The following is a 121,896-nucleotide window of genomic DNA, read 5'->3' on the forward strand; positions in this document are numbered from 1 at the left end:
TTTACATATTATTTTAAACTCTTAGTATATAAATTTTAAATTGACTTATATTGCTTATTTTTCACTATTTCATATGCCTTATTTTAAACTCTTTTCGTTTATTTTAAATTGTTTTACTATTTTTACTTTAATAGTTTTTGTAATATTTATTCTACACTTTCATATTTATATATCATTTATTTTAAAATTTTATATATATATAATCTGTTTTAAAATCGTTTTATACATAGTTGATTTTAAATTTGTTATTTTACATTATTTTGGAATTCATTTACTACCATTCATGAATCATTTTACATTTTATTTACTTTATACGTACCTTTTATTTTTTTAAGATTCTTATATATTATCTAGTTCATTGGCTTTGGTTATTGATGTTGGTATTTAATAATGTATGTTGTGTGATTACTGCCATTAGATATTTTAATTTGTTGATTTCGTTTTATTTTACTCATTTCGTATTACTGTCATTTACTTGTATAATGTTTTATTCATGCATTGTCGTTCCATGTCGCACTATATTTTTATTTCATATTATTGCCTCATGAATTAAGCCTCGCTACATTTATCTAATAAATCGTTTTAACCTAAACAAATAACGTACGTCGTTTAAATATCGCACTCACTATTATTCAAAAGCAAAAATTTCAAAATAAGGCATTATTTTGCATCTGGAGCATCAAAGAATTGTGCCCTAACTTATGGGGTTTCGATTTTCTCGTTGATTCTAGATTGCCAAATACCTTTTTGAGTTGTAAAATACATGGATTTCTAATTAAAATTAAAGACAAACTTGCGCTGGGGAGTTCATGGTATTGTGTCCTAACTTACGGGATGTGATACTTCGATATCTCGAGACGAGGGAATCTTTAGCAATCTTTTGATCTAATTCAAGCATTTTTTTTAAATCGACGTTAATAAAAAAGGATCATATTTTAAATCCATTCTCGATTTTCAATTTTCGACATTAAGACACTAACTAATCAATTCGGTACCAATTTTTGGGCGTGTCGAGGGTGCTAATCCTTTCTCGTACATAACCGACTCCTGAACTTGTTCTCTTGAATTTCGAAGATGAAAATGCCGTTTTAGTAAACTAAAATTGATTTATTTAAACAAAGGTGATCCGATCACACCTAATAAAGATCGGTGGCGACTCCCGTTTTAATTTTCTTTTTCAAACGAAGTTGATTACCATTTTCAAAAAAATAGTTTCGACAGCTTGGCGACTCCACTGGGGATTCTTGAGAGTCAAGCCATAAAATTGATCATTTTTTGTTCTTTGTCAAAATTTGAAAATCTGTTTTAAACTTACGGTCATTTCATCGCATCATTTCATTGCATTTCCTCTGTGTGGTCTCTGTCTTTTTATATGATTGGCTTTTTGTTCGACTCTTTTAAGTATACTTTTGCGTATCATATTGCATTGTTGGTCAATTTTACTCCTTTAAGTGGAAGTGAGAAACTACTCCTTCGTGAGGTCTTCACCTCCGTATAGGATAGTGGATCGCTTTCGGGATACATCCGTACCTGTGTCTTCGTGAGATTTTCATCTCCGTATAGCCGTAGGGAAATGTATTCCCCTGAACCGAACTCGGTCCGTATGAGCCTATAATGGGTGAGGACCGAGGGATTCACTAGTTCAGGTACCTTTACTTTAGAACCGAACTACATGTAATGAGCCCTAAGAGCCTACCCTAGGTAGAACCACACCAAACCCTAGTGGTTACCCGAATAGGTGTTAATTTATTTCCTGTTTGCTTTGAGTTCTATTCTTTGTTTTAATACTGACTTGTTGTGTTTGTTGTTATTGCATGACATCTCATCATAAAAAGGTGTTGATTCAAGTTTGGTTACTAGATAGAAAAGCTTAGCATGGAAAAAGTATTTCTTGATAGAGTGGAGGATAATGCGGCCGTTCGAGTGTGGTCTGAGAGAATGCAACAAGAGAAAGGAGATAGTTTGACCGAGGGATATGAATCGAAGTTGTGGGATTTCACTGGCATCAGTGTCACACAGAACGATCTGTAAGAATTAAGGGATATATAGAATAGTTAGAATAGCGAGGTCAAGCAACTTTTTTATTGTAACTACGTCGACCTACCGTATTTGCTCGATGTAAAGGTGGACAAGTACTTGTTCCAGGCCCTCGTGTAGTTTTGGAACCCCGCTTACAGTTGTTTCACATTCGGATGAGTCGATTTAGTACTTACTGTGGGGAATACATGGCGTTACTTAATTGCCCGAAGATTCAGGCTGACAGGGTCTATTCAAGACCTGTCAACGTCCCTCCCTTTTTGAAGAAATTGATGAATATCATAGGGATGAGCGAGCAATGGGTTGCAGCCCGCATCAAGCAAAAAGGAGATAGTAAGTGTATTCCTTAGAGGAATTTGAGGGACTTGATCCTTGCACACCCGGATTTGAAGAAAAGGGTTGACGTTTTTACCTTAAGCTTCTACGGTTTGATCATCTTTTCTAAGGCGCTAAGACACATAGATGAAGCCGTCTCAGATTTATTCGATCGACTTGATAAAGGTACCACACCCATCCCGACAATCCTATCAGAAACTTTCAGATCCTTGAATGCATGTCGGAGAGTGGACGAAGAAAGATTTATTGGTTGTGCACAGCTTCTATTAGCTTGGTTCCATAGCCATTTTTGGAAGGTGGAGAAGGTCTCGTATCGAGTTTTCTCCAAGGACTATTCCCCATTAAGGGAATTAGTGGCCACATCAAGGCGAGACAATATCTCAAAAGAGAAATGGATAACTATTCTCCAGAATTTGAGAGCCAAAGATGCTGAATGGAGGGCTCTGTGGTTGATCCCTGATGAGATCTTATATCGGTGTGGTAATTTTGACCGGGTCCCTCTGGCTAGAATATAGGGAGCCATTGGATACGCTCCACTGATGGTGTTAAAGCAGTATCGATCAAGGCAATTTAAATCGGTGACACAAGAGTTGGCACAATGTGAGTTCCCCTATAAAGAAAACAACTATAAGAGAAAGGTTCGTGAGATATCAGATGCTTGGAACCGAACTCGAAGAATGAAAAGATTCACCACGGGTCCGATGATGACCCTCGAGTATGAATGATGGTGGGGTAAGAGAGTCAACGACAACATCCCTAGGCTGAATCAAGAGAACACTTAACTGATAGAGGAGCATTTACGAGTCATCCCATCCGAGTTAGAGATCATTAAGTAAGACTTCGAGAAAAGGAACTCGGAGTTGGAGAAGAAGATAGAGCAGCTAGAAGAAGAGAAAATGAAGTTGGGATTAGAAGTCGATATCCACAAGTTAGAGGCTGAGAAATTAAGGAAGGGAAAGAACAAGGCCGAGGAAGATTTGGATAGTCTGAAAACCAATTACAAGAAGCTGCGTATGTCTATAAGAACTGCCAGTTTAGGTAAAATGTCGGAGCAATGGCGTCAAGAGATTAAAGAGGAAAAGACTAGAGCTGACCATTGGGAGAAAAGGTTTCAAGATGCCCGAGTACGAGAGGACACTCTGAAAAAGAGTTTGTTAGAAAGCCAAAACAAAAAGGAGAAGTTACGAGCTTAGGTGGCTGAATTGGAAAGATCACTATATCAATATCGTAGCCGTAATTCCGTGATTGAGCTGAAGGCTAATCTAAGCAGGATCGAAGAGTTGAAAGGGAAAGTAGAGGAACTCGAGACTGTGCTACGAGATAGCAAAATTCGAGTGGAACTTTTTGAGGCAAACAACGATCATTGCAGAGAACAGCTTCACTGCTCTCAAGACCAGATTAGAGATAGAGACTATTTCATGGGCGAAGTTGTGGCTCAGGTTCGGGAGGTAGCCGATCACTTGCAAACCTTGGCAGTTCAGGCTGATGTATTGAGCTTAAAGTACGAGTCAAAATCAGATCGAGGCTGAAGCTTAGCTTGGCTTCTTAGGAAGGTTAGGGCTTTGGGCATTAGGGCAAAGTCGTATATGTAATCATCCGTTCTATGTAAAGAAATTTTTCTTCTAGTAAAGTTCTTCTAATGAAATTGAATCGGAGTCAACGCCTCTTTTTGCATTCATTCATTTGCATTACATTTCATCATATGCATTAAATTTCATGAAAAGACCCTGATTAAACAAAATTATTTCAGTTAATTTAGAAACCAACAAGAATCAACCAACCAAACACAGCTACAATACCCGTCGTAAAACCAAAATAATGGATTAGAGATTAGAAAGATTAGAACAAATGCAAAGGGATATGTAAGAGCAATTACAAGCACAGATGCAAGAGTAATTAGCAAGAATCCAACACGACATGAGGGAACAAATACAAGAATCCCAGAATAACATGATAAGTCAGTTGGCACAATTGCTGGCAAAGGAACATGAAAAAGGGAAGAGCATTACGATCAATTCAGGGAACGATAATGAAGACCCTGCCTATCCTCCGGGCTTTGCTCCGGTAAACACTCAACCACAACCAGAGGTGCACCCACGAAGGGTACCCGTCATTATCAAGCCCCAGCAATACCAGACAGATGCTGTGACATCAATGAATATTCCTATGGGTTCGGGCTATAATCCTAGGGATAATCCAGCTAATCCATTTGCCCCGGACCTTGATGACATGGCAGAAAGGGAGAAAGGAAAAGTAGACTTGGCAAAACAACTCGATGAGTGATGTAAATGGCTTGAAGAGAAATTTAAACCAATGGAGACTGCTGATTACCGTAGGGGGATCGATGCTAAAGACTTAAGCTTGGTCCCAGATCTGGTGCTCCCACCAAAATTTAAAACCCAGAGTTTGAAAAGTATAATGGGACAAGCTACCCTGAAGCTCACATTATGATGTTCTGTCGAAGGATGATAGGGTATGTTAACAATGATCAGCTGTTAATCCACTATTTACAAGACAGTCTAATCGGATCAGCGGCCAAGTGGTATAACCAGCTCAGCCATGACCAAATTAGTTCATGGAAGGACTTGGCTCAAGCTTTCATGAAACAATACAGTCACGTGACAGACATAGCACCCGATAGAATTACTCTACAAAACATGAAAAAGAAGCCAAGTGAGAGCTTCAGACAGTATGCCCAACGATGGAGGGAGATGACAATGCAGGTCCAACCACCCCTCTTGGAGAAGGAAATGACCATGCTCTTTATCAACACTCTAAAGGCCCCATTCTTTAACCACATGTTAGGAAGCGCTACTAAAAGCTTCTCAAACATAGTAATGTCTGGGAAGATGATAGAAAACGCAGTAAGATGTGGAAAAATTGAAGCGGGGGAAAGTGCCAAGAGATCGGCTCCAATAAGGAAAGAAAATGAGGTGAACAATGCGAGCGTCTACAATAAAGGTCAATCCAAGCCAGTCATAGTAAGCTAGTCGAGGACAGTGACTAGTAACCATCAGGGCTCCGCAATACAAGACTCCAACTCGAGGCCTAACACAGAAAGAGTTCAGTTCACGCCAATCCCAATAACATATAGGGAGCTTTACCAGAATCTGTTCAATGCACATGTAGTGTCTCCATTTTACCTAAAACCCATGCAACCTTCATTTCCTAAGTGGTATGACGCAAACGTGCAATGCGAATACCATGCAGGAATCTAAGGACACACGATTCAGAACTGAACTTCTTTCAAAAAATTAGTTGAAAGGTTCATAAAGATGGGCATTGTAAAGTTCGATGATCTCACAGGACCTAATGTGGCAGGGAATCCGTTGCCCAATCATTCAGACAAAACGGTAAACGCGATAATTGAAAATGGAAGGAAGAGAACTAAGATAGATGTAGCAGAGGTGAAGACTTCGTTGACATGGGTTTGGAAGAAGATGATAGAATAAGGTTTAGTCACTCAAGATTTAGGGGAGAAGCCCGAAGGAGCAAAGTACTACTGCGAATTTCACAACGAAGAGGGTCATGAGATCTAAGAGTGCAATAAATACAGGATGCTGGTACAAGAACTGATGGAAAATAAGGAGATTGAATTCTTTGAGTATACCGAGCGCCCGAAGGGAGAAGATGTGTGCACGTCAGAGCAAGGGCCAACCAACAAAGTCCATGGGGTCAGTCACCCGGTCTTAATTATATCCCGACCAAGAGTCAGTAAAGTCGGAGTACCAATTGTACCAAAATTCATAATCCAGAAGCCCGTTGCTTTCTCTTATAAAGATAGCAAGAGGGTGCCTTGGAACTATGACTGCAACGTGACAACCCCGAGAAGGGAGAACCCAGCTGGCACTTCAGAGAAAGGTCAAGATGAAGGTTTCTATACACGCAGTGGAAGGCGTTATACCCCGAACACGAAGGTGGAACCAGCTAAAGAAAAATCCGTGGTTGTTGAACAAAGAAGGGAGAAGACAACTAGATCGGAATCACCTGTCAATGAGCTTGTAACTGAAAAAGAGGCTAAGGAATTCTTAAAGTTCCTGAAGCACAATGAGTACAGCGTTGTGGAGCAATTGCACAAACAGCCAGCTCGCATATCGGTACTAGCCTTGCTCTTGAGCTCAAAGACTCACCGCAGTGCATTGATGAAAGTTTTAAATAAAACATACGTTGCGGATGATATCTCTGTCAACAAGCTCGATCGTTTGGTCAATAACATTAGCTCTGATAATTTTATTTTCTTTAATGATGATGAAATACCCCCGGGAGGTATGGGATCTACAAAGGCCTTGCATATCACCACTCGTTGCAAAGGGCATACACTGCTGGGGGTACTAATTGATAATGGATCAGCGTTGAATGTCCTACCTTTGTCCACATTAAATAGGTTGGCAGCGGATAGCTCTCATATAAAGACATGTCAAAACATAGTGAGAGCATTCGACGGTACTGAAAGAAAAGTGATGGTAAAAATTGAGATACCTTTCTTGATTGGCCCAAATACATATGATGTGGACTTCCTGGTAATGGACATCAAGCCATCGTACAACTTCCTGTTGGGAAGGTCGTGGATCCACTCAGCGGGAGTAGTGCCATCGTCACTACACCAAAAATTAAAGTTGGTAACTGAGGGTAGATTGGTAACAATAAACACGGAGGAAGACATCATTACATTCGTTACCAGTGACGCACCGTACGTGGGTACGGACAATGAGGCAATAGAATTTTCCTTTCGATCGCTAGAATTTGTCAATGCTACATTCATTGTCAAAAGGAACAAGATCCCAATGCCCAAAATATTCAAAACTACGAGGATGGGCCTGCAATTGACAGTCGAGAAAGGAGCCCTGCCAGGGAGAGGACTTGGAAGATGCCTCCAGGGAAGGATCGCTTTGGCTTAGAATTTAAGCCAGATGCGAAGCAAAAGAAGAAAGAGCTGGAGAAAAAGCAAGAGAGAAGAAGAGCGCGTCTGCACAGTAAGGAGGTCAAGTGGGAACCAATGACCTTTCCTCATTTATCTTGAAAATTTGTGTCCGGAGGAACTATCCACCCCAAACAGGAAATGACAATGAAGAAAGTGGCAGAAGAAATGTTGGGAAGTTTGAGCATTAACGCCATCTCCGAAGAAAGAACTGAAGAAGAGAATTTATCTGGAATTTGCCCTTACATCCCTGGAAGTGTTTTGAACAATTGGACCGCAGAGGAGATCCCTGTAACTTTCAGAATTAACTCAGAGTAATGTTCAAAACAAGCTTATTACTCTAAGCCTAGGGGCAATAAGAATCCTTTTATGAAATAGGCACAGGTCCAAATATCGTTATTTCAATTAAAAATGTATTTTTGTGTATCATCTTGAGCAAAATTCTTTTATTCTTTCTATTTCATTCATAATCATACCACACAAATCAAATATTCTTAGATTCTTTTGTTTTTTGGATTTCTTTCTTCATCCATAACAGGTCTCTAGATATCAATGATATGAGCAACGTTGCCACTGACTCAGAAACTCTTTTCGAGCAAGATTTGTGTATAGAGGACACTGAGGATTTTGAAGATGACCAAAATTGTAACCTATCTCCTGATTTGTTAAGGATAATAGAACAAGAGGAGAAACAAACCCTACCTCACAAAGAGCCGGTGGAAGTTGTTAGCTGAGAAGGAAAAGAAGCAAAGATTGGAGCTAGTATCACTGTAAAAACAAAGTGAGACCTCATCGAGTTACTCTGAGAATTCAAGGATGTCTTCGCATGGTCATATCGAGACATGCCCAGTTTGAATACTGAAATCGTGGTACATCGACTCCCCATAAAAGAAGAATGCAGACCGATTCATCAGAAACTCTGGAGGATGAGACCTGATGTTTTGTTGAAGATAAAAGAAGAGGTCAAGAAGCAATTCGACGCCAGTTTCTTACAAGTGGTCAAGTACTCAGAAGGGGTAGCCAACATAGTCCCAGTTCCTAAGAAAGATGGGAAGGTACGAATGTGCGTGAACTATCGGGATTTGAACAAAGCCAGCCCAAAAGACAATTTCTCATTGCCTCACATTAATACACTAGTGGATAACACAGCAGGTTACTCACTTTTATCCTTCATGGACGACTTCTCCGGATACAACCAGATAAAAATACATCCTGAAGACATGGAAAAGACGACATTTATAACCATATGGGGAATATTTTGTTATAAGGTGATGCTATTCGGATTGAAAAACGCAAGAGCAACATATCAGAGAGCTATGGTAACTTTGTTCCATGACATGATGCACAAGGAGATCGAAGTTTATGTTGATGACATGATTGCAAAACTCAGAACAGAAAAGGAGCATTTGCAAGTCCTAAGGAAATTATTTTTAAGGTTGAGAAAGTTCCAGCTAAAGCTTAATCCCGTAAAGTGTACCTTTAAGGCCCGATCAGAAAAACTGTTGGGATTCGTTTTCAGTGAAAAGGGGATTGAGATTGACCCAGATAAAGTCAAGGCCATACAAGAATTACCCTCACCGCGCACTCAAAAAGAAATTAGAGGTTTCCTAGGAAGATTAAATTACATCGCTCGGTTTATTTCACAACTAACGGAGAAATGTGACCTGATATTCCGTCTCCTTAGGAATCATAATCCAGGTGTTTGGGATGAGGAGTGCCAGAAAACTTTCGATAAGGTCAAACATTATTTGTCCAATGCCTCAGTACTGATGCCACCTTGCCCGGATAAACCACTGATACTGTACTTGGCAGTGTTTGAAAATTCCATGGGATGCGTACTAGGCCAACATGAAGAGTCAGGAAGAAAAGAAAAGCCGATATACTATCTCAGCAAAAAATTCACTGAATGTGAGACAAGATATTCGTCGATTGAAAAGTTGTGTTGTGCTTTGATTTGGACAACCCGAAGACTGAGACAATACATGTTATACCATACAACTTGGCTCATCTCAAAACTAGATCCTTTAAAGTACATAATGAAGTCAAATGCTTTGAACGGAAGAATTGCTCGTTGGCAAATTTTACTTTTTGAGTTTGACATAGTCTACGTAAACCAAAAGGCTGTAAAGAGGAGTGCAATAGCAGATTTTATAGCCAGTAGAGCTCTAAAAGATTATGAGCTGTTGAGCTTTGACTTCCCAAATGAGGATCTAATGTACGTTGCAACCATGAAAGAAGACTCTCAAGAAGGCCACCTTTGGAAGCTGAATTTTGACGGAGCTTCCAATGCTATGGGGAACGGAATCAGGGCAGTCCTAGTATCCCCAAACGGAGATCATTATCCTTTCACCAGTAAATTGGATTTTGATTGCATAAACAATATGGCCGAATACAAAGCATGTATCATGGGAATTCGTGCAGCAATAGAACGCAAGATTAAAGTGCTAGAGGTATATAGGGATTCTGCACTAATGATCTATCAGCTTAAAGGTGAATGGGAGACAAGAGACCCTAAGTTGATCAATTACCGAAGGCTGGTTCTTGAGTTAATCGAGAAGTTTGACGATATCACTTTCTGTTACCTCCCATGAGATGAAAACCAAATGGCTGATGCCTTGGCAACCTTAGCTTCTATGATCAAAGTGAATAAATAAGAGGATGTGAAGCCTATCCGAATGAGTATTTATGAGGCTCCAGCTCATTGATGCAACATTAAAGAAGAAGAAGAGAAAGATGATCATCTTTGGTATCAGGATATTTTGCGATATGTGAAGAGTCGTGAATACCCAGACCAAGCGACTGAGAATGATAAAAGAACATTAAGAAGGCTGGCTAGTGATTATGTCGTGGATGGAGAGATCCTATAAAAAAGAAGAAAGGATCAGGTACTCCTAATATGTGTAGACGCTGTCGAGGCTAAGTAAATCCTGGAAAAGGTTCATGAGAGTGTCTACGGAGCACATGCTAATGGTTTCACCATGGCCAAACAGATCATGAGATTCGGATCTTTGGTATCAGGATATTTTGCGATATGTGAAGAGTCATGAATACCCAGACCAAGCGACTGAGAATGATAAAAGAACATTAAGAAGGCTGGCTAGTGACTATGTCATGGATGGAGAGATCCTATAAAAAAGAAGAAAGGATCAGGTACTCCTAATATGTGTAGACGCTGTCGAGGCTAAGTAAATCCTGGAAAAGGTTCATGAGAGTGTCTACGGAGCACATGCTAATGGTTTCACCATAGCCAAACAGATCATGAGATTGGGATCTTTGGTATCAGGATATTTTGCGATATGTGAAGAGTCGTGAATACCCAGACCAAGCGACTCAGAATGATAAAAGAACATTAAGAAGGCTGGCTAGTGACTATGTCGTGGATGGAGAGATCCTATAAAAAGAAGAAAGGATCGGTACTCTAATATGTGTAGACGCTGTCGAGGCTAAGTAAATCTGGAAAAGGTTCATGAGAGTGTCTCACGAGTACATGCTAATGGTTTCACCATGGCCAAACAGATCATGAGATTCGGATCTTTGGTATCAGGATATTTTGCGATATGTGAAGAGTCGTGAATACCCAGACCAAGCAACTGAGAATGATAAAAGAACATTAAGAAGGCTGGCTAGTGACTATGTCGTGGATGGAGAGATCCTATAAAAAAGAAGAAAGGATCAGGTACTCCTAATATGTGTAGACGCTGTCGAGGCTAAGTAAATCCTGGAAAAGGTTCATGAGAGTGTCTACGGAGCACATGCTAATGGTTTCACCATGGCCAAACAGATCATGAGATTCGGATCTTTGGTATCAGGATATTTTGCGATATGTGAAGAGTCGTGAATACCCAGACCAAGCGACTGAGAATGATAAAAGAACATTAAGAAGGCTGGCTAGTGACTATGTCGTGGATAGAGAGATCCTATAAAAAAGAAGAAAGGATCAGGTACTCCTAATATGTGTAGACGCTATCGAGGCTAAGTAAATCCTGGAAAAGGTTCATGAGAGTGTCTACGGAGCACATGCTAATGGTTTCACCATGGCCAAACAGATCATGAGATTCGGATCTTTTTGGTCCACTATGGAAGGAGATTGCATCAACTATGCCAAGAAGTGCCATAAATGCCAAACTTATGGAGATAAAATTCATGTATCTCCTTCACCCTTTTAGGCCATGACTTCTCCATAGCCTTTCTCTATGTGGGCCATGGATGTCATTGGGCTGATCTCACCGAAGGCATCTAATGGACACCGATTCATCTTTATGGTCATAGATTACTTCACCAAATGGGTAGAGGCTACTTCTTACACCAACGTCACAAAGTTAGCAGTTAGCAAGTTCTTAAAGAAAGAAATCATATGTCGATATGGGATGCTTGAAAGGATCATATCAGACAATGCACTAAACTTAAACAATAGCATGATAGCAGAGGTCTGTAGCCAATTCAAGATCAAACACCATAACTTGTCACCATATCGCCCAAAGATGAATGGTGCAGTAGAAGCGGCCAATAAGAACATAAAGAAGATTGTGGGGAAAATGACTGAGACTTACAAAGATTGGCACGAGAAATTACCATTTGCCCTTTATGCCTACCGGACGTCAGTCAGAACCTCTACGGGGCAACGCCTTTCTCTTTAGTTTATGGAATAGAGGCGGTTTTGCCTATTGATGTCGAGATTCCCTCTCTACGCGTGCTGTCAGAACTAAAGTTAGATGAGGTAGAATGGGTCCAGTCTCGATATGATTAGTTGAACTTAATTGAAGAAAAGAGGCTAAAGGCTATCCGTCATGGTCAAATGTACCAATAGAGAATGATGCAGGCTTATAATAAGAAGGTTTGCCTTAGAGAATTCCATGAGGGAGACCTTGTTTTGAAAAAGATCCTCCCCATGCAAAAGGACTTCAGAGGGAAATGGATGCCAAATTGGGATGGACCTTATGTGGTAAAGAAGGCTTTCTATAGAGGAGCTCTGATTTTAACCGAGATGGATAGTAAAAGCCTGTCTAATCCCGTGAATTCGAATTCGGTCAAGAGGTACTTTACCTAAAAAAAATAGAGAGGCCAAGGCGAAAACCCGTAAAAGGGCGCTTTGAGACCAAATGGGTTGAATTGAAAATCCAGGAATGGGCAATTCAAATTTTGATCGAAGATGGGACATACGGTAGTCTTGTCTTCTCTGAATTAACAAGAAGGAGGGATATAGCAAATATAGCAAATATAGCAAATATATTTTCATACAATATAAATATCAAATATAGCAATAACGATTAAGCTCGGTTTATAGAAATACAAACCACTATTTATCGAATTTAATCGATATCTTCGTTCACTTTCTCTTTTCCTTCTTTGATGACGATCCGGTTACGTTTGCTACTAACAATCATACAATTAAAAATCATCAATATACTAATTCATAAAACACATTTTCACTTTCTATCAAACTTTTACAAAAATTCCAATTTCGTCCTTTTTCCATTACTAATCTTTTTTCTTTAACTTAAGCTTCATATTCTCTTTTAATCAACTCATTAACAATTTCTAACTCATAAAATTCATTATAAAACATAAATTTTGAGCTCTATTCAACTTAATCCCTATTTAAACCTAACTTAGAATTCTTTTAATAAATCACTCAATTTTCACTTCTAACTTCAATTCCTATCAATTTAACCCATAAAACCTCAATTTATTCAACCAAATCAATATCTAAAAATTTTCTATTTTTCTTCATTTTAACCTCATACATGTAGAACTTTGAATTAGGCATCCATAAACATAAAAATCATAAGAAAATGAGCTAAAACAACTTACCAATTAATCTTTAGGGCCTTAATCCTCAAATTTCCCTTTTCTTTTTCTTTCTTTCTTTCCTTCTTTCTTTCTCACGTTTGCTCTCTGTAACTCTTTCTATGTTTCTTTACTCATTATTCTTTATTCATTATACTATATTATATTATTATTAACCTATAATAAATATAAAATTAACATGTGTAATAGCTATAACATAAAATAGCTTATAGCTATTACACATATATACCAACTATTACACATGTTATATCATACATTCACACACATGGCACTTAGGGTCTAATTGCTAGATTAGTCCCTTTTACTAATCTTTAATCTATAATTAAACTTTTATACCGTATGCAATTTAGTCATTATTCTAAATTCAAGCTACTTAACTTAATCAAACATTAAATAACCATTCAACTATAATTCATAAATATTTCTAATAAATATTCATGAATAAATTTCACGGAAACAGTACTCAAGACTCAATTTCTGATGCCGTAACTTTCGGTTCATTACAAGAGCAGGTTGAAAATACAAGTCTTATCTCCCTGAAGTTGTAGTGGAATAGACTGAAGATAACAAATCTTCTTCTCTGAAGTTGCAGTAGAGCAGATTAAGGCTATAAGTCTTATACCTCTAAAGTTGCAGTGGGTCGGACCAAATTTATCATGGCAAATATTATCTCTTTGAAGTTACAGTAGAGCAGATTAAAGCCATCAACCTTATTTCCCTGAAGATGCAGTGGAGCAGGTTGAAATTACCAAGTCTTATCTTTTTGAAGTTCCAGCGGAGTAGATCGAAGCAACAAATCTCTTCTCTTTAAAGTTGCATTGGAACAAATCGTAACACTAATTCCTATACCCCTGAAGATGCAGTGGGACGGAACGAGGCTATTAAAAGAAATGAAACACCAAGAAGTCAAGACTCGACAAGACTAGGCAAAATTGGCTCTTCTAAAGTCTTTGCTCTATTCTCGTTACACGACAATGAGCAAAGAGGGGCAGCTGTAATAGCCAATTTTGGCCCATGTCTATAAAATAAAATAAACCAAAAATAAGTGAAAACCCAAATGTTTATTAACAGTCCCTTTATACATTAAAATGGCCCAAATCAAACAATAGCCCAAAACCCAAATCTAACCTACCCTAGCCCAACTACACAAAACAATTCAGCAACCCTAGCCCTTCCAAGCTTCAGCTGCCGCTTACCCCCTCAGCCTTGGCCTCCACGCGAGCTGTCTCACCTCCTCGCAAGCCAACCACCAGCCTCCCATGCGCCTGGCACCTCTCTGACACCTGCAAAAAATTGAATACAATGACAGAGGGCAGCAAAAGAAACAAGCAGAAACAACAAAGAGAATAGAAGTAGAGGTCATTTAATCAGCTTTAAAAAGCCAAGATACACATTTGTAAATTTTTTACGCACACCATTAATAAAAAAAAAACAGAACAGAAGTTTCAAAAGGTGGATTTTTTTTACTATCTATTTTCGTTTTTTGCTTCTTTTATTTTTTATTTTTTTTATTTCATAACTAAAATCTTTCAAATATAAAAAGGAAGAAATAAACTTACCTAAGTAGCCTCATGCCCTCCATCGTCATGGGAGTTTCACCAGCGCCGAGGGCCTCACAACCTTTTAAGGTTTGGCCAAAGGGACCAAAGGTCCTCTTTTATTCGTTTTCTGTCGTAAATAAGGGGTTAACCTCTAGATCCGGTCAAAACGAGGCTAAAGGGACCGTTTTGTGACTCCCCGACCACCGTATATGGTGGAGGAGCGACGGTCCGACGATGAGGCAATGATGGGTATATTACCCTAGCAAAAATGGGGAAAATAGAAGAAGGAGAGAGAGCAAGAGAGACTCTCTGTTCCTTTTAAAAAAAAAATGGAGCTGAAATGGAGAGAAATAAATTTTTTTTGGGCTTTAATAGCCTTGCAAAACGCTGCTTTGCACTCCCCACGCCTCAAAACAACGTCGTTTTGGACGGGAAAACCCGCGACCCGACCCGGTTCAAAAGGGAGATCCACGTGTTTTCTAAGGCCCAAATGGGCTATTTGTAGTTTTGGTCCCCCCTTTCCGCAGCGTCATTCGATTATGCCCAATTTTATATTTTTTTCGACTTCTAATTCTACCCTAAAATTTGCATGCCCTTTTATTTTGGCCAGAGATGAAGTGTAGCGCATTGAAAGGTTTGGGATTTTTTTTCGTTTCGCCCCCTCACATTTTTAGCCTGTTGCGATTTGGCCTTTTACTTCATTTTTGTTATTTCGAGTCTATACCCCGAATTTTGGTTCATTTTCAATCCCATCCTAAATTTATTTAATTCATTTACTTTACATCTATCTTAATTTATTTAAATATGCTGTTTATTCAAATTATTATTATTTATTCTAATGTGCTCTATGTTTACTGTTTATTCAAAATTGTTTTATTATGTATTTTAAATCACCTTATATATATATATATATACATCCTTGTTTCTAAACCATTTTATATGTATTATTTATTTTAAATTCTTTCCTCATATTATATACATATTACTTTTCGGATCTTGATATATATATCGTTTTTTTAAAAAAACAACCGTTTTGTATGCTGTCCATTTCAAATTTCATTTTACATATTATTTTAAACTCTTAGTATATAAATTTTAAATTGACTTATATTACTTATTTTACACTATTTCATATGCCTGATTTTAAACTCTTTTCGTTTATTTTAAATTGTTTTACTATTATTTACTTTAATAGTTTTTATAATATTTATTTTACACTTTCATATTTATATATCATTTATTTTAAAATTTTATATATATATATAATTTGTTTTTAAATCGTTTTATACATAGTTTATTTTAAATTTGTTATTTTACATTATTTTGGAATTCATTTACTACCATTCATGAATCATTTTACATTTTATTTACTTTATACGTACCTTTTATTTTTTTAAGATTGTTATATATTATCTAGTTCATTGGCTTTTGGTTATTGATGTTGGTATTTAATAATGTATGTTGTGTGATTACTGCCATTGGATATTTTAATTTGTTGATTTCGTTTTATTTTGTTCGTTTCGTATTACTGTCATTTACTTTATAATGTTTTATTCATGCATTGTCGTTCCATGTCGCACTATATTTTTATTTCATATTATTGCCTCATGAATTAATCCTCGCTACATTTATCTAATAAATCGTTTTAACCTAAATAAATAACGTACGTCATTTAAATATCACACTCACTATTATTCAAAAGCAAAATTTTCAAAATAAGGCAATGTTTTGCATTTGGAGCATCTAAGAATTGTGCCCTAACTTACGGGGTTTCGGTTTTCTCGTTGATTCTAGATTGCCAAATACCCTTTTGAGTTTTAAAATACATGGATTTCTAATTAAAATTAAAGACAAACTTGCGCTGGGGAGTTCATGGTATTGTGTCCTAACTTACAGGATGTGATACTTCGATATCTCGAGACGAGGGAATCTTTAGCAATCTTTTGATCTAATTCAAGCATTTTTTTTTAAAACGACGTTAATAAAAAAGGATCGTATTTTAAATCCATTCTCGATTTTCAGTTTTTGACATTAAGACACTAACTAATCAATTCGGTAATAATTTTTGGGCGTGTCGAGGTTGCTAATCCTTCCTCGCACTTAACCGACTCCCAACTTGTTCTCTTGAATTTCGTAGACCAAAATGTCGTTTTAGTAAACTAAAATTGATTTATTAAAACAAAGGTGATCCGATCACACCTAATAAAGATCGGTGGCGACTCCCGTTTTAATTTTCTTTTTCAAACGAAGTCGATTCCTGTTTTCAAAAAAAATGGTTTCGACAACTTTGTTTTAAATTGAACTGCACATATAATTATACCTAATACATAAAAAGCCCAATGAACCCATATGTAAAAAGGGTGGGTGACACACTAGGAGAATCTCAATGTGTGTGTGTGTGTGTCGGCCACCATATGGAGTTCTAGTAGGACTCTAGGTTTTTATTTTATTAAAATATTATTTTTTCCTCTCTTCATGTTCTAGTATAACTCTTGTTATAACACTTAGACAAGGATACTCTGCAAAAATTTAGTATTTATTTAGGTTCAAATAAATATTATTTTTTATGAGTACTGAAGATACAGATTTGTGAGATTATAATTGCAGCATCCTTGGCAATTATAATTCATATTTGTGGCTATGAATTTTCAGTTTTAGTTGCCATAGAGAAAGTTAACTTTCTCCACTAGAAAGTTACTATTTTTATTCTGTGTTTAATCATTGATAAGAGCCTACTCCTTTAGTATCCGAGAATTCGAAAATAGTGAAGAAGATCATTCAATTTAAAGCCAAAAGGGTTTAGTCGTTGGATCCAAAATTCAACAGGATCCCTAGCTTAGAAACACAGATACTAAATTTGGTTTTATGAAAAAAATATAAACTGACTAGGTTTCATTGGTGCAAGTGTTTATAAAATTCTTTGATATCTATCTGATTAAAAATATAAGCGGGAAAAATAGTGAGAGATGTATGAATTTCAAACTTGTTATAAGGAGCTCTTTTAGTCTGCATTCACTATTGATGTCATTATTCATTGTCTCCCTCTGCTATTTAAAGTTACAAAGAGTCGGTGAGACTAACAAAATGTTGCTCCTAAGCATACCCTTGCATTGGGATTTCACCATTGGTGATCATGTAATGGTGGACGTGTAGGAAAAATGGATTAAGCAAAAAGATTTTACAGTTACAGCAAATGATCTAAAATTTTAAAAATTGGGCCATTTTGTGGTATTTATAGTAATAAACCCTAACCGAAAGGTACCTATGCTTTGTATGAGACAGATTCGAGTCAATCCTAGTTTTCAACCAAACGACCTTCTCTGCTGTCCTCGTACCTCAAATTGTGTTGAGTGTGAGCTTGAGCAACATTAACCAAACACAAAAAAGAAACAATGTATTTACTTTTAGTAGGAAAATAATTTCTCTCAATAGAAGCCGAAAAATATCGTAATTCCTAAAAAATAGAATTTATTCTTAAATAATAAATTCCCACTATTTTCTGGCAGAACAACGATGTATCAAACTTATGATTTGAGGTCAACCAATTTTATCTATTTATAGGGAGAGGTACAAGAATCGTAGTTGAACAAGTCCTTGTAAAATAATATTATTTAAACAGAAAACATTCTCTTAGTCTAACTAAGAGAATAAGGTGGTACACCCTCTTAATTTCTCTTAAGGTTGTTGCCCCTCACATGCTATGTGAGGCAAATTAGGTTTCTCATGTATTGGGATCTAATTATAGGTGCTTCCTAGACTTCTAATCCAACACTTTATATTTTAATCAAATCCAATACCTATTTTTTATTTCCCAAATTAAATATTATTTATTTATTTAATTAACTAAATTAATTTCTCAATTAAATAATTTTCTCAACTTGTCACACCTCAAAATAAATAGGGTTAGTTGAAATGACTAAATAAGAAATGGGCTTTAGGCCTAATGGTTAAGTATTTAGTGCCCTCCCTAGAGGTCAACTGATCAAATAAAAAATACTAATCAAATAGATCATCAATACGAGGTAAAGGATATTTATTCTTTACCGTTACCTAGTTCAACTGCCTGTAATCTATACACAGTCTTAAAGAACTGTCTTTCTTTTTCACAAACAAGACAGGTGCACCCCAGGGCGACATACTCAGTCTGATGAACCCTTTATTTAATAACTCCTGCAACTATGTCTTCAACTCTTTTAATTCGGCTGAAGCCATTCTGTATGGTGTCACTAAGATAGAAGCTGTTTCAGGAATCACATCAATTACAAATTCAACTTCCCTATCAGGTGGTAAACCAGGTAACTCTTCAGGAAACACATCAGAAAATTCATTCACCATTGGCACTTGTTCGAGCTTTAAATTGGAACCCTGAGTATCAAGAATATGGGCCAAGAATGCCTCGTTGCCTTTGCGTATCAACCTCTGAGCAGAGAGAGCTAAAATAATTTTGACTGTATCACCCATATTTTCAGACCCAACTGAGATTACATCCCCTATTTGACATTTCAAACTGATTTGTTTATCACGACAATTTACTACCGCATCATGTTTCATTAACCAGTCCATCCTCAGAATAATATCAAATTCCTAAAAGGGTAACAACATCAAATCAGCATGGAATTCATAGCCTTTCACTTTCAGTGGACAATTACGACATATCAAATTAACTATCACATTTTGACCTAATGGATTAGTGACTTGTATATCAAAATTAGTGGACTCAACAGACAATTTCTTTTCTGATGTTAATGCAGTGCAAATATATGAATGCGTAGATCCGGGGTCAATTAAAGCATACACAGAATCATCAGCGAGATAGAAAATACCAGCTATCACATCAGGAGCAGAAGCTTCCTCTCTTGCTCGGATGGCATACGTGCATATAGGAACTCTAGTTTCAGATCGGGCTACAGAATCCCTCTTTTCTGGACGAATAGTTCTTATAGCACTACTTTGACCAGAGTGTTTACTTGTTGGAGAATAATCCCAAATGAGGATAATACCGAATGAGATGATCTGTACCGCCACATTTATAACAGGCCCCTATCTTGCTCCAACATTCACCAAGATGAAGCTTACCACAATACCTGTATCTCGGTCTAGGAACGTTTTGCACACTACTGGTGCTAGCTACAGGTTTATTGATTGCTCCCACATTTCGTTTAGTTGTCCTACTTTTACTTGGTCTTTCCGGAGTTGAAGTAGGTCGAGCAGATTCATCCCTGAACTTTTTAATTGGAAATGTTAAAAATGATTTGGAGGAGCTTCACTTGTAAGATTCTTTACTTATTCTTTCTCGTTGCATTTTACTATTATACACTTCCTTTATCTTTTGAGTTCGATCTGAAAAAGTAACAAATTCTCGTATCTTTTGGACTCCGACCATCATTTTGATTTCATCGTTTAACCCTTCTTCAAATCTGATACACATCTCCTCTTCAAGCAGCATGATATCCCGAGCATATTTACTGAGATACACAAATTCTCTTTCATATTCAGCCACTGGTCGATTTTCCTGTCGCAAGTCGAGAAATTCTCTTTTCTTTTTGTCTAGATATCTTTTTCCGACATATTTCTTTTTGAACTCATTCCGAAAAAAATCCCAAGTAAGCTTCTCTACAGGTACTACAGCTTTCACAGTTTCCCACCAATTATATGCTTCTTCTTTTAACAATGAGACAGCACATCTCAGATAATCCTCCGGAGAACAAGCCATCTGTTTAAAAATTCTTACCAAACTCTATAGCCAATACTCAGCTTTTACAGAGTCATCATCTAATCTCCCTTGAAATTCCTCAGCTCCAAACTTCCTGAGGAGGTAGAGGGGCAACCGGGGGTGTCACAGGTGGTACAGTAAGGGGAGGAGGTGGTTGAGCCTGACTTCTTTCTTGTATCGTCTCACTATACCACTGATTCATAACCCCATAAATCATATTTTTAAGTTCCCTTTCTCGCATCAAGGAAATTGGAATATCACTACTTGTTCATTGTTCAGAAGTCTGCACTCTACTGTTAGCTTCTTCCTATTCAGTACGTTCAGGTCTATCTAGCATCTTTATAATCGGAGAGTATCTATAAAAATAACAAAGATTAGATCGGATCATACACATCACACTATCACAGATTTATATGACATGTATTTCTAAACACTTTACACATAACACATGTTCCGAGAACCGGTTAAATTAGCCTCTGATACCACTAAATGTAACACCCCTTACCTGTATTCATCGCCGAAATAGGGTACGAGACATCACTAGAATTTACTAAATTAATTTTCTGTTATTACGAATTAAATACTGTTCATTTACCGAAATATGTCATAACACCCTTTAGATAAGCCTCTAAAGTCCAAAACATACTTCGGGACCAACCGAAATTAAACCGAAACCATAGGAAATTTTTCACAAAATCTCAAATTTTTTTTATAAGCTCAATATAATCCCTTTATAAATATTCAACATTCCCTGCAATTTTTAAAATCGAAACCAATCCAAACCAGCCAATCCATTTCAACCAATTTGATACCAAATCATACTTTTATTGTAATTATACCATTTAGCATATTTATCACTCTTTACTTTAATACATATTCATTAAACAAGTCTTAGCATTTATATAATCATCAAACCATATACATGCCATATAAATTAAAAAGGAAAATTTACAAAAGCTACCGGAGATAATCTGGATAGTGTGATAATCAATGTTGATCCAATCCTCCGTATGTTTTCACGTCAATCTACAAGAGACATTGAATACACTCACGTAAGTTTATAGAAGCTTAGTAAGTTCATTGGCATAAAACATAAATCTTACCAAACATTCATAAATTTATACAATATACACAATTACTAAGTTCACCTGTCAACCACAATTTCACATGATGAATTCATTTCATTGAGCTCAATTTTAAAACATCAAATATCCAATCATATTCCAGCATTTAGCTTCAACTATCACTTACCAACACTTGTTAAATTAGAGAACATCTTACGGATTTAGGTATGTTGTTCACTCATTGTCACATTTCACTTTGCCATATTTGGCACACTTTATCACTTTGCCATGTTTGGCATACTTTATCACTTTGCCATAGTTCAACTATAGACTTGCACTTTCACGTTTTTCACTTGAACACTTTGTCGCATTGCCATAGCTTAGCTATGGTCTTACACTTGAACACTTGCACTTTGCCATGATATAGTCATGGTTTCATCCGTCAATTCGTCACTATTCACTGAACAACATTACTCAATCATACGTTTTGCTAAATTTGAACTTTTGCTTCGATTTTCATGTTATTACAATATTTAAGATTCAATAACAAATATATATAAAATAATACATTTAACCATTCTTAGTTTAGCAAATAATTATGAAACTTCAACCATATGAACTTACCTGGGTCGATTTGTAAAATTTGTGAAAATTCAGGGACTAATCAGCTACTTTCTCTTTTCCTCGATTTGCTTCGGGTTCTCGACTTGCAGTAAAAATATGAAAAACCAGCTTAAGGAAACCCTTCTATGGTGTTTTTTCTGATGAGAATGCAGAAAAATAAAGAGAAATCTAGATAATTCCACTTTAGTCCTAGCTTTATTAAGTAAATTTTGCAATATTCTAATTTTGCCCTTAATTCATCAATTTTCCTGCTGATTTCATGCCTCTTTCCGTCCAGCCCAAAACATTTTGGGTCTAATTTCCTTTTAAAACCCTTCTTAATAGTCATCTAAGCTTTTCAATCATTATTTAACTAGTTTTGCTTTTTTTTTTTCAATTTAGTTCTTTTTAACCAATTGACTATCGAAACGTTAAAATTTTCTAATGAAATTTTAATACCAACTCAATGACACTCCATAAATATTCCTAAAAATATTTATGGCTCAGTTTATGAACTCGAGGTCTCGATACCTCGGTTTAGACCTAATTTACTTATTAATTTCGTTTTAAAATCACAAAATCCAAAAATTCTCTTTTCATCACACTTGACTCATATGTATTTATTTATTAAATTTTAAAACTTGATTATCGGATTTAGTGATCTCGAATCACTGTTTTCGACACCACTGAAATTTAGGTTGTTATAGGGTTGCGTCCCCTATCCATGGCATTTGAAAGTTCTTAATAGGCCTATCTATAATTCATTGGTCTCTTGTTAGGTTAGCAATGTCATAGGAAAGGACTAGGATACAAGGTATGTCAGTGACAAGTGATAAGTGTCTTGTGAGAGTGACTAGGTGTTAAGGGTAGTTGCCTTGCGTACTCCTAACAACCTTCTAAAATAGTTCCCCTGGAAAACTAGGCTAGACGATAGAGTGGTAATCCAACAAATGGTGGGTTTGGGGTGGCGGTGCGGTGCGGTGCGTTTAGCTTACCTTTTATCTCATGCTACAGTATCTAATCTCACCACCACCGCTGTTTTTACACTAACTGCAGGTAAACGCACCGCCCATCCAAACTCACCCAGAGTCAAGTGTTGCAAGTACCCAGACAAAGGTGTCTCTAATAGCAGGGATGACCTTAAAAAGATATGTGTAACAAGATTGATAAAAAAAAAATCTAGGTTAAAATGTGCGATAGGCCTTTATACTCTTCACAAATTTAGAATTTAGTCTCTACAATTTTATTTTTAATAATTAATCCCTCTACTCTTCAGATTTCAAAACTCAAGTCCAATTGTTAATAGTGTTAATTATTTTGTTAAATTTTGTTATACCATATTACAATTAAAAAAAACCTACTTTATAGCCATGTAATTAAAAATACGTTGCAATAAACAATAAATTAACATTATAGTTTTAATAGAGTTAAGAATTGGATTTAAATTTTGAAATATAAAAATGTAGAGAGACTAAATTATTAAAAATAAAAGTATAAAATTAAATTGTAATTTAAAAAAATATATATATATATATATATAAAAGACTTATGAGATATTTTAACAAAAATCTATTTCACAATCTAACTCGTTAATTCGATTGGAATCAAACTAAAAGTTGATTTAAATCAATCAAACAGTAGGACATTTCTTTTACTTCCTTTCTTAATCCCAACTTAGAGTTTATTAAACAAGCGTGGTTCAGAAAAACCGATATGAAGGTGCCAAGTGGCAGCTGCTGGGGCAGAGAGTATCAAGTTTTCAAAATTTCTTAATGATGGCATACGTGGCAGTATGGACCTTTGATTTTATGTGCCAAGATAATTCCATAAAAGAGGCCAACTTTACACGTGTCTTCCAATTATTGGGCTCTTCTTTGAAAGGGAATGTATCTGTCCCTACTATACTAACATAAATAGAATGGATATATTCTTGAAATAATTACAAAATAATTAAAAATTATACTACTAGATAAGCAATTCTATTTTGCCCCATATGATTAGATACCCTAATTACTCACTAAATTATTAACAAATCACAAATAATTGATATTTGTTTATGTTTACATATCTTAATCTTATTTTGGTATCAACAATATAATTTAATGAAATTCAGATTAATTTTTATGCTACAACTTCTTTTGCAACAATTTACTTTTAAATCTTTAAAATTTTATTTCCAAAACTGCAATCATAAATTATGTTCTTCTTACTCCTATGCTCATACTACCCATTTTCCAAAATTTCATAATTTGATCTCTCTTTCATATTTTTACATTTAGAATGCTGTTTTAATTAAAAATTTAGAATATAAAATATCTCTTAATAGTAAAAATTTTATTTGAATTGAGCTTATCCAGCCGAAAACCATTCAACCTATCGCCAGATTTAATATATACATATCCTTTCTTCTCATATTAATCATATACATATAATTTAGATTGTTAAATACAAAGAATTTGGGTAAAATGTTTTAATTATATTTTTAGGAATAATTAAGTGTTTAAAAATTTGAGCAATTGTGTAAAGTAAAAAGTTGGTAGTTTTCCATTTAAGTAAGAAAGAGTGCGTCTCAGACAAAAACTAGTTAATTATTATTTTAAGTAAAACTAGTTGGTACTCTTTTGGTGAATTATAAGAAAAGGGTAAAATTCTAATAATATATGCTTAATGTGATTCGAACCTAGATCATATTTAAGGCAATGAACACTCTAATTATCAAGTCAACACACGAGTTTCTTAATTTAGGGTTAACTTCAATTTTTTCTTTTAAGTAAATATCATATCACTAGTGACATTGAATTTAATTAAAATTTTTTATAATAATATGGATGTTAAAAAATTTAAACATGAATACCATAGATTGATGATGGTGTAATTAGAAGGACGAAAATTAAGATCACGCTAATTAGTCAATTTAAGTTGAATAAACAATTTTATCTAGTTTTTGGAAGCTGAAAACTTCAGTTTCAGTTATCTTTCCATGCATTCACACTGCAATTTATCTGAAATTAGGAATGATAAGTATTTGAATGGAAAAAGCTCTGCCCCTTTTTCACATTGAAAAATAGAATAGTTTTATATCTTTTTCTCACTAATTTTTAATATAAATTACATGTTGGCTGTTTTGGATTCCAGATGAAAATCCAAACTCTAACCTCATTGGACCTATAGATAATCAATAATTATATTCCTGATTCCTGAAAATGTTTTTAATATTCATTAACCTCATATTTTACAATAAAAATATAATCACGCTATTATTTTATTAATTTTAATCATATATTAAATTTATTTTTAAATAATCATTAAATAACTATGCCTTAATTGGCAATATCATAAAGATACTATGTAACCTTTTAATCCATCTCAATCATCTATATGGAATAAAAAACAACATTATTTGAAATATATATTTTCTAAAACTAAAACATATAAGGTAAGAATGTGAAAAAATTAATTATATTTAAGTATTTTATTGAATTTGTGTTTACTATTAATTGGGTTTATAAAATATTTTTAATTATAATTAATATTATAGAGACACTTTTTTGAACAATCTTATTATAGATTCGATTATATTTGCTTTGTTTTCATACGTCCCCTTAACCCATAAATAGGAAGATAATGCGCTTCAACGCACTCAAACCCACGTCCTCTTGTATTGACAACAATACCCATACCAATTGAGCTAAGACTTAATTGGGATGAGGACACTTTTGTGTTTTCATACGTTTATATCATTTAAAAAAATAAAAAAATTTACAAATATTAATATGTTTAATAGTATTAAAATACAAGAAGTTTTAAAAGAATATATTTATATTACCCTAGGATGAGAATGACAAAATCTGGTATTAATTATGATATTAAAATTTCAAAATACTTTTTCAAGATTAGCTTTGGTAAAATATAATAGAATTGTAATTATTATTAAAAGTAACAATTAGATATACAAAAGTGAGAGTGGGACCAATTCATTATAAGTTGTTTTCTTTCACAATGGAATTATATTTTGAAATGTTCAATCTTTTATAAGTTAAATGAGGTTTTTTAATCAGTGTGTTAATGAATCTTTAATTAATTGGCTGATATATTAATACTTTTTTTTCAGGATCTATATTATTATTTAAACTATAGTTAAGTTGGTGTCATTGTTGAACCTTTACCAACTCAATAAATTTCTCTTTTTCTTTATGAAGATATTTTTGTTTTATCCTACTTTTAAAATAATAGTAGTAAAATTTTGTATATGATCCAATTTGAACCCATACCATTAATATTTATAAAAAATTTATTACTTTAATTAAAAACTTATTTTGATATTTTTATACATATTTTAGTGTTATTATACAAATTGTTTCACCATATTTTTTATTGTGTTATTTTTAAATACACATTTGTGTTTTAAATACATGATTTTCACACATATATATATATATATATATATATATATGATAAAATTTTAGTCTTGATAATGTCATTAATTGAATTAATGTCTCAAGCCAACTCGATACAAGTCAAGAAAATGATAATACCATGATAAATAATTAGAGTGTATTTAATATCATTAATCGATGCATTTACCTATTTAAATTTTCTTTTAATGATAACTTAAACAATTTTTATTTAAATTTTGTACATATTATACATATTATAAATATTAATTTAAAACCTTAAATTATAATTGATCTTTACACCTTAATGTTGTAGTGTCATCATATCATTTTAAAATTGAAATCATATCTTATTTATTTTCTGTGTAAAGTATTTTCATTGTATGTGTAATAATATTGGAAATGCCTAAAACAACCAAGGAAGTTGCCTTAGGAACCACGTTTCTTTCTCCCCATACACCAGTATTTAGGGGGGCTTTGTATCTCATGCTGCCTTTTTCTCTCTTAAACACCCTCTCTTATCTTTCAGGTTTACTACTTTTTTTACTTCCATGGCTTCTCCCTTTTCTCTCTCAATCCTTAACTTTATTATCCTTTCCTCCAACTTCCCTTAGCTTTATATAACCTTTCTTCCTATCTCTTTTTCTTCATCACTTTCCATTTCAATTTGATTTTGTTTTCTCTGTTGCTTGCTTTGGACATTAAGAACTTCACCTGTCTGGTCAGTTCATACATATGTATACACAGATACATATATTTAGACAGAGATTAAAAGGGTGTGTTTTCTAAGGACTTTCAACTGAAATTTGTGGGGGTTCTTTTTCCTTTTTTCCTTTTTTTTTTTTTTTTTTTTGCAGATTTTGGAACACAAGCTTTAGGGCTTAAGGTTGTTCCAGGAATGGCAAACATTGGTGCAATTGGTCAAGAACATGATCAAATGGATTTGCCCCCAGGTTTCAGGTTCCATCCAACAGATGAAGAGCTTATTTCTCACTACTTATACAAGAAAGTTCTTGACGTTAACTTCAGTGCTAAAGCCATTGGAGAGGTGGATTTGAACAAGTCTGAGCCTTGGGAATTACCTTGTAAGAGTTGTTAATTTAACCTTTTTTGTCAAACATGTGACTGTTTTCTTGAAAAGTAATTTCTTTTGTGTTGTTTGGTTGCAGGGAAAGCGAAAATGGGTGAGAAAGAATGGTATTTTTTCTGTGTGAGGGACAGGAAATACCCTACGGGGTTGAGGACAAATAGGGCGACTGATTCAGGGTACTGGAAAGCAACGGGGAAAGACAAAGAGATTTATAGAGGGAAATCATTGGTTGGGATGAAGAAAACACTTGTTTTTTACAAAGGGAGAGCTCCAAAAGGTGAAAAAACTAACTGGGTCATGCATGAATACAGACTGGAAGGCAAGTATTCAGTCCATAATCTCCCTAAAACTGCCAAGGTAAAACCATCAATTTTCTTTTCCTCTGTTTTCCTTCTGTCTTCAAAGCAAGTTAAATCAATGGAGTTTTTGATGGATCTTTTTGCTTGTTTGTTTGTTTGTTTGTTTGTAGAATGAATGGGTTATTTGCAGGGTGTTTCAAAAGAGTTCTGGTGGGAAGAAAACTCATATTTCAGGTCTGGTTAATATGGGTTCATTTGGAAATGAATTGGGTCCGTCCGGTCTTCCACCATTAATGGATTCTTCTTCAAGTTTCAATGCCAAGAAAAACCCTGTTTCTGAATCGGTTTACGTGCCCTGCTTCTCCAATCCCGTCGACGTTCAACGCATTCAACTCGACACAATCGATCATTTTCCCGAGAATCCTCTCCTCCTCCCTGTTTCATCGAATCCAACAAATATTTTCCCGAGATTCCAAGCTTCAAACCCTTTCTTCTCGGCTCAACCCATCACTTTCCCACCCAATCTTCACCTCCCTGGCTCTGTTTTAATGCAAGACCAATCCATCCTTAGGGATTTACTTGAAAACCATGGATCAAACATGAAATCAGAGAGGGAAACAATGGTTACTGTTTCACAAGAAACTGGTTTAACCACTGATATCAACAATGAAATCTCTTCTGTTGTGTCCAATCTGGAGATTCGAAAGAGGCCATTTGATGATCAACAACACCCTTCTGCTTCAACTGGACCTCTGGATTTCGATTGTTTCTGGCATTACTGAAAAAAAAATCCCATTATTGTCTGCAAAATTAGAGTTTATGTTACTATTATTGTCTGCCGAAGAAAAAAAACACCATGGTTTGAGTTTGTGTACGAGATTTTAATTCAAGTGCTCTAAAATCAAAACTTTGAAAGAAATTGAAGCTTAAAATCATGTAATATAAAATTATAATTAAATTCCAATATTACAAAAAAAACTTTTAAACAACTCTTCTTTCTGAGTTTTGGTTATTTCCGTATTTAAAAAATATTATTTTATTGTATGATGTAATATTATTATCATTGTTGTCAATTTGCATAGATATAGTATTTGTCAGATATGAGATTCAGTTGGTAGCAAACTGATGATTATTTTTCTTGATTTTAATTAAAATAATGGCAATTCAGCCTGTAGGATGTTACCGCTTACATCAATGGTGGCATGAATTTCATTCTTATATTTCTTTTTTTATTCCCTAAATCTTCATCTATTATCACCATATGCGGCTTTTCAATCCAATTTTACTACTATTCATCTTTTTCTTTCAATTTTGTATTTCTCAAAATATGATTTTATATATCTATCTATTATTTCTTTTATGCTTACCTTTTCATTAAAAAAAACCATTCATTTGAGTTCTCCAACGTTAGAATTTCTATCATCAAATTCTTTAACGGATCATTTTAATGGTTAGCTGTTAAAATGAAATGATTGTCGTTTTCTATTTTTGATTGAGTTAATTGCTGTAGATATTCTCAAATTATGATTTTTTTTAAATTGGTCCCAAATTTTAAAATATTTTAATTACCTCCTTAAACTATCAATGTTATATTAATCAATATCTTTTGTTATTAAAATCATTAAATGTTACATTAAATCTTATGTAGCTAAGTTTAACATGAAAGTTTTAAAGAAATATAGAATGTTGCTTAAAAGCAAAATTAAAAATAAAGTAAAGAAAAAAGAGTGAACAATAAAGTTTTTGTAAAAATTTCCAAAACCTTAAAATCTATTTTTACAATATTAATTTTATTTTAAACTTTTCATTTTAAATTATATCATATAAAATTTAGCGTGTCATTCAATTGTTAAATTAATAGAAAAACCTAATTAATATAACTTAGATAGTTTGTAGATATAATTAAAATAATTTGAAGTATAAAATTTAATTTAAATCTGGAAAATCATATAAGGTTGAATATCCAAGATTTCACTATAAAAGCAAAAAAAAAATTGGAAGGAACAAACTTGATCTGTGAACAGAAAGCATGGATATTGCTGTTGCAAGCTCTGGTAAATGATAATCTTGGATTTGGAAGACTAATAGCCTAATAGATGCCAGTGAGAATAGCTTAGAGATTTATATTAAAGAATTAAAAAGAGGTTTCCCAAAAAATTTCTTTTGAAAAAGTAAGACATTTTACATTAAAAAAGAAAAACAAACAAATTTCCATCGACTTAAAAAAGTTTTTAGATTGACCCATTTTATTTTTAAAAATCGAAAAAAGTAAAATATTTTACATTAAAAAGAAAATCCTTAACGTTTCATATCATTCCAATTGATGTGCATGTGAAAAGAATAATAAAAAGCAAATCCCATTTAATTTATTAGGAATAACAGTAAATATTAGTATGCACCTCTTCATTAAATTAATAAAAAAAATAAGGTGATTTAAAATAAATACTAATATTTTTATTTAATTATTATTTGTAATTATTATAAATAAATATTAATAATTCTCGAATTTAAGATTTTAAGTTTAAGGTTTAAGATATTGAATTTAAGGATATAGGGTTTTAGGATTAGAGTTTAGAGTTTTAGGATTTATTTATAATGAATTATTATTTATATTCAAATAAAATTATTAGTATTTATTTATAAGCCCTCCATTATTCTTTATTTTATTTAATGATGAAATGTTATGTTATTATTCATCAATGGTATATGAAACTTATGCGTTGATAGTTCATCAAATATTCTACCTTTAATTTAATCATGCACTTTTATTAAATACATACAACTACAATATTTTCATTGAAAATATTTTTAAAATTGGCATAATGACTTATTTGGCCATCTAGTTTTAAAAAAAGTCATTTTAACTCTCCATTTTTCAGCCCTTGAACTTGCATTATCTGTCAAATCACTCTAAAAATAGATGAAAAAGTTAATATTTATTAACTTTGTTGATGTGATAGTTCACATGTATGTCACATCAATAATTAATTATTTTTTAAATTTTAAAATACTTTTTTTATAATTTTATACTTTTTAAATAATTTTAAATTTACAAGAATACATTTTATACATTATTGAATTTTTAAACTTTAATAAATTAATTAATTGCTGATGTTGCATCAATGTGACAATCTACATGCATGCCATGTCAGCAAGGTTAACAAATGGTAATTTTTCCATTTATTTTGGATTGATTTGATAAATGACACAAATTTAAAGACTAAAAGAAATTAAAAGTTAAATACAATGCTAAAATGACTTTTTATAAAATTGAAACAACAAATAGTTATTATGCAAAAAAAAAACCATTAAATTTAATAATGTACAACTATAATATTTTCTATTGGAAATATTAAAAAAGTGAAATTGAGATTTGTAAAAGACAAAAAATAGAAATTATTCCGAATAACTTAATCCTACCAAAAACAAATACTTATTAACCAGATACTGTGCAACACTTTTTATTAGGGCAATTTTTTGCACACAAAATAGAATTACATTTTTTTAAAGAATTTACCTTCTTTCCTTCGTCATTTCCTTCTTCCCAGTGTTGTAACATGATAAAAGATAAAACAGTTACAGTTTTAAATATAAAAATTTAGGGTTGTATTTTTGTTTTGACCACTCAAATTTAGTTTTTTTATTTTAACCACTAATATTATTAAAATTTAATATTTTGGTCACTCTCTATTAAATCACTAATAGAAACTTTTTTATTATCATAATGAAAAAATATAGTCCTCTGGTTATGCTCATGATTCTGCGGCTGGTGTTTTTAGAGATGCAAATGGGCAATGGTTACTAGGCTTTGGGAGGAATATAGGATGTTGCACTGCTGTTCAAGCTGAACTTTGAGCCGTTTTTGATGGAATAAAGCTTGCTAAAAAGTATGGTTTTAATTGGCTGGTAATTAAGTTTGATAGTCTTCAAGTGGTTAATATGCTATTGAAGAAGAAGAATGGAGTTGGGAGTGTTGCGTGAGCACGTCGAATACAAAACCTTCTGGCTTCCATAGACTACAAGTCTACATGAGGGTCGTGCATGTTTATCAGGAGTAAAATTTACTAGCAGACTACTCGGCCAAAGCAGCAAGGAGCATCGAGCCTGGCTTCAAGGAGTATCCTCTGCCTATGGATGAGATTTGTGAGCTGTTAAGGAAGGAAATGGATTCTGCTGCGTATTGTTAGTTTATTAGCTAGTTTGTGCTATTTCTCTTTTGTTAAAAAAAATATATTTTTCGATAAAAATACATAAGATTTCATAATAAAAATACATATAAAATTATAAAATTTTGTAAAGAAATTTTTATTTTTATTTTTTAACATGAAATTTATTTATTAAAGTAATAATATTATAAATAAAATAATTTAAAGAAAAAACAATGAAGAACACCTAAGTAAATTTAGCTTTTTCTTTTTTTCAACATCAACTATTATGTTTAGGTTAGGTCAAAAACTATGGCTAGTGGGTGGGCACAATCGGGGATATATGAGTGAAGATGAAGTTTTGGACCCAACAGGTGGATGGCCATGCTTTGTAACCGATTCTTAGTTGAATGGCACGAAAACGCATGATGTGAAAATCGAGAAATTCAGAGTATGAAATATTGGTGCCGGTGGTGTCCAACGCCCAACAAATTTGACAAGGATTAAAGACTAAGGCCAAGCATATAATAAATAAATTATAAGAAAAAAGTTTTAATATGGTTGAAATCTTGTTTGTGGATTTTAATTATTTTGTTTATAAAATAATATTTAATAAATATATTTCATGTTAAAAAAATGGGTATTCATTCATTTATAATTTTGTATGTAATTTTATAAAATTTTATGTATCTTTTATTGAAAAATGAATTTTAAATAATTTTTTGTTTTAAAGTTATTAATTTTTTAATTTTAAGAATCAATACTAAAATTGACAAAATTTGTAAAATTGGTGGTTAAATTGTTGAACTTTTTAGAATTTAGACCAAATGGATAGAAGCTGTAAACATTGGAAAGCTAAATTTTCTATTATGTCAATAGGAAAAGGCTCTTGCTAGTTATTTAATGGATGAGTGACCAAGATATTAAATTTCGATAACGTTAGTGACTAAAATAGAAAATTTTAAACATAAGTGACTAAAAAAATATGCTCATAGTTAGGTGACTATTATTATAATTTGCCCAAACTTTTAATACATTTGAATGTATTAAATAATTTGATATCTTTAATTATTAGAATTACTATTTGTTATTATTTGCAATTTAAACTTAAATTATTTTAATAAATTGGATTTCTACATAAACAAATCAATCTTTTAAAACTGTATACCTAGTGCTCTAAAACATAAAATTAATATTGTTTCTATTATACATAAACAGAATATTAAAATTTCATTCATTATGTTGAGGTAAGTTTTTGAAGTGACCTATCAAGTGCCAATAGAAAGTAGTTACTTCCATCATCATTACGAGAATATGTTACTTGTCATATATAGAGTTAGTAATTTATTGAAACAAAATCTTAAGGTTTTGAATTATGTTGATATTCTAGATGTATGCAAGCCTAACTTTGAAGATCAATCCATTTAAAGTAATTATCCTTGAAGGTTGAATTAGGCCAGGTCAAGCAATTGAATCCCTTGAATTGTGGAGAATGGGTAGGGATCGCATTGAAGATACCATTGAAGCATAAATCTCCAAAGTTCACTTTACATTGGTCTTTATTAGTGTGAACCCTAGGTTATGCCATGCGAGTCAATACATGTGAGTCAAAATAATACATGCGAACCACCGTTTATATGAGTCATAATATTACATGCGAGTCGACATATGCGAGCCAAAATATTACATGTGAACCCTAGAGGCTATACGAGTCATGCTATATGAACCCTGTGTATGTTAATATGTGAGCCATGCTTATACGAATCTTATTTACTGAAGAACACGAATCATACAGGATTAGTTATGCGAACCATACTTGTTTATTATGCAAACCCTATAACATGTGTAATATGTGAACCTTGTATATGCTACATGTGAGCCTAAATGTTATGTGAACCCTAGGTACTATGCGAGCCTATATATAATGCGAACCCTAAGTACTATATGAGCCTATATATTATGCGAACCCTGTGTATGTTAATATGCGAGCCATGTTATACGAACCCTAAATATTTTTATACGAACCCCTATGTTAACAATATACAAACCCACAACATGTGAACCCTATGTGCGAACTTTGCATTTGCGAGCATTACCTGTGAACCTGTAGATATGCTAGATAATTAAGCTTGTTAAATCAGATGAAAATCATGTACATGTGACATTGTTTTTAACTCACACAAATTATATGTGTATATGTGAAATTGATATGAACTAATGCATGAACACATGCCATTAAATGCTAGTATGAAATATTAAATGTAGCACTGATAGATGATAAAAAGCAGTACATGCTAAGTATATGTGCATAATTACATGAAAAACAGGTATGGAGGACAGAGGAGTTCCGTAGGAGACAGTGGCAATTTAAGTCCACACTGAAAGTCAATATTGCATGAAATAGGCGATAATATCATCAAAATCAGATAAACGAATATGATAGTTTAAAAAGTCATCAAAAATGGGCAACCGGGATGTAATAACCCGAAATTCACGGGCACTAGAAAAGTGAGTTATAGGGCCTCCGTCTTAGTGAAATAAGTTCGAAAATAATTATTAAAAATATTTATGAGCCTAGTGGTGTGTCTAATTAGGATCTAATTAGGTGAATTTAGCTTAATTTAGAGTAAGTAATAAAAAGGATTAAATTAAATAAAGGGTAAAAGTTTAATTATAAAGCAATAGAAAATAAAAGGATTAAAATGGCAATTAAGCCATTGACTACAAATGAGGCGACATATTGGTGAAATAAAATTAAAGATTTTTTAGGTTTTATATATTATAATGATTATTATTATGGTTTTATATTAAATTATTATAATTATTAATTAACATTATGGTTTTATATTAGATTATTATTATTAGCATTATTATTAAATAAATTAAATAGTAGATAATTGTATGGTAATAAAATATACATATGTAAAAATTATATTGGTACATTTGTAATTTAAATACTTAATTACTTACAATTTAAGTAAAAGATATTTGTTAATTAAATAATTAAATTATTAAATTATGAGATTTTGTTTGAGAAACAAATTAAATAATGACAAATGTAATAAAATTATTGGTACAAATGTAGAATTAAGTATGTGTACAATTGTAAAATATGTAAATGATGTTAAAATAGATATTTAAAATAAATATATTATAATATATGCTAATTAAATAAGTAAAACAAATAAATATAAAGGAGAAATAAAGAAATAAAAGGGAATAGAAACAGAATTGAAAACGGGAAGCAGAGGAGAAAAAGAGAAAGAAAAAGGGAAAGAAAAATAAAAGAGAAAACTAAGGATTTGAAGCTTGGAGTTAATTTGGTAAGTCAATTAAGTCCTTTTTAGTTAATTTTGATGTTTTAGAAGCTTTAAAACAAGATTTTGATGAAATTAAGTTGATAGTTCAAGAGTTCATATGTTTCCAAATATGGTTCATGTTGGATAAATTATGGAATTGGGGATTTAATTGAATGAATTCTAAGTTAGAATTGATTAAGGGATTAAATTGTAAACTAGGCTATAAGTTTTATGTTGAAGGGACTAAATTGAAGAAATTTCGAAATTAGGGAAATATGCTGGAAATTTTATAGTTAAATATAAGTTTAGACAAAATTTGAATAGAAAAGAGAGTGAATTGGATTAAGAAAATAATTAAGTTTAGTTAGGATTAAATTGGGAATAAGGTAGGAATTGTTTAGAAATTTAATTATTTATTTTAATTAATGCTGTAAATAATAATATAAATTACTATTATTTTCAGAGCCAACAAAGAACCTGAAACGTCGAGATCGAAAGGAAAGGAGAAATCATCGAGGACTAAAGCGGAGAATTACGGTGTGTATTACTATAATTCAAATTTTAATTATTATTGATTGCTGAAATTTTAATAGTTATGTATGGTAAGTAAGACTTGAGGTAAGTATGTGATTATTTGAAAAGTGTATTGATTGAAAAATAAATAAATGGTGACAATTGTATGGTGTTGATGGTATACACTTGTGTGAAAATTAATTTGTATATGAATTAAGATAATAGATATTTGAATTGAATGAGTATTGAAAATTTTGTGTAAATGAAATTGAAATTAGAAAAAGTAAAATAATACCCTATTAACTTGTCGGACTAGATTTGATACAAATGGCATGCCATTGGATTTGTGATGTGATGAGGAGATTGTAGTTCGGTGAGAAGATGTTTTTGTTATTATATACTTGATTTATCCAAGAGGCACTTAATGCCTTCTTGGTGTGTTATGGAGGATTTAAAATATTCGGATGTGTTTGGGTTGGACATTCGGTGTGTTTGGGTGGAAATCCGTATCTGTCATAGTCCGAGCTTTGTTAATAGGGTAAATAATTGAAATGAAATTTTGAAAATGAGATTATTTGTTTTAGAAGAATGTATGAACTAAATTATGAATTGAGTTAGTATGAGAAAAATGAATTATGAATTTAAGATTTATGAAGTAAAATAATTATATATAAAAGTAGTTTAAATAATTATAAAATTTATGGTTGATGTTTGTAATTTATTAATGTTAAATAGTCTTGATTTATAGTAATACCATTGAGTATATCCATACTCAATGCACGGTTGTTTCCGTCTGCGAGTTAGTAGAAGTCAAGTGTCCCTCAAAGATCCGAACAATCCCGACTCAACACAAACTTGGTGATGTATATTTTTCTTTTAGGTAAAGGTGGCATGTACATAGGTGCTGTTTAATCACTTAAATATGTAGATTACTTTGAGTAGTGAAGGATGAATTATAAGATTTAGATGGTTAAATGAAATGGTAAGGAAAGTACATGATATTTTGATACATGAACATTAAGTTGTTAAATGAATGAAGTTTATAATCAATTTTGAATGATGCTATGATAGTTATTAAGTTAAAATTATGTTAATGATATAAATATTAGTTATATGAATGTGAAACATTGGTGTTGGTGATTTTGGTTTGAATTTGCAGGAGGTTTAGGTAAAATTAAGCAGAAATACTGCCGAAATTTTTTTATTAAAAAAAGTTTGGAATACTCGAACAAGTCTCGTTCTACTTTTAATACGTGTTTGAACTTCGAGAGTCCAAGATAGGGACTTAATTATTATATTATACTATGAAAGTTATATTAATTGTAAATTATTTGTAAGTTGTCTAATATGTCCAGTAATGTCTCATAACCTCATTCCGGCGACGGTTTGAGGTTAGGGGGTGTTACAGTTGTTGGTATCAGAGCTATCAGGTTTAGTCGATTCTCGGGCTAAATTGGGCTCGGAAGTGAGTTTAGAAGTACATGCCACTGTCGAGTCAAAATTGAGTCGGGATTTTTGGATGCTAATGTATTTATTTGATTTTGTTTTATAGATAAAATGTCAGATGAAAGAATGGATAATGTTGAGCAGAAATGTATCTTGGAAGTCGAGAATTAGAAGAAATCGATTCTCATACACACGTGTGAATCTGTTAAATAATCAATCTCCTAACGTAGGAGAGAAAGAAATACCTCACAAGTGTTAAGAGATATAGGCGATGCATTACTGACATATAGTGAGAGCTATACCTGCTACTACATCTGTACCTACTGTCAGACAGGCCCCGATTAAAGAGCTACGAAAATATGGTGTCACAGAATTTCAGGGATTAAAAGGAGCTGATCCATCCGTTGCTGAAAATTGGATAGAAATAACAAAAAGAGTTTTGCAACAATTAGATTGCACCCCAGAGAGTCGATATGTGTTTGTATCAACATTACAAGGAGAAGCGTATCTCTGGTGGGAATCTGTGGTTAGACATTTGCCGGATGATCAGGTAACTTGGGACTTGTTTCAAAAAGAATTTCAGAAGAAGTATATTGGGAAATTGTACATCGAAGAGAAAAAGCAAGAGTTTTTAGTGTTGAAACAGGGGAATACGTCAGTACTAGATTATGAGCGAGAGTTCTCTAGATTGAGCAGGTATGCTTTAGAATATGTTCCAACCGAGGCTGATAGTTGTAAACGATTTCTACGGGGACTGCGAGACGAAATCAAGATTCAATTGGTAAGTATCAAAATTACTGAACTTATTGATCTGGTTGAGCGAGCAAAAATAATAAAACAAATACTGGGTCTGGATAAAAAATCAGAAATTGGTAAATCAGCTGGGAAACATATGGGAACTACTAGTTCTAATCCATTACCGAAGAGATTCAGAGAATTAAGAAGTGACTGGAGATCCAGTTTTAGTTCAGATAGAGGTGGTAGAAGCAGAGGTAAACAGATGACAGTATCTACTAGTAGTGTGAGAGGTCCATCCCGAAGTATAGAAATTTCAGACTGTGAGCATTGCGGAAAGAAACATTTAGGTGAATGTTGGAGGATAACTCGACGATGTTTTCGATGTGGGGCCACAGATCATTTAATTCAAGATTGTCCGAAAGGTGAAAGTGCCACACCTGCAACATCTCAAAGATCAGTACCTACTGTTCGTGGTAGAGGATCTAGTAGGGGTGGTTCGGGTTCTGTGTCTAGAGGTGGAGGTGTCAGAAGAAACAGCGATATAGTTACACAATAGTCAGAGGCTAGAGCGCTGGCCAGAGCGTACGTAGTTTTGACCCGTGAGGAAGGCGATGCACATGATGTTGTTACAGGTATATTTCTATTGTATTCTGAGCCTATTTATGCTTTAATTGATCCGGGTTCGTCACACTCATATATAAATTCAAAACTAGTCGAATTGGGGAAATTAGAATCTGAAATGTCTAAAGTTTCTATAGAAGTGTCTAGCCCTTTGGGACAAACGGTGTTAGTAGATAGAGTATGTCGGAGGTGCCCGTTAATAATACATGATAAAATGTTTCTTGTGGACTTGTTGATCATGCCTTTTGGTAATTTTGATATCATTTTGGGTATGGACTGGCTATATGAACATGGGGTAGTTTTGGATTGCTATAAAAAGAGGTTTAGTATTCAAACAGAAAATGGGAATAGAATTAAAGTGAATGGCATCCGTACCAGTGGTTCGACACGCATTATTTCAAATGATGAAGGCTAATAAATTACTGCAGCAGAGTTGTCCAAAGATACTTGGCATATGTTATTAATTCGATTCGGTTGGGAGTCGATCAATGATTAGGACTATATGTGAGTTTCGAGATGTATTCCCAGAAGAGTTACCGGGCTTACCACCTGACAAAGAGGTTGAATTTGCTATTGAGGTGTATCCAGGTACAACACCAATTTCTATACCTCCGTATCGAATGTCGCCCACTGAATTGAAAGAGTTGAAGGTGTAGTTACAAGATTTACTAGATCGTGGATTTATTAGACCAAGCATTTCACTCTGGGGAGCTCCAGTGTTGTTTGTTAAAAAGAAAGATGGTTCTATGAGGTTATGCATTGATTATCGACAGTTGAATAAAGTGACGATCAAGAACCGGTATCCGTTGCCTCGTATAGATGATTTGTTTGATCAGCTTAAAGGAGATTCTGTATTTTCAAAAATTGATTTGAGATCCGGGTATTATCAGCTGAAGGTGAAGGAAAGTGATGTGTCTAAAACTGCCTTCCGTACTCGTTATGGCCATTATGAATTTTTGGTAATGCCATTTGGATTGACCAATGCCCCAGCTGCTTTCATGGATCTAATGAACCGCATTTTCCAGCCGTACTTAGATCAATTTGTGGTGGTTTTCATTGATGATATATTGGTATATTCGAAGACAAAGGCAGAACATGATCAGCATCTTCGAATAGTTCTACAAATTTTACGAGAGAAACAACTATATGGAAAGCTCAGTAAATGCAAGTTCTAGTTATCAGAAGTGGTATTTCTGAGACATGTAGTATCTGCAGATGGAATTCGAGTTGATCCGAAAAAGATCGAAGCAATTGTTCAGTGGAAGGCGCCAAAGAATGTATCGGAGGTACGCAGTTTTCTCGGTTTAGCTGGGTATTACAGGAGGTTTGTAAATGGATTCTCGAAGATAGCATTACCAATGACTAAACTACTGCAGAAGAATGTTCCTTTTATTTGGGATGATCAGTGTCAGAAAAGTTTTGAAACATTGAAGCGAATGTTAACCGAGGTACCAGTTTTGACATTGCCAGAATCGAGTAAAGATTTTTTAGTGTATAGTGATGCTTCTTTAAGTGGTTTGGGTTGTGTATTGATGCAGGATGGGAAGGTAATAGCCTATGCATCTCGTCAATTGAAACCACATGAAAGGAATTATCCTACTCATGATCTTGAGTTAGCAGCCGTGATTTTTGCATTGAAGATTTAGAGACATTATCTTTATGGTGAAAGATGCTACATCTATACTGATCATAAGAGTTTGAAGTATCTTCTTTATCAGAAGGAATTGAATTTGAGACAAAGGCGTTGGATCGAGCTTCTGAAAGATTATGATTGTGTTATAGACTATCATCCCTGGAAGAGCTAATGTTGTAGCTGATGCATTAAGCAGAAAAGCTGTAATTGAATTAAGAGCAATGTTTGCACGGCTTAGTATCACTGATGATGGGAGTTTTTTGGCCGAATTGAGAGTAAAAGCAGTAATGTTTGATCAGATTAGATCAGCTCAGTTGGAAGATCATAAATTATTGAAGAAAAGAGAGATGGTACAGAATGGCACAGCAGAAAATTTTAGTATTGATGATTGTGGATGCTTGAGGTTTCGAAATCGGATTTGTATTCCAAATACTTCTGAGCTTAAAGAGTTGATTCTACGAGAAGCTCGTGATAGTTCATTTGCTATGCACCCCGTAGGTACGAAAATGTATCGAGATTTAAGAAAATTGTACTGGTGGCCAGGGATGAAAAGAGACATAGTAGAATTTGTAAGTAAATGTTTGACTTGCCAACGGGTAAAGGCAGAACATCAGGTTCCTACTGGATTGCTTCAGCCTATTAATATTCCTGAATGGAAATGGGATCGCATCACGATGGATTTTATTACGGGATTACCATTGTCAGCAAGCAAAAAGAATGTTATTTAGGTGATAGTTGATAGACTTACCAAGTCAGCACATTTTATAGCAGTCAGGACTGATTGGTCGTTGCAGAAGCTTGCAGACGTGTATATTTGAGAAATTGTTAGATTACATGGCATTCCAATATCAATAATTTCAGATCGAGATCCTCGGTTCACATCGAGATTTTGGAGACAGTTACATGAATTATTGGGTACTAGTCTTAGTTTCAATACAACCTTTCATCCGCAAACCGACGGACAGTCCGAACGAGTAATTCAGATATTAGAAGATATGCTTCAGGCTTGTATTATTGATTTTGAATCAAGTTAGGAACGTTATTTACCATTAGCTGAATTTGTCTACAATAATAGTTTTCAATCTAGTATACAAATGGCCCCGTATGAAGCACTGTATGGTCGAAGGTGTAGATCACCGGTATGTTGGACAGAATTGAATGAAAGAAAAGTAATTGGGCCAGAATTAATTCAAGAAACAGAAGAAACAGTTAAAAAGATCAAAGATAGATTAAAGGTAGCTTTTGACGGACAAAAGTCTTATGCCGACTTGAAACGTCGAGACATTGAGTATTCGATTGGAGACAAAGTATTTCTAAAGGTTTCTCCTTGGAAAAAGTTTTGAGATTTGGTCGAAAGGTAAATTGACCCCACGTTTTATTGGGCCGTATGAAATAGTGGAAAGAATTGGACCGATTGCATATAGATTGGCTTTACCTTCAATTACAAAGGATTCATGATGTTTTCATGTTTCGATGCTACTGAAATATAGATCGGATCCTTCTCATATAATTTCTACAGAAGATATTGAAGTTCGACTGATCTATCATATGAAGAAAAGCCGTTCAAATTTTAGCACGGAAGTGAAAGAATTAAGAAATAAAAGGTTCCTTTAGTGAAAGTCCTATGGAGAAATCATAATGTTGAAGAAGCGACTTGGGAACCAGAGGAAACTATGAGAGTACAATATCCTCATCTCTTCTCGTAAATTTCGAGGACGAAATTTATTAAGGGGAGAAATGAAATAACACAAATTCACGACACACCAAAAAGTGAGTTATAGGGCCTCCGTCTTAGTGAAATAAGTTCAAAATAATTATTAAAAATATTTATGAGCCTAGTGGTGTGTCTAATTAGGATCTAATTAGGTGAATTTAGCTTAATTTAGAGTAAGTAATAAAAAGGATTAAATTAAATAAAGGGTAAAAGTTTAATTATAAAGCAATAGAAAATAAAAGGATTAAAATGGCAATTAAGCCATTGACTACAAATGAGTGACATATTGGTGAAATAAAATCAAAGATTTTTTTAGGTTTTATATATTATAATGATTATTATTATGGTTTTATATTAAATTATTATAATTATTAATTAACATTATGGTTTTATATTAGATTATTATTATTAGCATTATTATTAAATAAATTAAATAGTAGATAATTGTATGGTAATAAAATATACATGTGTAAAAATTATATTGGTACATTTGTAATTTAAATACTTAATTACTTATAATTTAAGTAAAAGATATTTGTTAATTAAATTATTAAATTATTAAATTATGAGATTTTTGTTTGAGAAACAAATTAAATAATGACAAATATAATAAAATTATTGGTACAAATGTAGAATTAAATATGTGTACAATTGTAAAATATGTAAATGATGTTAAAATAGATATTTAAAATAAATATATTATAATATATGCTAATTAAATAAGTAAAACAAATAAATATAAAAGAGAAATAAAGAAACAAAAGGGAATAGAAACAGAATTGAAAACGGGAAGCAGGGGAGAAAAAGAGAAAGAAAAAGGGAAAGAAAAATAAAAGAGAAAACTAAGGATTTGAAGCTTGGAGTTAATTTGGTAAGTCAATTAAGTCCTTTTTAGTTAATTTTGATGTTTTAGAAGCTTTAAAACAAGATTTTGATGAAATTAAGTTGATAGTTCAAGAGTTCATATGTTTCCAAATATGGTTCATGTTGGATAAATTATGGAATTGGGGATTTAATTGAATGAATTCTAAGTTAGAATTGATTAAGGGATTAAATTGTAAACTAGGCTATAAGTTTTATGTTGAAGGGACTAAATTGAAGAAATTTCGAAATTAGGGAAATATGCTGGAAATTTTATAGTTAAATATAAGTTTAGACAAAATTTGAATAGAAAAAGAGAGTGAATTGGATTAAGAAAATAATTAAGTTTAGTTAGGATTAAATTGGGAATAAGGTAGGAATTGTTTAGAAATTTAATTATTTATTATAATTAATGCTGTAAATAATAATATAAATTACTATTATTTTCGTAGCCAACAAAGAACTTGAAACGTCAGCATCGAAAGGAAAGGAGAAAATCATTGAGGACTAAAACGGGAGAATTACGGTGTGTATTACTATAATTCAAATTTTAATTATTATTGATTGCTGAAATTTTAATTGTTATGTATGGTAAGTAAGACTTGAGGTAAGTATGTGATTATTTGAAAAGTGTATTGATTGAAAAATAAATAAATGGTGACAATTGTATGGTGTTGATGGTATACATTTGTGTGAAAATTAATTTGTATATGAATTAAGATAATAGATATTTGAATTGAATGAGTATTGAAAATTTTTGTGTAAATGAAATTGAAATTAGAAAAAGTAAAATAATACCCTATTAACTTGTTGGACTAGATCTGATACAAATGGCATGTCATTGGATTTGTGATGTGATGAGGAGATTGTAGTTCAGCCGAGAAAATGTTTCTGTTATTATATACTTCGATTTATCCGAAGAGGCACTTAATGTCTTACTGGTGTGTTATGGAGGATTTAAAATATTCGGATGTGTTTGGGTTGGACATTCGGTGTGTTTGGGTGGAAATCCGTATTTGTCATAGTCCGAGCTTTGTTAATAGGGTAAATAATTGAAATGAAATTTTGAAAATGAGATTATTTGTTTTAGCACTATTGAAAAGTACGAGAAAGAATGTATGAACTAAATTATAAATTGAGTTAGTATGAGAAAAATGAATTATGAATTTAAGATTTATGAAGTAAAATAATTATATATAAAAGTAGTTTAAATAATTATAAAATTTATGGTTGATGTTTGTAATTTATTAATGTTAAATAGTCTTGATTTATAGTAATACCACTGAGTATATCCATACTCAGCGTACGGTTGTTTTTGTGCGCAGGTTAGTAGAAGTCAAGTGTCCCGGCTCAGCATCCAAAACAATCCCAACTCCAACACAAACTTGGCGATGTATATTTTTCTTTTGGGTAAAGGTGGCATGTACATAGGTGTTGTTTAATCACTTGAATATGTAGATTACTTTGAGTAGTGAAGGATGAATTATAAGATTTAGATGGTTAAATGAAATGGTAAGGAAAGTACATGATATTTTGATACATGAACATTAAGTTGTTAAATGAATGAAGTTTATAATCAAATTTGAATGATGCTATGATAGTTATTAAGTTAAAATTATGTTAATGATATAAATATTAGTTATATGAATGTGAAACATTGGTGTTGGTGATTTTGGTTTGAATTTGCAGGAGGTTTAGGTAAAAATAAGCGAAATCTCGCCAAATTTTTTATAAAAAAATTTGAAATACTCGAACAAGTCCCGTTCTACTTTTAATACGTGTTTGAACTTCTAGAGTCCAAGATAGGGACTTAATTATTATATTATACTATGAAAGTTATATTAATTGTAAATTATTCGTAAGTTGTCTGATATGTCCAGTAATGTCTCATAACCTCATTCCGGCAACGGTTTGAGGTTAGGGGGTGTTACATAGGATGGTAAGTTATTGTAGTAAAAGTCATTGCCACAGATGACAAGTGAGCGGCCATCACCACTGGAGATAAAATTCGAGATGGTCAGTATTTGTTATGTGATTTGGAGTGTTGAGCAATGCTCAAAGGCAAATAGGATGAACAAGTGGGAATTTAATCCTGAAATTGCATTACATCATATATAAATTGATTACTGTTTGATTTATTTTATGAACCATGAAGAATGCTTAGTACATTACTATGCTATAAAGTATATATGTGTTGTCTTTTTTTTTTCTTTTTCTTTTTCTTTTTTTACGATTATATACAATGATTTATAATTTAGACTCACACTGAGTCGTTGTAAGCTCACTCCTCCTTTTTTTACCTTTCAAATAGTACAGAAAACTAGAACATAGGATGACATTAGAGGACCCTCGGATTAGCAAGTTATTTTTTTTTCTATTATGAAGTTTTATTTAAGTTCCCTTAAAACAATTTATTTTCGGGTTGTAATTATTATTATTCCATGTTTTTATTTTAAGTTAAAAGTAGCTAGTTTAGGTTAGTTATTTTTTTAAAAAAACCATGATAATAAATTAATACTCTAATATGTTGCGTGCTATTTCGATTTAAAAAAACTATCAATTTTAATAAATGACTTCCGTTGTTCTATTTCTAATAACTAAAGATTTTGTTAAACTCTTTTCATAAATATAAAGAAAGACTTACAAGATCATTTCAGTGATCGAATGTAATGCCTTTGACTTAGCTGAAACTCTTAAGCCGGATCGGGAGTGTTACAAAGTGTCTAAAAGAAACCTTAATCTTTCTCTCATTTTGTATAGCATCAATAATTGTAGAGGGGAAGTTGGTCTCGGACCCTCAACAGAAGGGTATTGTCCCATTCAAGGATTTTGTCTCCCATAGGAAGCGTCTTGGTTGATATAGATACGACCTGCAAACTCATGAGAGAGGTACTAGTATTGTTAGGAATATTAATTATGCGTGGGATCGAACCATCAACCAAGTCTTAAATGGCTTACCTTAGCATACAGGAGACAAACGAATGTAGTTGGGCTTTCATCAGAGTGCAGAAGACAAAATTCCCAAGTAGGATAATACCTTTCGTTGAGAGCCTGAAACCAAGTTCTCCTCAGCAATAATAAATAATAATTAGTGAAAAATTGAGATTTGTTGAACATGTTACTGTTGCTATTAGTTATTCAGGATGCGTGCATCTCATAAAATAGTTGAAATTTAAAGTAAAAAATAATAGAACGTAAATGAAAAGAGGAATGTAGTAAACTGTGGTAAAATGGTTGGAGTTATTCATTATTGAGAAATTAATAGGGGTCAAAATAGATGTTAAAAGACCTTTTTAAAAGAAAAGAAATGAGTGGGATATTTTTGCCAATTTTTTATCCAATCTGATTTATTGTAATATAAAAGTTGAAGGGTGATGGATTCTTTTATAAAAATAATTAATAGAGAACTAGATGGTGGATGGAACTCATTTTAGCCCTTAAAGGAACTTTCAATGAATTTGAGTAAAGTAAATGGCATTCACTATTCATTAACCAACTTTAAATATGGAAATTTATTTGACTAATAATGAAACAAAACCCAAAAAAGAGGTATAAAAAGCAAAATCCATGTCTTCCCCACTTAATTACTTTTATCATTCATTTATCAAACCTTTACCTTTTATACATTTCATTCATTTCTTTCTTTGCTCAGTTATACTGTTCATTCATTTCATTGATCACATGTTCCTTTTACTTTTTTTTTTTTTGGGGGGGGGGGGGGGTTAGCAAACTTTTCTTCATGATGTAAGAATATGCTTCTGTTATTGAATTTTGTTTTTTTTTTTATTTATACATAAAAATATAAAAAATATTATTTTGATGGATTATTATTCTTCAGTTAAAGAAGTATAGGTCGAATTTTAGTTTTAGGCACATTACGAAATGTTATAATGTAGTCGAGAGTTCAATTATTATATTGAGTATGAAGCATTTTTAAAATTCGTGATCGGTATTTATCTTTTAATGAGCCTATAAAATACAAAAGATTAATGATTAGACTTACTCTGATAAATATTTTAAAAAAAATGTTGTGAATCCAATCCTGCCCATGCAATCAAAAACAAATTCGAGTCCTACACCTCATGGTCCTTAACTATAATCAAGTACACTGATTGTCTTTGAAAAATTTTGTCAATACATAATCGTTTATGATTTACAATAAAATAATATTTATGTTGAATATTTTTAATAATTTGAATTTATATTTATATGATTAATATAGAAAAGAAAATTTGACACACCCCTAGCGTATACCTAAATTTGTCCAATCTTCCCATCTAGTTTTGGCCTAGAATAGATACTACATGATTTTATTATTTTAAGACAAAAACATTTACCATAACTTCAATGTCTCGATCTTTTTTAAATAATTCACCTACTTGAACTACAAGTAAAGATTGAAATGCTAGATCAAATCCACACTCTTTTGGAGCTTTGTGAATTTTTTTAAAGAAAAATTTTAACTCGTTCCTTTTATTTGTATACAATTATAGAAAATAATAATAAATATCTACTGTTGACAGTAAAAAAAAAAAGTTCCATCAACACGACAAAAGTTTTTATTTTAGTAATAATAGAACATTATAACATATTGACAATTATTTTGTCACAATTCAAACATTATATATTTGGATTGATTACAAGCACCTATCACAATAAGAAAATCAACTTCGGATGGTCCAAAGCGACGGAAAAATCAACAAAAGAACAGAGAAATCATCAAGCTAGAGAGGACGTCGTCAAACCCATATCTAAAAAATATTAGCAAAAGTAAGACTACATGTATAAGTAAGACTACATGTATAAGTAAGACTAAAAACTTGTACAATACAAAAACTTCCACAAGGGAATGAGACTTATTAAACAATGAAAAAAAACTTAAGACAACAAGGGTCCAAACCGGCTCGTAGAATAATTTATTATTCCAAAATACTCTCAAAACAGAAATAGATTTAGAAGCTAATGAAGAGCTACAAATCGAATATCTATGACCAATCCACTTTCCAAGAAAAATTACTAGTGGCTAATGGAGGTTTAACGACAATGGACACTATCATTTGTCCATCACAACACGTAATTATCATTACCACTGAATAAAATAAAGGAGAAAAAGTAAACATTTTTTGAGGAGAAAATAAGAAATGTTTTTAGGGTTTCCCAACTTAATAAAACTTTATAAAAAATATTTTAACTTTATTAATATAATACATGATAATCATCCCCCAAATCGTCTATGCTACTTAAAATATGCTTGATTTAACATCATTAATTCTTAATGTCACAGTCAATTCTAAATATTGTGATTTTTGCATTTGTTGTTGTATTTTATTAAATAATATTATATGTAATTAATGTAAAATAATATTGTTCAATATAATTAAAATATTAAATAATAAAAATTAAACCACAAAAGTTTGAATAAGATAATAATGAAATTATGATAATTTTAGAAATATTTACTTACTAATTGAATAAAAATATCTAAATGTCGAAAGTTGTTTTATATTTAATAAAATGTCAATAAAAGTGTAAGATAAATTTGAATAATTTAAAAACATAGTAAAAGTGTGATGCTTAGGGGTACATTTATAATTTCAGTTTTAATAAAATATTTTAAATATTAAAAATTAATAATAAAATAGAACGTTAGTTAATATCAATATAATAATATAAAATGATCAAATATATTTTAATCAATTAAAGATATTATCACTTCATGCTTTTATAAATATTAATTTCTAACATTCAATACATTGCACGGGATTTTATATATTTTAATTTTAATTTATTACAATTTAATTTTATTTCATGTAATTAATGTAAAATAATATTTTTAAAAATAATAAATAATAAGAATAATCAAATATATCAATTATTTTTATAATTCAAATATCTTATTAAAGCATTAATGCAATACTAAAGATATATATATAGTGTAAAATAATATTATGCACATTCAATTTTAATTGGTTTTTAATAGTCAATAAATTAATTATAATAATTAATAGATAATATATAATGGAAATATAATATATTTGTTTCAATCACTTTGGTGGAGTAATTGTGTACTGACATGAGTTGGAATGCTGCTGGGCTCTTGCAATACAAAGAAAATCAAAATCTACGATATTAATATTGAAAATATATTAAAATATTAATAAAATAAAAATATGTTAAGTTATTAAATATTAAATTAAAAATAACATAAAACTTTGTAGAAAAATATTAAAAATAATGAGTGGGGTTATAAAATTTGTTATTTATAAATATGCACATATTTAGGTAAATATAAAGGTCCTGTTTGGCAATTGGTTGAATGTTGATTGCAGAATTAATTTGATCAATGATTCTATTATTGATTTGATCAATTGAATCTATTAATTGTTTATTTAAAAGTGTTTGATAAAGCTTAGCTGATAGCTAGAAGTTGATATATATAAAATAACAAATAAGGACATGACACATTTTATTGTTAAGTATTTGTTTGTTTATAATAATTTAGTATTTTTGGGTGAAATTATTGGAATAAAATACTATTACCAATGAATTAAAATATTCATTATGGAAATTAATTAGCGAATATTTTTGAAATTTTAAATAAACAAATTTATTAAGTTCCTTATTTGCAAATTTCTTAAGTTGCATATGAAATCATTTTACACAAATAAATTGAAAATATATTAAGAGTACATAAATTAATTAGTGAATATTTTTTTGAATAAAGACTACTTATATCTTGACAACCTAATTAAATTTGAGAGCATGTGGCAAAGTAAGTAGTTTTTGAGCAAGTATAGTCAAATATATCATTCCACATATTTCATTCCTAATCAATTGTGAAAAAAGTTGCTCATCTCAGCGTTTTTTAATTTGAATGTTTTAGCTCAATAAGTTCTTGCAAACATCCATTCACCAAATATTACAATTAGAGAATTTGACCATCCAATGCTCCATTTGTACTCAAATCAACTAAAAAAAAGCCAAAAACTCTATTTACTAAACAACCTCAATATATCCTAACATAGTAGATAAGCTCAATCCTATCCAAAAGATCTCTACTTATGATACAAACATTTGAATTAGATATAATTTTTAAAAAACTTTGATCTAATGTGTAATGTTATATATTAGCTTTGATTTGGTGCAATTATATACATATAACTTTATTTTTATTTAATTTTCATATTCTACTAGCACCATTATCTACCTGCCACTATTTTTCATTGTGTTATGTGAAAATTGTTAATGTGATAAAATTTAAACTATTTTCACATAGATTAAAAAAAATACATGTTTTTATCATTATGGCAGTGGGAAAATAATTAAAATTATGTGAAGATATTAAAATTTACTCATTCATTTTTTAGTTTAATAAAGTCAATCAACAATTTCCGCTTAAAGAAAAATAGTCTCAGAAGGGCTGCGGGATGTGGCCCTAAATTGGAAAATTGTATTTTTATCCTTCAAAATGTAAAAAATTGCACATTAGCCTCAAAAAATTTATAAAATTTTAATTTAATCTTTTAAAAATTATAAAGATATTAACTAATACAATGACAAAATTACATTTTAACTCTTATCAAATTTTTTAGCTTAATTCCGCCCCAAAAGAAATAAATTGGCTTCGCCCCTATAATACCACATAGAAAACATTGTTAGTGTTATGTGAAAATGGAATTAAATTTAAAGTTATATATATATATATATATAATTGCACTAAATCAAAATTGTATACAATATTGCACATTAAATCAAAGCTCATGTGTACTTTTAAGATGTGTTCCATTTATATTATTTACGTTATTATCTTATAATAATTAGTAATGTAATAAAAAAATTTCTATGTTTATTTTTAAATTTTTTTCCCAAACTTAAAAGTTATTATTGTAAGATATTTATATATATATATATATATTATATATATATATATATATATATATATATATATTCAAAATATAGATATAGATTCAGAAAATCATTTGACATGTTGTTAGTGAAAATTTTACAGTTTGTTTCGTTTGAGAAAATATATTTTTGTTTTTATATTCAGAAAAATTAATTTTCATTCTTTAATTTTGAAAATGGAAAAACTTGTTTGTTAAATGAAAAGGAAATTTATTTTAAAAGTGAAAATATGAAAACATGTTTAGTACCTATTTTACTATTTTATATATAAGAAATAAAATAAAATAAAAAATTTCTTATATTTATATTGACTTGAATCAAGGTTAACTATTTAATATTTAAAATTTATTAAAAAGGTATTTTTTAAATTTGAATTAGTGTCGATTAATGGATTAAATTTAAAATCCTCTTATTTTTAAAATTTTCAATTTTACAAAGTATTTTTAATGAAAATAATTTGATCACTCTATTTTAAAATATTATTTGTTAGTCTAAATAAATAATATTGTTAACTTTTTAATTAAAATGTTGATGTCAATTTTTAAGAACATAATTCTAAAAAAATATTTTATTGTGACAAGTTCGAGAGTGAGTTTTAAGAGAAAAAAAATTAAGACTAGTATTTTCAGTATTATTTTTATTATTACATGACTACTAAGAAAAAGGTTTTTTTTATTTTAAAATTTCACACTAATAAATTTAATATAAGAATTTTAAAGATTGTAACAATTGAACCTAAATTTTAATTTTAAAAAGTAGAGAGAATAAATTCTTGAAAATAAAAGTAAAATGACTAAATTCTAAATATATGAAGTGTATAAGGACTTAAAAGCACATATCATACTTCTTCTTCTTCTTCTATTACTATTACAACTACAACTACAACTACAACTTCTAATATTAATATTAATATTATAATTTAATTTAGAATTATATAGTTAAAAAGTTGTGCTAATTAGTTTTAAGATAAAATTATTACTTGGATAGAACCCCGAGCGTAAAATAAAAAAAATTTGTGATAATTATAATTATAATTTAATTTATAATAAAAATTTTGACATTAATTTTATTTTATCTTTTGTACAAATTGTGTTTATTGATATAAAATAAAATTATTATATGAATAAAACTTTAAGCATCTTAATTACCATTTAATTAATATTAAAGTTATGTACTAATTAAAATTAAATTTAACTTTATAAATAGCATTCAATAATTAGACATATTCAATTAAATAATATCTAAGAAAAATTATCAATAAAATTGGAGATTTTATCATTAATAAGTTAGAATTATAAAAAAATTAAAGAATTAAAACTATGGTTTTAGGTAATATTGAATCATATTCGAGCAATAATGATGATAAGGTAATATGATATTATGATTTTTTTTAATTTTAAGTTTATAATATATGAAACAAGTGCTCTTAAAACTTTTTTTTTTTTATCTATATGTTTGGTGTAGACTTGTCCATGGCTTGGCTTAAAGGCTTATCCAATAAATGAAAGAATTTGAGTAAAAATATAGGCTTGAAAAATAGGTTTGGACAAAAAAATAAAACTTGTTTATGAAACAGGCGAGGCCTTGGGTAAGGTTTTTTGGCCCGGGCCCGACCCGAATTTGCAAAAAATTGTTGTTTTACTACTATTTTTACACTGTTTTGCTGATTTTTTCCACTGTTTATTGTCATTTCACTATTATATTGCTACTATTTTATTGTTATTGTTTGGATATTGTATAACTCTTGTTTTATTGTTAATTTTGCTACTATTTTAGAGGCATTTGCTTGTTAAATTGCACCTATATTAGTGTTATTTAAGTACAAAGACTTTTTTAAATTTATTTTGAATTTGTTGAGAAATATTTATTTTAAAGTTTGTAGTGTGTTTGATGTATTATATTTTTAATTTTTTATATAAAAATAAAATAAAATATTTTAATACTGAAAGGCCAAGTCAAGCTCGGGTTTTAATATTTGTATCCAAGTCGAGCTTGAGAAAAACTTAAGCCCATTTTTTTGATTGGGTCAAGCCAAAGCCTATCAATTGCGCCTAGGAATTTGTTAAGGCTTAACCCGGTCCATGGATAACTCTAGTTTGGTGCATAAGAAAAATGTTTTGTGCATTTATTTTGAATAGAAAATCAAATTTCAACAATTGCTTTAATCACTATTAGTAAATATGTTTATAAATTTAGTTTAAATATCTTTCTTATTTATCACGAACTATTATTATAATTGTAACATGTCTTACTGTTTTTTTTCAAACTAACATTATAGTTTAATTATTATATAGTTATAAAGTTGTATATTATTTAAAATTTAAGACAATGTTATGAATGCTATTATGTGGATGTTTATTATAATCAATCTTTCACCTTTCATATTCTTGTAACTCATTTCCTATTTATGTGTTAGAAAATGAGAAGTAAAATCTCCTATATATATATAGAGAGAGAGGTATACCTGAAATGATGATGGAAAAGAAGAGAAATAAAATAGAAATTTCCATTTATTCTCATTTATTATTTTTATGTTCATTACATTATTATTATTATTATTTTATAATATATTATCAATGCAAGCTTGCTCGTTAGTATTCAATATTTCATTGGAGAATAAGTAATTTAGACGCATAAATGTCCTTGTTGAAGCAATAATCCTAAAGTATGTGATTTTTATGTTTGCTTGAAAGATTTTGAGATTTCAATATTCTTAATAAATAATAAATTCAAAATGATGCTCATTTTTTTGTATTTAAGTATGAATTTATGTTTTATATATTTCATGGTATGCTTGTTTATGATCTAAGACTTTGAATAAGATTAAAGTATCAAGAACTTCAATATTTTTGCTTATATATATATATATATATATATATATCATATCTTTCATAATATATGTCATCGAAATGATAACTACATTGCCTATTAAATTATTTCTAATAGAGTCACACATGATTTATGAGTATAACTTTTATATAGACAAAGCAAAAATCATTGTTTTTGTCCAAAATCACCTATAAAATTATTTTTATAATTTAGTTAAATATTTAATTATTTGAATAAAATTTTTTACCTTTAAAATTATCTGCTTTAAATTTTTGAGATAAAATATATTTAACATTAATTATAAAATATATTTAACATTAATTATCTTTTACTTTCAATAATCATAAATCTATTAAAATTATAATTTAAATTTGAATTATCTTTAAAATTTAATTATAAATACTTCCATGACAATCTAAACAGAGTCTTAAAAATAGCTCACATAGCTTGCAACAAAAACTACAAATTTAAGTATCACTTAAAGAATCATAGCCTTATAAATAGCTTTGGTTGTGTTGTTTCCACCATAGTCGTGGTGAAGCTAACCAAGTGATCCATACACTTTCTCAGTATGGGTTTCATGGCTTTTTTATAAAAATAATTTAAAATTTTTAATTAATTATCAAAATGACTTATTTTTTATTTAAATATAAAAATAACTTGAAATTTATAGTAAAAGTTGTTGGAGCTAAATGGTTTGGCGTCACCTACATGCCACGTTAACATCCATGAAAAAAATTAATTTTTTAGTGAAGCCATGTTGAATGGCGCCACCTATATAAATACTATAGAAATACTGCAAGTTCTAGAAATATGAAGGACTTCAAAATAAATTTACCATTTTCTAGTGGAGTTAATTAATATGACGCCACCAGATTTCCCTTCACACCACGTGTTACTTTTTTATTTTTATTTTATTTTTTTCTTTCGTCCTTTTTTATCTTTATTTTATTTATTTTATTTTACTTATTTTTATTATTAATTTTAAAATTTTGAAATGTATATTTGAAATATTTTATAATATATATTTTTAAAATTTTAAATATATATTTTTAAATTATTTTTTAGATTTTAAAATTATTTTTAAAATTTTGAATATTATTTTTAAATGTTAAATATATATTTTAATAGTATAAAATATTTAAATATTTTAAAGATATGAACTTTCAAATTTATTATTAGTTTTATAATATTTTAAATATTATTTAATTTGTTCTATAATATTTTAAATTATGATTTTTAAATTATTTTAAAGATATTCAAATTTTTAATAAAAATAACCTAAAAATTTAATTAATTATCAAAATGACCCTTTTTTAATTTGGCTCCACTAACTTTTATTGTAGATTTCGGTCATTTTCGTATTTAAAATCATAATTTAAAATAATATAAAACAAATTAAAAATATTTAAAATTTAAAATATACATTTAAAATATTATAAAACTAATAATAAATTTGAAATGTCATATCTTTAAAATATTTAAATATTTTATATTATTAAAATATATATTTAGTATTTCAAAATAATATTTAAAATTTTAAAAATAATTTCAAAATATATATTTAAAATTTAAAATATATATTATAAAATATTTCAAATATACATTTTAATTTTTTAAAATTAATAATAAAAAATAAGTAAAATAAAATAAATAAATAAAATAAAGATAAAAACAAAAGTTAAAAAAAGGACAAAAATAAAAAAGTAAAAAAAAAAAGAAAAGAAAGTGACAGGTGGTGTCAAGGAAATCTGGTGACGCCATATTAATTAGCTCCACCAGAAAATGATAAATTTATTTTGAAGTGTCTCATATTTCCAGAACTTGTTGTATTACCATAATATTTATACAGGTGGTGCCATTCTATATGGTTCTACCAAAAAAATAATTTTTTTTTCATGAATGTTGACATGGCATGTTAGTAGTGCCAATTCATTTGGCTCCACTAACTTTTACTGTAGATTTCAAGTATTTTTGTATTTAATTAAAAAAATAGATTATTTTAATAATTAATTAATTTTTTTAGATTATTTTTATAAAAAAACCGGGTTTGTTGCAAGTCCTGAACAAATCTGGTTGAAGAGATGCCGTCATGTCTATTTCAACAACTAGAGGTGAAGAAAGTAAATATTGTAATCGGTTGGGCTGCCCCATATGGTTTGGGATTTTTAAGTCTCCTCACAGTCAATTTTAGAATTGCTTGTAACTATTAATTGAATAACACTTCTGTTATTTTCTTATTACTTGTTTCGTCTTAAAAAAACACAACGTTTTATCTTAATAAAAAAATACTTTTAAGTAACAAAATCAAACATATATACATATATTGATTAAATATTTTTAAAATAAAATATTCGTCACCCATTTTAGAATATTTTAATAGAAATATTATTTTTACAAAATAAAAATATTATTATTATTTAAAAATACATGATAAGTAAATATACAACTAATATTTATTACAAAGTTAAAAATAAATAATGTCATCTAACATTCAATTGATGTAATTTATTGGAAAATATTAAAATATATTTGAAAATAAAATTTTATGGTTAGAGAATGAAAATGAAATCACCAAAAGTAAAAGAGTAATTAATAAAATAATAAAATATGATTGGAAATAGCAGACTATGCCCAACTTAGCTATTCAGGTGGGAATAAGGTTTGTTTTTCGGAGATATTTTCATATTTGGTCCCTCAACTTTTAGATTTATAATTTGTTTTAAATTGTTTCAATTTAGTGTAAAGTTTGTCTTCTTAATTTTCAGAAATTAAACATTTCTGTAAGGAATAATGATTCCAAATTGAACTCATTATAAGGATTATAATAGTATAAAAATTTGCTTAATAATAATTTTAAAATATATATGTATAAATAATTTTTATTGAAATACTTTTTAAGCTTATAATTGGTATAAAGATTTACTTACACTAATGTTTTTAAAATAATTATAACGGTTTAAAACCATAATAACTAAAAAGTAAAAAATATATATATACAAAGTTTATAATACATTATTTATACAATTTTAAACCAAATTTATACAAAATTTAAAGTGTAAAGTAAATAGTATTTAAATAGTATAGTTTTTGTATAATATTTATGAAAATGTACAAAATTTACAAAAGAAGTCGAATGCATCTTTTTGGGACATCTTCTGACAAGAAAATTCCATTTTTCTTCATGTGTTCATAACCATCTGTCGAAGTGGGTCAGGCCCTTTTAACGGTCGACATGTAATCAAGTGGGGCCCTGTCTCTTTTTCGTTTTCCCGCGCTTAAAGAGACCACGCGTTTTAGCTTTTGACTTTTGAGTCTCCTGTCGCATTTCAATTTCATTTTTTTTTCACCTGTATGAGTTTAAATTAGATAATATAATTTGTCATATATTTTAAATTAAATTCTGTTATTAGTCCCTGTATTTTATAAAATTTTTGGATTTAGTCTTTTTGTTTTAATTTAGTCATTTTAGTCTTTATGCTTTTCAAATTTTAAATTTTCAATCCTCATCAAATGATAATTGTTAAATTCTTTAAGTTAAGTTCTATTATTTTCAAGATTTGATATAGTAAATATATTATCATATATGTAATGTCATGTTAGCTTGTTATTTTCATATTACTTACTAAAAATCTAGCTAATATATTAACAATTTTATTTTATATAAATACTGAATTTTCAAAATTTAAAAAATATAAAGACTTGAAATGATCCAATTTGAGAATATAAACTAAATCTACAACTATACGCATAATATAATATTAATAATTGAATTTAACTTATATTGTTTTGATTAGAAGTAAAATTTTAAAATTCAAAAAGTATAGAGATTAAATTCACAACTTTCTTAAAGTACAGTGTAACATATATTTTAATATATGTATAATTAAATAAAATTTATATAAAATTTACATTGACTCGTATTTAGTAGTGGCAATATAAATGAGAGTTAATGATATTTTACCTCTAATTTTTAAATTTTTATTTGATGGATTAAAACAATAACTAATAATACAGCAAACTTTAGGTTTAAAATATTTTTCTTCATGTATTAATTTCGTTAATAAGAGTTTATGAATAAGGATATAGGATTTTTGGTTTTCTTTATTTGTTAATTAAAAAAAGTAAAGTTTTGTTTATAAATATATTATTTGATTTACAATAATTTTTTGATATTATAAGATTGAAGGATTGGAAGGAGATAATAGGGTTTGAATCCATGTCCTCTTAGTATTAGAAGGAAGCTTAAATCGTTGCTTTAAACAAGTTTTAACTCTTGACTCATTCATAACAGTTTTTTTTTTAAGAAAATACTATTATTAATAGGAATAATGAACAATAAGGATACAAAGACTTGACATATAGTATAAAAGATAAATAAATCACTACAAACTAATGTAGAAATGTCATGTCTACAAAATAATATCATAAAAGAGAGAGAGTGAGACAAATTGATAGGCTTAATGTATGCTTTCATTCTAGCCTTCCAGTAGGGATAGTTACTATTCTCAAGCATAGGGGAGGCGAGTAATCAACAAATCTTCCATTGTCAGCAAAAAGCAATTCACTATTAGATACATTAAGTGTTTGCTCTGATACCAGTTATTATTAACTTAAGTTACTTATTTGCTCAAAATGGCAAATACAATGGAAGTACTAGACTGTAGTAGTCACTACAGTATGACATTGCCAAAAAATGTGCAAACAAAACATAAATAACACCAATGTTTACAATAACAGATTGCACTCTCTCACAAAAGCAGTTCCTCAATGAACAAAATATATGCTTTGAGGCTTGTTAGTATAGAATCTAAGTGAATATAAGTAACTCATTGAGAATAATTGTTACATTAATAATAATCAAACAAAATCACCTGAAGGTTTGCTCTCCAAAATTAGCAGCAATATCTCAATCAAATCTCTACATTCTAGACTTAATTGATCCACTCGAATTCAAACCTATCTTCAAACGCCAATGGTTACTTCCCATAGATGGACCATTGTACCTTCAAAAACGCATTACATTAATAGGTTCAAAGATTTTCTTCATTTAAATTACTAAATCAAAAAAGACAAATTTTTAACCACCTCAATGACAGTTTGCAGTTGGCATTGCAAATATCACTTCGCAACTCTTAGTTCATTTTGCCTCAACAATATATTTTTTTAAAGCCATTTTAATTAATTTGTTAATATATATTTATATAAAAGAGGGATTTTTATCTAAACCAGTCTAAAATTAATTTAATAGTATACGCTTTTATAAATTGTTATACGAATCATCATACTCCATACTCTGTTTTTTTACGTAATAAAATTCAAATAAAGTAAAGAAGCCTAACTATTTATTCAGTGTGAACAAAATTAAACTTTTAAATATATGTGTAAAATATAGTACTTTCAATCAATATAAATTTCAAATTAATTAAAATATTACGTAGACCTTAAATGTAATTATGACATTGAATAGAACCATCAATTTATTAAACCTGTCATTTATATACAAAATTATAAAAATATATCAAATTAATTAGCTTTTAAACTCATGCATATTTATTGAGGGTTAAATTAGAGTTGTTCATGGTTGGGTTGGGTCCTAACTAAATTTTAGATCCGATTGATAGGCTCAGGCTCGACCCGAAAAATGAGTAAAAGTTTTTGTCCAAGACCAGCTCAGATTATAGATGCTAAACTCAGACTCTGTTTGTATTAATTTTTTTAAAAATTATTTTATTATATAGAACAAATTTAAAAAATATAATATATTAAATACACTAAAAATATTAAAATAAATAATTTCCAATAAATTTGAAAAAAATTTGTCCAAACCTATTTTGAGCTTATATTTTTGTCCAAACTCTTTTATTTTTTGAACAAACTTGATCGGATAATCTAACTCGTGTAAAACTCTAGATTCAAACTTACAATTTATGCGGGAATAGTTTCGCAATCTATAAGCATCAACTATGTGCTGAGATCACTTGAGTGGCTTCAAAGTATTGAGAGTGAAATTCAAATGAAGGATGTAACATGTAGTGTTTTAAAATTAAGATATTTAATTTTAAAATTTTCATTAAAATAAAAATAATATTTGATATATTATCTATGTATAAATTTTATAATCATTAGTGAATGATAAGATGACACTTTGCTATTAAATAAAATAAAACAATCAAGGACTTAAAATAATTAATAATAGTTTTATTTAAATATAATTAAATTTTAATTAATTTTAATTATTCATTTCAACAATTTTGGATTTAAAATCTTAGATTTTGTGTTTAAGATTTAGAGTTTATGGTTGTTAGTGTTTATTCATAATAGTTAAAATTAATTAATGTTTAATTGTTGTTTAAATAAAATTATTAGTACTTATTTTTAAGTCTTCAATAATAATGTGTTATATTATTATTGTTTGATGTTGTGTAGGAGTCATGATAATGTTTCTCCTACTTCTACCATAAAACCATTGGAACAAAAGATACGACTCTGGTCAATGTTGTTTCAAAACAAACAAGATTTTGTTGTGTGGTAAATATTTGAATAAATATCTAATTATTCCAACATATGTATGGGCTTAGAATTTTCAGGAAATGGATTCTTCATTTGATTTTATAAATTTGATTCAAGATGTATAGTAGAGGTGCTTATGGTTGGGTTTGGATCAGATCTTAGCATAATATTAACATATTTTATAGTTCTTCAAGGCCGGTCTGACTTAAAATATGTGCTTGAAATTTTGTTCAAATCTGTCTATGTTTGCAAAAAAAACTAACCCAAGCCCATTCTAGATCCACCCCATATTATTTTTTTAATTTTTTTAAATATTTATATTATATTTTTTAATATTTAATAAATTTATACATTCTTTTATTTATTTAAATTTTTTCTATAGTCATCTTAACATTATTTTAATATTTACATTATAGTAGTATTATATATTTAGCATAGGTTTATTTTTTTAAAGTGTTCTAAATTACATAATATATATAAATAACAAAATATAAAGTATTATAAACTTAAAAATAGGTTAAGCCGTGCTGGGGCTACGAATGTTCAAGCTTAAACCTAACCCTTATTTTAAATAGGCCTAATTTTTTCCAAACCCATTTTTCGAACCTAATATTTTTACCTAAACTTTCCAGAATTTCGAACGGATCTTCAAAATTTCCGATAAACAAGTCTAATGAATAGATTTAAAGAAGTTATTAAATTTATTGAAAAAAAATATCAAGATTACTGATTTTAACTAGGGAAATAGTAAATATGATAATACAAAGATATCCACATGAAACAATATGTTAAAAAGGTGCAAAGATCCAACCTAAAATGTTAACCAACGTGTTAAAACTTGGTTTAGTTTAAATTAGAAAGAGTTTAATAATGAAGCATGGTATACTAAAAGGGATGATATATAAATATTAAAAATTACATAATTTGATTAAAGTTGGAATGCTTTAAATAATGGCCTTGAAACTATTCAACAAATTCTCTAATTTATATATATATATAGTAATAGATTTTAGAACGAATGATATAATATTAAATGAATGTATAGCCAAATATAGGTTACTTTAGGATAAGGTATGGTGGAGGGTGAAGCCTTATCTTCAATTACTAGTTATATAAAGTCCATTAATTTGTTCTAAACCTACATACGATAGTAAGGATGGAGATTGTTGCTATATTATCATTTTACTTTTACAAGCAAAATGAAATTGAATGATTAATCTTACACGATTTTCCTCGTAAGTAATGCTTTTAGCCTTAGATGGTTAATCTTTGTTATTTTAGCTTAAAAGTCTTTTTTATTTATTTGCGTTTACATAATCTTATCTCATTACTTGCGCATTCTTTTAGGGAATAGGCTCATGAATATATTAATGGAGAGAAGTTGGATGTTGGCAAAACTTGTCTATGAAAGGCCAAGTTTTATGAGATATGGAGTTCTAAATTGTTCCAAATATAAAAATGAAATGTAAATAATTGTTTTCCCATGTTTAGTTTAGATTCATGCACGTATACCATACAAAGATATATGCCTAATTATGAATAGATGGATTGAATTTTTGGACTTTGCCTTGTTTAACAATGCTCATCATCAGCAGCAAAATGGAAGTGAGGAGAAAATAAATAAAAGTTAGCGGAGGTTGAACCCTCGAGATACGGGAGGAGATTGTAGGCACCCAGTTATTTCTTAAACTTTACTAAATCAACCATTTGAGTTCAAATCATAATTTCGGAAATTAGGGTTTCTTTTTTTCTTTTTTAAACTTAAAATTTATTTGGCAATAAGTGTATAGATTCATTATGTGTCATTTTATCATATTCTGTTATGTGTAGGCTAAGACAAGTGACAAATTCGAATTTGATAATAAAAATAAAATAGAATTACAATAGAAAGCAATGAATTTGAAACCAGTTGATAATAATAAATTGAAAGTCCATCTTAAATATAAGATATATATATCATTCAAAACTTGATTGATAAAAGATAATATAATTTTGTGTGACTAGCTGTGTTAATGGAAAAGTTTTGAAGTATGAATAACCTATTTTGTTATTCAAAAATATTTATTATTATTATTATTATTATTATTAAAATTATGATTTGGGTAAATTAATCATTTTAGGTTGAAATTGAATTGCTAATTATCTTTTCCAAACCCGATTGAAACACAAAGCTATCCAACCAGACAAATACAGTGTAAGTTTGCTGTCATGGATTTTCTTTTCAATATTAAATTTCACCTTTTGGCAGTTTCAAGAAGAGAAATATTGTGATTTGAGTCACCAAAAAACAAATGAGGTGAGGTAGGAGAGAAAGAGAAAGGATTGTGATGATTTGTATGTGTGTATGTATGAATAATATTGTGCCACTATATTGTTGCCTTTTTGATTGTCTTTGTTGCTGGCAAAGGTGGGAAATAAAATGAACGGTTTCAAAATCATTTTCCAATTGCTTTATTGGCCACAATCGATATTTTTGAGAACGATTTTCCTTTTTGTTTGATTCGTGGAAAAAGTTCAAATAAGAACAAAATTGTATAATGATGATATTAACTATATTTTGCGTTCATGTTTTGATAAATGATATACTGGGTTTTTTCGATTAAAATAACTGGGACTTGTGGACTAAAATTTTGTCATTGCATGTTCCATTTCTTTTTTAATATAAGAAAATTTATTTTAATTTCACAAATGTGATTAACTATGTGATATGGATTATAGTTTCATACAATCCCTTCTCGTTAAATAATTTTAAAAGTTATTTTAATTTCACAAATGTAATTAACTATGTGATAGGGATTATAATTTCATACAATCCTTCTCGTTAAATAATTTTAAAAGTTATTGTAATTTCACAAATGTGATTAACTATGTGATAAGGGTTACAATTTCATACAATCCTTCTCGTTAAATAATTTGAAAAGTTATTTTAATTTCACAAATGTGATTAACTATGTGATAGGGATTTCAATTTCATACAATCCTTCTCGTTAAATAATTTGAATGTTTGTGTAGATAATAAAAACTTCAAATGTAAATATTTTAATGGTATTTTAGGTTATTGAGACCAATATATTTTTGAAAAAGTATTGATATAATTCATTTGTATGTGTAGATATTCTTTTAATATATTATAATTCATTAAATGAGTGTAAAGATTCATTTCTGTTTTCTATTTTTTTCCTAAATGAAAATTCTCAAATATTTATTCATACCAGTCATCTAGAAATTGAAAACAGTAAGAGACCCACCATTATTTTTGGTCTTTTTTATATGTATACTGGAAATTTTATTTACTTATTTTAATTGTAAGGCATCACAACAATCCTTTATTGATGCCAAAGTGACAATAATATAGTGATTATCTAACATGCTTTGACTGAATTGAACCTGTCATTTCCTTTTCTTTCACATTCCCAATCTTTTTCCCCCACTAAACAAAGTCAACAATAAGAGGAAATTGGCATTGTCATGTTTAACAAGAATGTGATTTTACAGCTAAAATCATCATATTCAATCTTTCATATTAATGCAACCAAAAAATTAATACCTATTTTGTATTTATAAGGGATGGATCAACACGTGTCATAGACTTGATCAAGGATTAGATATTCAAAATCAAAAATTATTTTCTGCTTAAAATGATTCTAAAAATGAACTTAAATTTAACAAAATAGTCTTAATAATTGATGTGCATTTTAAAATAAAATATGAAAAATAGAGGAACTAAATTCTTAAAATTAAAAGATAGGGACTAAATTCTAAATTCATGAAAAATATGGAAACTTATCAATCAGGAATCAGTTCTTCTGCCTAAGAAATTTAGCTGATGAATGTGGGGTTTAGCAATGTTTTCTAATGTCTCTAGAGTCAACAAATATAATTATCATGAATAAAATCAACATATGATTGTTAATTATTCCATCAATATCAATAAATAAATAATATTTAGATTGGAAAGGGAACAAGTATGATTTGGATTAAATCTTCATTAGATTTTGTTTAAATTGTTATGTTTCTGAGATTATTGGAAGATGTCTATTTCAAGCGAAGGAATTAATTCAAATAATCAGTAGACGAAGACGTGGATATCTGATATATATTTTGCAGTTGCTTTCAATCCGTAGTATCTTCCCATGACCTTTTTGCACTTTGATCACTTCATCTCTATTTGACCTTCGCTAAAATTGGGGGATATGCATAGTTGGGATCAGATGGAGACCCTTTCTGAATTATTTGTTATTTCAATTTATAAATAAATCTTTTTATTTTGAAAATCCAAATACCACCAGGATCAACTAGCAGCAAAATAGCCCAAGCAAGATAGTTTTCAGCCCCCTTACAGTCTCCTATATTTGTACTAACGCGCATGGGTTGCAAGGCCAATAGATTGACCCTTACACAACCCTGCTAGTCCTATTAAGCTACAACAATGGGATCAACCGATCCCTTCTTACCTACAGAAAACGACATCCCTTAAGGTAGGCTCAAAACTGAGTACAAAAACTAGGTACCATCATCACCTTCACTATAAAACTATTCCCTCCATTTCTATTATACCAAACCTTTTAGTCTTACTTAAGCATTAGAGAATGTCCCAAAACACTTAACTCCAAAGCCTCTATAGCTCACTCTTGTTTTGCATGAAGCACAATAACTTTACCTCAGATCGAAAGCTTAAGCACCTAGCCTCCAACCCAACTCGGGGTATGTGAGAAGTGGACAACAATTCATGAATCCCTACTAATATGCCCACCACACAAGTTGCCACTTCCATAATCATTTTTGCATAATCGATATAATTTTAATGACTAGTTCTAGTAAAGTTTAGACATGATTGCTACTAATGTTAGTTAATTTTGTTTATTTTTTACATGTGCAATTTATGTCGTAAAGATAATAGAAATTGGAGCCAACTAGTGCAATTTTCGCATGACTAATAATTGTCAAGGCATGGAACATGAGACACATGAGGACTTTCTTTGATCAAGTAAATGACTACGAGTTTAATTTGAAATAAATAGTTTTTTTTTTTAAATTTAATCACTTAGGGAGTTTTCGTTTTCCTTGAAGGATGTTTATTATATTCGGTGATTTTGTTATTTTACGATTTTTATTATTTTAAGATTTTATCATTTTAAAATATTGTTTTTGTATACATAGTGATAAATTTCAGCAATAGCTAGGTAACGAGTGAACTATTTTTATTTTCTTTGTTTTCAATAATATTTTGGCATTTTTCTAAAATTATGAGTTGTTAAATTTTAACAGGTATGTGAGATTCAAAGTGTTTTTCATGTCTTTTTTATTCAATTGGTATTTGCTCATTCTCCATTTTATGGGACAGGTCGTACTACTTTTTATTATTACTCTTTGTATCATTTCAAGTTGGCACTACTAGAAAATAGACATTTAGCGGCATTTTTAATGGCATTTGGAGAAAAAATGCCGCAAATGTTATACATTAATGGCGCTAGTAGGAAAATGCAGCAAAAAGTTGAGCAATAGTGGCGTTTTTGGTCCAACTGCAGCTAAAAATTGAGCAATAGTGGCGTTTTTAGTCCAAACGCTGCTAAAAGCTAAATAATAGTGACGTTTTTAGTCCAAATGCAGCAAAAGGTTGAGCTATAGTGGCGTTTTTATCCAAACGCCGCGAATATATTTTTTTTTTTTGCGAAACGACTCCGTTTTGTTATCCCCGAAATGCCTTGGTCTTTTTCTGAAAATCAGTTCCCCCCACCCCAAAATTACAAAATCAAACTTTAATCAACTACTTTTGAATGCCTCGATTTTTATTTTGAATCTTATAAAATTGAATCCAACTTAAATAAAACTTTACGTCTCAAATTACAAATCCAACTTGAATTCGAGTTTTTACAATCTCAAGTGTCACCACCATTTTTTATATTTGGAAAAACGGGGATCGACTTTTGAAAACAAAAATGTGGAGTCGCCACCAATCACTTTGTTTAGGTGTGATTGGGTTACCTATTAAAACGTTTTGTTCCACTTAAAACAATTTTGGTTCACGTAAAATTTAAAAAAAAAAAGGGTTCGGGAGTCGGTTACGCATGATGAAGGGTTAGCACCCTCATTATGCCCAAAAATTGGTACGAAATTAATTCAATACTATCCTTATATCAAAGATTTTAAAAAGGATCTTTCGAAGTATGGTTCTTTTTAAAATGTTTGAGTAATTCAAGTTAGCTATCAAAATTCTCTCGTTTCAAAGATATGCAGCATCATATCCAGCACGATTGGACACGATCCTTTATATCTTTAAAAATACGATTGATTTTGACTCTCAAAAGCTCGAACACTAAAATTATAAAAGGATATCCAAATATTTAGTTCAACGAAAAATTATACCCAGCACGGTAGGGCACGATTTCCGAATTCCCAAATATTGAATATTACCTTATTTTAGAATCTTTGAATGATAAGAAAAATTAGAAATTAGCTTAAAGCACATTTATTTGTTTTAAAATACGATGGAACATTTAATGGATTACAAAGAACATTGATATATAAAAAAAAGATTAATAAACATGAGATAACATGCACACATAAAATGCAATGAACCATAATTAATAAACCCAACAATTAAGTACAACTATTCTAAGTAAAATGTGACCAAATCTTTAAGCATGAATAAAGGACAGTTAATATGACCAATAAAACTATGTATAAATAATATACAACAACAATAAACACGGCATAACATAAAACAATCAACAAAACACATACAAAATAAAATGAAAATTAGAAGTCAATGCAGTGAAACAATTTTAAAATAATAAAGAACTAATGAATCAATAATTTATACTACATATGAATTAATTAATTGATGAATTTATAACTTATTTGTAAAAAACAAATTAGAGATATATATGTAATGATTAATATATGTGTTATAAAATAAATATTTTTGAATCAAATAATATACAAAATATTAAAGAATATTGATTTAAAATTGACAATTTACATACAATGAAAGAGAATTTTATTTATATATAAAATACGAAAAGATAATAAAATATATAATGAAACATAATCTTAGAAAATAATAAATCTACAAATCATATACAAATTTAGAAATAATTATTTATAAAATAATATGGAAATGCCTCCAAGATTAAATTAATTTTTCTATATATGTACAGATATATATATAAGGAAACACTTAAATGAAATACTAACTAATATATTAAAAGAATATGATATAAAGAATTTCAGAACGAAAATTTTATAAACAAAAAGAAAATGATTTTAAAATAATGATTTAACCATTAAAATAATATATGTAAAAAATATTTAAATGAGACATTACATAATAGTTAAAATAATATGATATAAATACAACTCTCAAGATAATGATTTTATAAAATAAGGTATTAAAATAATTTGACACACATATGAAAAAAAGCTAAATGGATTTTCAAAATTCATAATGAATAGAAGATTCAATTTAAAATAATATAGGTACAAGTATAGAAAAAGATTTAAGTTAAATGCTATGCAAAGTATTAAAAGTCTATAATACAAAAACTACAGCCTAATTACAAATAAAACACAGAAAAAGAAAAGAAAAAAATATTAATATAGATCAATAAAAAATAAATGAATTTTAAATAATAAACATTATAAAAATCTCAATCAAAATAAAACATGTACAAATACATATAAAACATTTAAAGAAATATTGTACAAATATTAAAAGGATTAACACATGTACAAACGCTAAAAACATTTTGAAATAATAAGCTATACAAATAGAAAATTAAATTAAAATTGAGTTAAAATTGGAAGGATAATTTAAAAATAAACTATTAGAGTCAAAATAGGGACTTATGCGCCATACTTGCAAATGTATAGGGATTAGAACTGGAAATAATCCACGTTCCAAAACGCTGAGCTTAGACGTGGATCGAATCGCAATAGCATACAAATTCCCAGAAATTTTTTTTTTAAAAAAAAAGTGCAACGCAAATTGGATCCAATTGAAGATCGGCGCAAGGGAGAAGGATCAAACGTGGAAATTACCCATTTGAAATAAAAAGGCACAAATCCAACTTCTGAATCGGGTTTTCACGTGGATCTTTCCCTTTCTCAAACGGTGCCTTTTTGTTTATTTCATAAAAAACAAAAGGAAAAAAAAAAAACCTAAAATGAATCCCTAATTATTATAAACAAAATCAAAGCAAAGAAGCCCTCCTATCTTTCTCTCATTCAGCCGAACCAGACAATTCCTTGCCCCCACCGCCGTTTTGGCTTCCATATTTTAGCCGACGGACATCGTGTGAAGGCCTAATCTAGCCCCATTCGACCATGAATCCGAGAGTTTTGCTCGGCTTAACCTCAATCCCCATCTAGGCCTCGACTACCACGAAGCAAACAAGGATTTGAAAGCCTCCTCAAGAAGATAAGTATCTACGCCTTTGTTTATTTGTTTTTTACTTACAATAATGAAAATCAAAGAAGAAATAGAAGGCAAATCAGGAGAAAAAAATGGGACTTAAAATCACCTCTTGGAAACTATTTTTGAATTCATTTCTCTATTCAAACTTTTTGTACAGATTTGTATGCGTCTCCTTTTTACATCCTTTCATTCGGTTTTTATAGCCGAAAATAGAAAATAAAATAAATAAGAAAAAATACAAATTTTCCTACTATCATTTGCTGTTATTTGCTGCTTGCTGTTGTGATTATTAGTCTGTTGCAGGTGTGCATGGCGTGACGCGTGTGCAGGAGCAATGACGCGCGTGGAAGCCGTTGTGGAGCATAGAGGCTGGGACTCTGCGGAAGCTGCTGGTGTATGTTGCAGCACTAGGCAGTAGGCTAGGAATTGTTGTTTTGGGCCATGTATTTTTTTGGGTCTATTATTTTTGGTTGTTGGGCTATGTAAGAAATGGACATTGGACTTTATTATTTATTTATTTTATATTTTGATTTGTTTTTTAGTTTTTGAGTAAGCTCGGGCACAAATTGGATCTTACATCAAGTGAATCATATTCAATTAAATCATAAACCCTATAATTAATATACATTTAGGGGCATAACTAGGGGGCTGAAAGGGTCTCGACCTCCCTAAAATAAAAAATTTTTCATTTAGGCTTTTTGAAATTTTAAAAAATTTTAAAGGTAAAATTACACTTTGTCCCTCTGAAAATGGAAAAAATTTGATTTAATCATTTAAAAATAATAAAAATATATGCTATCAAAATGATGAGATTGCATTTTTTACTTACAATTTAATTTCAACCCCTAAAAAAATTGATTATGCATATGTTTATCCCTAAACCTTAAAATCTAAACCTTAAACCCTAAATAGTAAACTCTAAACCTTCAACCCTCAACCACAAACCCTAAATCCAAAGCCTTAAACCATAAAACCCTAAACTGCAGACACTAAACCCTTAGTCATCTTAAATATTAAACCCTAAAACTCTAAACTCTGAAAATAAATTTCATATGGATATATATTGATGAGTGTATATATAGATAGTAATGAAAAAGCTTATGTTTATAATAATTTGGGGAAGCATTTAATATTGATTAAAAAGTCAAAAAGCAAAACACAAACAATAAAAGAGGAAAAAAAAGTGAAATGGCAAAATGATGCATTTTTAGGTTTATTAATTTTCCTTTTCAATTCAACATATATTTCATGTTAATTTTTAGGCTTATGAAAAATAATTTTTCGGAATTCATAATTATCTCTCTTAAAAAAGTGAAATGTCTCGCCGGGAATGCTGAGATACTAATTGGAAGATGCAGTTAGATTTTGGAATTCAAAGAAAGGAGATTATGTACTTCCAAACTTGTATAATTATTTTGGTTTTTAGTATTTACTATATACGTAATGATAATTTCATAATGTCGGCTCGTAAGCGCATTGGCACTACAAGTAGGCAAAAACAAAAATTCATGCACACAGCTTGGTCGAAAAGTTTTGGTTGTGTAGCTGAGGACGAGGTATTTTAAATTTATTAATTGTGTCAAATACTAATTAATTTATACTAAATAATATTTTTACTATTATATTGTAGGAAAAATCTTTTGGTAAAAAAGTTGGACACCTTCAACTATTTGACATTACACATAGAAAGAAAAATGGATCTCCTACGACTACTGAAGCTGTAGAAATTATGGTATATTTACTTAATAAAATTTGAATTATTTTAAATATTTATCATGTTTAATTATAATGGTTTAATTCATCGTTTGTAATGCAAATAATTTTAAGTTATGTTGCATTTGTTTTGATTATATATTTCATTTCTAACTCTTTGATTGATTTATTAGGAGAAACTAAAGGATAAAAGGGCGGAGTATGAAGCGATCGCTTCAAGTGATAGCTCTGGTAATATTAACGAAATCGATAACCGAGTTATTACTAAAGTTTTAGGTCCAGAAAGGTATGGTCGTGTTAGATTCCAAGGATCTTTTGTAAACCCAACCCAATATTTTGGATCCAGCTTGCAATAACACATGCCTTCGGGGAGTCAAACTCAAGCTGAAGTTCAAAGGTTAAAAGACCAGCTGGCTTATAGGCAAGCGAGCACAGTTGAGCAAATTGCTCAACTTAAAGCAGAGGCAGCAATGAGGGTAGCAGAGCAAAACAGAAAATACGACGAACTCCAGCAACAACTATAGAAAATGATGAGATGTCTCAGTAGTCGCAGAATCCGCCATCTTAGATTTTTGTTTTCTTATTATAAGAATATTTTAACATTATAACTTTTAACATTATTGTAAGAATATTTTGTTATTTCATTTATTAATTTAGATTATATATCTTTCGTTCGATTTGAAGTATAATTTAGATTGTTGTTTTTGGTTGGATTTGTATTTGCTGTTTTTGGTTGGAGTTGTATTTGTTGTTTTTGGTTGTTACAGGAAGGGTTATATATGAATGAAAATGGATATAAGAAATTTGCTAAAGTTAGTGGCTTTTTTTCACAAACGTCGCTAAAGAACACGACTAAGAACACGACATTTAGCGGCGTTTTTATTAAAAGCGCTGCTAAAGGTCACATTCTATAACGGCGTTTGTGGGAGAAGCGCCACTAAAGGTCATATTCTTTAGCGACATTTGTGGTAGAAGCGTCGCTAAAGGTCATGTTCTATAGTGGTTTTTTTCAAATAAACGTCGCAAAATTTAGCGGCGTTTTTTGTGGCGCTAATAAAAACGCTGCAAATATTTTTAGTATCGCTTATAAGCACTGCTATAGGCCCCAAAAAAATGCGGGCTAAAAACCTGTTTTACTATAGTGTGGGCTATTGTTCAATACTTAAGATATAAATAGTTAATTAAATCCATAATTATCTTTTTATTCTAATAATTAGAACAAATTGATCGAGTTGAGTGTTTAAGTTATGATGTGGGAGTAGGTAATCTAATTTAAATGAATCATACACTTCAGTTGTTGAGTAGAGTTGAGTTTTTCTAATTCATAAGGTTGTTGATGAATTAAATTTTAAATGTTTCTTTTAAAGTTGTTCGGTTGACAAAGGGTTAATTGTCAAATTGTTCTTGTAATTAATTTACAATCTAAGGAAATATTTGTGGTTTGTTCTTTAATCCCTATAATCAGCATATCATTAAATAAGAAGATGAGAAAAGATTGTATGAAACTGTAATTATACATCATTCTTATCCCTTTCCAATAGAAGAATGACAAATCAGATTGTTCCTCCTGATTTTTAGTGTTTTTAGTTTGATTTGAATAAAAATCTGATTTGTTTTTCTCTCATTTGAAAGGGATAAAGATGACGTAGAATCACAGTTTCTTACAATCCTTTCTCATAAAAAAGACATCATAAATCCATGACCAATATCAATACTAAGGCTAATATCACAAGTAATGCTAAAATTTTTAACATATTTATTTATTCTTATTAATTTGAATTACTGTTATTTTACATTTTCTTTTCTTTTATTTACATTTATTTTATCATTTTGGAATAATTAAAAGCCCTTTTATTTATTTTTTTTCACCGATACTTAATCGCACTCATGACTAAGCTCTAGTCACAATAAAACTTATTTCTTTTTATCCAATCCCTGTAGTATTCGATCCTATTTCACTATTTACGAATTTAGTCAACTTTTAGGCACATAAGATTAAATTTGATGTATTCTACCCATCAACCTTCCACCTTACAGTTCAGTGTCCTAAACATTTTAATGGAATTACTATCCTCTATAAGTCTTTAATTTGTTGAGGCCAGCAGCTATGACACCCTCCACAATAAGAGCCTTCCAAGTGTCTTCGCTTCAAGTGCCATCATCCTTCACAAACTAGGTATCCCTACAACCTTTTTGACTCTTACACCAACATCTTGCATATGAGTTTTGTATTCCTAACCAAAAGTACTTGTTTTCCCATCTATTTCTAGTACTACTAGTTATCCTAATGCTTCCACACTACTTGAAACCAACACATTTGTTTACAATGTGTGTAACAATTGACCCTATAACCTCACAAACAAACCCTACATTTGTAAATGCGATCATACCTGACTAAGCTACCCATAAGCTATCTTTCAACCCTCTTTTGCTTATATGGGGTACCCTTTAGCACCGGCACACCAAGGACTTGGCTAGTATGCCTAATACCTCTAACAGATCTAAACTCTTACTTGTGATCCTTAGCTGCCCAACAAAAACTTTTGAATAAAAGGAGCGGCTATTGCAAAACTAAAAGCAACAGCCCAAACTTGCCCGTAAACAACAATGTATTCCCACCAAATGTTCGAAAAGCTTTGGCTCATCTGTATAACAATATGAGTTGTATAATAGAGAAAAAAAAACCCACATACAACAAAAAACAACATAATGCTGGCATTAATGCTTAGCAGTACCTGTATACAGAGCTAGTAGAACAAATTGAGCTTTGAGATAAAAGACAAAAAGTCTAAAACAACCAACAAAGATAAGTTTGATTCATTGTATGCAGAACATAGCACCTTTTAACTAGTTGATTGGCAAGTGGAGGTTCCTCCAAACGTTACGCTATCTCTAAATACATAAGATGGAACCGCGAACCTCATGGATCATGCAAATCACTTGTGCTCCTTCAATAACTTTAAGGTATGTCTAATCTAATTTAGTGCCACATTTTCCCTACTACGCTTAGAGGCATTGTTAGAACCTGGCGGTGCTCATTGACATAGGTTCTATCGTTCAATCAGCTCAACTGACAGCTCCTAAGATGTGATCAACCAATCCCCTCTGAGCTATTAAAAAATTAGCCACCAAGGCAACCTCAAAAGCCAGTACCATTATCACCTTCATTTTTTCTTGATCTCCTTTATTGTCACTCTACAAAAGTATTCTCTTGTTTTTTCATTATACCATCTCCTTCAATCAAACTTGAGCATTGGAGAGCATATCAGAAGCTCCTTATACAGGAAGCACCTTACTCTCAGTCCAATTTTAGACACTAAACATCTGATCTCTATTCAAAAAGACGTAAAGACTCTTTAACTTTTAAGAATGTTGATTATCAATAGGATTTTTCAGAAGAAAATCATGTATTTGATTCCTTAAAAGAAAGAAACTAGACGAATATAATTGTTCTCTAATTTTTTTTCTTTTTAGTTAATTTCTTATTCACTACTATATAGTCTTTTTTTCTCACTCGAATACAATAAGTCAAGAAATATGTTGGAATTACCACCAACTCTTTCAAGAACAACAAAATACAAAAATCTCCACACAACAAGTAAAAGAATGTGTTTAACAAATTCACCATGAGATTTAAAAAAAAAAATCTTGATATACCTACTTTCACCAAAACATCCGCTATACCATTATTTTGTCAATAAATTTGAGCCAACTGCTTAATATCATAGTCAATGTCCTCAAACAATTTTCATAACAACCACAAACTATAACCACTATATACTTAATTATCCTATTGTTACTATTATTTTATCTTAATGCTAATTTGATGTTATCTCATGGTAAAAATTTAAATTATTTGGTGTTTTATATTAAAGATATACCTCTTAATTTTGTTTTTGTTATAATAAGTGTTCTAATCCATTTTATAATTTAAAACTAATTTTATTTTTATTAGGGTTTGAGGACTCCAAAGTTTGAATTTAATTCAAATGCTAAAATAACACTATTTCTACTCTTTCTAACTGTAACGACGTAAAAATTTAGCTTGGTCGCTAGTTGTGGCGATTTAGTGAAAACTTGCAAACTAAAGTTTGATTTTGAAATAAAAGGGAGTCGCCACCGATCCTTTTTATAGGTGTGATCGGACACCTAATGAATTTATTTTTAAAACAAAAAGAAGGCTGAATTTAGGTCTACGTGAAAATCCAGAGAAAAAAAAAGTAGGGTTCGGGAGTCGGTTACGCGCGAGGAAGGTATTAGCACCCTCGCGACACCCAAAATTGGTATCTAGTAAAACACGTGTTGTTTTTATTTTAAAAAATACGAGTTCAATGTAAGATTTAACTGTGATCCGATTGAAACACGAGAATTTTCAATTTTTTGAGTTTTGAGAAAGACATACCGTTTTAACACGAGTCGATTGATGTTCACCCAACATAGCGATAAAATCTATGGCTTAATATTAAACCGGTACGTTGCCTTGATTATTGAAATTAATTTAGAAAACATGGATAAGATTTTCGAAATAATACAAAGCAAATTGATGTGAAATAAAAATAAATAAAAGAGCCAGAAATATGTGGAAGCAAATAACGAATATGACAATAATATAAAAAAAACAATAACAATGCATGCGAGATTAAATGTAATAATAATATCAAATACGAGAAAACAATGAATATACATATGCAATAATGCTATTAAGAACACAGACGCCAAAATATATATATAAATAGTAATAGTGTCGAAATGTATTATATATAGTATTTGCAATCTATACATAAAATAGTAAAAATATATATAACTTGTATTATTAAAATATATATAATATATATGTATAAAATGAATATTGAAAATGTATGTACATAGCATATATGAAAATAATAATATAAAATAAAATAAAATAATAAGTGATAATAACGAAAATAATAGGTATAATAAATAATATAATGATATATGAGAAAAATACTAATATAAAAAGTATATATACGTATAATAAAATATATGTGCTAATAATAAATGTAATAGGGATAAAAATAAAAATAAAAATAATATGTATGATACGGTATTAAAATGTGTATATATATATATATATATAATATGATATATAAAAAAGTATATATAACATATAAAAGTATCTATGCGTATATAATATTTAGAAAAGAATAAATATTCATAATAATATTAATAGACATATATGCCTAACATGGAGTATACTTAATGGTATATATATGTGACATGCAAATACATTAACAAAAACAGTAATATTAAAAGCTACTAATAATACTATGTAAAATATATAATACACATATTTATAAACAATAGTAAAAAGATACGTATATTTATATATAAAAATAATGGAAATAGTAATAAAAATGACACTAGGATAAAAAAACATAGGTAAATTATAATAATAAATATACATTAATAAGGACAATAATAGAAAATAAAATAGAAATAATATGCTACGTTAATGAGGACAATGGTAACAACAATAATAAGATTAATAATAATATTGAATATTAATAGAAAATAATCCAAAAGAAAATAATTTGGAAATAAGATGGCAAAATACTGGAAACGGACTAAATCGAATTCTAAAGACAAAATTTTGGGCAAATTTGGAATATAAAAAAAAAGAGGGACCAAATTGAAACGCGCAACCAACGAGGAGGATTGAAGGAGAAATATCCCACTCTCCTAAGTGCAGCGTTTCACGCTGGACTTAGATGAAATCAAGAAGAAACTTCGGGGCAAATGTAGAAATATGAAAAAAATTTAATTGCGAAGATAAAAGAAAATGGAGGGACTCGCAGCGAAATTGTTCCAAAAAATAAAAACACGCGGATCCCCTTGGTACTGGGTCGGGTAGTTTGCGAGTCAGATGAAACGGTGCCGTTTTGGCGTTCAGACCCTAGGCACAAAACGATGCCGTTTTACCATGCTATAAAAGCCAAATTTTTTTGAAAAATTTTCATTCCATTCTTCTTTTCCAAAAAAAAACTGAAAACCTCTCCTTAAAACTCTCTCCAGCCTTCCCCTCTCCGGTAGAATCCCAATCACCGGACCATCGCCATCTGTCATTGTCGTTGTGGCTTGCCACCATGAAATGAGTGGCGAAGTTCAAAAGGTAGCTTTTTTTCTTGTTTTTTTTTTAACAATATGTATATGTATATGTATATAAAAAGAAAGAAAAAAAGAAAAAAAAAAGAAAGAGAAAAAAAGGATTTGAAAGAAGAGAAAAAAGAAAAAAATGCAAACCACCTTCTGTTGTTTCTTTCTTTTTACTTTTGGTTATCCTCTGTTTTACTGTTATTCTCTGCCTTAGTGATTTAGAGTCAATCGTTTGGTGTTTTAAAACTATGGTTTTCTCTTTGAATGGCCGAATTTGTTGTTTCATATATCCAAAAATTCCCCCCTTTTACCACTTTGATTCGGGTTTTATACCCTATTTGGTCACATTGTCTGTTTACTTCTTGTTGCTGTTACGTGTCCTTCTTATTTTGCAGTGGAGCAGGTGGTGGATGTAGCAAACGGCATGGGGTGTTGCGATGGGACGTTGTCAGCGCTGAGGGCAAGTGGGAGCTGATTAGGGTTAAGGTGGTTAGGGTGTTGGGTATGGGTTAGTGGGCTAGGTTGGTTTAGGTTAGTGGGTATGGGTTAGTGGGCTTCTGAATTGGGTTCAAATGGGTTAAGGGGTTTAGGGCATTGTTATGTATTTGGGCCCGAGTCATTTATAAAGTAAATGGGTCAGGGGTATTGGGTTTAATTTGTAAAGGTTTAACATCGGGCCCGGACAATTTGGGCTTATACACTAACCACTATATAATTTTATGTTACTTGATCTATCCACCATAATAAGTTGATATTAAGTTGGATGTTGAAAAAAGTAATTGACATTTCCCCCATCCTTTTACCTTAATTTTATTTTGAAGTATTCACTAGTTTTGTTTTTCAATCCCCTAGGAATAAAAAGCAAAAATCCAATTTTATATGTGAAAATATTTCATGGATACCTTAGGAATATATGATCCATCAATATCTCAAAAGAGTAATATTTATTTGGAAGCACTCAAGATATAGACTAAGCTAGCTAGCTGTCAACCTTCAAAAAAGTTCAATTTTATTTGCTATAGGTTTCAATTTCCAATAAATGCCAAATCCCAAGCATGAAAAATACATGAGGGGCTACGTAACCAAAGGCCAACTGGCCCTTCATAAGGTGACCTACAGCTTTTAAAATTTAAAGTCTTTGCTAAATTCTGTCGAGAAGGATTTATTTGAATTTTATATGACAGTAACAAGTGAATTTGAAAAAGATTGGATATGAAGTGGAATATGCATTATTATTGACAAACTAGTATGAAATAAATTAGATATGGCTGAAACTATTATGTTGAACCCATAGTTGTTCTGATTTATTATTGATAAACTAGTATGATTCCCTATCCGCATTGGGCTATTATTTTTGGACCAAATTATAAACTAAACATTTGAATTATACCAATTGAATTAAATCAAAATATAAATAGTTATTTTATATTGAATTATGATTATGGTTCTTTTATCATGTTTAAATTTAAGATTTATTATCTATACTTTAATTCGATATAATTCAATTCTTCTACATAATATCATTAGTTAGTTAAAATAGTTGATATTCTTAATTAATTCGGTTAAATTGTTGAGGTTGGATTTTTTGTTAAAAAATACTTATTCCAACTTCATGCATAAATATATTTTTGTGTTATAAATGTGTTTTTAATAGAAATTCTATGACCTCCCCAACCCAACCTAAACATTAGGCCTGAATTTAGGAGATTACATCGGCCACCGAGATGACGTGGTACGATTGGAGTTTATAAAACAGTCAACTTAAAATATTTATTTATGTTAGAATAAAATTCAGTCTATTTTTAGAAAAGCTGACAAGTTATATAAAAAAAAACATTTTAGTTTAACTTCCCTAAGTAACCGTGATCTCTTTAGGAAAACTTACTTAATTTTTTCATTTATTTGTTACTCATTGTTTATTTATAAATTAGAAGCGGAAAGTGATTTTTAACTTAGTTTTAATAAAACCTATATTTCATGCTTAATTAATTAAAAATAATATTTTAAATCAAGTTAAATGTCATGCGCGCTAAATTAAACCAAAATCTAAGTCTCATGCCACAATTCAAAAATAAATTCATACAATCTCTGAATAATGAATTATCAAATAATAATTTTAAAATATTTATATGAAAAAACAGATTCGAACCGAGCCCCTCTAAATGTCGCGTTCACGTCCTAGCCTGGTGGATTATTTGAAAAGATGGAAATTAAAAATGGAGTGAGCTATGAAACTCAGTGTGAGTTTCATTACAAGCAAAACTAGTGCAAACAATTTATAAGTCATACTAAATAATAGCACATAGAATAATTGAGGATAACTAGAAAATCAGAGTATTAGTTTTTTAGATTAAACAATCAATAGTATCTCAAAAATCATAATAGCAATTTCAAAATATCGGTATTTCAATTCACTCAACAATTTATACAAAATTATGAATATGTCATCACAGAAAATCCAGTTTGTGTGCACATGATTTATAAATGCCATAAAGTTCTAGTTTAACAGAAAATATCATACTCCTCTGCTACACACCACACTATGAGTTCACTAGAACTAATCCAACTTTATATCTCTGGGTTGTGGACAAACCACCGCAGATTTACAGTAACTGTCACTTGTTGTAGGTGCACAATATATTTGCAAATTAACTACCACTTGGTTCATGATCGAACCACATATTTACAGTTACTGCCACTTGTTGTGAGTGCACAACATATTTACAGATTAAACAAACTACCACTTGGTTCATTATCAAACCACACTATTTGCAGTTACTGCCACTTGTTGTGAGTACACAACATGTTTGCAGATTAAACAAACTAACACTTGGTTCATAATCGAACCATACTATTTACAGATTAAACTAGCACTCTTCCTCCGTACATATCATCCCACCCCATGCAATGCGATGTGACACGCTTTGAAATAGAATAAGTCAACACTAGCAATACTTACACTTAACATGTATTTGATTCATCACTTGCAATTAACATGCTTTAACATTTATTTCAATAGGTTGGTGCATTATTAACACTAACATATTATTTGTTTCCAATGACAATAACATGTAATATACACTTCACATACAATATAATCATAACACTTCAGTCATTAAATCATAACTTTTTGAATAATACATATCAAGGACTAATTGAGCAAATAAAAACTCTAAAGACAATTTTGAGCATACACAGGGACTAAACTGAATATATCATGCATATACAAAATATTAATAATTCAACCAATCGGATCATGGATTCTAACATTATTTATTTTATCAGAGACTTAACTGAATAAAATAAAACACTAAAAATAATCCAGAAATAAAGTGGTCAAAACATAAAATTTTGGGTCAAAATTGTAAATTTTGAAAATTAGGGGCAAAATGATAAAATCTTAAAAATAGGGAAAATTGTAAAATCTAAAAAATAAGGGAAAAACTATAAAATCTAAAAAATAGGGACAAAACTATAAAATCTAGAAAATAGAGGAAAAACTATAATACCTAAAAAAATAGTGGATAAAATTGTAAAATATGAAAAATAAGGGTAAAACTGTAAGATTTGGAAAAATAGGGACAAAATTGTAAAATTTGAAGAAATAAGGGAAAAATTAAAAAATTTAAAAAATAGGGGGTAAAACTATAAAATTCAAAAAATAGGGAAAAACTGTAAGATTTGGAAAATAGGGGACACACGGTCATGTGATCGGACCGCGTGGAAAGCCTTAGACCATGTAGATGAGGTACACGACCATGTGGCTAGGTCGTGTGGCAGACTGATACCGTGTGGAAATTGAAAAATCAAGGTGCAGAAGAGATATGACCGTGTGGTAGGCCGTGTGAGAATCGAAAAACCCAGGGTTTTAGGGGGACATGACTATGTGAGGGGTCATGTGGTCCACACGGGTGGCTCACATGTCCTTGTGGCTGGTCGTGTGGCCTTATTTTGAGGCACGGTTTGCCTCGACTCGCTTGTAAAAGAACAAACATCTGTCACCGAGATTCCGAGCGACGTCCCTCACGTTCAAATCTGGTCCGATGCATTTATAACGGGTCATTCAAACGACATTTGTACACGAGTTAGGGTTTGTTTTTTAAGATTTATCAAGATTCAACGATATTAATAAAAGATTCGTCAAGAACCGCGAAAGATCGACTAATTGATTTGAAATATCAATATCGAATAGAAATTTTACAAAATTTGGGGTCATACACTTAAGATCGAGATGCATTTACTGAACTTGATGGAATTACGTAGGCTATTAACGATGAATTCAACAATCTATAGAGAATCAATTTATTAGGGATTGATTTGATAACGAAAGCAAAAATAATTATTAACAATTAGGATGAAAATATAGTGAAAAAAAATGAAAAGAAAACAAATAGAGAATAAATAGAAAAATGGAGGGCAAATTCTATCAAGATTTCTAAAGGGGCAAATTGAAATTCTAATTAGGAAAAGAAGATAAAAATATGGTAGAATTCTAATTCTATTAGGATTTTGAGGAATAGCAAGATATAAATTCTAATTGGGAAAAAATTGGGCCAATTCCTAGAGGCTTCACCTACAATTTTCCCAAGATTTTGCCAAACTTTAAAATTAAAATTAAAATTAAAATTAAAGGGGAGGAGGAAGCGTCTCAAACCTTGGTCTTTTAAGGGGGCCTTAACCATTAGGGTATTTCCCATTTTTTGTTAAATTTTGACACTTAATTATATAAATATATTTTAGAGTGCCTTTGGCAAAATTACGAAATAAAAAGAGAAAAAGAGATTCAAACCTAAGTCAATTGGGAAGGGAAATAGCATGTTTAACCAATTGGGCTACTACCATTATTGTTCAACTTTTACTCTATTTAATGTATATTCTAGTGTGATTTTCATCCTAGGTTGTTGAATATTTAAGCTACTTAACCATCAAGTCTATCGCTTATTATTATTTTTTATTTTTAATTACAACTAAAATCCTATATTTTGGGGTGTGACAAATTCATGTTATCATTTTAATTAGAGTAGTTAAGGAACTAACTAATGCCATTGTAAAAGTAGATAGCCAAATTTATTAAATTAAAATAATGAAAAAACTAAATCACAATTATTTATATTAATTTTTTAGATTTATTTTGATAAAATAAATTTATTTTATGAGATAAAATTTCAAAAAATATATAAATATTTTTGAAAAATAATAAATTTTCAAGTAAATAAAAGTAATCAATAACTTTAATATGTTTTTTTAAATATATTTTTATATAAAAATTTTAAATTTACTTCATTATTCTAAATATAAAGGTGTTGTATACTACACATAACGAATATGGTGGCGGATACTATGCAGCTTTAGGCATAAATAATCCTGTTGTATTGAAAATTCATGAATATCCCTACAAAAAAGCGTTAGTGACCATTACAAAATTTGTTACGACTAATTGTATTCAACTTCCTTATTTTACAAACACACACAAAAAAAAAAAATTGCGCTGTCAAACCCTTCAACTTAAAATTATAACCATTTGTATAATAGAGAATTAATCCTCTTTCCAAGAGCTAATTTTTCTTTTTTCATTTTACCGTCCCAAAAATCAATCCTCTTTCTCTTAGAATTTAATCCCCCCCCCCCCCCCCAAACAAAAAAAAAAGTTTTAACATATCCCATTAAATGCTTCAACGGTTCCATCTTTTCACTGTTTAAGAGCTATTTTGATCTCCTTTAAAATTGGTTTTTATTCAAAAATCGAAAAAATTTTGCTGGTCCTAAGCTCTTGGAATTAGAAGAATTCGTATACCCTGTTTACTTTTTTTAAGGGTGTACTTACAATATACCCTTTTTTTAGAAAGCTATTACTTACAATATACTTAAATGAATAGAAACGTTACCCAATGGAGTTTTGGGCTAAAAGATCCAAATTAGAAGCAACAAAAATGGCCCCGTGCAATTGTGGACTGAACTTAAGTCTACTACTGGCGGCCCGAATCTGCTTCTACTCAACGCCGGCCAATCATTTTTCCCTGCTTTTTCCTCACTTCTTTTCATATACAATGTTTTTAGAATCAGGTTAGTGGTCGAACCAGTTAGATTATTAATTATTTTTATTTGACCGATTCAACCAGTTTAATCGGTTCACTGTTTAATAATATAAAATAATAAATTATTAAAAAAAAAAGCACTTCAGTAAAAAAAACTAACTTAAAATATCACTTGGACCAATCTTTTAATTTATAAATTACTGTCAAGGCCCAGATATGGTTAGGCCCGTGGCCGAAAACAAAGCCTATTTCCTTCCACTTGTTCTCCTTTTTTATTTTCCCTAATTTCCTTGCCGCCTAAACTTTTTCATCTTTTCATCTCTCTTTTTTCTTCAGATTTTATTTTTTGGTTTCATCTTTTCATCTATAACTTTTATCTTGGGTACTTTTGATTGCATCTTGAAGGCGGAGGCCGGTAGTTACAGATTGAAATGGTGGCTGACCAGTAGCAACAAGAAAGCAGTAGACGGCAGTGTTACTATTACTCTTAAACAATATTTTCAAAATCGATGCTCCAACCAATCATATCATCAATTCTCGATTTGACAAGTCTAATTGATCCGACTATCAACTCAACTGATTCGTTGTTTAATAATTTGTATTACTAATGAAATCCTTAATTGAGTTAATATCACGAGTCTAATTTAATTAGGAAATTATAAAAATAACCCTCCATATTTAAAACAAGTTATATTATTTGAGGTTATTTTAAATTTTTTATTTAACTTTTTTATATAAATGTTTTAGAATTATTTAAAAATATGCCAAAAATTATGGTCATATATATAGTATAGACAAGTTTTGGATTGTTTTAGAAATGCATCCCTATTCATCGCTTTTAATTAAATTCATTCAATACTAAAAGTAATTCATAAGTTCATGATTTTTAGTATTTATTAATTATTGTAAACTTTATTTAAAATGTTTCTAATTTTATTTTTAAACAAACAATTTTATAAATCTAACATTCCGTAATAATCTGTGTACAATTTTTTATATTTATTTATTTATTATAATTTAAAATAAACATAACTATTTATTTAATATATTTTAATTTATAAATACAATTAATCCTAGTATAGCATCGATATACAAACTAGTAACTGTATATTTTCTACTTGAGAAATTTGCTATTAACTTTTGTACTCTAATTTTGGTCATTTTTAGTTTATGTACTTTTTCAAGTTTTAAAATTTTAGCTCTAGCACAAACGATAGATGTTAAATCTAATAAATTAAACCCCGTTATTTCTAAAATTTTATGTAGCACACATAATACCACGTTTAATGACATATTTGACCTAATAGGTTTAATTGCTCGTGTTTAGGTCAAGTCAAAAATTTTAAAAATTGAAAAATATAAAAATACTAAAACTAATCAAATTAGAACATAAGAATTAAGTCCATAACTTACATATAGTACATGAACTAGTAATAAAATTTGGTCCTTTTTATCTTCTCAAAATCATTTAAATTTTAAATCAAACTTAAAAAAAACATATTAAAAAATAATGCTAAACTACGAACACTTATTAGAGTAATGGGGGGTAGAATTAGTGTTGTTTGAACTAGACTAGACCAGCTAATTAGACCGGAAACAGACCAAGTTACTAGTCTGAAGTGGTTTTGAATTGATTAAATCAGGAACCGATACGAATTGATTGAATAAGATTTTTTTAATTTTTAATAATTTTTTAATCAAACTAGTTAAATTAGTTAGATCGATGAATCAATGACTTGACATATTTGACCATCGGTTCGGTTTAAAAAATATTAGGTAGAACTATATAGGCTTAATTCACGATTTAACTCTCGAAGTGTATTTATTTTTTTTACTTTGATATCTAAACTTTTTTTTTTGTCTCAAATTGGTATACGAAGAATACCAAAGTTGTGTTTTTGAAAATATATATTTTTCTCTGAGAAAATGTGTATAAACCATAAATATTATAAAAATAAAAATAATATATAAAAAATTGAAGGAAAAATTATATACATATTTCAGATTGTTTATATATATTGATAATTTTATAATTGACATATATGTTTTTATATTTTATTTCTATTTTTACAATTCTTTTATGGTTTATACATATTTTCTCAAAGAAAATGACACATTTTATAAAAGAAGGTAAAGTGGTGCTTTTTTATTGGCTACAATATGCTAAATGGCACATTTTTCATTGGTCAAATCTATCCAATGTTTTTTTTGTTAACGTCTACTAAAAGTGGGGAAAAAATATAACTTTAGCATGCTTTAGGTACTAAATTGATGGGCTAAACCTAAATCTAATTGTGTCCATTAATTTGCACATCTGAGCAGTACGCATCGCCAACCATTGAAGATAAAGCAAAGTAACCCATATATCAAAGCGACACGTGTTACCATTACATAATTTCCTTCTTAAGTCTCTCCGAGTTTTGTTGAAGAATTTAGTATTGTCTTTGTCATTGCCTTCTTTGACATTTTCTCTCTCCAAGTCACTCTGTGGTGAGATTTTAACATACAAAAAAAAAAAACAAAAAAAAACTAAGGCTCTAATTTCCAAACTCCATTACAGATTAGATATAACGGAGAGCAGTTTTTGATAAGAAAAGAGACGGTAAAAGGAAATTAAAGATGTCAACAGCTTCTTCATTGTGTTCATCAACTCAAGTTAATGGCTTTGGAGGGGGACTTAGGCTTCTAAGAACCCATCTTTCTCAACCCAGGTCCTTTTCTTTTACTAGGTAATCTTTTTCATTTTTAAATTCCTTTTCTGGGTTGCTCTTCTTATTTTGTGTGCGTATTCCTTAGAGTTTTAGATGGTAAAGAAGCAAATTTATTGGGGTATTGCGAAAAACTCCAGTTCAGAAATGTTGACATTCTCTTGTGAAGGACCTTAATTTCGTTTGCAATTCGATAATTAAACCTTTTTTACAGAAAAAAGTTTCATTTTTTTGAAAATTATTCTGTAATGTTTTCAACACAAATGAAGCTGGTTTGTGATGAAAGTAAAGGGCTTGTACAATTATATATATATATATATATATATATATATATCAAGAATATTTGGTACTTAAATTGTAATAAAGCAAATAAGGTTTTGGGATTTTATTACAGTGTTATTGATTATTTAATGTTTGGTGTATTGCCTAAGCAATTCGATGAAACTTTAGTTGCATGGTTTGGTGCTTACTTTGGAGCAAAATTGCTATCTTGGATGCGCCTTTTAGGGTTGCAAATGTAATAGATGTTATCACTGTATTGCAGTGAAAAGATACAAATTAGACGTATGATTTCAATCAGATTTGAATTTTGTTCTTCAAGGTCTCATAAGAAATTTTAATATGCTTTTGTAACTTTCTTTTCTTAAATGTTTAGGAGGAGAACTGCTACAGTAGTGAAGGCAACTGCTCGAGTCGATAAATTTTCGAAAAGCGATATCATTGTTTCCCCATCTATACTCTCTGCTAATTTCGCTAAGTTGGAGGAGCAGGTTTTGGTTCAGCTGCATTATTGCTTTAGGTATTGAACTCAATCTGAATATTGTCTTTGAAGTTCACATGTCGCGTTTTTTCTAGGTGAAAGCCGTAGAAGTGGCAGGCTGTGATTGGATCCATGTTGATGTAATGGATGGCCGATTTGTTCCAAACATTACGATTGGACCTCTTGTGGTTGATGCCTTACGACCTGTGACAGATCTTCCACTAGATGTGCATTTGGTATGCTGCTTTGCATAATTAACTAACCAGTATCAGTAATAAAGATATTTTCTCACCCTGAGCTTGATGCACTGCAGATGATTGTGGAACCTGAGCAGCGAGTCCCAGATTTTATTAAGGCTGGAGCAGACATAGTCAGTGTTCACTGTGAGCAATCATCAACCATTCATTTGCATCGTACACTTAATCAAGTAAGACATTTCTTTCCCCGGGCCGTTCTTACATATTTTCCATGATAAAGTTAACAATTTACATACAATCTTTAAATGGAGTCTACCAAATATTATCTTCAAATCAAGTGGAGTTCAAAAACCTTTGTTTTTTTATGCAAAATTTCACTTGCTTTTTAACTGGAAGTTGTCATATTATTTATGTTAAGCTTTTTGCTGCACGGGTTCTGACTTTTAGTTAAAAACTACTGATAAAGAAATTCATGCACGAAGAATCTTTTTTGCTGTATCGTGCTTTGTACCACATGACATTGGGAAGGAATGTTCAGGATTCGTAGGAGCCTATAAAATCCTACTGAATTCATCCTGTTCAAGCTAACTCTATGTTCTGAACTTATTTGCCTTCACTATTCTTCCGGGGCATGACTTAAGAATCAGTCATTGATACTCAGTTTTTGCAGTTAAAGCTTTTTAAAGTATTAGGTTTATCAGCCTCTCTCATACTCTAAGCCGTGCATTATTGCCTCTTAAAACTTTGTGGTCAGCATGTCCAAAAGTTTCCTTTTACAGGTTTTTGTTTTATGACCATCAAGGTGTTGCTGATACTATTGCGAATTTTTTTTATTGTTTGCCATCCTATGCTCAATAATATATCTTGTTTGCTCGCTTTCTCTATTGCCTGCGTATCTTTTATGAAACTGCCCACAAATTTCTGAAAACTTTTCTTGTTGTGTAGATAAAAGATCTGGGCTCTAAAGCCGGAGTCGTCTTAAACCCTGCAACCCCGCTTAGTACGATAGAATATGTACTTGATGGTGAGTTTTTATTTTCGATTTCTTTTCCGCTTTCCTGTCTTTCCGTCGAAGGATGATTTTATATGCAGCTTATTGCATACCGGAGCCAAGTAGTTGATCGATGCTAGGCCTTGCCTATTGATAAGTCAGGAATAAAGGATGAAGAAATAGTTAAAAGGATGTTCTAAGAATGGCCTCCTTTTTCTTACTAAAACAGAAGCAATTGATTGTTATGCATGAGAGGTCCTTCTGCATCATTGTAACTTTTCCAGTACAGGTGTTCTGAGTTCATTTGGCTAAATTGAAGGGAAAAGAAAAACTGACTTGATAATCTCTGTTTTGCATTTGAACAGTCGTTGATCTAGTCTTGATTATGTCGGTCAACCCCGGCTTTGGTGGGCAGAGCTTTATTGAGAGTCAAGTCAAGAAAATCTCTGACTTGAGACGTATGTGCGCGGAGAAGGTATCAGTTGCTTCTATCTATATATTCATCTTTTTATCTATTCATGCTTTAGAATTTGGTCAAATTTTCTTCATATATTTTCCTTGCAGGGTGTTAATCCATGGATTGAAGTCGATGGTGGAGTTGGTCCAAAGAATGCATATAAGGTGCCCCATTAGAATCATGTGGTTTACCTTCAGACAACATTAATCTATACACTCCATGCATAACCTGTGTCCTAAATTCTGACATTATCACTTGTTGAGCCCTGTTGTTGCTTTTTCTTGACCTATGTTACTCTGATTCAAGTGTGATGAGTGTGAGTGTAGGATATGAGTATGTTCTTCATATTATTAATATTATTCATGATATTCATAACTATTAAAAAAATTGGGTGGTTTCTCTGTTAAAACTCTCCCTCTCACCCACTTCTCGCTTTGCCGCCAGGTTATTGAGGCAGGAGCAAATGCTCTAGTGGCTGGTTCAGCTGTATTTGGTGCAAAAGATTATGCTGAAGGTAAAGATAAGGTATTATTTATTATTTTTCATGCATATAAATCAATTCGTTTTAATAAAATTTTATGGCACCAACAATTTAAACAGCTATTAGAGGAATCAAAACCAGCAAAAGGCCAGAAGCAGTGGCAGTGTAATTATACTGCTGGAGATCTGATCGGCTCCAATGTATGATATCTATATTTTACATTCCCATGTATGTTACCCTCCAACTTACAGAATTTTGCTCGATTGTATAACTGAATGTTGTATATACTAGTTGGATTGCATGAATCCTGCTACACATGATTTAGAACAGAAATGCAGATACATGAAGAAAAGTTAGTTTGAATTCTTTCTGATAAATTTTGTTGTTTAATTTGTCATGGCTGTCTCAGTATTTGCAGATAATATGCATGTCATGGCTGTTTAATAAACAAATCATTAATATCTTGTCAGATAGATCTTGAATCTTGATGTCATATGGTTGATAAATGAAGCATGCTTAGTGTATCATGTCTTCCTCAGGAACTCAATGTTTAATATGAATGTGAAGCATTTTTTCAATATACTGCAGACTGCAATTCATTTCAGTAATAAAGCAAGCTTTCATGTCAGTTTTTTGTCATTAAATCTTTTTCTAACATGGTTTGTTTTGAGGACACTATAATACAATTCCTAGTTTCTGTTGACTGTGTTGCTTGGATTTGGCTATAATGTCGGATATGGATGCATCTGACATGGGTATGTTTAATTTTTTTTAAAGTTTTTTCATGTATTTGAAGAGTAATACTTTCATACCGAGCAGTGATCTAAGGCTCTTCATTCTTCATACTAACTAAGATCCAGCTTATGTTCAGAGAGAGATCAGGCAAAGCTTTTTGCCTTTTTGGACCAGAAAACCTAGGACATGAAGTCTTTAACAGAGAGTAGCTCCAACGTACCATGGAATGGTACATAGCAAATTTAGGCCAATCCTAGTGTTCTAGGATCCTAAAACACAATGTAATTCAATATAGATGTCCGTTGGCTATTCATTTCAAGTTATGCAACAGTAATTGCCTTTCAAATAGGATAAAATGAGAATAAGATCTACAACACAATGTTACAAGGAAGAATCGATGGGCATGCTTTTTCTATGCAAGTAATGCATTTTGTATGTATTACACAAAAGAGCTAGCATGCCTATCTGTTGGACGGCTATTATAGATGAAACGACCCATTTGCCTAAATTTTATTGTTGTCCAAATTCCTATCATCAGACAAACAGCAATTGGATTGGTCGAAGTGTCATGAATCAGAATATTATGATTATTAACAGCTAAGGGATATGTTTACAGGAGAACCGGATTTTGAAATTTAAATAATGGTCACAACCGTGATAACATAGCGCAACAGACTTACAATTTGAAACCTTTGGTTGGTCAGAACTCAAGCAGGCTTGATATTTGAAGAGAGTAGTCATATGCTTTCATACTGATGGTCAAATATTTGAGGGCTTCATATATCTCGGTCTTTAAAGGATGATCATCATCCCCAGAGATGAACTCACTGATTTCACTAGCTACCTCAATTGAACTACACCCAGGAGCCCTTCTCAGCTGCTTTATCTGATCCCTAACTTCCACTTTCTTATCCCACATCCCTTTGGCAGCATAGATATTCGACATTGCAACACTGTCCCCAACATATCCAGGCTCCAACTCCTGCAACTGGAGCTTAACTTTTTCACCAAGCTCAATTTCTCCATTGATATTACAAGCTCCTAACAATGTCCTCCATATCACTGCATTAGCTTGACCAGGCATCTCAATGATGAAATTATAAACTTCTTTTAGCAGCCCAGCTCGGCAAAAAAGATCAACCATGCAACCAAAATGAACCTCTCTAGGCTTCAAACCGTAATAATGAACCATACGTTGGTAATATTTCTTTCCTTCTTCAATCATTCCTCCATGGCTACAAGCCATCAAAACCCCAATAAAAGTAACGTCGTTGGGAAGAATCGTTGAACTTCCACGATTACCCTCTTCCTTATTCTTGCTATTCTTCCATTTTATTTCTTCCATTTCACCAAAAAGCTCAAGAGCTTCATTTGCTTGTCCATGCAATGCATGTCCCACGATCATGGAAGTCCAGGTTGTCACGTCCTTTTCTCCTAAGCTATCAAACAATTTCCTTGCCGTTTGTATATCACCACATTTCGCATACATGTTAATGAGAGCGTTATTAAGGCCCGCGTCTGCCATGAGCTCTGGTTTTCGCCGAACGAATGCGTGAATCCACTCTCCCATCTCTAGTGCACCAAGGTGAGCACAGGCAGAGAGAGCAACCGTCAGTGTCACTTGGTCAGGTTCCACATCAAGCATTTGCATCTTCCGAAACAACTCTACAGCTTTTTGGGGCTTCTGGTTGACAACATAAGCCGAAATCAAGGCTGTCCAGGAAATTGTATTCTTGCTGAGAATTTCATCAAACACGCGATGCGCATAAAGAAGATTCCCTAATGCGGAGTAAAAGTTTAAAAGTGAGGTTTGGAGGTGAATGACAGAGTGAAACCCAAATTTTATTAGGTTGGCATGTAATTGTTGGCCTTCAAGAGAGAAAGGGGTTTTGGTGCAAGCTTGTATGACAAATAAGAAAGAGAAGCTGTCAATAGACGAAGGATTGTATCGTAATAATTGTCTAAAGAAGAGGATGGCTTTGGCGTTGCAATTGGAGGTGAGGTATGTTTTAAGGGTTCGGTTTGCTTTGGGTGGTTTAAGGTTTGAGTGAAGATGGGATTTGGATTGATGGGCACTTGCAGAAAACTTGTACAGTTTCGTTCGGATTAAATAAACCCTCTTAAAGATTTTCATCATCAAAGTGAAATACAACTGAACCCGTGTTCAGTTGGTAACTTTCATAAAGAATCTAAGGAGCACTGGAGTTCATTTTGGCCCCCTTGCGTTTTGATGGCTAATATTTATTTGTAATATCCATACCAGCGCCACTTACATTTGTGTCTCGTTTAACTTTTGTCTTTCAAATGTTAGTTAAAGAAGCCATTCTCGCCAATCCACCCAACTCCAGAGCTCTACAGCAACACCTCATTTCCCTTCTTCAAAACCCTAAGATCACAAAACAAAAACTTACCCAAGTCCACACCCAGATCATCATCAACGGTTTTTCCCAGAAAAATTACATCCTAGTTCACCTTCTTTCATTCTATGCTACTTCTAGTAATCTCCTACAGGCGTTTAAACTATTTCGATCTATCGAAAAACCAAGTACTACAGTCTGGAACCAGGTCATCAGAGGGTGTTCAAGAACTGAAATCCCTGAAAGATCACTTGAATTGTACAAGCAGATGGTTGCATTGGGGGCAATTCCTGATGGGTTTACTTATTCGTATGTTTTGAGTGCTTGCACGAGGTCGGGGATGTTGAGAGAAGGGGAACAGATTCATGGGAGAGTTTTGGTTGATGGGTATTTCTCCAATGTGTTTGTGAGAACAAATTTGATTAATTTATATGGAATGGTTGGGGTCGGCGATGGCATCGTACATGCGCGTAAACTGTTTGATGAAATGGCGGAGAGAAATGCTGTGAGTTGGAATTCGTTGTTAGCTGGGTATATTAGGTGTGGGGACGTTGATACGGCGAGGAGAGTTTTTGATGAGATACCGGATAAGAATGTGGTGTCGTGGACAACAATGATTACCGGGTTTGCTAGGAATGGGAAGTGTAAGCAAGCTTTGTCTTTTTTTAAACAGATGAGGAGAGCACGTGTGGAACTGGATCAGGTAGCGTTGGTGGCGGCATTATCAGCTTGTGCTGAATTGGGTGATTTGGAAATGGGGAAATGGATTCACTCCTACATAAAAAAGACGTCTCAATTTCGAAACCAACAACTGTTGGTGTCTTTGAACAATGCACTTATTCACATGTATGCTAGTTGTGCTTTGATTGAGGAAGCTTACGAAGTACTTCGATGCATGCCAGAAAGAAGTACGGTTTCTTGGACAAGCATGATCACGGGATTAGCAAAACACGGTTTTGCGCAAGAAGCTATTACTGTGTTTGAATGTATGCTAAGCTTAGGGGAGAGAGAAGTCAAGCCTGATGAAATAACCTACATTGGAGTTCTCTTTGCTTGTAGTCATGCCGGATTTGTCAAGGAGGGTCAGCATTATTTTACTCAAATGACTACACATTGGAGAATTAAGCCCAGGATTGAGCACTATTGCTGTATGATTGATCTGTTCAGCCGTGCTGGTTTCTTTGATGAAGCATTGAATCTTATTGAAACCATGCCTTTAACACCTAATGATGCAGTATGGGGTGCCCTACTTGGCGGCTGTAGGATTCACAAGAACGTTGAACTTGCCTCTCAAGTGGCTCAAAAATTTGATGTCGAGCTTGATCCCAACAATGCTGCCGGATATCTTGTGTTGTTGTCAAATGTGTATGCTACGGCCAAGAGGTGGCAGGATGTTGCTAATGTGAGACAGAAAATGATCGAATCGGGTGTGAAAAAGCCTGCAGGTCGGAGTCGGGTTCAAATTGATGGAGTTATTCATGATTTCCAGGCAGGCGACTACACCAGCAGACACACATCTTCAATCAATGATATCCTTTGGCAAGTTACTAGACAGGCAAAGCAACAAGGGTACGAGTTAGACATATTCGAAGCAATGTCAGTTGTCGAGTAATACATAGAGCAGGGATTTGCAGTCATTCCTTCCGTAATTACCCATTTCAGAGGCTTAAAACATGGTAAATCCTTTCGACCCTAACTCATCATTTACCAAGTCCAGATAGTTAAACCTTCTCAAGTAAAGAAAACCCGTGTCCCACTTCAACACATGCATTTTCATATCTTCCTAACCCTAAATGGATGGCTGGGGAGAGGAAAGGTACCAACCGCGGTGTCAGCAAGGTGAGGCCTATAGCTCAACGGGTTAGATATCGTTTAAAAGTACAAGTGGCTGTTGTCTTAACAGTTTTTCGAGCGCTAGACGAATCTTGGAAAACACGGGCCGCCGCGGATATTATTTTAATTACGTGTGATTCGCTATTATTTTAATAAATTTCAAAAACGAATTAAAATTTATTTAAAAAACTATTTATGGTCCATAAATGCAAAATATGGATTCATTGATACAAGGAAAATCTTTTTTTTATTTAAAAGACTTGGTATCACATGTCCAATAGAATATTTTATTATCGCGTGGAAATATTACCTTATTTTATTTTTTAAAAATATATAAAATTTTATTTTTTTGAAAATTAATAAATTTTATGCCCTCAAGATTTCAAAGAAATCACTCGAGATTTTCAAATAGCAATTTCAATTTTCTTAAAATAAATTCTATGCATAAAAAATTCAAATGCAACATAAATTAAATGAATATAAATTATACCAAAAATCAAAAAGTGGTATGCATATGTCATTGAATCCGCATCCATATCCTCACCTTCTCTCATTTTTTTCTTGCAATTTATTTTATTCTGAGAATTTCAAAGATCACTCGGCACCTTGAGAAATCTGAAACATAGCATGTCTAATTTTGGCTAAAACCAATGACTGAAACCCGAAAACCCAAAAGGTTCAGGACCCGGGATACAATCTCCCTTCTTTTCTTTCTTTTTTCTCTCTCGCGTCACGAGTCCTCTAGATTAGGGGAGATCAATTTTCAGTAAAAACCCAGAAAATGCACCCAATTAATTTAGTCGATTTTGATTAGGGTGATTTGGATAGTTTTTTAGGTTATGGATTCCATTTTGTTGGTTACTGATTTTTAAATTTTCAAACTCCCTCGATAGAAAAGATTTACTTCATTTAATTTTTTAAAATTATTTAAAATATATTTATATTTTATAATATATATAATAAATATATATTATTGAAGCTTAATAACTTAAGTAGGTTCATTTTATTGACTCTGGATCTCTAATTTGGTGGGTTGGTTTTTGTAGATTTATAGTTAATTAAGTGAGTTTAATTTTATAAAAAACCAAAAATCAAATGCTCTCCCTACTCTGGACCCTTCTCTTTTTTTCTTTTTTTTAATTAATCCTTTTTATCTTTTTTTTTCTTAAGGGTAAACTTCACCTATTGAATTATTATTAAGTTATACTTTGTTCATTTAACTTCAAAATGTTACAAAATGATTAATAAACTATTTTAAAAATATATATTTAAATGATTGAATTTTTAGATGTTTAACCAACAACTATGAGTGCTAAATCATAATTTATCATATATATACATATTAGCTACGTAATTTTCACATAGATTCGGAGCCTTAGGGAATTATCGATTCATTGGCGTTATTGACTCAAAGACTCGGAAGGAGAGCCGGTAATATGAAGGTATTTTTATTTCTTATAAAAACTTCAGCCCTTTTTCTATTTTTAAGAAAACCTTAGCCATCTTCTATCAACCTTATGTATACATATCATCCATACACATATGTCGTTATAAATTTATAATCAATGTGTTAAGCGTTTAAACATTAAAATATCAAGAAAACATCAGACTGCCAGATTTATCCAGTTGAGCCGGGGATCGGAAATCCGACCTGTCTGATTTTATTTTATTTTTTTTCTAATTCCAACATATTGCAAGTTTTGGCATTTGATACGGAGTTTTGTAAATGCAGATGGCAACTCTTGCCAATTATTTCGAGATTGGAGTGCAGTCACACAGGCAAGTCTTTAATGAATATGTAAACTCTTTTCACCTTGGATGAGAGTGGGAATTTTTTGTTTCACTGAAATAAACATCCTGCTATATGATCCTTCAGGAGCTTGGATGATGTTCGCATGAACCTCGAAGTTGTCAAGTATTGTGCAACCGTTTTGTTCCTGGTATGGTACTAGTTTTTGAGTGGCAAATGTTGTAACACTTGTGTTGTTTTCAACGATGTGCCTTTGGTATCACAAAATTTAAGCACCATATTTCACTTGCCTCAACTTCGGAAATGTTAGATCAGACATTTTTTTACTAAAGCCTTATATTTATCTTCAGGAATCAAGTCTCCCGGATATACTCACAGGGAACCACAGGGTTCCCCGATATCACCGAGTAGTGATAACGGCCAGTCATCTCCCGAGCAGCCTAGTCCAAACATGCACACCCTTTCTTCAAGTCCAACTTCAGAAAATGTTCCAAATCTATCTCTGGCAGGTGTAGGAAATAGTGAACACCATCCTAGAATATCTCTGCTGACTCATCACACCGGGGGGGCAAATGCTGATATGTCTAATCCAGTTCAACCGGATCCTTTCAACATGGGTCTATTCAGAAACGAAATAAAATCGAGGCCCTTCAATCAGATGTTACCATGAAAGAAAAAACTGAGCAAGAGTCTCAGGACATAAATATTGCTAAAGGTAGCAGTAGTTATGCAGGGTTCTTAGCACTTGATGAAGTTTCTCTTACTTCTATTCATCACTGGTCCCATATTACCGTGGCACCCAACGAATTAAACTGTTGCACGAAAATGTTGGTCTGCAACTCTTTTGTCCTTGTTTGAGAGTGCGGTTTGGAGCCAATGGGAAGTTTCTTGATCAAGGTGGCTGGCCACGTTTGAGCTTCGTAGTTGACGCTTCTCCGAGTTTATTCGAGATTCTGAATGCTTGTGACAATGCTGCCAAAACAATTTTCGAAGATTGCGGAAGCAGTTCCGAGTGGAAGCCTATCCTGGGCAGAAATTATTATTACATCAACAATCCGACCGTGAGACTGCAGTAAGTTCCCCTACTTTAAATGTTATGTCTCAGATAGTTCTAATATGGACTTGAATCTTGTAATTATTTCATTGATTCTTTGATTTGTTTCTGGCAGCATACCGACTGTAGTCAACGACAATATCGCTCTCTATGCTGTTGAGATTCATCAGAAGGATAGCTCCGGTACTGTGCAAAAGCTCGTATTCAGCAAATTTGATGCTGCAGAGCTTGGTAACTTAACCAGAGGTGGGATCTTTGTGGATGCATTCTTCAGCTTGGATACTTATGGTTATCAGAAGAATGCGAGCATCAGATTGGTGGTCAAAAAACTGGTTATACATTCAGATTAGGGGTGATTGATCCATTTCAGATTGTTTCCAGATATGTAATAGCACTGTTTATGCTAAATCTGAGTCATAGATATGAGTTGATTTCTCTCATTCATCGCTTCAGAATGACAAAGGGCACTGATAAAGAAAAGATTGATAATAACTGTTGTAAATTTATGTAATTGCGATTTAAACTGTAATAGTACAAGCAGAGTTTACAAACAGATATAACAGATATTGCTAAGAATTGAATAATTACATTTTTTTTATTTACTTATTTCATATGTGTGGAGCATCCAGCCTTTAAATAAATAAGAGGATAATATATTTCAACATACTCGAACTCACGTCCTCTTGTACTAGCAGTAATGCCGATGACAACTGAACTAAAACTTAATCGAAAATAATTTCAGTTTTATACATTGGATATTTCATGCAAATAAATAAATTTGTTATGGTCTAATCATTTATGTATCTCTATTATTTTAAAAATTGTCTAAATGCTCAAATTGTGTTTACTTGAATTTTTAAAATGTTCAGTATAAGGTTAATTTTTGTCAAAATGCTAAAATAAAACTAAACATTTGGCTCCCTCTTTTTAAAAGAAAATTAAACTTTTCAAAATTATTAAATAAGGGTCAAATATTTTTACTTTTCAAATGTTATATATCATATTTCAAATTATATTTTTCTTTTCTTTTCCTTTTAAGTAATATTTTATTCAATTGTCATATATTCTCTTATTAAGACATCAAGCATTCACTTAACTTTTACAAACGAGGCTGAAATGTATGAAAAGCTTTTATGTAAGCACTTTCGTAAGTGTTTAGCTTTTATGTATTCATTTTAAAATGTTTAGCTCTTATTTGAATAATCTTTAAGAGGTTGTACCCTAATTTACTCATTTAACCTTATTTTGTGGTATCATTTTCATGTTTCTTATTTGATATTTATTAATATGCAACATAAAAACCGTTTATAAAACATTAGATTGTGGCACACAAACAATATAGGTGAACAATTTATGTGACAAATATACTTATTAAAGTTTGTGCAAATATGAAATGATAATTTTGTGGGGTGTGCCTTATATTTTAGACTGAACAGATAGTGACGTCACGACGAGAATCTTCCCAGCATCGTGACGACGTGAATGGAGACGTTGCGACATGGTGGCATGTTCCCTACATAAATCGAGTTTCTTCTTCCAATTAAACTCTATTATCTTTTCACAATTAAACTCTCATTACTTCAGGGATATTTTAGTCTAATTAGACCTCTAATCTTAGCCTACAAAAATGTCATTCTATCCTTGTTTTGAGAGGCCAATTAAGAGGTAATAAAAGATTTAGTACTATAGGGCTTTTCTTTTAGGGGCAACAAGATGTAGTCTCAGATAAGTTTTGGTGAGAGTTTTTATGGTAACTATGGAGAAAATTTTATACCCCTTTTGAGAGAACTCTATGAAAATTAGGGTTTTGTTTTTGGGTTTGCTCTATGAGAGTTAGGGCTTTGTTTTCAAGGTTTTGGTTTTGTATGTTTAGTATATTTAGGTTTATTTTCTCCATATTGTACTCTCATTTGTTTACTCAATTAGTAAAAAGCTGAAGTCTCTTTTGTCTGTGGTTTTTATCTTCTTTGGAAGAGTTTTCCACGTAAAATTTGTGTTCGATATTCTCTACTTTTTCTATTTCGTTGTTTATACAGGTCAATTCCCAATAAACTGATATCAAAGCTTGGTTCGGATTTTGCAATCGACCAGTTCAAGAATGACAACAATGAATTTCAATATTAAGAAGTTTGATGGAATCACAAATTTCAGATTGTAGCAGTTTCAGATAAAGTAGAGTGCTTAAAGCAATGTTGGTCGCAAAGGGTGACAGTCAAGTGGAGGGAGTTGATTTTCTAGATGTTTTCTCTCATATTGTGAAGCATGCGTCTGCTCGTGTATCACTGGCTTTGGTTGCATTATACAACCTTGATTTGAAGACTAGGAGTCTTTTAATTTCCAAGTATGAGAATAGTTTGGGCTTGGTTGACATTCTGCAAAGACCAAGTTTGACTCGTGACGAGGCCTAAAGAAGAAGGTATGGTAAATATGAGTTAAAATGGATATTTATAGGGTGTGCCTCGTATTTTTAACCGAATAGATGACGGCATCATGACGAGAAGCTTCCTGACATTGCAATGACGGATGACATCGTGATGATGCGAATGGGGACATTGCGACGTGGCGACGTCCTCCCCACATAAATTGAGTTCTTTCTCCCAATTAAACTCTAATTACTTTAGGGATATTTTAGTATGGCTATACCTTTAATCTTAGCCTGTAAAAGGGGTCATTATATATCTATTTTGAGTGGCTAATTAAGAGGAAATAAAAGATCTAGTACTGCAAGGCTTTTATTTTGGTGACGATAAAATGTAGTCGTAGATAAGCTTTAGTGAGAGTTTTCGTGACAACTATAAAGAGAATTTTATACCCCTTTTGGGAGAACTCTGTGAAAGTTAGGATTTTGTTTTCGGGTTTGCTCTATGAGCGTTAGGGCTTTGTTATCGAGGTTTTGGGTTTGTATGTTTAGTATATTTAAGTTATTTTCTCCATATTATACTCTCATTTATTTACTCATTTTATGAAAAGCCAAATCTTCCTTATTATAATTATGAGATTATAGCATGATTATATTAGTGTTTGAAAATTTTGATGAGTTAATCTTAACGATTGTGAGCCCAATTGCGAAAAAGGACTAAATCGCATAAAGTGCGGAAGTCATAATTTGATAGCTAAATGTGTTATTTTATTAAAGAACCAAAATTGGGGGTCTTTAATGGGCAAATAGACCCTTAATTGATAGCATAGCTAGCCATGAGACATAGAGGAGACAAATTTTTAAAAGTAGGTAGAATTTGGTAGCTATTTTGACCAAAAAGAAACAAAATAGAAAAAAGGTTGTCAATTTCTTTTCTTCTCATCTCTTTCCACCGAAAATATCCGCCATGAAGGGGGGTTTGAAAGCTTAAATTTTCCAGCAACTTTTTCCTCTTATAAGTAAGTGATTTTAATGAGTTTTCTTCAAGATTTTCACATTTTTGAGACCCTTAAAGCATGAGCTTTCAAATGAGGGTGATATATTGCAAAATGGTCAAGAGTTTAGGATTTTTCCATGGATGTAATTGTAATAGATGCTGAGTTTTTATGGAAGAATATGAGTCCTAGTTGTGTTATAAGTAACTTTTGTAAAAGGTGTTAGCTCGAAAACACCTAAAGGGACTATTCGGCATAACTTGCAAAATAGGTAATATGTGTATAAAATAGTGAGAATTTAGGGTTGCTATAAGAGTAAAAAGAGTTTAGCTAGGCTTGAAATATGAAGAAATTCGATAAAAATTGATTTTCAAACATAGGGGTAAAATCGTCATTTTGCCAAGGCCTAAGGGCAAAATGGTCATTTTACCAAAGATATCAAATTATGAATTCCTAATTGTAATTAGTGACTAAATGAGTGTATTTTGTTATTATAGATCAAGATTTACCAAAATCGAGCCTAGACCGGGGCAAAGCCAAACAATCCGATTAAGCCGACTACAAGTACCTTTTTGTAAATAATACAACTATATTGTTAATGCATGTAATTGATTGTTATTGATTTGATATGGCATGAATTTTTAGACTTTGAACTGAGTATGCATATTTATGATTGAGAAAGTAGAAAGATCTAATGAGAACCCCAGGAAACAAACCGAATATTCATGCCATAACATTGGGTTATGTGAAAGCCAGTGTAAGACCATGTCTGGGACATGGCATCGGCATTGAGACGAGGGCTAGCGTAAGACATGTTTGGGACATGCATCAGCCACATTATGAAAGCCAGTGTAAAACCACGTCTGGGACATGGCATCGGCTTAGAGACGAGTACCAGTGTAAGACATGTCTGGGACATGCATCGGCCCCGATGATGATAGCCAGTGTAAGACATGTCTGGGACATGCATCGGCTAAGAGTTGTGTTAGTGTAAGACATGTTTGGAACATGCATCAACACTTATATACGAGAGCTAGTGTAAGACCATTTCTGGGACATGGCATCAGCCCCGATGACGATAGCCAGTGTAAGACCATGTCTGGGACATGGCATCAGTAACTTAACCCATGTTTGAGGCTTATAGAATATCAGATAGTGTTCCAAAAAGGTTCAACTTCAAGAGTTAAGAAAAATATTTAATAAGGAAAGTATGATAATGTTGTAAGTGTTACAGGTACCTATTTGTTATGCATGAGTAATGAGCTCGATTAGAAAATATGACTTGAATTGATTGTAATGAGTAAGTCTAGTTTAAGCTTACCTTTGAGCTATGAGCATGATGATAAATGGTGAAATTTTTGTTGTATATCCATTTATATGCAACTTACTAAGCTTTATGCTTACTCTCTTTCCTTTCCCTTTTCTTTCAGTGCCGCCATATTGCTCAAGGATCCCTTGAAGTCAGAGATATCGAACACACTATCAGCCGTAATACTCGGTATAGTTGGATTTATATTTTTGATTATGGCATGTATAGGGCTAGACTAGGAAGTTGTATTATTGAGAAATTGTTTGTGTATATTGGCTTAAGACAAAAGCCCTTCATTTTGTATTAAGCTTAGATAATGGCTATTTTTCATTTTGGTAAATGTATATGATGTTCTTTCTATAAATGAATTGATGTCTTTTGGGATAGAATTAGTATATTGAAATGATCTTGTGTAAGTTGTGCAAAAATGAGTGACAAAATGGCTTGGAAGATAGCTTAGTTTGTCCATACAGGCAAGACACACGGGCGTGTGTCTAGGTCGTGTGTGACATGCGGCTTGAGCCCATGGGTGTGTGTTATGGACGTGCATCCCCTGCACTTAAACTTTTAAGTCAGTATTGTCCACGGGTAGGCCACAGGGCGTGTGCCATAGCCGTGTCTGTAAGTCAGTATTGTCCACGGATAGGCCACATGGGCGTGTGCCATGGTCGTGCCCTAAAGTCAGTGTTGCACACGGGCTAAGGGCATAGGGGGTCCCGAGTCACACGGGCGTGTGGAACCCTAAGGCATGAATTCCTCTAAGTTTTTTTTTGAGCTCTCAGTTTAAACTTAAATCATCTCGAATGTATGTTTTGGGCCTCGTAAGCCCATTTAAGGGATAGAATGTTTATGAAACGAAAAGTTTTAATTTGATCCAGATTTTACGAATCTGATCGCCCTAGATTGATCGAGTTTAAGTAAGGTAACACCTAAAACCCTATTCCGACGTTGGATAAGGGCGAGGGGTGTTACAAGCCCAGCCCAGCCCATGAACACCTCTAGGCACGGGTGTGGGGTGTTACATTTATAGTCAAATACATCACCAAACACTACCTACTACCACTAAGTAGCCTAGTAACTTAATAGATATTGCTTGTACACATAGACAAGCCACCTAAACTAGTCAACACCTAAACATATCAAGCTGTCATCAGCTTGTTCATTTTCAACTAGGTTGATTACAATGTAGCATGTTTAGAAGCTACATGCACTTTATCCGAAGATAGTACAACTAAGCAGCCCTGAAACATTCGTGCTACAGCATGTATACACTTCATCCAGAAATATTACAGCAGCATGTTACGCCAATTTTCAACATACTCAAATAACATAAACAACACAACAGTGAAGAACAAAAAAACCAGCAGTGAAATAACTCAAAAATGCAAGCAAATAACATAAACAAACCAGCTGCAGTAGCAGAAAAACTATTAGAAAATTCAGTTTTAAACATATATGTAATACTTAAAAGAAAGAAAGAAAAAATATATCAGTCACATCAGCCTCATACCTCACTGGTGATCAAAACTGTGTGCCACTCAAAATCATTTAGGAATAACAATATCACTGCAAAATACATGTTACAATTACAATTGTCAAATTATCTTACGCCAACAGAAAGGAAGACAGCTACATAGAATGCACCTTCTTCTTGATATTCTAGAAACATGTATCAACCCAGATATCTATTGGAAAGACATATACAGACAGGAAACAGGGATGACAACCAAGGTAGTTATTTTCTAGCAAAAAGGGGAGAAGACATTGGTATGCTGAGGGAAAAAACTGAAGAACATACTGACAATGAAAATGATATCAAAAGTATCAACACGAGATGGCAAAGTGCTGTAAAGGTGTGCACCTAGCATTGTGCCTTAGCACTGAACAAAATAAGTGCCTCAAACCCTTTCAGACGAGACACATCTTAAATAGATACAAGCCGAGTGTGCCTGATCATATTTTTGTAAGGTGGTATGTGCAAAAAATCATGTTAATTGAAGTTTCGTATGATTTCTTCAGTTTTTTATTTTTTCAATAATTGTGCCTTTAATGGTTAAGAGGAAAAGAAACTATCAGACTCTCTACTTCTCGATATTTGAATATTTAATAACATGGGACCAAATGGAAATCATAGGGCAACTAACAAAGAGTAGGGTATCATGAAAATTTCGCAAGTTGGAATAGGGATTAAAAGAACAAAATTACATAGCTTACCGCTGCTTGTTGAAGTAGATGCAAGGAAGGGGGATCAATACCCTTTTGATTGATAACAACAAAGTCGCTGTCATTGCCAGCACAAATCCAGATTAAGGGTAACCAAAGAAAATCTAGAAAAAATCTAAGTTAGCCGGATGAAATATATATGCATAAACCTAAAACAAATCATAAACAAATCGGCAGAAGAAGGAAAAGTAAAAGACTTGGGGGTTCCTTACACCGGGGGACTGAGTGATCTGTAAAGATTCCCGGGGAGGGTCTTTTCTTTTAATTATTACAAAAGTTTAAATACTTAAACTAATTAATAATAGAAGATAAACATAAGGCAGATTAAAAAAAATAGAATCTAAATAATAATGAATAAATTTAAAACAAATGATGTGAGAAAGTAGTTCTAAGAATCAACAATATACAACAATTTATAAAATATTTAAATGTATATATATAAGTGTAAAAATAATATTTTAACACTTCAAAATGAATAAATAGAATCTAAAATAAAGTGTTTAAAATAATTTAACGTAAAATAAATCATATGAATGAGACTAACAATAAATCATACGTAACATAATAATATATAGATTAAGTTTTAAAATAAACCTTGTGCAAGCAAAGAAATAGTATACAAAACAATATATATCAACATGTCAATCTAAATAGATAGTAAACGTAAAACACAAATAATTTAATATAAATAACATAAATAATAATATAAAGTACAAGTAATTTAATAGTGATAGTAGTTTAATAATATTCATCACACAAATCTTCACAGCAAAGAATATATATAAAAGAAAATTTTAATTAAATAAACTACATAATAAAACAATTCAAAAATGTACAAAAGAAAATAATAAAAAGAAACTAAAGCAATGTGAGATCAATAAAATAATATGCTATGAATAATATATTAAAATAATAAATAATAAGTAATTCATAAAAAATACAAAAATATAAATTAAATAAAAACTTAATTGGAATAAAAACAAAATTAGAAGAATAATTTATAAATAAATCAAATTATTAAAACAGAATCAAGGACCTGAATTAAATGCGCACAAACAAACAAACAGGGGCTAAAAATGCAAATGTCCCGAGTCCCAAAACGGGAAACGGTGCCGTTTTATCTATATATATAAACTAAAAATTGCCTTAAAAAATCATTTTTGCAGATTGTTTTCTCAAAAGATTTTTCAAAACCCTCTTAACCTCTCCCTCTTTAGTCGACTTGTGGCTTCACCAGCGCCTAATGCACCTCCACCATCGTCATGGTTTTAACCAGATCCACAAGGATCCATCAACCCTTGGACTGGAGGAGCAAAAGATGACTAAATCGACACCAAACCACCAGTAGTTAAACCCTTCCCCTTTTTTAGATTCGTCAAATAGATTCAAAATAAAGTAAAAAACAAAAAAATAAGAACAGAGAAATAATCCGTGAATCACCTTTTGTAGACCATTTTTGAATTGATTTCTATTCTTTCAATATATGCGTGTGTAATACAATTTTTATTTTATTTCAAAAAAAAACCCCCCAAATACATTAGTCTTTCGTGCTTTTATAGCCGAAAGTGTTACAAAAATATTTTGCTTTTCTTTGTTACTGCTTGTTGTTTTTGCTCGTTCTCTTTTTGCTATTTGCAGGCACTGACGGAAGTGATGGGACGGGCCCTAGCCAGGGGTGGTCAGGCGTTGAACGCGCTGACACCACGTGGGGAGCGGCGCGGCGCAAAGGTGGAAGACCCTAGGGTTTTTTTGAAAATGTTAACATTCTGGGCCATAGAATTGGGCATTAAGTTTTTGTTTTGGGCTGATGGGGTTGTAATATTTGGACGGTTAATATTGGACTTTTATTTTGTTTTTTTGGTTTCTAATGGGCCGGGCAAAATAGGCCTCTTACAGTGACTTTTTATAATAATAATTATTATTATGATTTACAATAAGTTGTGTGAATTTTAAAAAAATTCATGACCACGATATCCGCAGTGACCGCAATAGCATCCGTTATGTCCGCAACTGCGATAAACGCAACGCGACCAAAAACGCAGTCGCGACTGCAATTTAAATCCCTGGTTTTTAATACTCAGTTTTATAACAAGCAAACACCCAAAACAAGCAATTCTAAAATTCTCCCTCAATGTTTGCACATTTTTACAAGTAAGCTCTTATCCAATTTAATTTTTAAGTATATTAAAATTAAATTAAAATATTAAATAAGAAAAAGTCCAGCCTGGATTGATTGATTGATTTGAACTTTCTGTGTAATGACCCAAAATTCACGGGCACCGGAAAAGTGAGTTATAGGGCCTCCGTCTTAGTGAAATAAGTTCAAAAATAATTATTAGAAATATTTATGAGTTTAGTACTGTGTCTAATTAGGTTTTAATTAGGTGAATTTAGCTTAATTTAGAGTAACTAGTAAAAAGAACTAAATTGAATAAGGGATAAAAGTTTAATTCTAAAGTAATAGAAAATAAAAGGATTAAAATGGTAATTAAACCATTTACAAAAGTTGAGGCGGCATATATGTATTAAAATTTAAGATTTTATTTAGGTTATATTTAGATATTATATATAATTATTATAATTATTAATTAACATTATGGTTTTATATCATATTATTATTATTAGTATTAGTATTAAATAAATTAAATAGTAGATAATTGTATGGTAATAGGCTATTTTATTAAATTGACCTAAAAATTTTGATATTTATAAAAATTACTCAAGTTCAAAAATAATCACCAAAATTACTTGAAATGAACAGTAGAATGGGGTTATGGCCTGTCAATGGCCGGCACCAACTCGTATTTTACACCCATGATTACCTGATGATTGTGTCAGGCTTTAAAAAATTGATTTTTTTAGTTTTGGCTTGTCAATGATCGACACTGTGGTATTTTTTTTTAAATCGATTATCATCTTGGTATAGAAAAATACCAGATTTTAAAAAATTGGTCTTCCTTTATTAATGGCCGGCACTAGAATACAAGTTTTAAAAAAATTGGTGCTTGACTGTCAATGGTAAGCACCGATATTAAAAATTTAATTTTTTTGTGTCATCTGTCTATGGCTAAGCACTAGTATTAAAAAAATTAAATTTTTTTGGTGTTGGCCTGTCAATGGCCGGCACCACAATACGATTTTTTAAAAAAAATAAATAAAAAGTTCCGAAAACTGCAAAAGAGAGGTGAAGACAATTAGAAATCAAAGTCTTCATAAATAATTCAAAGCGACTGAGCATGGGTTTCGAATCTCGCGATTTTTGATTTGTGCCCAGAGAGGAAAACAACATTGCTCATATTCTCTCAAAAGAGGGTTTACAGAGGGGTGAAAGGACTTATCTGTGCTCGTTGTTTACTGCTGGAGTAGAGGCAGCTCTGTCTAAAGATCGGAGATGGACGGATTCTTGAGAAGATGAAACAATGGGTGTGTTTCAGGAGGGTGTTGGATAGAAAATTTGTAGAAGCAAGAAAGAAGCTCTGTAAATTTCTAAGGGAAGCACTGGAAATTGGGTTCCATTCAATGGGGGTAATTATGATAGTTACATTCCCTAGATATTTTTGCTGTTGTTGATGGGATGGGTTGTATTGGGTAACAGCTAGCTGTTAAGAAGCCTCTAGAGCTCCCCGTCTCTCTCTTAGCTGGATCTTTTTTTCTTTCAGTTTTTTAGTTTTGTTCTCTATTTGGGCTGGGTTTTTGGCCTTTTTGTTGTTTTTCTGTTTTCTGCTTTAGTTTAGGCTTAACAAGCCTGCCTCTTTGTTGTTTTTTGCTTTTGAATAAAAGATCCAGTTTATTTGATTCAAAAAAAAATGAAAAAAAAAATGAAGCCTATCCCTATCCCCAGTCACATCTTAACAGCCTGGCCACCATTTAATTTTCTCCTTTTTTCACGCCATCAGCCATGCCTTTTCAGCAGATTCATCTTCCCAAAAATCTTTTAACTTTACCTGCTAATTTTGTCTTCTCACTTCCTCCTTCACCACCAGATTCAATTTGGATTTCTTTTCCACCTTCCTTCCAGAGTGATCTTACTATAGTTCATCGCATCCTCCTCCAGGTATGTCTCCTCCCTTCTTTTTAGTGCTTCTGTTGCTATTCTGTGAGTGTGAGAGTTCTTAGATCTGTGAATGAACTGAAAAGTAACCTCTAGGAGCCTCGATCTTTTATTCTGATTATCCTACCTTGCTGATCATCAGCTAAGCTATGGAAAGAAAAATGAGAAGGAACCTCAACCACCTTATGGCAAAAGGGAGAGGATCAGCAAGATGTAGTTGGAGGAATAAATCCATCTTGATCATCTAAAAAATACTAATGAAATTAATAAATTTATTTTTAATCTTGTGTTTAAATATTGCCTTTAAATTAACTATTCTAATTATATCATTTATATTTTAGTAAATGAATTCAGAGTTAAAATCGAATTATTATATATAATATAGGTTAGATCAATATGTGAAACTCTATTTCTTTCTGTGTTAGTTTTAAATTATTCGATATGTCTGGTAATACCTCGTAACCCTATTTCGATAATGGTTTAGGGTTTAGAGGTGTTACATTCTGTCATTCTTTTTAATTTTTAAGTTTATTAAAATTGATTGGTGTAACTGTGAAACAACTACTAGTTGTATGGTGTGATAACGGCTATTTTACCAAACTGAACCAAAAAAATTTAGTATTTATAAAAATGACCCAGGTTAAAAAACAATCACCAAAATAACCTGAAATGAACAGTAAATTGGGGTTTTGGCCTGTCAATGGCCGGCACCAACTCGTATTTGGACCGATGATTGCCTGATGATTGTGTCAACAGTAGCCATGGCTGCAAACTCTACTGAACACACTAAGGTGATGCATGTGGAAATTGATTATCATTTTGTGTGTGAAAAAGTTCTTGCTGGCATACTACAGGTCAATTTTGTTCCATCAGAAAGACAAGTGTCTAATGTGCTTACAAAACTAATTACACCAAAATAGTTTTCTAATTTTAGAGAAGCATTGCAAGTGCTGTCGAGTGTCGAGTAAAGATCAATTAAACAAAAGTTAAAAAGCCAAGGGAATGTTAAGATAAATGTTGTTTGTTAATTCTGTAGCAATTTATCTACTAACAGTTAATGGGTTTAGGGTTTGTTAATTCTATTACAATTTAATAGTTATTTTCCAAATAACATGTTGTTTTTATTGTTGACAGCAAGAATATCCTTTGTTGTATAAATACCCTTGCTGTAGTATTTTCAATATATGAAAAATTTTGAATGAAAGAAAACTTTAACACTTCTTTCCAAACTATTAAATGAAAAAGAAATTTGTATAGAAACCCCTTCCATAAGATATCCTTACCAATAGATGTTGAACAATAAAAAAAATACTTGTCATCTTTGAATGACTCATAAAGGACATTATGAGTTCTTGGTCATGCCGTTCGGCTTGACCAACGCGCCTTTGAGTTTTCAAGCATTAATGAACCAAGTGTTCAAACAATTCCTCAGGAAATTTGTTTTGGTTTGTTTCTGTCAAATCAAATACAGGTCTTACAAAAAAAGAAATGTACTTCATCTGGTACAGTTGTATGTTGCTGTATTTCATCCAGGTATATTATAGCAGCTTGATCTTGATATAAGTTGCATGCACTTTATCCGCATGACTTGTGCGGCATGGTGTGTTGCATCCAGGCCAACTTCAACAAGGCCGTAGTCCATCACGAACAACATCCTTAATTTGGGCAATTGTGTGGTCATTAGGCCCTATGTTATTGACAATAGCATTAGTATTATATAAGTAACAATTAAAATGTTGCACAAGCAGCACTAACAATATTGATATTAAATTTACATCAATTATATGGAACAGCAACCAGTTCTACATACATTTGATCAAAATTGTACATGAACGGGGATGCCTCACATTTTCCACAAATGTATACTTATCTTCCCCAAGGACATGCTCATAGACAAGTCCCGCCCAGCCAAGACAATCTAGGGTTAATCATCAACAGAATTTATAACTTCTCCTCTACAAGCCAAAACAAGCCTTTCCATATTTCTTCTCTTGGCTCTTCTAAGGGCAACAATCTACAACACCACAGATCAGCACATTGCAATGAAACAAAGTTGTGACAAACTTCAACCATTAAATTGAACGAAACAGGGTGTTAGTGCAATGGAAAGATCATAAGTAATGACAAACTTATTACTTGTTTTTGGGCTCTATTTTTGTGCTCTCCTTTTCTTAGAAGGTAGGTGTTGCTCATGCAGTAAAGACTCGTCCACCTTTCTCTTACATACATTTTGGGGTTGAAGTCTTGTTGACACATCAAGAATGAGCTTGTAATAGTAGTCTACTTTTTTCTGTTTCCCACCCAAACCCAGCAGCTATTTGGTACAATGGAAAGATGCATAAACAATGATGAACAAGACACCATATCAACTACCTCGCTAATTTTAAAAACACTCAGCAACTGGTTTAGGTAGTCAATGAGGTTTGAATCAACTTGGTCTAAGGCGTGCATCATGATGGCGAGCTAATCTGAGAGGGAAGATAATGGGTGGATCTTGAATCTAAAAAAGAAAAACACCCGAAGCATTAAAATGGAGAAAATGGTGAGGAGAAAAACAGGAACAGAAATGGAAGTGGGGACTTAATAGAGATTACACAGAGGAGGAGACGTTCACATCGCTTAAGAAACTCGTAATGGAAATGGGTTTTCGACCCAAGTCATCTGATGATGCCATCTAGAAATGAAAGGGCTGTAACTGGATACATCTTTTATTTGAGTGTGGAGAGCACGAAAAACTCCATTCTACGTATAGTTTTGGCCTAAAAAATATACTTTGTGTCCACCTAAAACAAAGAAACATGTTAAAGGGTGTGATGGTGTTGAGGGTGGAAGTTGTTGTTTTGAACATACTTGTAGGAGAGGCACATGTTGTGTTTCTTCAACTTTTACAGCTAAAGAGAGGCAAGTGATAGCCAGGAGTTGGACCATCCATGGCTTATCTCTTTGAAGCTGAAAGGTGCTTAATAACCTGTCCAAATAGTTAACAGAAAGAACAGCCGTAAGAGTGGTGAATATGTTTATAGCACTGACTTTAAGCATCCACTCTACATCCTCTCGACTAGCCGTTGCTTGGGACTCATCGGTTTCCACATAGAAACAAGGCGGCTGCTACTCTGTTTCTTTGGCTAAAAATAAAATAAACTCATATTCCTGCTGCTATTCATTTTGATGTATTCTCATGGCTTATTTTGATAAACTCGATTGCACCTGGTCTCATTTTCACATCTGCAAATGCAAACAATAATAGATTTAATACTTCGAATAGATTTAAACAGTAATATCTTAACATTTTTATTAGAAGTGAGAAAGAGATTTAATACATTCTTATTTAACACTGGCAAGCACTCCATTCACGTCAAGAATAAAAATCTTTTTCTTAGGAGGGGACACTGAAACATTTTGCGCTGGCTCCATCCGGTGTCATAAAAACAACAAAGTCAGCCATATTTTCCAACGTGTATTAACTTATCATACACACCTTTAAAACAACAAAAAAATGTGCGAACTAGTTACCTTTTTCCCATGAATCCTAGAAGTAAGATTGTCCTTTTCAAAATTTTGATATTTCTGTGGAGTTACAAATGATCTTTTTTTCATTAGAAGGCAGAATATTTTCCGGATTTAAATATTTGAAGCCCTTCTGTTTCTTTTTTTTTGTGGGCTGCTCGAGGAGCTGACGATCAACTGCTCAAGTTCCATGGGGTCATCATTGAGATTATCATGATCCAGCTGCTACTGCCCCGTTGACGGGTCATCATGCACTAAGGGATCATCATAATCCATTTGCTGCTGCCCCGTGGGTGGGTCATCACACACTAAGGGCTCATCATGATCCATCTACTACTGATCTATGGGCGGGTCATCACGCACTAAGGGCTCATCATGATCTATCTGTTGCTGCTCTATGGACGGGTCATCAAGCACATCCATCTGCTGCTGCCCCGTGGGCTGGTCATCAAGCACATCCATCTGCTGCTGCCCCGTTGGCGGGTAATCAATCACCAACTGATGATTCCGCTGCTTCTTATTTCTTTTTCTCTTTCTTATGTACACCTTAATGAGGGAACCCCTTGTGGCGTTTCGAAAAATTTAGCATATGGAACTAATAAGCAAGAAAATAAAAGGGGGCGGGGGGGGGACACAAGTTCAGGATTACCTGGAATGTACAAATATTCTTTACGGTCACCCTAAGCTGTTACGAACTCTGAATGGACATCAATCCAGTTTTTCCTATATCCTCCTCTAGATTTGTGTTTTTTACCTTTATTTAGTTTATTGTGAATCTTATGGAGATGTTCCCTCTGGGATTGAAGATATAAAACTGTACCTAGCCCTAAGTTCACAGAGACAGCTGGATCATGGAGAATTACCTTCTCTATAAATATAATCGAAGTTAAAGCATGTTCCATGAAAATATTCTTATTATATGGAGAAGGTAAGAAATGTGTCGGTAGTTTATCGTATGGGGTCCATTCAACCTGTTTGAAACATTGAAATAGGTAAGACTAAAAAATTTAGAAAGTCATTTTAAAGAGTTAAAATTAAATCATTAGAAAAAAGAAAATGACTTCACTTACTTTATTTGGCAGAAATTTTTTGAAATAATCAACAAACATATTAACAGAGCCATGACTTCTGCTTTTCATGGATGGCTCATACAGCTTTTGATGCCAGCCGACCAGCAAAGGGAAGTCACTTGGACGGTTTTGCATATCTGTTTCAATAACGGTTGTCGATATTGGTTTCAAATGGGGATGGAGCAACTGAGATGCAACCTACGGGATGTGCTCCAATATAAACACCTACAATGAAGAAAAATAAAAGGTTAATCCATATACAATAAAGAGAAAACTGTTAAATAAACAAACTATAATTATAACTTCTATTCTCACCACAAGCAAATGTAAACAGCCAACTAAAGCTTTTGTTTTTAATTTGCAATTCTCCAAGCTGCGGTGCAGACTTGCTAGCTTGGCTGCCCCCTATGCGTAACTTTTAATGTCATCAACATTTTTTAGAAATGTTAGGTAAAATGGAGCCATTCTACTAGAGTTAGTTGGGAGGATGATAAACCCGATGATGTAGAGCACTGTTGCCCGAACATAGCGGTCAAGTTCTTCGCCTTCAAAAGCAACCTCAGCATTCAACTTCCCAAATTTAGTTCTCATCCAAGTCAGACTAATTCCACTTCTTGTCGAGAGGCACTCATCTGTGCCCAAACAATCCTCACACAATTTCTTCAAATCTACCTCTTTCTCATTCCCTATAATTGACAAACCATCTATCGGTAGACCAGTTATTCTTAAAACATCGCCTAAACCCATAAAAAGTTTCGTATCTTCTCCAAAGACGAAGCATCTCTGACTTATACTGCAGGTCTCTGCCACTGCTGTTATAAGTGGCAGGTTGTGTTTTGAAGGTCTTCTAAGCTTCATTAAATTCTCAAAGCCCGTTCCATATAGTTTCGCTAAAACATTTGGATGGAAACTGAACTTTTCTGGCAAAAGATTTTCAGCACTATCAATAACATCAACAACAAATCTGCAAAACAATTTAAGTGCATATGAGCGTCAAGTTATCAACAAAACTGATTTAGAACAGCAACCTGATGTGGCTACTGCAATTTGGGTGGCTACTGCAATTTAGAACAAAAATCTGTTATTCCAATCACAAAAAATCCAGTCTAGTATGGAAGAACTAAACATATTAATGTGAAATTTTCAAGCTAAGGCTGTTTCTAGGCCTAGATTAGAATTAATAAGGACATTTCAATCACCAAAATCCAGTCTAGCAATTTGGGTGGATAATAAATCTGCTATTGCAATCACAAAAAATCCAGTCCAGCACGGAAGAACTACACATATTCCTTACACAAAGATTAAACAAAAACATGTGAAAAGTACAAAACTTACCGCTTTTTGTGGTGATCCATTAGCCCTACAAAACAATATAAGTTAGCCGGATGAAATATGCATGAACCAATCATAAACCCAAAACAAATGACGAAAAAGAAGGAAACTGAAACACAAACCTGAGTTTCGAAAATCGGCAAAAAAGGAAAAGCAAAGGACGGACTGAGTGAACTGTAAAGATTTGGGGGGAAATGACTGCTAAAGATTTGGGGGAGATGAAAGAATAAATGTTTGGGGGGAGGAAAGGTCTTTCTTTTAATTATTACAAAAATTTAAATACTTATATATATATATATATATATATATATATATATTTACGCATGTCTCAAGTATAATATAATTATATGAGTGAATCTACTAATACCTACTTCATCCGGATAAAGTATGCATTATTAAAATTAAATTAAAATATTAAATAAGAAATAAAATTATAAAACAATATGTTATTTGGAAAATAACTATTATATAATCATATTAGTGAATCTACTAATACATACTTCATCCCATTAAAGTATGCATTATTAAAATTAAATTAAAATATTAAATAAGAAATAAAATTATAAAACAATATGTTATTTGGAAAATAACTATTATTGTAATTAGATACATATTTTATTAGGTATAAGTATTTAAATTTTTATTTTGTAATGCGATACATGCGTAAATATATATATATATAATCATATTTGTGAATTTGCTAATACATACTCCTCCCATTAAAGTATGCATTATTAAAATTAAATTAAAATATTAAATAAGAAATAAAATTATAAAACAATATGTTATTTAGAAAATAACTATTATTGTAATGAGATACATGTTTTATTAGGTATAAGTATTTAAAACTCAAAGCCATGAGAATACATCAAAATGAATAGCAGCAGAATATGAGTTTATTTTATTTTAGCCAAAAAAAGAGTAGCAAATTACCTTGTTTCTATGTGGAAACCGATGAGTCCCAAGCAACGGCTAGTCGAGAGGATGTAGAGTGGATGCTTAAAGTCAGTGCTATAAACATATTCACCACTCTTACGGCTGTTCTTTCTGTTAACTATTTGGACAGGTTATTAAGCACCTTTCAGCTTCAAAGAGATAAGCCATGGATGGTCCAACTCCTGGCTATCACTTGCCTCTCTTTAGCTGCAAAAGTTGAAGAAACACAAAATGTGCCTCTCCTACAAGTATGTTCAAAACAACAACTTCCACCCTCAATACCATCACACCCTTTAACATGTTTCTTTGTTTTAGGTGGACACAAAGTATATTTTTTAGGCCAAAACTATACGTAGAATGGAGTTTTTAGTGCTCTCCACACTCAAATAAAAGATGTATCCAGTTACAGCCCTTTCATTTCTAGATGGCATCATCAGATGACTTGGGTCGAAAACCCATTTCCATTACGAGTTTCTTAAGCGATGTGAACGTCTCCTCCTCTGTGTAATCTCTATTAAGTCCCCACTTCCATTTCTGTTCCTGTTTTTCTCCTCACCATTTTCTCCATTTTAATGCTTCGGGTGTTTTTCTTTTTTAGATTCAAGATCCACCCATTATCTTCCCTCTGTATTGGCTACTGCCATCATGATGCACGCCTTAGACCAAGTTGATTCAAACCTCATTGACTACCTAAACCAGTTGCTGAGTGTTTTTAAAATTAGCGAGGTAGTTGATATGGTGTCTTGTTCATCATTGTTTATGCATCTTTCCATTGTACCAAATAGCTGCTGGGTTTGGGTGGGAAACAGAAAAAAGTAGACTACTATTACAAGCTCATTCTTGATGTGTCAACAAGACTTCAACCCCAAAATGTATGTAAGAGAAAGGTGGACGAGTCTTTACTGCATGAGCAACACCTACCTTCTAAGAAAAGGAGAGCACAAAAATAGAGCCCGAAAACAAGTAATAAGTTTGTCATTACTTATGATCTTTCCATTGCACTAACACCCTGTTTAGTTCAATTTAATGGTTGAAGTTTGTCACAACTTTGTTTCATTGCAATGTGCTGATCTGTGGTGTTGTAGATTGTTGCCCTTAGAAGAGCCAAGAGAAGAAATATGGAAAGGCTTGTTTTGGCTTGTAGAGGAGAAGTTATAAATTCTGTTGATGATTAACCCTAGATTGTCTTGGCTGGGCGGGACTTGTCTATGAGCATGTCCTTGGGGAAGATAAGTATACATTTGTGGAAAATGTGAGGCATCCCCATTCATGTACAATTTTGATCAAATGTATATAGAACTGGTTGATATTCCATATAATTTATGTAAATTTAATATCAATATTGTTAGTGTTGCTTGTGCAACATTTTAATTGCTATTTATATAATACTAATGTTATTGTCAATAACATAGGGCCTAATGACCACACAATTGCCCAAATTAAGGATACTGTTCATGATGGACTGCGGGCTTGTTGAAGTTGGCCTGGATGCAGCACACCATGCAGCACAAGTCATGCAGATAAAGTGCATGCAACTATATCAAGATCAAGCTGCTGTAATATACTCGGATGAAATACAGCAGCATACAACTGTACCGGATGAAGTACATTTCTATTTTTGTAAGACCTGTATTTGATTTACCATTGCACTAAATAGCTGCTGGGTTTGGGTGGGAAATAGGAAAAAGTAGACTACTGTTACAAGCTCATCCTTGATGTGTCAACAAGACTTCAACCCCAAAATACATGCAAGAGAAAGGTGGAGGAGTCTTTACCGTATGAGCAACACCTACCTTCTAAGAAAAGGAGAGCACAAAAATAGAGCTAAAAAAAAAGTAATAAGTTTGTCATTACTTATGCATCTTTCTATTGCACTACACCCTGTTTGGTTCAATTTAATGGTTGAAGTTTGTCACAACTGTGTTTAATTGCAATGTGTTGATCTGTGGTGTTATAGATTGTTATCCTTAGAAGAGCAAAGAGAAGAAATATGGAAAGGCTTGTTTTGGCTTGTGGAGGAGAAGCTGTAAATTCTGTTGATGATTTAACCCCAAATTGTCTTGGTTGGGCAGGACTTTCTACGAGCATGTCCTTGGGGAAGATAAGTATACATTTGTGGAAAATGTGAGGCATCCCCATTCATGTATAATTTTGATCAAATGTATGTAGAACTGGTTGATGTTCCATATAATTTATGTAAATTTAATATCAATATTGTCAGTGCTGCTTGTGCAACATTTTAATTGCTATTTATATAATACTAATGCTATTGTCAATAACATAGGGCCTAATGACCACACAATTGCCCAAATTAAGGATGCTGTTCGTGATGGACTGCAGGCTTGTTGAAGTTGGCCTGGACGCAGCACACTATGTAGCACAAGTCATGCGGATGAAATGCATACAACTTATATCAAGATTAAGCTGCTGTAATATACCCGGATGAAATACAACAGCATACAACTGTACCGGATGAAATACATTTCTTTTTTTGTAAGAACAGTATTTGATTTGACAGCAACAAACCAAAACAAATTTCCTGAGGAATTGTTTGAACACTTGGTTCATTAATGCTTGAAAACTCGAAGGCGCATTGGTCAAGCCGAACGGCATGACCAAGGACTCATAGTGTCCTTCATGGGTCCTTCAAAGATGACAAGTATTTTTTTTTATTGTTCAGCATCTATTGGTAAGGATATCTTATGGAAGGGATTTCTATACGAATTTCTTTTTCATTTAATAGTTTGGAAAGAAGTGTTAAAGTTTTCTTTCATTCAAATTTTTTCATATATTGAAAATACTTAAGCAAGGGTATTTATACAACAAAGGATATTCTTGCTGTCAACAATAATAATAGCATTTTATTTGGAAAATAACTATTAAATTGTAACAGAATTAACAAACCCTAAACCCATTAACTGCTAGTAGATAAATTGCAACAAAATTAACAAACAACATTTATCTTAAAATTCCCTTGGCTTTCGAACTTTTGTTTAATTGATCTTCACTCGACACTCAACAGCACTCGCAATGCTTCCTTAAAATTAGAAAACTATTTTGGTGTAATTGGTTTTGTAAGCACATTAGACACTTGTCTTTCTGATAGAACAAAATTGACCTGTAGTATGCCAGCAAGAACTTTTTCACACACAAAATGATAATCAATTTCCACATGCTTCACCTTAGTGTGATCAGTAGAGTTTGCAGCCATGGCCATTGTTGACACAATCATCAGGTAATCATGGGTCCAAAATACGAGTTGGTGCCGGCCATTGACAGGCCAAAACCCTAATTTACTGTTCATTTCAGGTTATTTTGGTGATTGTTTTTTAACCTGGGTCATTTTTATAAATATTAATTTTTTTGGGTCAGTTTGGTAAAATAGCCGTTATCACACCATACAACTAGTAGTTGTTTCACAGTTACACCAATCAATTTTAATATACTTAAAAATTAAAGAGAAGGACAGAATGTAACACCCCTCAACCCTAAATCATCATCGGAATAGGGTTACGAGGCATTACCGGACATATCGGATAATTTAAAACTAACACAGAAACAAATAGAGTTTCACATCTTGATCCAACCTATATTATATATAATAATTCGATTTTAACTTTGAATTCATTTACTAAAATATAAATGATATACTTAGAGTAGTTAATTTAAAACTAATATTTAAACACAAGATTAAAAATAAAATATTAGCATTTTTTAGATGATCGAGATGGATTTATTCATCCAACTACACCTTGCTGATCCTCTCCCTTTTGCTAGAAGGTGGTTAAGGTACCTTCTCATTTTTCTTTCCATAGCTTAGCTGATGATCAGCAAGGTAGGATAATCAGAATAAAAGATTGGGGCTCCCAGAGGTTACTTTTCAGTTCATTCACAGATCTGAGAACTCTTACGCTCACAGAATAGCAACAGAAGCACTAAAAAGAAGGGAGGAGACATACCTAGAGGAGGATGCGATGAACCATAGTGAGATCGCTCCAAAAGGAAGGTGGAAAAGAAATCTAGATTGAATCTAGTGGTGAAGGAGGAATTGAGAAGACAAAATTAACAGGTAAAGTAAAAAGATTTTTGGGAAGATGAATCTGCTGAAAAGGCATGGCTGATGGCTTGAAAAGAGGAGAAAATTGAATGGTGGCCAAGCTGTTAAGATGTGACTGGGGATAGGGATAGGCTTCCTTTTATTTTTTTATTTTTTATTTGAATAAAATAAACTGGATCCTTTATTCAAAAGAAAAAAAACAACAAAGAGCCAGGCTTGTTAAGCCTAAACTAAAGAAGAAAACAGAAAAACAACAAAAAGGCCAAAAACCCAGCCCAAATAGAAAACAAAACTAAAAAATCGAAAGAAAAAAAAGATCCAGCTAAGAGAGAGATGGGGAGTGTAACACCCCTATCCCGTAACCGTCGCCGGAATAGGACGAGACATTACCAGAAATTAGGAATCAGATCAGAACAGTAAAATTTTGAACCTTTTCTGAAATAAAAGATCATTTATTTATATAACTAATTGACACAAACAAAGATCAAATTTAAAACTTATAAAAGTAAACTTCCATAAGATGCCATATTCGCATGGCTTATATACAATAGTCAAAATATCATTCTACTTATAGTCTATCCTATACATGCCATATGCTAAGTCCAAATCACATGATTACCACAATAGTAGATAGTGTGACGAAGTGCTGACGATCCCCGAGCTAATAGTAAGAGTCAACGATCTACAAAAATAAACAGAGAAACATAACATTCAAAGTAAGCTGTCATAAGCTTAGTAAGTCTTAAGCAATTTAAACAGTTGAACTAAAAAAAGAACAAACCAAATGTTCGAAATCACATAACACTTTCTAAGTACAATACTGTTTGGCCGATTATGCACAAACACATATCATTTTACTCTGTTTATACTCAAACTCATATAAATATAGTATTTACAAGCTTCCGGATTAACTTTAATTCTTTCAAATTTCACTAGTGTATCATTTCTTACCCACACTTACTTTCAACATTCATAGTTAAATGGCATATCGAAAACTATCTTGTAACTTTGCATAATAACTGAATATACACATATACAAATATACATATGAATTTACAACATCTTTTCATATGCTTCTCATTACACATTCTTAATTCCCGTCAGATCAATCTCACATATATAATATATATATCACATACTTGAATCACTTAATGTGTAATATGAGTTCAATTTATCATCTTAGCATAGGATCTCGTAGTCATATACTTTATCAAATTCACTAGCACTTGGCCTGCAAGGTATAAAACCCGAACATAACACCAGCACGAAGCCTACGAGACTTTAAACCCGGACACAATCTCAGCACAATTTATTTTATATACTTTTTACTAACTTTGGCCTCATTAAATATCTAATAATACACACTTTTCACAATTGGTCATTCGGCCACATTATATACACATAAACATATGTACATTTTACACTTGCCCATTCGGTCACACCACATACACAAGCACATATACAAGATAATGTTTTTATCATTACTTGCTAATACATCACATACTTTGCTTTCATTTAAATAACCACTCAGCCATATTACATTTCTAAGTAACCATTTGGCCTCACTATACAAATAAGATAGCACACATATTCATAAAGGCCATTCAGATAACTTGCACACATTTAATATCAGCCATTTCGGCCTCACCACATATACATATCTTGTACATCAATTTCATCATATCAAAATCGACTAGGTATACTAGTCATTCATGGCTTATATCCTCATTTTAATATGGATCCGGTACTTTGATTACTAATATTTAATCAAACATGTTCTTATTACAATTATTTAACATTTTATTTTACATTCGGCAATGACATGTTCATCTCCAATAATTCAATACTTATAAACTTATAATTTCACAAATTTTAACATCAAAGACCCATCTAACACTCATATATCATTTCCTAACGTCACAATTCAAAATTCACATATGGTTTTAATCAATATCTTATAAGCAACTCAAACAGTTTTATCAATGTTTACAACATAATCACAAATTCACTACAAGCTGTCTTCCTGAGTAATAGTCATTAAATTATTTGTAACTGGAGCTACGAAACTCCAAATCAAGTGCCGTTAATTTTCTCTACAAATAGACTCATCAAGCTTTAATTACATAATTTATTAAGCCTCTAACTCAACTCCAACAATTTATGGTGATTTTCTAAAATCACATTATTGCTGCTGTCTCAAGCAGATCTATTACAATTTACCCTTAAATTTCCAAAAGTTCAAACACTTAAGAACTTACTAAGATCTCAATTTCCCTTCTTCAATTTCCTAATCACATTAATAGTTTCACTTACTTTGTAACATTAATCCACAATTCATCTCATAATTCATTCGGTAATTTCATCACATAATTTATTAAAAATACCATTTCCTTATATTGATTTCAAATACATTCAAGAATTTAAAGCATAATTTCATAGCCAAATGTATTCACTATTCGGCATTTACAAGAAATTCATAGTATTTTATTCACGTCTTAACTCATGATGCTTTCGGTTATTCCATCTTATCTCATGTATTCAAAATACCATTCACACATATTAGTTCATAAGACATTTGGCTATCACACATAGTCCTCACTAAATTCATACTCATTCTATTTACCATTACTTAACCGAAACACAGAGATCATATATCATTCTTTAAAACTCTTTTAGCATATACCTCATTTCCATGCACAATTCAATCGAGTAAGCTAGCCATTTTCGGCTCATTTATGAACATTATTAATCATTCGAAAATATATATATTTATATATCACATATACTAAAACTTTATTCTATATTCATATAATCTTTAAACACATAAATTCAACTTAATCGTTTAAGAGCTTACCTCAAAAGTTATCGTACGGCTATATCGACTACACGACTACCTTTGTTTTTTCCTCGATCCGAGTTTGTCCCCTTAAGCTCTTGATGCTCAATCAACAATTTTAACTACTCAATTTACAAACGGCAATGTCATCACTTTACATAACAGAAATTAAATTTCATTACTTAAACTATCCACGGCAATCACCTTCCGAGCACCTTAATTTTCTTTAAGCTAAACCACCTCATAGCATACATATACACATTCGGCTAATTATAAAACAAAATTAGCACTCATAACCGAATCATTAACTAAAATCACATTTGGTAACATGCTTAAATAATCTTCAATATTTAATAACATCTAAAACTAATTTGCTTGAAGTGCCATGAATTATTCAAATTGGCCGAATATCATTGAATTTCTAAAATCATGCTTATAACCACTTGGCCGAATTTCACATATCAAAGCCACTTATATATATTATTCAAAGTATTTAACAACACTTAAAAGTCCAAAACCGAATGCTCATCTTACCACCAACATGCATATTTAATTATCTCAAGCCTCTCTTAATCAATTTTATTCATAATAGCATGAACTCAACAATCCATTACTCATACAAAACAAACATAACCGAAAATCCCTTCATGAACTAATCACTCACATGTAACATACTTTTCAAAAACAAGCTCATAAACATATGAATTTTGGTATCAAATTGTTCATTGAACATTCGTTTACTATCTTCTATCCTCAACTCAAATTTCTTCACTCATTTTCACTAAGGCCGAATCTAAAATACCTCATAAACTAAATTTATCAAGTGGGTTTCGGCTAGAAAAAGAAGAGAAACACAAATTCATCAACAATTTAAAAAACCACATCAAATTACCTTCAAATTTGCCTCCAATTGACCGAACGGTCCCAAAACCATCCTTCACTCTTCTTCTTTTTATGAATTTCAACAAGGTGAAGAAACAAAGATGAGTTCTTGTTTTCTTCACCAAATTCTTATTTTATTTTTATCAATAAACTATATAATAATGAATATATCAATAAACTACTTAAAAAAATATCAATTCATTATTATACATATAAAATATGCTTATTTTGCTCACCAAAACCATCATGGCCGGCCACTAACATTAAAAGTGGCAAATTGACATGCAAACCCACTTATTTGCATCATTCAATAATTAATCACTTAAAATAAGCGACACATATATTCAAAGCTTCTCACATAAGTCCTTTTTATTTAGAAACACATTCAAATTGACAAAAATCAAAGCATTCAAATTTCACACATGCATGATCACATATTTTAGACATAAAATATTATATTCAATTATTTCTGTGACTCGGTTTAGCGGTCTCGAAACCACTTCCCAACTAGGGTCAGAATAGGGCTGTCACAGGGAGCTCTAGAGGCTTCTTAACAGCCAGATGTTACCCAATACAACCCATCCCATCAACAACAGTAAAAATATCTGGGGAACGTAACTATCATAATTACCCCCATTGAATGAAACCCAATTTCTAGTGCTTCCCTCAGAAATTCAACAGAGCTTCTTTCTTCCTTCTAAAAATTTTCTATCCAACA

At 31.5% G+C, this 121,896-nt stretch overlaps 5 protein-coding genes, 1 long non-coding RNA gene and 3 pseudogenes across 8 annotated transcripts; 7 read left to right on the forward strand and 2 right to left on the reverse strand.

Moving 5' to 3' along the window:
* Positions 1-5,930: 5,930 nt before the first annotated feature.
* Positions 5,931-7,609, forward strand: LOC108478017 (uncharacterized). The gene is made up of 3 exons (XM_017780458.1): positions 5,931-7,085; positions 7,145-7,346; positions 7,410-7,609. Exons 1-3 carry the CDS (start codon positions 5,931-5,933, stop codon positions 7,607-7,609), a joined length of 1,557 nt encoding a protein of 518 aa, XP_017635947.1.
* Positions 7,610-26,798: 19,189 nt separating this feature from the next.
* LOC108476796 (NAC domain-containing protein 100-like) lies at positions 26,799-28,792 on the forward strand. 2 transcript variants are annotated; one of them, XM_053022497.1, is made up of 4 exons: positions 26,799-26,943; positions 27,272-27,499; positions 27,584-27,861; positions 27,974-28,792. In XM_053022497.1, exons 1-4 carry the CDS (start codon positions 26,817-26,819, stop codon positions 28,583-28,585), a joined length of 1,245 nt encoding a protein of 414 aa, XP_052878457.1. In that variant the 5' UTR covers positions 26,799-26,816; the 3' UTR covers positions 28,586-28,792. The 2 variants fall into 2 exon arrangements, with proteins under 2 accessions (XP_052878457.1, XP_017634617.1); XM_017779128.2 differs by lacking the exon at positions 26,799-26,943 and adding an exon at positions 26,952-27,135.
* A 9,987-nt stretch (positions 28,793-38,779) lies between these two features.
* LOC128285505 (uncharacterized) lies at positions 38,780-76,776 on the forward strand (annotated as a pseudogene).
* Positions 76,777-84,718: 7,942 nt separating this feature from the next.
* On the forward strand, positions 84,719-88,269 carry LOC108479667 (ribulose-5-phosphate-3-epimerase, chloroplastic). Of its 2 annotated transcripts, none has more exons than XM_017782388.2 (9): positions 84,719-85,009; positions 85,662-85,776; positions 85,862-86,002; positions 86,080-86,193; positions 86,909-86,987; positions 87,320-87,429; positions 87,519-87,575; positions 87,856-87,925; positions 88,012-88,269. In XM_017782388.2, exons 1-9 carry the CDS (start codon positions 84,918-84,920, stop codon positions 88,059-88,061), a joined length of 828 nt encoding a protein of 275 aa, XP_017637877.1. In that variant the 5' UTR covers positions 84,719-84,917; the 3' UTR covers positions 88,062-88,269. The 2 variants fall into 2 exon arrangements, with proteins under 2 accessions (XP_017637877.1, XP_017637876.1); XM_017782387.2 differs by having other exon boundaries at positions 84,720-85,027.
* Positions 88,270-89,191: 922 nt separating this feature from the next.
* LOC108479666 (putative pentatricopeptide repeat-containing protein At1g74400) lies at positions 89,192-90,764 on the reverse strand. The gene has a single exon (XM_017782386.2). The coding sequence runs from the start codon at positions 90,762-90,764 to the stop codon at positions 89,328-89,330; it is 1,437 nt and encodes a 478-aa protein (XP_017637875.1). The 3' UTR covers positions 89,192-89,327.
* A 167-nt stretch (positions 90,765-90,931) lies between these two features.
* Positions 90,932-92,596, forward strand: LOC108479665 (pentatricopeptide repeat-containing protein At5g66520-like). Its single transcript, XM_017782385.2, has one exon. The coding sequence runs from the start codon at positions 90,932-90,934 to the stop codon at positions 92,594-92,596; it is 1,665 nt and encodes a 554-aa protein (XP_017637874.1).
* A 185-nt stretch (positions 92,597-92,781) lies between these two features.
* Positions 92,782-96,246, forward strand: LOC108478016 (protein NEN1-like; annotated as a pseudogene).
* Positions 96,247-101,163: 4,917 nt separating this feature from the next.
* Positions 101,164-102,752, reverse strand: LOC128285727 (uncharacterized). The gene is made up of 2 exons (XR_008276269.1): positions 102,499-102,752; positions 101,164-101,850 (listed from the first exon to the last, which is right to left on the reverse strand). It is a non-coding gene; the product is annotated as an uncharacterized LOC128285727 (long non-coding RNA).
* A 10,605-nt stretch (positions 102,753-113,357) lies between these two features.
* On the forward strand, positions 113,358-115,752 carry LOC108478015 (cyclin-D3-1-like; annotated as a pseudogene).
* Positions 115,753-121,896: the final 6,144 nt, after the last annotated feature.

The sequence above is a fragment of the Gossypium arboreum genome, chromosome 12 (assembly GCF_025698485.1).
Source record: "Gossypium arboreum isolate Shixiya-1 chromosome 12, ASM2569848v2, whole genome shotgun sequence".
Classification (NCBI taxonomy): Eukaryota; Viridiplantae; Streptophyta; class Magnoliopsida; order Malvales; family Malvaceae; genus Gossypium; species Gossypium arboreum.

Bases quoted from the DNA above. Each gene is read 5' to 3' on its own strand.
- LOC108479667 (XM_017782387.2), top strand. From the start codon at position 84,918: ATGTCAACAGCTTCTTCATTGTGTTCATCAACTCAAGTTAATGGCTTT. The intron at 86,003-86,079 runs GTATGCTGCTTT...GATGCACTGCAG, and splicing joins TTCCACTAGATGTGCATTTG to ATGATTGTGGAACCTGAGCA. The intron at 86,988-87,319 runs GTGAGTTTTTAT...GCATTTGAACAG, and splicing joins GATAGAATATGTACTTGATG to TCGTTGATCTAGTCTTGATT.
- LOC108479665 (XM_017782385.2), top strand. From the start codon at position 90,932: ATGTTAGTTAAAGAAGCCATTCTCGCCAATCCACCCAACTCCAGAGCT.
- LOC108478017 (XM_017780458.1), top strand. From the start codon at position 5,931: ATGCTGGTACAAGAACTGATGGAAAATAAGGAGATTGAATTCTTTGAG. The intron at 7,086-7,144 runs GCAATAGAATTT...CATTGTCAAAAG, and splicing joins ACGTGGGTACGGACAATGAG to GAACAAGATCCCAATGCCCA. The intron at 7,347-7,409 runs GTAAGGAGGTCA...TTGTGTCCGGAG, and splicing joins AAGAAGAGCGCGTCTGCACA to GAACTATCCACCCCAAACAG.
- LOC108479666 (XM_017782386.2), bottom strand. From the start codon at position 90,764: ATGATGAAAATCTTTAAGAGGGTTTATTTAATCCGAACGAAACTGTAC.
- LOC108476796 (XM_053022497.1), top strand. From the start codon at position 26,817: ATGCCTAAAACAACCAAGGAAGTTGCCTTAGGAACCACGTTTCTTTCT. The intron at 26,944-27,271 runs GTTTACTACTTT...TTTTTTTTGCAG, and splicing joins CACCCTCTCTTATCTTTCAG to ATTTTGGAACACAAGCTTTA. The intron at 27,500-27,583 runs GTAAGAGTTGTT...GTTTGGTTGCAG, and splicing joins TGAGCCTTGGGAATTACCTT to GGAAAGCGAAAATGGGTGAG.